This window comes from Moschus berezovskii, chromosome 3, assembly GCF_049115385.1.
Source record: "Moschus berezovskii isolate FMDL1 chromosome 3, NW_MosBer_1.0, whole genome shotgun sequence".
Lineage (NCBI taxonomy): Eukaryota > Metazoa > Chordata > Mammalia > Artiodactyla > Moschidae > Moschus > Moschus berezovskii.
In genome coordinates this window covers 16,608,584-16,752,762 of record NC_142462.1, presented here as the reverse complement: position 1 = coordinate 16,752,762, position 144,179 = coordinate 16,608,584, and the positions used below count along the sequence as shown (strand labels likewise).

At 39.4% G+C, this 144,179-nt stretch overlaps 1 protein-coding gene and 1 long non-coding RNA gene across 2 annotated transcripts; one reads left to right on the top strand and one right to left on the bottom strand.

The window, feature by feature from the left end:
- Nucleotides 1-88,143: 88,143 nt before the first annotated feature.
- On the top strand, nucleotides 88,144-130,551 carry CALCR (calcitonin receptor). The gene is made up of 11 exons (XM_055420435.2): nucleotides 88,144-88,256; nucleotides 89,300-89,410; nucleotides 93,939-94,051; nucleotides 96,270-96,361; nucleotides 104,649-104,775; nucleotides 117,040-117,193; nucleotides 119,122-119,182; nucleotides 119,262-119,328; nucleotides 121,944-122,159; nucleotides 123,266-123,307; nucleotides 129,342-130,551. The coding sequence occupies exons 1-11, from the start codon at nucleotides 88,226-88,228 to the stop codon at nucleotides 129,681-129,683; spliced, it is 1,356 nt and encodes a 451-aa protein (XP_055276410.2). The 5' UTR covers nucleotides 88,144-88,225; the 3' UTR covers nucleotides 129,684-130,551.
- LOC148778290 (uncharacterized) lies at nucleotides 129,514-142,503 on the bottom strand. The gene is made up of 3 exons (XR_016036646.1): nucleotides 140,406-142,503; nucleotides 139,559-139,746; nucleotides 129,514-129,648 (listed from the first exon to the last, which is right to left on the bottom strand). It is a non-coding gene; the product is annotated as an uncharacterized LOC148778290 (long non-coding RNA).
- Nucleotides 142,504-144,179: the final 1,676 nt, after the last annotated feature.

The window sequence follows — 144,179 nt, the reverse complement described above, 5'->3', positions numbered from 1 at the left end:
GTTCATCATGGAAACTGCTAGGGGGTTTCATGTTTACTTATATTAGAAAGTTAAACAAGGAGTCTTCCCTGGTTAAGGGAAGGAAGCTTTCCCCAGCGGTTAAGACTCCAGGTTCCAGTGCAGGGGCTGTGGGTTCAATTCCTGCTCAGGGAACTAAGATCCCGCATGCCTTGTGGAACAAAAAAAGCAAAACAAAACATAAACAGAAGCAATATTGTAACAAATTCAATAAAGACTTTTACAAAATGGTCCACATTAAAAAGAAAAATCAGAAAAAAAAGAAAGGTGTACAAACTTATATAAAATGTAAAGAGCATGAATCTCCTCTCTACAACTCTTGAAGGCATAGACCTAAAGTTGTAGCAGAGACTTTCTCTTTTATTGCCCTAATTCTGATTAATACAATACCTATAGCAGATTCATGCAAATACTAATAATTTCAATGTGCTTTGTTCTAAATGTTTTGTGTCTATCACCCTAGAGAACAGACTCTCTTAGCTACACCGACAAGTATCGTTTCTACACAGGAGCCACTTAATGGTGGTTGATGTTGTTTGTGCTGCCATAGTAGAGAAAGAATATAGATTCTAGACTGGGCAAAACCTGGAAACAGTTATCCCAATGTATGGAAACCAGGTCATCCATACTTTGAATTTATCATATTCTCTCCTAGCTATAACACCCTGGGTTTGAAGTAGTTTATTTCACATCTGTTTTCTTTTTTAATGTTTTTTTTAAATTGTGGTAAAAGTCACATAATATAAAGCATGCTATTTCAACCATATTTAATTGTACAATTCAGTGGCACTAAGTACATTCACATTGTGCAACTCTTGCAACCATCCATCTCCCGAATTTTTCACCTTCCTAAACTGAAACTCTATCCCCATTAAACGCTAAGTCTCCATTCCTTCTCCCCAGTCCCCCACCCACCTTCCAGGACCGCTGGCATCTACCAGTGTACTTTCTGACTATGAATTTGACTATTCTAGGTATCTCATATAAGTGGAATCAAATAGTATTTGTCTGTACCTAATGTAAATCAGGATGCATTTTTTAGGTTAACTTAATATGTACCCTATAAATATATGCATTACTGTGTATAAACTAGATAATTAATGAGAATCTATGGTATATCATGGGAAAAATAAGAAGTCACATCAGTTTATAAACCACTCCTCCTCCTCAGGTCCTAGATAGTGACTGGAGGAGGTAAGTTGCAAAGAGAATTACAATCTCAGTTTAAATGCAATAGAAAATAAGAGAAAGATAAGCAGATACAACTAATATTTCTAACATGGAAAAACTACCGGGGGAAAGGGAACCAGAATGTTAATGTTGCTTATCTCTCACTGGTGAAGTTACAGGTGGTTTATTTCTTCATTTTTATTTTCTAAATATTCTCCAACAAACATTTATTACTTTTGAAAATGGGGAAAAAATGTATATTTCAAGTTGCTGAAAAAATTCGATTTAATAAAGAAAACAAGTAGGAGAATGAAAAATATGAGAAAAATCAACATGGCACAGAAATTAAAAGCAAATAATAGACCAACAATTTTCTTTTATCTGCAAGAAAGAAGGCAACAAAGATGTGGTTACCCAAAGAGCAAATAATTTTCCTTTGGTTTGTTTTAGAGTTCCAATCCAATTAACCTTCCAGCTTCTTATTCTCTGAGCCTTTGAACCTCAGTTTTCCCTTCTGTGAAATTGCACCCATCCCTCAGTACAGAAAATTGATATGAAAGCACCTGGATTTCCATTTCTAGCAAATGAAAAATCAGTTCCAATCATTATAATAGCAGATTTTAATTAATTCATGAAATGCAATGTGGGCACTGAGCACTCATGTTGAGTGGGAAACAAAGATGAAGGGGAAAGTCTCACTTGCACCCAAGGATGTCACAACTGAGTTGGGAGGATAGAAATATACCTGAATCGTTTCCGTGTAATGTTCCTCATCGCAGAGGAACAGAGTCAATGGAGTTCAGAGGCAGATTAAGAAAAGTTTTACAGGACAGAGTATTCTAGTGTAAAGATGCAAAGAAACTCTCCGGCAAGGGGAGTAAAAATGCTGAATTCTAGAGTTGGCTGTGCCGGTAGCAGCGTGGCACAGGACAGGGTTACAAACCCTAAGTTTCGGATTCATCATTTTTCCAATTAGAAGGATTTTCCCAGATGATCTCTAAGATAACTTCTGCTTTTATAACAAACACTTATATAGTGTTTTATGTAAGAACTGACTTTCATAACTACAGATAAAAATTGTGCATGTGTGATATAGTATAAGGGTATACGGATGTTTAAACCTCATAAGCATGAGGATACAAATAGAATGATTATTGTTCCCATTTTTCAGCTGAGGATCTGAAGCACAGACAGTGAAAGTAAAGTGCCTGAATCCTAAAGTCACAAAACTGGAATTCAAATCCAGGTGGTCTTGAGGCAATGCTGTTTGAGTGAAGCCTTGGAAGATTTTTAGGGTTATTTTTTTGATTATAAAAAAGAGATGAGTTTCTTGGAAACTCACCGTGAACAAAGGCGGAGAAGTAGGGGAACAGGAGAGATTTAGGGAGGCAGCATGCAGTCCTGGAAAGGGTGACCTTTGTATCTAAATACTAGAGTTGGAATATTCATTTGTTTTGTGACAGTGATAAAATTACATAGACGCTCTAAGCTTTAGTTACCTGTAAAATAAGGATAGTAATACGTTCCCTGTAGGGTTGAAGTGAAAATCAAATAAGATAATACATGAAAAGTGCTAAACACGGTGACAGGCACACAATGGGCACCTAATACATGGGAGCTATTACTGCAAATGAATAGCCTAGTTTGGGTAAAGCATGTCAGGATAAGGTGAGAACTGGACAATAATTGGTTACCAAGGTACAACTTGGGAAGATTCTGAATGCCTGAACAAGTTTAGATTTTTTAATGGAGTCACTTAAAGTTTGCAAGGAGGGAATTTTTGTATGTTGACAGCCAATATTAAACTTGCATTTCCTGAGCATTCACTTGATGGCAGGAAGAATATGATACTGAGGAGGGTCCTGGGCTAAATAATAAAGATACATGGAAAATAACTGACATCCATTTACAAGGATACTGGTTCTGACTTCCCAGTGTATGGGATTGCTGAATTTTCAGGGTAGAAATATATTATTATATTTTAGAAGTATCAATTTCTTAAGGGCTAAAAGTATAGAAACATATTATTAAATAGAAAATACCTGAACTGCCTTTATTCATTTATCATCCAAAGTTCAATGTCCAATCTAGTGATTTCTCACTTTGAGCAAATGAATATGCGACAGAAAGAAAACATAAACTAAATAAAAAGAAAAAAGTCTGAATTCAACCTACTTGGATAGTTACAAATTAAAAGTGAATGTGGGGATTTTCCTGGTAATCCAGTGGTTAAGGCCTTGCCTTCCATTGCAGGGGATGCAGGCTTGATCCGTGGTCAGGGACCTAAGATCCAACTTGCCTCATGGGATCTTTTTTGGCCAAAAAAGCCAAAAAACATAAAACGCTGCTACCAGAAGCAACAGTGTAACAAATTCAATAAAGATTTTGAAAATGGTTCACGTTAAAAAAAGAAAGAATGACTGTGGAGTCGGTCAGTTTCACCAAAAACTAATCCATGCATTTATTGAAAATAGGTTATATACCTTACACTTTGCTAAAGGCTTCATGCGTTTATTTCAATTAATCCCTAAAGCATACTCACAGTTATGAATTTTATTATCGCCATTTATAAGTGAGAAAACTGAGATTCAGAGACAGTAATTTGCAAAAGTACACAAAGATATTAAATGACTTGAACCAGAATTGAAAAGCGAGATTTGCTGCTCTTTGATTTAGTGCAGCTGATGCCAGCACCTTCACTACCACTTTCACCCACACCGCAAGCACCGCGCCACCATTACCATTATGACGACCACAACCCCTTCCCCTGCCACTGTCACCACTATCATAACCATAACCACCACCACAAATCACCACAAAGGCCACAGCAGCACCATCACCCCTGCAGCCACCAGCACAGTCACCAGCACCGCCACCACCATTGTCACCAGCGCCACCACCACCATTGTCTTCCACCATTGTCACCAGCGCCACCACCACCATTGTCTACCACCATTGTCACCAGCGCCACCACCACCATTGTCTACCACCATTGTCACCAGTGCCACCACCATCATGAGCAAGGTCAGCATAGTTAATCGCCACCAGCACCATGACCACCACCACACCCACCACCACCATCATACCAACAATCACCACCAAATCATCACCCTTATTGCCACTATCACCAGCACAACCATCTCCACTCCCACCACCGCTGCTTCCTCAACACCATTACCCCCACAGCCACCAGCACGTCATCCCCAACACCAGCACTGACACCAAACATCTCCACCACCAACACTCCCTTCTGCCTCTAAGGGAGACCAGCTTCTTTAAAGCCAAATCTCCTCCCAAGGAAAAATGCCTGATGTCCATAATATCTCCCAAGAGTAAATTTCTTTCCCAGCTTCCTCCTACACAAGAGTCATGTCTTCATCAAAAACACCCCTCTCCCAGAACATTGTCCTCAGTACTTCTACAGATAGTTGCAAAGATATTTTTAAGATCAAGAAAACCAGAATTAGTTCTATTCTCCATGGTCATGCAGTAACGTATTTGATAGCATAAAACTATTTCTAAGTTTTGAAAGAGTAAAGTTCATAAAATGATGTGCATATTTGAAGGGAATGTTTCTAAAGCTTATTACTTAAAGGGTAATCCATAAACCAGCATGTGGGCATGGAAGCTTGCTAGAAATTCAGAATCTCAGGCCCCACCCCATGTAATAAATCAGAATCTGCATTTTAACAAGATCCCCAGGTGATCTGTGCCACCTTAAAATTTGAGAATCACTACCCTAAATCTCATAATTCTGCCACTCTGCATAAAGCAGTGGGTGACTTTTGTCCATTTTTTCAAGAGCTCAACACAGCCTCATTAGAAACATAAAAATATTTATTTTTAAATAATAATATAAAAAATAAGTAATAGTATAGAGCTGTTTTCAAGTAGCTAAGAATCTAGCTGGCTGATCACTGAGTGATGAAAATAAAAACTGGTATTCTTTCTTAGAGGAAGGCACACTTCAATACATAGGAGAAATTTTGAGTCACGGAAAAAAAGAATATCAGAAAAGGGTTAAAAAACAAAGTAAAATATGAGCAGAAAAAAACAATAACAGAGAGAGAACCCCCTTTAAATAGAACAGGAATAAAAAGGACACGGAAAAATACTGCCCCCCTTTGAAGTAGAAAAGACAAGGCCGGTAAATGGTGATGCTAAAGTGACAGAGGTTTAATGAGGTTCTGCAGATGTGATTTTCACCCCCCACCAATCTATATGTATATAGTAATCAGTTAGTACTCTGTGGTCAATTTTTACAAAAGATAGCCTCGGTGACATGGGTAGTTTAAGAATCACCCCAGAGATGAAGCACCTGATATCTCATGGTCCTTTCCCTCTGAATCCTTGCTCTTCCTCATCGTGCCTTCTCTTTATACTAAAAAACTTTCTCTTTTCATTTTCCACCTTTGAAACACGTGTGCCCCCTTGTCATCATCTTCCTCTCTGAGTAACATACTCGATTAAAAACTATTTCGGAAGTATTTATAGATGCCTACCAGGGACCCATTCTCCCATCATTTAAAATCACAGTATTGTAGGATATTGGAGAGAGACCCACCTGATGCAAAGGAGTCCTGTTTCCCTTATAAACTGTGTCCCTTAGAACTAATGCCTCTGTTCTCTGTCTCCATCTCCTCCGGCCAGCCAGGGCAGTATGCAAGTGGAGGAGCAAATTCCAAATTTTATCAAAATATTTTCATACATTTAAAGTCTCAATTTTAGCAACAGGGTCCACTATTTCTCTATTTTTGTTTTGCTTTAAGAATGTCTCTTCTCAGTGTTTTATGCTGATTCCATTTTTTTCTATCCTTTAAGTGCCCAGTCATGCAAATTATCATCAAAATAACATTTTTGCTTAAGCTACGAACTGGAAAGAATCTGTTGTAAATGTCTAAATACAATATCCAAAGAAAAGTTGTCTGGACAATATATTCTATTGTAACATGATTTATGTATGTTTACCATGTAATTTAAAATGTCACCTCTTATTTAATACTTAAAAAAAGGAAAACTCTATTTCTGGGGGCACGTATAGGCTTTGTGTTTTTAACACTTACCCACCCACATCAGAGTCTGTTAGTGCCAGAGTATTAGATTTCAAGGTGACGATAACTAGTAAAAAACAAATCTCTTCCCAGGCAGAATTAATCCCCTCTTTTCTGAGCTCCCAGGGCAGTGGAACATACTTCTGCTACAGATCTTTGAATTATTATTAATTGTTTAAATGGTCTGACCCCTCTATTAGACTATATCCTGTGCCTAGAAGGCAAAAATCTACTCTAATTCAGATGGCTAGGTGTTCAGTTTGGAGTTGGCTGAAACATTATTTTTGGAAAAAAAATTTCTGTTATTTAAAAATATGTGAATCTGTACAGAATTGCCTATTAAGATAATCTTATAAATATATAATATATATATTTAAAATATATATCTATATCTGTGCTGGACAGTTACTGAATTAAGGCCAGTCAAATGTATATTAAGACAGTCAAATGTGTATATAAGCCAGTCTAACATATTAGACTGCCTATGTTAGAATCCAGGCTCCATGGTCAAACCATTAAATATCAGTATCTGCATCTCTCTACAATGAGAATAATAATCATACCTACTTCCCAGAGTTAAAATGAGAATGCACTGAGAGCTTAGCATATAGTAGGTAGTTGGTGTTCATTAAAACAAATTCAATAAAGCTATTGATTTTTCACCAGAAAATGTAAAACCAAGAATCATAGACATTAAAGGTAAATTTTGCTTTAGTTTTGAGGGAAGCTGTATATTCTCTTGCATTTTAGCACTCTGTCAACATATCCAGAGATAATCCAAGCCAAAAGTCTAGCACCATGTTAGGGTTCTCTCCTAATTTAACTTCATATGCACCAGCCCCAAAATACCAAAAATTACTGTTCCCCGTCCCACTTAGGGCAAGTCAAATACTTCCCATTTGCCAGGTTCCTGACCACAAATTAAATACAATTAAATTACAGAGAGTCCTTTACATGTACACACACACACACACAAACACAATCACAAAAAGAACATATTCCAGATCCTAGTGTTACTTATTTTCATTTAACAAGGACTGAAGCAACACTGTATGAGGATTTTACCAGGGAGCTCAACATGGCCAGCTCCGTCTTGCTCACATCTCAGCTCAAGGTACCCCGTGCCTGCCTGTTGGTACTCTGCCTCTGATCTTCCTAGTATTGTCAGTATCTGGAATCAACAACTTATTTCTTATTTTGTTGATTATATATCTCCATCCTTCCATTAGAACATAAACATTTGAACTCAATTATTCATTATTAATCAAATGAATTAATAAATAAATGCATGCACCATTTGCCTCTGCAGTTTTCCTCCTGGATTCTGAATTTCTCTGCAGAATTCTCACTAGAAGCTAGGAAATAGCTGGATATTTCCCAGCTTTAGCAGACATGGGGCAAGAAGTTTCCACTGCCACTTAATGGTGTATGTCCCCACCATCTCCTCCTAATGGGAGCTATTCATTCATAAAGTTAACAGTTAACCCAAGTAAGGTTTGTGTAACTACAATCTGGAAAGACACTTCCTAGTTTAAGTGAAATTTGTTTTTTCTCTGCCGGGAGACTCAACTGTGTCCTCAGAGCAACACAACTGTGTTATACCCTTTGAAAGATGAAGAGGGAAGAGACACAAGTGCATTGTCTCCTATTTCCGGAAAAGACACAGAAAATCAAAGCCGGAGACTGCCCTACCCGAGAGAGAGCTTGATCTATCGGGTGGAAGTTCAAATTGTTTTAAAAAGAAAATATTTCCTTTTCATTAAGGTGAATTATTCTTCTGTCATGATGAGGTCTATAATGCTGTGAAGGGTAATTATATAAAGGATAATTACCAGCTGTTGTCTATTTAGAAGGAGACTAAAAGAGGAAGAAACAGACATCCTCAAATAGATTGTGGGTTCCTTGAGGGTAAGAGCTACATATCGTACTTTTGGGGTTCCCCCATGGGTAGATAGGCCAGCGTGTCATGACATAAGGTAATATTTTATATGCAGTGAATTGTGTGTTAAGGGAATGGGTTGTATTTCAAGGTAAGGAAAAATTTGTTGTTTGGGGTATTAAACTAGGAATTGGGTTCCTGAGAGAGGCCAGAAATCTTTTCTCTAAATTTCTTTTCAAAAGAGAATAAACTCAAATGCAGCTATCCTGCTAAGTGATTTTTCTTCCAAATATAACAAAATGCATACATTTTTATATGCCTGACTTTTCTCAGTCCCTCCAAAATGTGACCTTCCCTTACATAATCATATTTAACAAGAACAAGCTTTAGTAAAGTTAGTTTTTAATAAAAGGCTATCTTCTTTTCACTCTAAGCAATTCAAAAATTTCATGATTTTATGGAAAAGTCAGTGGAGTCTAAAACCATAAATGGCATTAAAGTGATACAGCCAGAATCCTGGTTTTGCGGAAGAGAAACCTTGTTCTGAAGACACAAGGTTGAGAGATCACTCAGCTCTATCTTTTTTTAAAAAAGAGGAAAGGGGACAGAAGGAAAGGGGCAAAGTCTCGTAAAGACAGAGAATTTAAAAGTCACAAGCAATGGGAGAAAACTTCAGAAATGTTTATCACATTTTAAGATGCTTATTTCTTGAATGCCCTTTTGATGAACTAATTTTATTTGAAGGCTTATTTGCAAATATAAGATATTCCATTTGAAGTGTGCCTTATTACAAACAATTATCTTAGGATAATATTGATTGTGAGTAAAAGAAATATACTTTACTTTGTATCTCAGTACACACATACAGACACAAGTTTCTTGCTCACACCTGTCACAGGAGATGAACTCTGTATTTTCTGTTCTACTTCATTTTTAAAATGTAGCTTGTGCCTCCTAAATTGGTTTCAGAACCCTATAATGGCCTCACGGTATTTCTAAAAACATGGCCGAGTCCCTTATCAGACCATCCCCAGGTTAACACCCACCATCCAAGGGTCTACAACACTGTATCTACTTTAGAAAATATTTTGACAGTGTTCAGACAGCAATAGAATTAAATCTCTGTAAACGCCAAGTGCTTCTAACAGGTGCAACCCCCTTTGGCGCTCAATAAATGTCTGTGTCCGACGGTCAATTTTATCCTCTTAAGAGGTCAAAGAGACTCATCTTTGATCCCACTTCTCCTGTGTCGTCTTCCTAGAAATTTACCTACAGAGAACTCTCTTATTTTCCTCCAATATTGTCTCTAATCACAATCAGCACCTGAATTCATCTGGGTCCCTTATGCTTATACCACACACAGTTGGACTTATTTTATAAAACACTCATGCCATTTTCTCCCTAATTCTTAGACTTGTTTTGTCTCTCTAAGTTACAGTTAAGGGTCTTACACACCTTTGGTAACTTTACGGAACCAAGCCCCATCCTGCTCAGAATACCAGTTGCCAATCAGTCATAACGGATGCACAAGGATAAACCTACAACAGAAGAATCTCCCTGTGCTTGCTTGATAACACTATGCTGGGGAGAATAACACCCTCCACTTAGCAAATGTTGCCATGATTTGGGCTACAACAGGGAAATGCTCAGTGCTTGACCCCCAGAAGTTGACCATAGGGGATACTCGGACAACTTTTATAATTTTCTGCTTGTTTGAACTGGCAAAGGGTAATGAATGTTATGTAAGAGACGTGTCAAAGGAGGGCATGGTCAGGTAGGTGTTGGCTGGTCAGCCCCAGATGGTTAGCAGGGGGCTACTGAACCCAGGAAAAAGTCAAAGCACAGAGGGACTATTCATATCTACATCCAGAATTCAGATTTCTTGTACAGGTCTTGTTTGTATTATTGTGTGTGTGTGTGTGTGTGTGTGTGTGTGTGTGTGTTCCTTTGCAAGATTCCTCTCCCAATGGTCCAGTTACCTTTCCTAGTCATATTTTTTACTGGTAAATACATCATTCCCACTTAGATCCCCAAAATGAAGGGACTGTGGGATAGTCCCCTGCACTGGGGTGGTGCTGTAGGGTTTGAATGAATGGTGAGTCACACACAGCCCTCTGGGTCACCAGACTGGAGGTGGCAGCGTAGGGGGGTGGGTTTTGGAGGGGAGAAGGAAAAACAAAACCCCTAATAAGGTCTCCCTTACCCCTAATAAACCCATCTGTCCCTGGACTCTCTCTTCCCCCTGAAAACCCCCAATCAAATGAATTTGGGGTGCCCGAAGTCCTCCCAGAGGATGGGAAATGGGAGTTCAAAATAGCACAGAAACACACGCACCTTTTTGCCTATAGTATAATCTCTCCGGGGAAGGGATGAGAGAACAGATGGGTGCAGGTTGCAGTCCCACTCACAGGGTACCTCTGACGTCTGAGTGCTTGGGTGCAACTCGGACTGTCCCGGAAAGTGTGCTGTGTTGCTGTCTGGCTTTCTTCCCGTCCTATTTGGTTGCTGTTGCCGTTAGTTCTTTTGCTGAGTGAGGTAATGTTGGTAACCTGGACGGTCCACGACCACCTCGAAGTCCCGGGACACGGCGGGATGTTGCTTTCTTAGCCCAAAGTCCCTTGAACAGAGTTACGAGAAGAAAAGAAAAAAAAAGTATCCACGGCTCCCTTGCTCTATCCAGCGGTGGGCAAAAGGATGTTGAGGGCTGTGCGTCCTTGGAAGCAACTTGCTCACCTCCCAGAACGCTCCCGCCAGCCGGAGTAGTGCCCTGCCTGGAATCGGGCTGTCCCAGGCTCTTCCTGGCATCAGAGGCTTTGGGGGTGGGGGGTGGGGGAGAGGCCCTCGAGACCCCGGTCTTCCTCACTTCCTCACTCCGGGTAAGCCACCGTGCCCACCAGCAGCCCCCCGTATGAAGGGCGCAGTTCCTCGAATCCAGCTTGCGCGTTCAGCTCTGCACAGCTGCCCCAGTCCGAACGCCCTGCGCGCACTTTCCGGACCCCCACGGCCTCTCTGCTTGCCCCCGCTCCTTCCCCGGCTTCCTCTCAAGACCCCAGTGCCTAACCCACCGTCTCCCCACCCACCTCCATCTCGCTTTCACCACCTCGCCCACTAGGGACCCTCTCTCCGTCGGCTCCCAGGTGGTGCTGTCCCCCGGGCAGTGGCTGAAGGAGCTGGGGTGGCACGATCTCTAGGGGTGGGTTCTTTTGGAAACTCGCCCCTGCGGAATTGGCATCCTCTGGGGGAGGGGGACAAGGCTCCCCCAAAGCTACCTCCGCCCTCCAGCCCAGACTGTCGCCCCCTCCCCAAGGTCTAACTCGGGTCCCTCTCAGGCTCCTCGTGTTTGCGCCGCCTTTCACTCCGGGGGGCTCGTGGGGTGAGCCCCCCCCGGGACTCCAGCAAGGCGGCAGCGGGGAGCCCAGCCCCACTCGCGGACAGGAGGGCGGGGGGCTGCTGCGGGGGCGCTGGAGCGCTCCTGCTCCCCCTCCCTCTCCGGGGACAGGAGCGGCTGGCGGGGGCGGGAGGGTTCGGGGACAGGGGGGCCGGCGCTCATCAATTCCGCCGCCACCTCCTCTGCTTCCCGGGGGGGTGGAGGGGGACGTGGAGGCGGGCCGGGTGGGGCGGGGGAGCGGGCAGGAGAAGACTTAAGTCGGGAGAAGTTTGCGCCCAGCTCACTGCTGGAAGGGAAGGCGCCGGGAAGGTGAGCCTCCTGGACTTTGGGGAGGTCGGAATCCAGCACGGGGATAAGGCAGTTTGCCTCTTAGCCTATAATACAAGCTGGGGTTCGGGATAAACTCTCACTTAAAGCAGAATGAAAGTGTCAGGAAATCAGGAGGGGGACGAGGCACAGAGCGCTCCGGACTAACGTAGTTTTCTCTCCGCTAGGACGGCCAGTCCCCCAGGCTCTGGGTGGGCTGCGCCACGCCGCTCTCGGACCTTCCTGGCTTGGAGAGGTGCGCGCCGGGCGCACCGCACCCAGCGGCGGCCGGCCGTCTCCTGCCCAGGAGATGCCCGCTGGAGCCTGAGCTCCTGAGCCTCTGGAGCCACCACCTGCGAACGCCCTTGGCTTCCACTCAGCCACCATGGAGAATAACTCAGAGAAAATACTCCAGGTAAGGAGGGTCTTGGAATGAGAGGGATTTATTCCAAGCTCTGGGATGTTCCGGGGTATGATGGAGACGCGCTAGGTACCTTGGGTTTTGATTGCAAAACTGCAGTTTGATTGCGATGTTTGAGGGTCTGATTAGGGTCGGCTTATTCTCAGTCGCCTCTCCTTACCCTTGGTTAAAGGAAAGCTAGTTGTCCCGGGAAGGTGCTGAAACTCAGGGTGTCATGTTGAAGAGTCCTCTGATTGTGTGTGAGTTTTACTCTGCTGTTAATATCAATTTCCCTTAAAAGTTTCATTCTTCAGCTTCCTGAGTCTGAAAAATTACCCAATGAGGGGCTGAACGCTGTGGATTTTTTCTTAGAAGTGTTTATTAACTAACAAATAGATGATACGGCGTCTGCATGATGTGTCTTGGTTGTTCTTGATATTGGTAATGAGCCCAGTGGTCAGTGGAGTTACTTGTTAAGTCATGTTTTACAGAGAATTATTTTCAACAATCATTTATGCATAGCAGCCATTCTTCACACCTATTAGGAAAAATATGTTGTGTGCATAGTTTCCAAAAGGGTACTCTTTCTTTCATGACGCTGTTTCCAAGGCCGGGTGAAAGACTTCAAGAAAAGCTCTAACATATTAGTTCTATCTTCCAGAAACATTCATTTTCCTTGCGGTCCAAGGAAATCCAGTCAAAGTCAAAAATCAACAATTCAGTTAGATTTTTAACCCATTATTCAGGCTATATTTTGCAGAACTGTCTAAAAAAGTTTCTGTCTGAAAGCTTTAACCTAATATTACATAGTACAGGCAAGACTAGAAGGCAGGGCTCCATCGCCGATCTTCAGGAGACCCTCACTGCCGTAGTTAACCTGAACCAAATCATCTATTCGAGGTTATTTGTTGCATTATTGGGTGATGGAAAGTGAAATGTTCGAAATAAACCAAAGTGTGGCCACATAGTTTCTGAAACTAATCTTTAGAAAGCAGAGTGTCCAAGTTTGAGTGTATCTTAAATGGTAATAGGAAAACAAATAGTCCATATATTTGGGCAACCTTCACTTACCATTAGAGACAATGGTAGCAATGGCTTTAGTGTTGTGGGATTTATAAAGTATCATTTGTATTAGCATGTTGGTAGCCTAGTCTGTGTCCAGTTGGAACCCAGCTTTAAAAGGTCAAAATTGCTGGTTTTCTACACTGGCATTATGAGAGGGTCTAAGGTGATTAGCTTTACAAAACAGCTTCGCAGTTGAAGTCAGTATTCTCAGTGGGCACTCATTTCTACTCAGTATTTTAACATAGGTCAAAACATCCATTGATCAGGATTTGCTTTGGTTCCATGCCTCTAATCTACAGTTAATTTCAGAAACTATAGCCACAAGAATAATAGTCAATCCTTGTAAAGTACTCTAAGGTTATTTATTGACCATACCGACATACCCAATATGGTACACATGAAATCCTTATTATAACTTATTCATAAGAACACATAAATAATCTTAGAGTTGTTTTGTCTCATGATGCTCGGAGTCAAAGAAAACTCTATTCTTAGTGAACTTCTCAGATTGTTTCAATGTTGACATGAATGAAAATATTATCTACCGCTGGTTTTTATTAGAGTAAAAATGAAATAGAAATAAGAGACTGGTGATGTTTCAATGATAACCTAAACCAGTGTTCTCAACTCAGGCTGCAAATTAGAATCAATGCGAGAGCTTTCAAAACAAAGGATGCCCAGACCCTACCTCAAACCAATTAAATCAGATTATCTGATGAGGGGGGTTACATTGTGATGGCTTCTTTAATGTGATTGTAATCTGCAGCCATGGTTGGGAACCACTGACTGAGGCGGTTCCCGTCGGGTTTGGTAGAGTCGGGTGATGTCGGAGAGTCTTGGAACATAAATGCCATATGTTCAATTGTGGGTCTAATTTTATTTTTAATATTTATAACCTGATATCCCAAATAGAAGAAATATATATTTTTCCCCCCGTTGATCATAGATGCTTAAACCATAATGGTTTCTGGTAAAAAAAAATTTTTTTTTTTCCTAGAAAACAAGCTATTGAGTCTGAAGGTTATCTGACGGTCCAGGAAATGGTTTAATAAACTAACTCTAGCTTTAAGAGCTACTGCAAACAATGTTTTACCAAATACAGAATTTGATCTCATTTTTGCTAAGATCTATATGATGTGTAATATGCAAATATGTACCCTTTTGAAGGCAGAAAAGAAGAAAATAGTACCATGTTTCTCGGCACACCAAATAGCATAACCCGGGTGCTGATTATAGTCGGCACTAATTTTCACGTAAATTATTTTCTTTAAAGCTTACAATAGCCTTGTGAGATACCAGCTTTTCTTTTGATTTTACCTGTAAGGAAATTAAGAAAATTACCAATTAGGTTAATGAATTTGTTCAAAGCCACAAACTGAGTAAATCTAATGTGTTTGAACCCTGGTCTTCGTCTAAGTTCAATGCTGTTACAAAATATATTTAATACACATATTTATATATGTACATCTATTTAATTTAAAGGCAGTATTTTTCACAAAGCAGTATTAATTAAGAACACAGATTCTGACAGGGCTCTCCTTGAGTTTCATGCCTGACTCTACCATCTTCTAGAAGAAGCTGTATGGTTTGGGGCAAATTATATAACCTTTGTGTATCTTAATTCTCTTCATGAAATCAGGTTTTTCTAATGAGAATTAAATGAATTAATGTTTGTAAATCACTTTGAGTAGGTGCCTGGTACATAGTAGGTTCTATGTAAGTGCTATATTTTTTAAATGTCATTTATTCAAAAAGTATTTGTGATTATTTATGATATGCCAAGCATTCCATTAAGCCTGAAGGTACCTAGACAAATAATGGCCTGTCCTCAAGGTCAATAGAGAATGACCAATACATAAGTAAAATTCCACTCAGGTATGAGATTTTATTCAACTTTAATTATAATTAAAAGCATTATTTTACATGACCACTCTGCTTTTCAATATTGATATGATCTTATAGGAGTCTATATAATGAGTATTACAAAGCACATTACAAATGAGTACTACAAACCAAGTGATAATATTTTGTGCCGTCACCATGGTATTAACTTGTTTACAATTCTATAAAAACACAGAAAATAATATTAATTTATGCTTTTGGCTTTATGAGTGTAGAAAACTAGTAATATGGAAAGGTGTTAAGTTTTTATAATTTTATTTTAGAAATGAAGAATTGAGAGGGGGAGAATTGATAGAAAATGTCATCCGAATCTATTTCTCAATATTTGCAAGTGCAGTTTTCTTGAATTGTTTTTCCAAAAAGGGTATTGTCTGTTTGGAATGTAGTTTAGTGCTTTTTTTTTTTTTTTAAGAAAAAAAATTTTATGGTCAGAAGAGTGGATCAAGGAGTGCAGTTAAAGGTGTCTAATACTCAGCCAGCCACCCGGCTCTGCAACACCATTTCTCATGGAAGCTGACTGTGCTTCTCCCACTGTGCCTTCGGCTCCATGCCCTTGACCCGCACTGCAGGATACCCCAGGGTTTCTCTGGGTACCTGAAGTATAAGATTATGTCTTTGTTCAAATGAAAAACCTCTCTTTATTAAAAGTAGCATATGAATTGGTATTCTCTGTAGAGGAATAATACAAATACTCTAAACCCAAGGAGCTGTTTCTCAAAGAATAAAGTATCTGGCTCCATGAAATATTTTCTGCTTTTGTAATCGGTATTTAACCATTCTGTTTCATTAAAATTTCTGTTTGCAAATGTGTATCTTGCTTCTGTCTTATCGAGTCTCAAGGCTACTCCAGGTTTTTCTCATGGAGGTTGCATTTTTCTTCTGCGTAGTTTCACTGCCATCCCTTTCATTTAAGCTTTGATTACCTTTAACAAAATACTTACGTGTTCCCTTAATATTCAGCCACGTTTGGTCTCTCTGTAAGGCATTCAGTGTTACACGCACTGTCAGACTTATTTTCTAAGCTCCCATTTTGTCACCCTGTATTCGTAATTATTCAGGGATTGCCCTGGGAGTCTAAGACTTAGAACCACTCTTCAGCCTAGCATGGAAGAGCTTTCATGATGTGATCTCATTTTATCTTTCCTTTCTAAGCCAAGTAGAAAACCTCAACAGCTTCCTAATTCCACTTCCAAAGCCATAGTGATGTCACAAAAATTGAATCCAGTCTCTTCTTCATTTTCGGCCCTTATGAAAATGAGCCCTTATGAAAATTTTCAGCGGGCAATTTGAATTGATATTTTATTGCCTCAGAATTGGGGTATGGGTGGGAGGGGGCCCCTTTACATTAATGGTTTAGTTGCAGAGCTGCTTTACTCTGGTTTTAGTTTTTTCCTGCAGCCCCATCCCCAATTCTTGCCTTTTATTTGTCTGGTAGTTCAGAATTTGGCGTTTCAAGTATCACCTTCCCCTGTCCTTCAAAACATATTCAACATTTCCCAGTAACACGTCTAACAAATTACCATCCTCATAGTTTTGTTCATATTTAAAAACTCAATAAATGTTTACTAAATGCCCATTGCCGTCCTAGTCCGGGCATATTGTGACAAATTACAGTTCCTGGCTTCACGGGGGACTGGAAGAATCAGACAACCCAACAGACAATCACGGACCCGTGGGGTAAGTATTCCAAGCGAGAAACGCCAGTGAGCACTGCCCAGGGAGGAACAACACCGAGCTGGACACCGTGGAAGCGTCCCGAGGGAGGTGACCCTGAATGGGGACATGATTCAGCATTTAAATGACAAAACAATGAGCTAGATAAGCAGGGGAAGAGATGAGCTGTGTTACAGGCAGGACACCAGACGGTAAAAAGCCCTGGAGGCTTGAACCAACATGGTGATCTGCGAGAAGCCACAGGTATCCAGAGGCACCCAGGAGGTATCCTGAGATGCAGGACAGGAGTCGAAGGCCCGGGGGGGGCGGGGGGAGCGGGGGGCGGCGAGAAGCACCTACAGCTCCGACGAGATCTAGTCTTGCCGAGCCAACCCGGTATTAGAGCAGTACGGAATCCGCCTTCCTTTAATTTGTATCCATCCGCCTTCCATTCTAACACTCTTCCTATCTTTCAGCCAGACTGATGTGCCAAAATGGCAGATCTGATTATTTAAATGTCCTCTTTTAGCTCTTTCAAGGATCCCCATTGTCCTCATGACGAAATGCAATGCACACTTTTTAGCACAGAGGCATGGAAGCCTCTTGTGACCCTGCCGACCTTGCCAGGACTAATCAAAATACCTCCTGCAGTAAAAGAGAGGAGAAACAATTAGAGTCACCTTGGTGGAGATAGAAAAGAAAAAGGAAAACAAAACAAAAACAGGAGCTTACAGGGGTCTGCAAGGGGAGTTGATGAATGATAGAAATGTGAACTAGGAACGATTGCGTGATCAATTCCAAATTTCTTTCACAGATTATAGGAGAGATGGATGTCCTTCACATAGGACAAGTGATATTTTGGGAAAGGCAGATAAAGAATTTAATTAGAAATGTGATGCATTTGGCTTATCCAAGTGGCAATGTCCAATAGAAGTAGATACAGAAATGTGTTTCAAGAGAAAATTCTGTACTAAAGGTACAGATTTGGGAGACAATCATATATCTAGTTCAGCTGATGGTGTAGGAATGGAGGATATAACCTATAGAGAAGTAAAAAAAAAGAAAAAAAAGTCAAAAATGAAGGGACAAAAGCAAGCAGAAAAATAAGAACATCTATTCGAGAAAGCCAATTTTTTAAGGGTCAGTGGAAAATGAGCCTGCAATAAAGATCAAGATGAAAGGTTAGATGAAAGGAAGAAACACAAGAAAATGTATTAGGGAAGCCAGAGAGGACAAAGCGGGCAGGCACCTAGGCTCAATGTTGCGAGTAGGTCAAATGGGATAGGGATTGAGAGATTGCAACTGGATTTAACTAAGAACGAGAAGTGAGGAAATGCAAGCATTGAGTGTACACAACAATTTAAATCAGTTTGATACACACACCCACTTGTGTGTGGGTGCCTCTGAGTGTATATTCTTCCCTTTTGTCATTCATTCATTGAAATAAACTCTTAATCTCTTTGATATAACAGTGTATTGGGGGAAAATACGAGTTTTATAACTCCCCTCCCTGCAAAGATTGCAATCTAGAAATACCCGCTTTCGGCACCCAGATGTCTCCCAGAATATTTGTGTACTTAGAAGCTGCACAGGTGAATTATACAAGTGGAAGATGCCAATTCTGGATCACAAAGTATACCATTTTATATTTGTTTAACAGCATTTTATTCTCCATTTTCTGTTGTGGATATCTGGGTTTTTTTTCCTTATTTCCCTACTATATTAAAAAGGACAGTCACATATTTATCCCATATCCAGCACACACAAGAGACCATCTCTTCTCTTCGTGAAATGGGTTAAATTTACCCAAACATGGCCATGCTTTTTTTTCCCCTGTAATTATTTTTGTTACATTGAGGCTTAAATTTTTCCTCTTTTATGGTATCAGCTCAATATTGCTACAGACTTTAGCCCCTTCTCTCTCAAATCAATAATCCATTCACATCTCAAAGCTTCTTATACCCACACTCTTATTTCCGGATTGAGTCAGTGTTGATTGGAAGAGCCAACTCTGTTTTCTTCATTGAGCATTTAAAACAGAACTTACCTATTCAGAGCATAGCATTTTGTTTAGGCATGCAGAAGCATTTCCCACCGGCCTCTTTACACTTTCTTAATCACAAAATAGATTCTTCTGCTTCTCCCATGCTTCTTGTACTAGGCGGAAGCTACTTAAGTAGTATTTATTTTCTGTAGAAAAGGAAAAAAATAGAACTGACCTCTCTCATGTTACCAATATGGACTGGCATCCTGGGAGCAATTAATTCACAACTGTTTGAATAACTTATCAGCAAGTTAATACCTTTAACACGTTCAGTTCAGTTCAGTTCAGTCGCTCAGTCGTGTCCGACTCTTTGCGACCCCATGAATCACAGCATGCCAGGCCTCCCTGTCCATCACAACTCCCGGAGTTCACTCAGGAATATAAATAAATAATTTTGAAGCAGCTGTAATTCATTGAAGTCCTACTGTGCTGGAGAGAGTGATGCGCCATCACTTCTCATGACAGTCCTATGGAAGATTATCGACCCCACTCCATAGGTGAGGAAGCAGAGACACAGTGAGCCAGTGAGGCTCACCCAGCTTCTCGGAAGCGGGAGAGCTGGAACTCAAACCTGCTTGCCTAATGCCAAGAGACTGGTTTACTCCACAACTGCAGTCAAATGAAATTGTGATGACAACTTAGACATCTTTTATTAGAATTGTATATATGAATTGTCTTCAATAATCAGAGCCTTTAATAACCAATGGAATGGGGAGCGCCTCTCCGTGGACATTTAAGTCAGTCTCTCTGGAGGTGTCAAGCTCAGTTTTCGCACCCAGTAGGGTTTCAGGAGTTAAGCCTCTCTCAATAACCAACGCCCAGGAATTTGGACGCATTCGCCTGCATTCCTGAGCCTCCCCTGGTTCACGCCATATGCCAAGTGGGCATTCTAGGTAGCTATGTACATATGTAGGAATTTCCTGCACAGCAGTGAAAACGTGAAATGCGACATTAGTTCTTCTAGGACTTCAGGCTTTTATGTGTGACCCAGCCTATTTCTATGAACTAACCAAATCAATTTGTTGTAAACAAATATGAATTTGGCATCAGCTGATTATGAAAACTATATTTATCCCTTTCTGGAGCCCAAAATAGTAGCACTTACCCCAGGACTAGACTAGGAAAAAATTATCACTTTGATGATAATAATTTTTAAAGGAAAGTTTTACCATTTTTTTAGAAATTTCCTCTCTGGTGGGGTTTTCATAAAGTCAACTCGGGCAACAGGGAAAAAAGGACAGGTGAAGTGCACTGCTGCCAAATTTAAATTTCAAATGGACTCAGCTCATACATTAATTAACCCAAACTTCAGCATAATTATTTGTTGCTAACCTTAAGTCTGACAGACAGAATTCTTACAAGCAGAAGAGTGTAGAAAATGTCAGTGTTTATGGACATTGAGGTGGGATCTCCTTTAGCCCAAGATTCAGAGATGTTCAGGGCACAGAGAGCACAATAATGCAAATTGCTTTAACACCTCATTCCCTGGACCCACCACAGGGCTAAAAGGTCAGGACAATATTAGAACACTTTTTCATCCCTAACATCATATAGACTGCAAAGATGGCATTAAGGCAAAGGAAAAAAATCCCAGCAAAGTGGTGAGTGATCACTGTTGCTCGAGGGCCAATTCAGGAACAATGAGACTTTACAGGCTTGCTTCTTTTCCCCATTCAAAACAAGAATGATTTTATTGCCTCCAATGAGGAAAACGTATATTCTTGCAAATTAGATATATCATTTTAGTGAATAGAAGGTCAATGAGAAACTTGGCCTTTCTTCTTAGCTACTGAAGTGTTATAATTGGGGCAGATTTGAGTAGTGGCAGCTTGGAGTCAGCATATATCAACTCTGGAAGTTGTCTCTCTGAGCTGCGTTTTAATTTGTGAAAAGGCACTCCTAGCATTTGAGGTGATGCCATGCGTTTTCTCGGTAGCTAATATTTCACCCATATTTTTGATGTGGAGTCGGACGCTTTTACTAAAGAACAGACTGAGGCAGAGGTGACGGAGTTCCCCACCAGAAGATGACAATGCCGCCCTGTAAACTGCAGCCTTCTGACTCCAAGGCCAGTGCTCTCCCTGAAGAGTCTGCAAAGGGGCAGGGAGTCATGAACATTTGCAGGCAAAGATTTGCATGAATGTACTTAGAGATGACCACATAGAGAGTTCAACACATGAATAAGAATGGCCCTGGGCTACATTCCATAAGAGGCCCAGCCTTCTCTGGAACTCCCTCCCTTCCCTCAGTTTCCCAAAGCCCTAGCTCTCACGGTGTTCCCCTTTATTCCAGAAACCTGTTCTCCTAAGAAAAAGCCCCACTGCTTGTCTTTCCACAGTCTCCCCATCAAGTTGCTTTTGCCCCCACCCCCAAATCAATTGCTTTTCTTTTACCCTATTCCTACAAACCCTGCCATCTGCAGATGATCTAGTAGTGGCATAAATAAACCCTTACTGTCTTCAAGAAAAAACAATTGCATTATCAATGATTCAGGAGGTAATTCTTGAACCTGGCATTCACTGACATGTGTTATTTGACCAAATCAGTTTGGATCTTTAGTATCATATTTGAAGCGTGATGCTACCCTTTAGCATGTTAAGAGCTTCAAAGTCCTATTTGCCCTGTATCCTCCACGGACAGTGTAACCAACCAGGGTCATCCCTTGCAGGGACAGCTCCCCTGGCTCCTGGCTGGCCTGGTTACTAGGCACCCCTCCCCTACAGAGTCTCTGCTCAGCACCTGAAGTAAACTCCTAGCATGTAAATCTAGCAGGTTTCCCCCTGGGCGTCATCATTGAGGGCTTCCCAGCACACCCGTGCCCTTGCTGCCCCACTCTTTGCCATGGCCTCCAGGGCTCTGCGGCCTGGCTGTCTCAGCCTCATTGCTCCCATCTCATTTACCTGGACCTCTCAGTCCACCACACTCAGCGCGATCCATTCACCAGAGCACAACACGTCTTTTTCCTCCTCACACCCTCCACAGGAGCTCTTCCCTCCGTCCGGGATGCTCTTTCACTTATTCTCACATGTCTAGCTGCTTCCCTTACTTCAGGCCTTAGCTTAAATGTCACTCCCTCAAAGAGGTCCACCACAGTCAATCACGCTTTCTAAAGTATGTGTTGCCCTGTTCATCTCTCTCTCTCAGCTCCGTGATTATTTCCTAATAGTTAGAACAGTTCATAATCATTTTATTTTCCGTTCCTGCCTCTTTTCTATCACCTTCATTAGAATATAAAGCCCATCGGGTCTGTCCTGTTGATTCTTTTTATTTCCAGCACTCAATTAATATCTATTTGACAAATGAAGGTATATATTCATTTAATCTTATCCTCACAGCATTTCTCAATTTACACAGTCACAAGACCATTTTGTGATACACCAGTTCTTAATACCCTGCTGAAAATCTTTGGGAAATCTGCCTTTTCAGAAAGTTAAGATCATAACAGGAACTTTAAGTACTGGTGCAAGGGTGGCTTGGGGCAGGTGGGCCTTTTTGATCATTTTAAAATTTCCTCTTAGATGCAGCTGTTCACAGTGGGATTGGCCGTATGATGTCATATTCATGAGTCTAAATGGGTCTGGTACCTGCTGAGACAGAACCATATCCAGGCTTGTAAGAGCTAATTTTAGTCTGTATTGCTTTGGAGGATATGTATTTTCTTTAAAAAAATCTAATCATTTTTATAAATATTCATAATTATATCTTCTGTTCACAGCCTTGGTTGAATCTGTAATTTTCACCAACCAAGATCATCACCTACCTGCTTTGCTGCCTATATATAAAGACAGGCATTTCTAAGTAAAATGCTGAAGAACTTTCCATGAATTCTTTGGTTCAAATAGGATTTTTCACTAAGTATTTCAAGTTGCAATATGTAAAACTAGCTGAAAAAAAAAGGCATTCTGTCACTATAATCAACTTGGACATGGTAGGTTCTTAGGAATCAAGCTTTGGTGTTGTGACTGACAGGAACAAAGTCAAATGTGAAACTTTGACCAATATCTGATTCACAACAAAGTGTATAATTTTTCATTTTCAGGGAAAGTATGTATTAAAATTTTTCAAGGAAGCTTGGTTATAAAATAGATTTATTGAAATATTTCAATAATGATAATAACATCTAATAATTGCATAGCACTTACTATGAGCCAGTACTGTTCTAAGCCTTTTATAGATATTAATATATTTAATCTTCACAGCAACACTCTCAGGTAGGTACAATTATTATCCCCTTTGCACAATAAGGAAACAGAAGCACAGAGAGGTAAGTTACTTATGGAAGAACACATAGCCAACGCAGGACAGAATTGGAAAATGAAGGAGGTCTGGCTTCAGAGAGTAAGTAAATCCTAAAAGAAAAATGTGTTTATTGTACATTTATGTTAAAAGCTTAACAGTCAAAGTGTTGTTATCATGATGTAAAATGTCAACACAACATTATAAACAACTATACTTCAATAAAATAAATTTAATACATAAATAATGTAAACTGTCTTTCCCTTTTAAATTTTTTTCAACAGTGGATCCATGGATTTCTCTCCTTTTAGAAAATTAAAGAAATTGAAGTGGTTTTCCTTATTTGTTCTAAATCTTAATCTCTCCAGCTATCATAGGATACACCCGAGATGATAGTATTCCACTGTGGTTTATAAGAAGGGGAAATTATGCTTTGCCAAGTTGACTTCTCATTCATAAAAAGCAGAGTCAAATGCAAAAACTTTGTTCTATTATTGTAAAGGTGCAATTTCTACTTAAAAACAAAAGCAAAATTTTGTCTTAGCAAAACATAGTTTTCAACAGAATTTCAAAACTATATCTTGATTACTTACATGAAAATTAGTCAGAAACCCATGATATATAGGGTTTTAATGATGTGGAGGGAAAAAAATTGCTCTAAAAATGGCAAGTACAAATACATTGAATTTTAATCAGTCTAAAAATGGTCAAGTTTCCTATTCACTCACTTGAAGATGATAAACTTTCCAAGATCTATTTTGGAGTATGGCAGCACTTTTCCACGTGCTGTGAATGGTCTTATTTCCCTGTGAGATGACCACTTCGGCACTCTGTATGCTTGTGTAGGGGGTGGGGGTGGGGGTGGGGAATCTGTTCAGACAGTCAAAGGAAAATCTGTGTGTATTTCCATGTTCAAGTTGCTCAGCCTTTTGCAAGTGATTTTTATTTACCATCTCTGATATGTTTTTAATTTACCATATCTGCAGTTATTTTCCTTTCTAATATCAATTTTTTAGCTCTTTTGTTTACTTTTTTAAAATTTTTCACATATTCTATTATATGATATGTTTCAGTCTAAACCTTTTTTTCCCCTCCACTGTTATGGCTCATTTTAAGAATAATGAAAGAAAGAATGGAAAACATGTGTTTCTGGGGTATTTCACAGAATATTGATCTAGAACCTAACTGCTTCACATTAGCCCATCCAATTTCACTGTGAATCAGGTCATTTTTCCAGCAATCAGTTATCATTTTAGAGGCAAGGGAAATGAATGTCCTATAAAGGAAGAAGGTTTAATCCTCCCAAGTTGTGTGAAGTGTAATCACATTCATGGAGGGGGGGGAAATGTATATACAGCTCAAGGAGAAGCAGTTTTTTTTTATTTTATTTCAATCTAGTTGGAAAAGAAAATATACTCTTAATATTTATTGTGTCAATTTGATATGATACTACATTCTAAGTACTCAAGAAAAATAAAAGGGCTCAGGACCATCTTTGCCCTTTATCAATCTCAAAATATTGCAGAGAAATATTTATATTACCCTCAGTTAACACAAACTATCCTCTGAGGACAGAAAAAAAAAAATCACTTGTTCTTTAACTCAGAAACTTGTCTTGAATGCTTTTGAAGATTGATCAGTGTCTGTAGCAGAACAGAGCACATATCATCCTATTCTGTTTAGGGAACCTTCAGATAGGTAAATTAGCCTAATCAATTTAGCAGAAGGCCAAAGTTTCATTGACATTGCCTTGTAGAATTTATTTAATCCCAGTCTAAGTTCTCCTCTGCCAGAAAGCCAAAGAACAGTCTGGCTTACAGACTGAAGAAGAGCAGACTGACTCTGATGATAACAGATTGGAGCTGGAAAGGTGACATGTAACTTTTCTTTGTTGATTTAATGATTTTTTTCCCAGCCCCCTTCCACTCTGTACCACCTCTTAGCACAAGGACAATACTTTTAAGTCCTTCTTCATATTTATTTAAATGCCCAGATAAAGGATTCAGAATAAAACCCAAAGTTTTAGTAACACCAGGTTTTAACAATAAAAGTTGTCTCTCACCATCCATTTGTCATGTGTGCCCATTCCCAAATTTCATTCAGATCCTTAACACCTAGTTATGTTCCTTCAAGTTAGTCCATGATCTGCTGTGTGTTTGATGAATTTGCAAAAGAACGTAACACCTTTCTCTCACGCTCCCTCTTCTCAGTCACTTATCGATCTTCTAAAACCACTTTTCCCCACTCCTTAGTATGCATTTTCTTACAGATAATTAGAGAAGACCTTAGTGGTCCTAATCCAACCCCTACATCATACAGATGAAGAAATAAAAGGAAATATGACACCTCCGGTATCACATAGATATTTTCCTTTATCCCCTTAGTCAGATGTTTTGGGGGAACAGGAAAATATAGATGTTCTAGTTCCATGTCATGGTGCATTGAACAATTTTTAGATTTGGAGGTATGTATTAGAAAGAAAATAGGACATTCTCTATCAAGGAGAATTCTCCATCAGATCATAGAATTACGGGCTGAATTTATCCTTCCTTTTGATCTCATCAATGTCCAGAATCTACAACTGCCAGATGCCACCCAACAATAAAGAAAAGAAAGGGTCGAGATCCAGACATAACCCCCGTAATTACTAGCAGGTAGAAATGTGGGGAGCTAGATGGCACCTTGGGGGACCCCCTGAGTTGTCCAGGCTGATGGACATGAAAATAGACTTAGGCAGAAGAGAAAACAATCTTATCTGGTCTTACCATTATTCATTGTTTCCAACCTAGAAAAAAAATTTTTTTAAGTCTCTTGTCTTTTGTTCTTTCCTCTTCACAATACTTTTAAGCTGAGCTCCGAAATAGGTATTGCTGAGTTTTTAAGTGATAATCACGAATGTGTTTTGCTTTTAGGATTTTTCAGTGTGCTTGTTTAAATAACATTCAAAACTTTCCCAAGGCAATTTGCTGATGGAATTGCTTTCAGGTGCATTCAGGACCTTAAGGGACAAATAGATGGGACAGGTGAGTTTTTAGGCAGATGATGGAGGGATTGGCTGGGACAGAGTTTCAAGTACAACACCAAAGAGGGGCTTGGAGATGTCAAGGCCCATCTGCCAACTGTGCATGCACTAGGGGAATATGGAAGGGAAATGCCACAAAAAAATAGTAAGGACTACCATGTATTGGGCCTTTGATAAATGGCATTCTATGCACCTACATGTATTGTCTCATTTAGGCTCCACAACAATCCTGCAAGCTAGCTATGTTTATTTCCTTTTTATAGATAGGTAAACTGAACATCAAAGAAGCTAAATAAATGAATAATAATAAAAGAAATGAGGATAATTATAATTATTAATAATATGTTAATAATAGATTAAAAACTAACATTTTGGAGGGCTTACTATGTTGGTTCCTAAGTGAATTATCCCATTTAATACTCATAATAATCAAGACGTTATTATTATACTCCTTTTACTTCCCGGGAATAATGAGCCTTAGAGACATAAGGAAAGATGATGTAACTGGAAGCAGAGGCAAGATTCAAATGCAGAGAGCCAAACTACAGAGCCCATGGCAGAGCAGCACACCACCCTGTGCCATGAAAAGCAGAACATACTTTCTCACCCAGGTCTGTCTGCTGCTCGGTCACGATTTTTTCACGGTCCCACATGGTCTTTAAAATAGTAGTCCTCAAATTTCATCTGATGACCCATGTGGATCCAAGATGAGGTTTCACTGTCTGGCAGCAAAATTAAAATGCTCAAAAAGCATGTCAAGAGTTTGTCCTACCACTCAGTGTGTTCAATTTAAAAGATTGTGCTTTGTTCTGAGATATATTCATCCCTTTCCAGAGAAAAAAATAAAAAGAATAAAAATCCATTCTTTTTAATCTAATGATGATAACAGTTGATGACAGGTTTTTAAAAAGACTCTTTATTTAAAAAGTATGAACTCATCAACCCTATGTCCCCTACCTCACATTGGAGACAATGGGAGAGGAATTGTACTTACTAATAAATTTTGAAATCAAGGCTCTTCTGAAAAAGAATACTGCTAGGGATGAATAGTGGTACAGAAAACAAACTCTGTAAAATTTCCCAAGATTAACCCTTATGCTAGTAAGTACTACTTTATAGTTTTTAAAACATTTTCAAGGAAACAGGTTATACTTGAAAGAAAATGGTATCAGTGAATACACATATTTTTACAGTATAGCCCTCTTCATATACAAAACACCTAAGCCTTGGTTGAGTCGAGCACACAGCATCCAGGAAGTACATTCACATTCAGATTTTCATTTGATCCCCACTCAGCACTCTATGTTGTAGTACATGCTTTAAAGGATACAGCAGAATGTGCTGCTTATTCACATTTTTTGGCCTCACTTAGCTAACTCCGCTTCCTTTGAAGAAGGAATTATTTCTATCTTAAAGAATTATTTACAGATTTACTATAAAATAGGAAAAGTGTCAAGAATGACACAAGATAAATAGCAGTCAGTAACTGCTATCTATTTTATAATTATTTTGATCCTCATTTTATAGAAAAGAAAACTTTAACTCAGGTTAAAATGTGTGCTAAAAGAGTCCATTTAGATTTAGTAACAAAGTTGGGGCTTGAGCCTAGTTTTGTTCACAGCCCAAAGCTTCTCTTGGTTACCCCTCACCCATAATTTTATGTGAACCCCAAACCTTCTTTCTGCTATCCCACACCACAATTCCACTAATGGCAAAACCCTGAGAAATCCCATTGATTTAAATGTGCCTCCATTATTCTGTAGATGTATGTTTAGACTATGGTGTCCATATGGGCACAGTTCATAAGCTTATCAGTAGGAAAATCAGATGAAATGAAAATGATTGATTGCATATATCCATCCAGTAAAAACATTAAAACAAAGACAAGTGGGAATGGAAACTGTAAAGATCACCAGATGATAATAAAAAGTAAGATCTTGCAGGACATACAGGAGGGAGTCACTGAAGATCATCAGTTTCATGGGAAGATAAAATTTGAAAGTGGATCCATGACTTTTATGTCTGTAAAAAAAAGACCTCATTGTGTGACTAGTCCAGAACTAGCAGATCCGATTTTCTAAATTACAAACACTGATTATTAGTATGTTGTTTGTTTCTATTTAAATTACCTGAAGAGCAACTTCATCTCCCTAGAAGACAGCGTGGCTTTGATTGCCAATGGAAGATTAGAAAAAGTAGGCATTTCAATGATTCCTCGCAAAGAAGCTTTGTTTCCATCATAATGGTAAAGAATAAGAAGTTTCTGTCTTTTTAAGAAAAAGGAGAAGTATGACATGTTTCAGTTCTCAGAGCACGTGAATGAGGAAGGAAAACCAATTCCTTTTCTTTCAGAGGGGTTTTCTCTTAATATAGCAGGCTCTAATTTAGAGTTCCATCTCTTGTTTTGAGCTCATTAGTGATCTGGACCTTAAATAGCTGCTTCTAATACATTCAGGGACAACTGTATAGGAATACACAATGTGTTGTGAGAATAAATATCTTGAACTTAAAAGAATTTTAACAAATATTGTTTCATATCTTCCTGTGATGTGGGGTATAGTTGTACAACAGAGAGCTTGTCACATGGTCTGTCAGCCACCAGACAGGGAAGATAACAAGGCTGGACCTCCAAAGGACAGTTGCTCAAGAGACAGGGACACCAGTGAGAGAATGAGAGAGAGAAAGATAACATTTGGGAACCTCCATTATCAAATGCACTGATTATGAAAATGGCTTGAAAATATTTGTATTCAAAGGCCAACATATTTTTTAAAGATTAACTTTGCTCCATGAAAAGTAAAGAGTACAAATATTCAAAATGTTTTTTTTCAAGTACCAGGTCTTTTGCCAGAAACTCTTCACTGCACCTAAAGGTGGGGGGGTGGTCACAGCATTTAGTTTTGGGCCTTGCGGATATATTTCAGGTAATAAAAATACTTTAGATGAAATAATCTAGCTGAACACTAAAGGTGAAAGTCCCAAGAAGTAGCTATTTTTCTTCCTGAAACAAATGGCAGAATAATGTCCTTTTAAGTAGTACAAATAATTAAACAGTTGTCAAACCTTGGTATACAAAGAAATAAACATCCTACCAATATGACAGTTTTGAAAACTATGACTGCTGTCATGATAATTATATGAAAGACAGAAATTGCTTTATTTCTTTCTAAAAATTGGATACAGAGCAGTAGTTATAAGGGTGTTTTTATTTTTGTCTTATGGTTTCTATATTTGTTTTAACAATAAAAAGTTTTAAGAAAAAGAAAAAATATGGATGTAAAAGACACTTAGATTTTGTTTATTCAAACCACATGTATTAAGTACTCACTCTGGACTAAGCATTGTTTTTGACAATTGAAATACAGTAGTAAAAGAGACAGGATCATGCTTCCCAGGATGTATTCTAATGCAGAGGATGGGTGGCAAACAAGTGACTATAACCAAAAGATTAAAAGGAGTCAGGATCTTGCCTTATCAAAGGTCAAAACATGTCATGAAATGGAAATAGCTAATATACCACGATATAATATACACAGAAAAGCATAAACAGATGAATGGAACTAGATAAAGAGGCCAGAAACACCTTGAAATTTAACATATGATAACGTTGGCATTTCAAATCAGTGGTGAAATGATGAGAAATTCAAAATGCCTGTCTGCGTTGTACCATACTCATAAATGCTGATATATTGCAGGTCTAAGTGTAAAAATTAAAACTGTAAATGTACTAGAAGGAATAAAATGTATTTGTTACTACTTAGGTGTTATAATTCTGAGCTTAATACAAAACACCCAAAAGGTTAGGAAATAAAAAGTCCAATTAAAAAAAAATAAGATTATAAATTGTGGAAAATAAACCACATGGCCAAAGTTATTATAATAAGGCATTTAGTCACACTAACAATCAAGGAAAAACAGGTGATTTTAGTATTACTTGTCAAAATTACAAATGCTTACCTGCTGTGGCCTAGCATTTCTGTTTATCATCTACCCTAGAGAAGTGAGGGTCTTTCTGTATACATCCTTCAATACCTCTGTAATATTCCTTGCAGTATTGTTTGTAATTCTTCAAAGATGGATACTCCCTAAAATACCAATCAATAGGGGAATTGTTAAATGTATATGGAATATCTGTATTATGCAATACAATACAGTCATTTGAAAAGAATGAAGTAGATCTATATGTGCCTGCATGCGTGCTAAGTTGCTTCAGTCGTGTCTGACTCTTTGTGACCCCATGGACTGTAGCCGCCCAGGTTTGTCTGTCCCTGGGATTCTCAGGCAAGAATACTGGAGTGGCTGCCACAGCCTCCTCCAGGAAAGTGAAAGTTAAAGAGTCATTCAGTTGTGTCCAACTCTTTGCAACCCCATGGACTATACAGTACACGGAATTCTCTAGGCCAGAATGCTGGAGTGGGGAGCCTTTCCTTCTCCAGGGGCGCTTCCCAACCCAGTGATCAAACCTGCATCTCTTTGTCTCCTGCATTGGTAGTCGGATTCTTTACCACTAGCACCACCTGGAAAGCCCCAGATCTATATGTACTGCCATGGGAAAATGTTCGCATACTAAGATAAGGAAGTTTCAGGGGAATATATTTTGACATATTTTCTTGTAGAATTGTGTGTTCTACACATATCTACATGCACATACAAATATCTAGAATGGTAAACCTCAAATCATTCATGGTTTCCACTTCTGAACAGTTATATTGGAGAAGTGGGATGAGTATGAAGGATAACTTTAACTTATGTAATATAAAATAAAGTAGAAAAATGTTTCCTTCAATTTAGACTTAGTGATTAAAAATGTATATTATGTTAAAGGCAATAAGAAAAAAAGCAGTGGAAAATTTTTAAAACAAATTTTAATTAAAAATTAGAGAACATATTGAAGATGTCCCATGTCAAACAGCATATACCATATTCTTCTTGAATACGATCTCTGAAGGAAAATGCCCATGTTCATTTTTGAACTGTTTGCAGGATGTAGTACTTAAGTTAAGCCATGCATGGTGAAATATCTGTTCCAAGTGCTTGACCATCCAATTCAGTATTACAGATTAATTTTATTTTTTTTATATTGGAAAATATTTATTTTTAATTGAACAAAGCTGAGCACATTTTCTTTTCCTGAGGATTGCTTTGTCCTCTAATGTTGAGTGCCTCCACACAAAAGTTTAAGTTCAGCATGAACTCCCCCCCACCTTTTGCTTTGGTTGGTTTAGATTCTCTTATATACTTACTAAATGTTAACAAAATCTGTATTAGTACCAGCTGCAGCTGTAGTGGTATATTTACCCTGAAGTTTTATTACAAGCAAATATATATTTTATCAGAATCTTGACTTTATTATGTGTCATCTTCATATAGTTCTGAAAAACTACATGCTCATTATTCAAGTTTTTAATAATCTGTGCCTTTTCTCCATTGAGATTCCAATGAGTCCATATATAATGATAGAACTAGAGAACAATCATAAAATATCTTGGTATAGTTATTGAAGAAATTATATTTTAAAAATGACAGTAACTAAACTCTTATCGGCAACAATTGATTTTCTCTCAGTGTATTTTGTAATTATGAAAGTCCAAATGCTCTTCCATATAAACAGAGAAGATAAATTAGCAAGCACCTCAATCAAACATCGATTTATAGAATATCCAATGATCAGTTTTAATTAGTTTCACTTAGAGTCTTGTTGTAGTTCAGTTATAAACGTTCTTGTTTTTCTGTCAGTAAAGGGAATTTGCTAGTTCTCTTGAGGAAAGACTGTTTTACTCAATATTTTCCTATGCTTAAAAAAAATTAATTTATTTATTTTAATTGGAGGCTAATTGCTGTACAATATTGTAGTGGTTTTGCCATACATTCATATGAATCAGCCATGGGTGTACATGTGTTCCCCATCCTGAACCTCCTTCCCACCTCCCTCCCCATCCCATTCCTCAGGGTCATCCCAGTGCACTAGCCCTGAGGACCCTGTCTCATGCATTGAACCTGGACTGGCGATCTATTTCACATATGATAGTATACATATTTCAATGCTATTCTCTCAAATCATCCCACCGTCTCCTTCTCCCACAGAATCCAAAAGTCTGTTCTTTACATCTGTGTCTCTTTTACTATCTCACATATGGGGTCATCATTACCATCTTCCTAAATTCCTTATATATATGTTAATATACTGTATTGGTGTTTTTCTTTCTGACTTACTTCACTGTGTATAATAGGCTCCAGTTTCAGCCATCTCATTAGAACTGAGTCAAATGCATTCTTTTTAATAGCCAAGTAATATTCCATTGTGTATAAATACCACAGCTTTCTTATCCATTCATCTGCTGATGGACATCTTCGTTGCTTCCATGTCCTGGCTATTCTTTTCACAGTTGGTGAGAAGGACCTCAATGGATAGGGGATATTTTAATTAGATTTTAAATTAAGCAGAAATATTTTTTCATAAATGTGATGAATCTTCTCTGTCCACCAATCAAAAGATATGATTTCAGATTAGATTTCTCTTGATGTTTCTTTTTTAATAAGACTACAGTTAGCTCAGTACTGTGCCTGACCTCTCCCACTTTGATTTAGTCATTAACCTGCATCAAGAAGCTGTTTAGCAAGTTTTGAATTCAGTGTCTCCCCTTTGATAAATCTCTATCCCTTCAAAACAGCTTGAAAGGAGACTTTCTAAATGCTTGCATTCAATCTGCTCTATAAGTGACTTTTTTGCTGTTGAAACCACTATCAGATTTATTTGGGGCTACCAGCCCAAGTCCCATCCCAGCTGCAGACCTGTCATTTCTTCCTCACAACCAGTTTGAGACTAATGAGTAAGCCTTCCTCCGGCGCAGTCACAGTCCCCAAGGGCCCTGAGTTAACACTGCTTTGGAGTACGGAGGGCAATGAGGCATTGCTGGAGCCCGATCACAACAGAATTCCCCCTGACTATCAAGTTCCTGACCATCTATTCATCTAGAAGCTTCTCCAGCCCCATGCAGAGTACTGACATCTACTACTGAAACCTACCTAGTAGTCTGTTTGACATTCTCCGTCATCTGGCTGCGACCTGCCTGCCTAGAACTTCCCAATGGCCCTGGGACCGTAGGGAGATGGGATCCGGCAGTTCTGAGAGAGCCACAAGGACCCTCAGTGCAGTAGTTGAGTTCAGAGACTCTGGAGTAAGAGATTCCGAGATCACACCCCAGCCTGGCTGGTTACTGGCACCGTGGCTTGGGGCAAACATTTTAGCCTTCCATTGCCTCAGTTTTCTCATCAATTCAAAAGGGATATTAGTCCCTAAAGGTCCCATCAAAGTGATTGTGTTAATAAAGATTGAATGAGTAAGGCTCTTGGCACAGGGCCTAGTAGAGAATAAGTGCTCAAATATTATTGATATTATATACTTTATAAAATGATACATCCTTATAATATGTATAACCTGGCAGTTGGACTCTTCATTGTCTCTGCCTTCACAATTCTGCATTTGTCTTACTTCTGCAGCTGAGACTTCCCTTTGAAACATAGTGTTTGAGAAACAGACTAGAAATACCCTGATGCTTCTTCCTTGTAAATTTTCTGCCCTTGCCGACAGACTATTGCTGGACTTTGTATCCTTATATTAATAGTTTTCCTGTGTCCTTCATTTTACCTAAGGGTTAGCTTTCTTGTTACAAGGAAAGGCTAATAATGAATATCAATCCCTTTTCAGAAACAAATGATGATAGGGTCATCTTTAATAATTTAGGCCACTTGTGCTGTCTAACTTCCATCTCCTTTAATCTCTCTGCATGTAAATTTCCTTTCTTTGAGGAAGTCTTGCATTTCTAGAATGGTTCTTAATCTATAAGGAATAGAAACAGATATCTTCTAGCAAGTGTTGAAAACCTTTCTTGGCAATCTCTAAAAAATGAAATAGCGTGAAAAATAAGTACATATACTGTCAAACAGATGACTTCTAATAGACATAATACCGCTAATGAAGCACACCTCTAAGAAGCACATTTTTATACACCAATTTTCATGATGGCTTATTAAAAATATACATCTCTTCATAGGAAAAAATAAACAGATAAAACCAAAATCTTGTGGCAATTTTCAAAGGCCACAATGAAAACATCACACTGAAGCAAAAAGTGGGGTGGAAGTGTCAGTCTGAGGTCTATCTCTTGATCCTGACAGGTTTCACAGTTAACATTTAAAGTTAAATGTCTTGAACAAATTAACGAAAGCAGAAATGACAGCAAGTTTCTTCTCGCTTATCTACTCTAGAATCTTGTGTTGAGAAGGATGCTGAGGTCACATCCAGGCAAAGTGGTATTGGCATTGAGTGCCATGCTAGAAGATTAATATCTGCACTGGTTACAGCAGTGGGAAGTGATGGAATTGGTAGCACATAGTCACCACCCCTGCTTGCTGGGGATTACACATACATTCCCTTCATGTAGTCAAAGTCGGGTGTGCATCTGATAGAAAAGAAGAGTGCATGGACTCTTAGGGAGGGAGTGTGCAAGGAGTATTTTGAACGCATTTTCAAAGAACGTGTACTCACTCACTGAATCACTGTAATACCACCACAAAGTACATACTACTATTAACCACATTTTACAAATGGGGAGTTGGAGGCACCGAAAAACATCATTAAATGCCCAAGGTGATACAGCTAACAATGAGCAAAGCCCATTGGCAGAGCTGTCAGGAAGTCTGATTCCACACTCCTGTGTTCTTACCACTGTACTAATATGCCTTCAAGGTCTTTTTGTGCAAAAAAAAAAAGAGAGAGAGAGAGAGTAAATCTTTTTACAGTATGAATTTTGTAAACCTAGAATTATAGAATCCTAGTGTGGGAAGGGATCTTGCTGGTTATCTGGACCAAACTTCCACCTGTAAAATGATCGAGTCCCTAGTACACGGTCCCATCTCTGTATCTCCAGGTTCTCACCTGATTAAACAGCTACCCAAACTCTTTGATATATTGAGCCAAAATGTACTTCTCTATGTGTGTGTGTTAGTCACTCAGGCACGTCCAGTTCTTTGTGACCCCACGGACTATAGCCTGCCAGGCTCCTCTGTCCATCAAATTCTCTAGGGAAGAATACTACAGTGGGTTGCCATTTCCTCCTCCAGGGGATCTTCCCAACCCAGGGATCGAACGCAGGTCTTCTGCATTGCTGGCAGATTCTTTACCAGCTGAGCCACCAGGGAAGTACTTCTCTGTGAGTTACATCATTGATCCTATTTGCATCCTTCATGGAGCTAACAAACCAGTCTATACCCTCTACCACAAGATGGCAGCCAGCATTTTGTCAGTGAAGTCTCTCCACCATGGCTGAAATCTGATATGCAAGGAGGCAGCAGATTTTAAAAATAAACCATAGTTGAGTGAAAGAACACTTTATTTTAAAACTGTCTCCCTCTAAATCAACACTATACATTTGAAAGAAGGTGGTCAAGGGTTCATATTTCCATTTGTTATAAAAAAGATGTATACCTTTGCCATTATCTAGAAAGATTCTCTGTTTATCCCACTCAATGAAGAAGAAATTCTTTTTTTCCAAGGGTTGTCAGACATATTCTACAGAAGATGGTTTGCCCTTTGCAACTGGGCAAAAGTAATCCCTTCTTTATGGGGCAAGTCTACTAAGAGAAGAGAGAAGCTCTACATGAGCATTTCCTCTTATGATGTCCCTCAATTGCTTTTTACTTAAGATTCATAAATTCTCTTTGATTCAATAATCTATTAATGGGTTGTACTTCATATACAAAGATAGTGCTAATTATCAAAGATCAACTTTGAAATTAGTCTAGTTATGTCCTCCAGAGAGGATGGAAATAGGCCAAAGAGAGAGAATTACAGAGATGTGGTTTCATGTAAAGGTTTAATATCAAGCCTAATTCACCCCTACTTCAGGCCATGGAAGTGACTTTCTAAAGATGGGGCTGAATCAAATGTAGACAATCAGTTGATTCACAAAGGTCAAACTTTGACCTTGGCTTAGTTAAACTCATGTGCATATGTACATCAATATGCATACCAATGGAACTGAATCTTAGTTTTTAAATTACTTAAATGTAAGTAGATGGTAAAGAATCTGCCTGCAATGCGAGAGACCCAGGTTTTGGAGGATCATATTCATTGAGTACTTATTAGACTTTGAGAAATTGAGCTGGGTATTTTATTTTAATATTTCTTTAATCTTCATAGCCACTTTTTAAGTTAGAGCATACATTTACCTTGTACAGATGAGGAACTGAAAACTCTGAGAGGCTAATTAACAATGGCTAAGATCTCTCAGCTGGTAAATTACAAAACTATGTTTTGATACAGCCTTTTTTCTGCATTAAATTCTTCCCATCACTTAACCTCCTGAATCTGTTTACTTCTTTGTAGAAGTAGGGGTCTACACTCTCTCTATATATTTTGAATCTTGACATTCTTTGACTCTAGCATAATATTTAAATGTAATGTCCAGTTCTATTATTATTATTCATTTCACTGCTGGCCAGCTTTTTATGTTTTGGCCACACCATGCGGCATGCAGGGTCCTGGTTCCCCGACCAAGGATTGAACCTGTGCCTCGCACAATGGAAGTAAGGAGTCTTAACAACTGGACCACCAGGAAAGTCCTTTTCCTTAATTTCAATTATTTTATGGAACATTTATTTCAGCTGGATTTAGCAAATTATAGAATTTCTAATTGGGTTGGCTTAACATATCATCCTGATTTAATCTTATATTTGTTCTATCTGTAAAGTTAAATATTATAGGATTTAACCCCTGCAGCTCTAAGGTACAGGCTCCCTTTGTTGACAGCAGAGGTCCTGGCATGCTCTGTCCCCTCTATCCAGGAGATGTACCTCTGCAAGGGTGGGCCTCATATTTACTTTCTCAAAGGGTGGGGAGATAAAAGGACCTACGACCTTTTCCATACTCATCTTCGTTTTTGTTGTCACTGGCCTGGTGCCTGAAAGTAGCATTGTTATTGTCTGTGTGGGAATGGACCAGAACGTAACTGGCATGAAAAAACCCTATTGAAGGAAGTCGTTGTGTTGTTATTCCTGGAATTAAGGGATTGATTCTGAGCATATGGATCATGTTAGCAAAAAGCCTTCCATAATAAGTGAGGAAACAGCTTATTGACAAACATGGTGGAAAGGTTTGCCTCTGTACATCCCAGAGCTTTGGGCTTCCCAGATGGCTCAGTAGTAAAGAATCCGCCTGCCAATGCAGGAGACACAGGTTCGATCCCAGGGTCAGGAAGACCCCTGGGAGAAGGAAATGGTAACCCTCTCCAGTATTCTTGCCTGGGAAATCCCATGAACAAAGGAGTCTGGTGGGCTCTTCTGGGGTAGCAAAGTGTCAGATACAACTGAGTACGCACACAAGCACATTCCAGAGCTTCCTTTCTACCAAAGGATGTTAGAAGCCTTGCAGTTGAAATAACTCGTTTCAGGTTCCTGAGTGCATTTCTTGGAAGCTAACAAGTTGTCCAGCAGGTGGCAGAGTGTTAACGCTCTGTTAATGGCTTTGCATGTTAGGAACTTTCTTAAATTCGGTTGAAAAACAATTTCAGGAAGGACTTGCCTTATATGCATAGTGTTGGAGTATATTTACTTCACGTCAAGCATATTTCAAACATATTTATTTCATTTTTGGAAATAATTTCAAAATTAAATAGTTTTTGAGCTTATATCTTGTTTGGAGTTCTTTCATTAACTTTATACTCAGTCATGCCTCCATCCTCCAGATATTTATCTTATACGCTTCCAATTGTTTTTTCCCAGAAATAGGTAGAAGATACAGATTGCAAGTGGATTTTTAATATTTCAAGCAGTTATTTTGCCACCTTTAATCCACTCGTTTACTGTGTTTGCCTAATACTCTTCTAACTGCCCCAGTCTATGCATCTCATTTTCTTGTGTGTATGTGTGTGTTAGCGCAAATGAAAATTCTTGGTTACAATAAATGTAAATTCTAAAGATATACTTAAAACCTGCCAAGCTTAATCAAATTGACAAATTGCTCCACTAACTTGTCTTTAAAGGGAAATGAAAAGATACACTATGTACAGTGTGTAGTATATGCTGTTTATTCAAGTCATTATTTTGAGAAACAAAGCTGATCAAGTGTTCTTACTGGGAAAAATAATAAAGATTCCACGTTACATTTTGACAAATTGCTGTATTTAGCTAACGTGCAACAAATGATGAACTCCATCATTGTGTTCTGAAGCAAACTGCCGCGTTTAATTATGTTGCCATTCTGATCCCTCCAGAAGATAAGATTTTTAGTGATTAAAACTGAATTGCCTATTTGCACTGTTTAAAGCACTGCTCCTTCAGCAGCATATGGTTGTTTGGGATGGATTAGTTCATGGATAGCCCTTCTTAAATGTACTTGTCGTTGTAATAATATTTAAACACTGCTCATGGTCTTTACATCTCAGTTACAAATGTTACAGAACAGTATTAGCTTTGCATTTCCCATTAACTCTACTTAATAAGGTCTTTGGCAAGCTTTCAATCTGCAGAGGGTTTATCTAGTTAGATGATCTGAATATATTCTAAGATCACCCTTTTAATTTTTTTACATCAATCTTCTCATCCCAAACCACAGATCTTAACATTTCATAAACTTCCACAGCCAAGTTTCTCAGTCTCCAGAGTAATTGTCTTCATGTTATCAAATATCAGCTTCCAAAGTTAGGTATTTTAAATGGCCCACAAGTTGAGAATGCTCAAGAAGCAAACTAGAAAATCTCACAGCTGAGATCTCATTCTTTTTTTTATACCAGATTTCCCCTTTTTTCTCTTCACCTTCCCTGGCTGAAAGGGGTATCAAATTGAGAATTACGAGAATCACCTGAAAAATGTTAGTGCTCTTAAATATAAAATACAAGAGGTCTAAGAGGACTTAATCATCACTTAGTGCCTAACACTGATGTAAATCTCCAGGCAAATCATAATACTCATGTGCAGTGTAGTCTTGCCTCATTGTTCACTGGAGACACACAGAGCAGAGATCAGTTTAAGGACGGAACATTAAGAGTAACTTTTTGGCTGGACCATATTATTTTAACTGTTTTAGACAAATTAAATTGGTCACAGCTAATTGCATATTTCTCATAATGAATCACTGACAAATCCAATAATGCTAACCAGAAGCAAGACATGTGTTCCCTGGACGTAAGCAGAAGACTCCGAAGTGGTCAACATTTAGAACATCTGCCATTACCTAAAGCAAACTTCCTACCTCAGACTCTACTAAATCTACTGCTTCTTGTTATTACACATATCAAGCAAAAGGGCTGATCACAATGTAAATTAATATATAAACAAGTTCTTGATTTAAGGTTGCACCATCACATGAGGTTGAAATCTAGACATATTTTTTTTCTTTTTAGTTACAGTTTTTTGAGTCAGAAAGGTCTTGCTGAACCCCTGACCTCCAAGTGGAGTTATTTTTCATATGAATTCTTCTTGCTGCTCTTCTGAGGTTGCCATGGCAATGAAGGAGAGGCCCTGGCCATGGCCACAGCCAACTTCTACCAGAGCCACTCCGCTCTCTCTTCGCCACCTAAGATTGCTCTGAATAAAGAGTTCAGCAGCTAAAACACTAAATGGATTTCATCCAACTCCTTCATTGTAAACATGATAAAACAGGCACAAAAAGGCTAAATGGCCAGCCAGACATCTTTCCTTGAATAACCACTAGAAATTTAACAATTGGAAATTCTACATCATTTATTTTATTGTCATATGCTTTTAATTCATATTTCCATTCAACTTCCTGAAAATAAGGAACTAATTTACATTCAATGTAACACCCTTTTTACTTGAAAATAATTTTTACTTGAAAATTTTTATAATCATGCCGTTACAATTCTCTGAAGAAAAAAAAAATTACAAATGTAAATCTTAGTAAAAATCCCAGGGGATAATAATTTAAAGACACACAAAAATAATTTCTTCTAAACTGAATTAGTATTACAGTAGCGTCAATCAACAATTTCACAATACAACATATCATGAATTTTAAAAATTACTAAATACCTAAAGTAAAGTTTTATTGAAAATGCTTCCCTTAATGAGATATGAAATGTTTTGTTTGTGGGGTTTTATTTTTCTATTTTCCTGTTCTCATTCGTTTATAATATCCATAGGCAAAGATTATATACTGATAGAAGTATACAGAGTTCAGCATCCAATTCTATTCCTATTTTTGGTCTTTTTGATCTAAGTGCTGAGAAAAATTTTTAACATTAAAAAGAAGATGAAATAGAAGGAGTTTTATTATAATCCTGTACTTCATCCCTAGTTAGAGGTCAAAATCACATGATGATGGACCATGAAATTAAGAATTGAGTCTAATCACTTTCCATCTTAACAACTTATTGAGATCCTCCTGCAGTTTTATGGAAAGAAAAGAATTGAACTCCACCTGACTTGCAAAAAGATTCGTTAGTCACTCATCACAGTCACTGAGTTTACTTAGTACTCTCCACTGATTTCTTCTCACACCTAAAATGTCTCCATTGAGGAATTAGAGATCACACTTCAGTGCTTATCTGTCACACTATGTAGAACTATGTACACTATGTAGGAAATTGTGCTCTACACATGAACACATGATATCCTCATGTCACACTAACTGGGAGTTCTAGCCACCAACTAGAATCTGAGAACTCTAACTTTTAACCCAAGCCCACCTGCTAACGCCTGAAGGGCAGGGTTCCCACAGGCCTCATGTGCAACCTTGAGATCAGGGGGCTCTTCCTGGCTTCCAGGAAGTTGCTAGGGTCAGTGGGAGAATTCCCATTTCTGGGAATGTTCTGCCCTTTCTTCTTGCTCTTTCTGAGAGGATGTCCTCCTGTTCAATTGTTAACACTCCGTGAGAGAAGAGAGATGAGCATGAAGGCACAGAAAGCAGCTTATCCCAATGAAGAAAACTTGAGTCTAAATCTAGTCTCTGCTCTGTTCTAGCAATGCCCTGCAAGTTAGAAGCCACTTAGCCATAGGACACACCTTGTGGACCCCCCATGGCAAGCTCTGGAGCCACACTGCCTGAGTTTGGCTTCCAGATTCTGCCATTTACAAACTGGCTGGTTTCAGATAAATTACTGTACCTTTCTGTAAATTCATCTGCAAAATGGGACTCGTAATAATAGTATCTTTCTCATAGTTCTTACTAAGATAAAAGATAATAGGTCACATAAGTAATAGGACTTATTATTCAAGTACACTTTTGTGAGTGAACAGAGAGGTTGTTAATAATTACATCAGGACCACAGCAATAAGCCAGGACTTTCTTTGGAAATCCAGAATTATGGAGTTGCTTTGTCTTAAAACACCTAGCATGATGCCTGGGACCTTGTCAGAGTGAGCTATTAATATCCAATTATATTGTCTGAGGGATTATGGTGAAAATCTTTCTGAGGGTATGGTATTCCACATCAGTATATTCAGAGTTTGTTAATTTGTAGCAGTTTTTGTTTTTTTTTAAAGAAAAGTGTACTCAAATGTATATGTTTAAGAGGATCCTTTACCACTGTTTTGGAGCTTTCCATGTGAAGCTAGTGGTAAAGAATCCACCAGCCAGTGCAAGAAACATGAGTTTGATTCCTGAGCTGGAAAGATCCCCTGGAGAAGGAAATGACTACCCACTCCAGCATTCTTGCCTGGGAAATCCCATGGACAGAGGAACCTTAGGGGCTATAGTCAGGGGGTCACAAAGAGTCAGACATGACTGAGCATCTGAGCATACTACATGTTGCTGATGTTTCACTCATTTAGCCCCTACCCACACTTTGTGCAAGGGAAAAGCAAACCTGGAGGGTAGCAAGGAGGCTCTTTGTGTTCTTTCCAATCCCCTCACTTGTCTGATGATGAAAGGGGTGATATGAGGTCAGTCTCACAGTAGTGGCAGGACTCAAGTTTAACTTCAGGAAGTTGATAGTTACTTTTGTTTAGATTTTTAAAAAAAATTTAAAAGGCTGTGTCAAAAATCCAGCAAAAATAATTGGTAATAGAAGCAAAGACATTCCAGACTCAGAAGTCCCATGAAGTCATCTCTATACCTCTTGCCAGCATAGGGTCTTTTTAAAACATGTTCTCAGGGTCCTGGCCAGCCTAGCATCAGCTGCCCCAAAGATGGAGCTTCCATCATTTCTTTGGCAAAACATCATTGAAGTGCAGAAGACAAGGTCTTCTGACCTGGATTTCTCGGTTTAATATAATCCCAATCCTAAGAGATACCACATTTCTGTTAAACTCACCTTTTAACCAAAATCTGCTTTGTTTGCGTCTGTGTGCCTGGAAGCAGAATTGACACAGCATAGTTCAAATTCTTTTAATATTTACCAGCAAAAACTCCTGCTCTTAGAGGTTTAACTTTAACCAAACTAGCACTCTACACTTAGCAAAAGGACAGGATTTTTAATCTATATGATGTGAAAAACAACAGCATATGAGAAAGTCATATTTTATCGAACAGTCTAATAGGTTCCTTTCTTCCTAATAACATCAACAGGAATAGCATTTGTATAGGGCCTCCCAGTTCACAAAGTAAGCCAAGATACATTACCTCATGGGTATTTTATTCTTTCATTTCCACCAATTTAACGTGCGTCAGGTCCAACCTCTTGCACGACGCAGCCTAAGGAGAAAGCCCAGGCGGTAGACCATGCAGTGTGTTTTCGGCCCCGCTGTGGCAGTCAGGGAAAAGCAGGGCCAGCTCACAGCTCGCGAAAAGATGAGTTCATGTCCAGCCTGGGAAAGCGGCACGGCGGCCTTTCCTGCTGTTCGGCATGAAATGAACCATGAGCAGCGTGAAATCTCTGACCACAGGTGTAGAGATCTGCAGTGACATAAATATCTTTGCTGTTTAGCAGTTGGAGGAAGGTTGTGGGAAGACTTGCCACAAGCTCCTCCCGGCCAAGTCTGCCTTTATAAAGAAATGGTCATTTCAGCTGCATTGTTGCCAGGGCACTTCATGAGTCTCATCCCAACTTCCAGTTAAAAGACTCATGAAGAATAATTAGAGAGAGATGTAGATCACTACTTCTTTCTGGTCATTCTAAAGAAAAAAGCAAAAGCAAAAAAAAAAATCCATTAAGTACAAAACTGGTGTGTTTGACCACAAACACTTAAACTTTTCTGTGTGTTAAAAATAAAATCTCAATAAACAAGATTTACAAAGACAAAAAAAGAAAAAGGCAAAATTGTAAGCTCTATGACAGGGAGATTATTAACAATACAACTATATAAAGTGTTTTAAAATTATGAATTAAACTTATGAAAATATGCAAAGAAAATAGCAACTCATCAAAAGGATGAAGGGAAGTCTCAACAAAATATATGCAGATGTTCAAATTCACTAATAATATGTGAATTAATGTAATAAATATACTGTATTTGCCTGTAAAGCTGGAAGGCTTTTATTAAAACTATAAAATCCAGCCTTATTTAGGATTTTAAAAAGGGAGACTAAACCATCTGATTTCAATTTTAATGCTTCTCCCATTTTATTTGATATCAAACCAGAATTTATTTGTCTGTTTTATTTACTCATATCCGCATTATTGTGTTTGGTTCTTATCAATGTAAGCAGATTACAGTTGGATTTTTTAACTGAAGTAAGAAATATTGTCTTTTAATGGGAAAATATATTCCAACTATGTTTATTGTCACAAATGCTTTGTGACAGACTATAGGGATTTATTTAGAATTTAAAAGATCCCATTTATGGTGGATGGGCACAGAGCAAGCCCTTTCAGAAGAGCAGCTAGTTCCAGTCACACAGTAAGCTCCGTGTTTGGAGACCGAGGAACTGAAAGAAATGGAGCTTGACTTGCACTTTGCCAGACTGCTTTCATATGTTAGCATACACGTCACAAGCTCGAGATGCCCTCCAGCCCAGATTATCTGACACATACTAAAAGAATGTAAAACAAAACACGCCAGCAGCTGATTTCTTAATTACAAAAGTATTTGATGTATTGTTCTGAAGTCAATATTTAATGCAAATGCAGCAGTGAATGTATCTTCCCCCAGTTCCTATCAGTTAATTTAAATTCTGTTGCTTTTTTGTCTTAAAAAGAACTCAGTGCTCAGTTTCATGTTTCATTTACAAAGCAATAATTTGATTTTGCTAGTTGGGAGTTTATAATCCAATTTGTATCTATTGTTCAGCCCAGTGGAGTGAATTTGCATGGCTATCACAGCTTACAAATTATAAAGGCAAAACACATTTGAAGTTTTGCAGTCTTTATAAGACTACAGTGAGTTTTAATGCCAATCACTTGTCATTTTTCTTAATGAAATTGACTTTTTACTACTGATATTGAACTAATTTTCTATTTAATCCTTCTTGATTGATTATAAATGGGGAAAGAGAGAGGTTGAATTAAGTTGTAGCCCAGTGGAGTGAATTTGCATGGCAATCACAGGTTACAAATTATAAACTCAACACACATCTGAAGTTTTGCAATCTTTACAAGGCTATAGTGAGCTTTAATGCCAAGTTGCTTGTCACTTTTCTTAATGAAATTGAATTTCTTGCTACTGATATTGAATTGTTTTCTACTAAATCCTTCCTGATTGATGATAAATGAGGAAAAGAGAAGTTGAATTAAGTTGACTGACACAGAAATGCTAATGTTTATATATTCCCATTCTGTGTTACGCCACTTAAAATATAAAGAAGACATATATCTTTTCTTTAGAGTTGTCTCAAAGTTTGAGCATATGTTGTTTTAAAAAAATGGACTAGTGGGGATTAAACAGAATACAAATCACTTTGAAGGAACAAGAGAAAGTAGACTGTACTAGGCTTTTAAAATACATTGGTTGTCACTGGACACCGAATTCACCTCCAGTTTTCATGTTAATGAATGAATTGGGTTAAAGATCAAAATAGAAAATATATCAGCAAAGATAAACTTTTTACTGGATCTCATTTCAAACAAAATTTTATCTCACAGTTCCATTTATGAAAAATGTTGCACGTCAGCATGAAATACTTTCAACCACATTTTACCAGAGACAGAATAACCATATTTAAGTGCATGGTGTATTTTCCTGCCCGCCGTGCAAGAGGATCCTATCCTAACTGATGACTCCTGTCTTCTTACTTAATGTACTCGTGGGACTGTTTCACAGGTACGCCAAACTCACCAAGTCCAAAACTGAACTGCCAGCCCCTCAAATCCTGCTAAATTAATCAGTATTTTTGATTGTACACAACAGAAACTAATTTGCAGTCTTCTTAGCAACTAGTATTTTGTTGGGAGGCTCCTTCAGTTCAGTTCAGTTCAGTCACTCAATCGTGTCCGACTCTTAGCGACCCCATGAACCACAGCACGCCAGGTCTCCCTGTCAATCACCAACTCCCGGAGTTCACTCAAACTCATGTCTATCGAGTCGGTGATGCCATCCAGCCACCTCATTCTCTGTCATCCCCGTCTCCTCCTACCCCCAATCGCTCCCAGCATCAGAGTCTTTTCCAGTGAGTCAACTCGTCGCATGAGGTGACCAAAGTATTGGAGTTTCAGCTTTAGCATAAGTCCTTCCAATGAACACCCAGGATTGATCTCCTCTAGAATGGACTGGTTGGATCTCCTTGCAATCCAAGGGACTCTCAAGAGTCTTCTCCAGCACCACAGTTCAAAAGCATCAATTCTTCGGCGATCAGCTTTCTTCACAGTCCAACTCTCACATCCATACATGACCACGGGAAAAACCATAGCCTTGACTAGACGGACCTTGGTTGGCAAAGTAATGTCTTTACTCTTTAATATGCTATCTAGGGTGGTCATAACTTTCCTTCTAAGGAGCAAGCGTCTTTTAATTTCATGGCTGCAATCAGCATCCGCAGTGATTTTGGAGCCCAAAAAAATAAAGTCTGACACGGTTTCCACTGTTTCCCCATCTATTTCCCATGAAGTGATGGGACCAGATGCCATGATCTTCATTTTCTGAATGTTGACCTTCAAGCCAACCTTTTCACTCTCCTCTTTCACTTTCATCAAGAGGCCTTTGAGTTCCTCTTCACTTTCTGCCATAAGGGTGGTGTCATCTGCATATCTGAGGTTATTAATATTTCTCCCAGCAATCTTGATTCCAGCTTGTGCTTCTTCCAGCCCAGCGTTCCTCATGATGTACTCTGCATATAAGTTAAAGAAGCAGGGTGACAATATACAACCTTGACGTACTCCTTTTCCTATTTGGAACCAGTCTGTTGTTCCATGGCCAGTTCTAACTGTTGCTTCCTGGCTTGCATACAGGTTTCTCAAGAGGCAGGTCAGGTGATCTGGTATTCCCATCTCTTTCAGAATTTTCCCCAGTTTCTTGTGATCCACAGTCAAAGGCCTTGGCTCTCTAGGGCAGCTTATAGAAATTGAAAGCGGCTGCCCTCTACCCTCTCCCACCCCGCCCTCTGGGGACTGGAACTAGACATTGAAAACCTGCAAGAAGCCTGGCAGTCCTTACCAAGTCTCAACTCTATAGCTGTCTGCTTGTTCGCTTTCTTCTGATGCAGATCCATGATGTCCATGGCGGGGAACAACTGCCCCAGAAAACTTTTGATGTGGGTCCTCCAGTTCAGGCCATACGAAGACATGGACTTCCCCTTTCTTCTTACTCTCTAGACGCTTGTCATAGGAAAGTTTCTTCCAGTTCCCTGAGCAAACCATGCTCTTCCCCGTTACCATCACGACTATTGCCAAGGAATGCTTGCCACCCAGCATGCCTTTGCCTAACTAACTTAGAGATCTTTGGGCTTTCAAGTTAAAAGTCATTTCCTCCAGGAGCTGCTGCTGCTGAGTCACTTCAGTCGTGTCCGACTCTGTGTGACCCCACAGATGGAAGCCCACCAGGCTCCCCTTTCCCTGGCATTCTCCAGGCAAGAACACTGGAGTGGGTTGCCATTTCCTTCTCCAATGTGTGATAGTGAAGTCTCTCAGTCGTGTCCGACCCTTAGCGACCCCACGGACTGCAGCCCACCAGGCTCCTCCGCCCATGGGATTTTCCAGGCAAGAGCACTGGAGTGGCTTGCCATTGCCTTCCCTTAATTCTTAGCGCCTCCATTCATTTGCACAACAAAAATTTACTGAGCAGCTACTCTCGGTCACAAAGTGCTGGGACTGGAGGAACGCTGGTCTGCGTCTTCAAGGAGCTTATGGTCTGTGCGCGCGCGTACTCAGTCACTCAGGTGAGTCCAACTCTTCTAACCCCATGGACCGTAGCCCACCAGGCTCCTCCATCCATGGGATTTCCCTGGCAAGAATACTGGAGTGGGTAGCCATTCCCTTTCCCAGGGGATCTTCCCAAGCCACAGACTGAGCTGGGGTCTCCTTCATTGCGATTCTTTACCACTGAGCTACTGGGCAAGGAATATTTAAACAAATAATAAATTCAGTAGAGGAGAGCAATAGAATAAAGAATAATAGGGTAGTCAGAGAAGGCCTTCCTGCAGAGGTAATATTTCAGCTGAGACCTCTGAAAGACAGATGAATCAGGGTTCTGATCCAAAGAAAGGAATCAGAATATGCACCAGCTCTATGGTGTGTTTGAAGAATTGAAGGCGGCCAGTGTCCCTCAAGACACTGAGGAAATGAACTAGAGAGTGGCCATGACAGAGAATGAGGTCACCCCCAAAAAGGCGGTGGAGCAGAGGTGAACCGTAAGTGATGTGTCCACAAGATTTGCATACAGATACGTTGTGCTTGATTGGTAGATATTTGCTTGATAATATTTTAATTATCTTTTTTTAAAAAAAAGTTAGTACATTAGGCAGGACAGTACTTCACACTCCACAGTTAGGTCAGATTCAGACATTTATGCTTCTTGCCAGTCCCCAGAATTCCATTTGAAAGGCACAAGAAACAAATTGGACTGACTGTTGGCCATTCTATGGATCTGTGCAAACACACAATGCCATATTTTAAGTCTTTGAGGTTGCTAATATAGTGGTAAGAGTGGAATCCTGGAGCCACAGTGGAACCTAGCTCAAGATGGACATGAGAACTGAACTCATCTTCTCAGCCTTGTTGTAGGCTGGCCTTCCTATTTCTCTGGATAGTCAATGCTCTGAAATTATTCATATAAGATTATATAACTTATAAGAAATGCTCTTAAAAGTTTTACATCTTTCAGTCTTATACAGATACTCTCAGAATTGGTTATTTTTTTCTTCTTTTTATGCAAGGTTTCCATATCAGTATAACTTGCTTCATTTGCTGCTTACACTGCTTACAGTAAAATTCTAACTCAGTATGTTAGCCCCTGCATCTGATCTAGACCAAATAATATATTTTAAAACTATCTAGACCAATGTCCCTCAAATTTTTAAACTTAAATCTAACACATCTCAGATAAGTGATTATCTTCTTATAAAACACTTAAATACAAACAACAGTATTGCTTTAGGGGTTGTAGCTAATTATGTTTTTGTTTTCTTTTCAGATATTTTATTCATAGTTCGTGTGTGTGTGTGTGTGTGTGTGTACATGCACACTTAGTAGCATGTTTCTTTATTAAAGGAATTCCCATAATTTTAGCTTTAACTGTTCCTCCATGAGACGAGTGATACTTGGAATTGTTTATGACCAGTTTCTATCAATTATCAATCACACTTTTGGGGAAAAAATGCTTGATGACTAAAAAATCCTGCATTACTTTGATATATCTAATAATTAAATCCTAGGGGAAAATATTTGAAAAATAACTTGAGGTGACAATTGTCAGTTGCAAAAAGAAAACATTAAGAAAAAAAATACACCCACTCAGACACTTATAACTGTCAAAATAAAAGCTGAGCTAAATTGGAAGCACAAATATAGTTGTACAAAACAAATTCTAGCTTAATAGTCTATATAAAAGGCATAAATACCCTCTTTGGGGATGTTTTTCTTGAGCAGTTTGGACTAAAAGAGGTAATGAAATTCACTAGGTCTTCCATAGTTTTTCCTTAATGTTATTTTTTACATTCTCATTTGTTTTCATATATATTCAATATCTGACAAGGCAGGAGAAAATAAAATAAGGAACCAATTTTGCACCTACATTATAGCTTAAATATACATTAGGTTCCCTGGGGAGGTACTCCACAATAGACTCTGATGTACTTTAGTAAAGTCAAACACATTAAATGCTTTTCTTTATCAAATTGCTGAACTGAAAGGAAAAAATACAAGAAAATTAAGAAATCACTAAGCATATAATCCATATAAACATATAATCTAAATCAGGAAAGGAGTACGTCACCCTGCTTATTTAACTTATAGGCAGAGTACATCATGTGAAATGCTGGGCTGGATGAAGCACAAGCTGGAATTAAGATTGCTGGGAGAAATATCAATAACCTCAGATATGCAGATGACACCACCCTTATGGCAGAAAGTGAAGAAGATAAAGAGCCTCTTGATGAAAGTGAAAGAGGAGAGTGAAAAAGTTGGCTTAGAACTCAACATTCAGAAAACTAAGATCATGGCATCTGGTCCCATTACTTCATGGCAAATAGATGGGGAAACCATGGAAACAGTGAGAGACTTTATTTTGGGGGGCTCCAAAATCACTATGGATGGTGATTGCAGCCATGAAATTAAAAGATGCTTGCTCCTTGGAAGAAAAGCTATGACCAACCTAAACAGCATATTTAAAAGTAGAGGCATTACTTTGCCAACAAAGGTTTGTCTAGTCAAAGCTATGGTTTTTCCAGTGGTCATGTGTGGATGTGAGAGTTGGACTATAAAGAAAGCTGAGCATCAAAGAATTGATGCTTTTGAACTGTGGTGTTGGAGAAGACTCTTGAGAGTCCCTTGGACTGCAAGGAGATCCAGCCAGTCAATCATAAAGGAAATCAGTCCTGAATATTCATTGGAAGGACTGATGCTGAAGCTGAAACTCCAATACTTTGGCCACCTGATGTGAAGAACTGACTCATTTGAAAAGACCCTGATGCTGGGAAAAATTGAAGGCAGGAGGAGAAGGGGACAACAGAGGATGAGATGGTTGGGTGGCATCACCGACTCAATGGACATGAGTTTGAATAAACTCTGGGAGTTGGTGATGGACAGGGAGGCCTGGCGTGCTGCAGTCCATGGGGTCACAAAGAGTTGGACACGACAGAGCGACTGAACTGAATTGAACTAAATTGAAACATATGTGCCAGAAACAAAAAACTTTCCTCTTGGGGAGAAAAATAAAATATGGTGTTCTCTACTATTCTATATAATTTTGAGAGATTGAATTTTTTCCATATGTAGTCAGAGGAGTTCAGAGTTTTCTCGGGGTCTCCAGGTTTTCTTTCCAAAATCAGTTCACAGGAAACATTAACATTTTTAAATAGAAGTGCATTTCACAGTAAGAAAAGAATTATCCCCTTAAGCTGATCAGTAGAGCAGGAAAAATATTAATGCCCAGGACTGGTGACAAAGTGTGCCACTCGCTTCCATGAAATAGCATGTGACTGTCTGAGGGCAAAAAGCATTTAGCATAGAAAACAGCTCGCAGGATTTATTTTGCACTTTTAACATGCTCTTATACTTCTTCCACACACTTGAAGCTTCAAATCAATGACAGCTAGCGAGAAAGAACTTCTGGACAGCCTCACCAATTAACTTACTTCTCCTCAGAATAGCAAAACACTACCCTGGGTGCATTTTCTATCTTGGTAGATGCATACAAACACATGTGATATTAAATAAAGAGGTAAAAGTATTTAATACAATAAAGTTTAAGAAGACACCTTGAGAGATTTGAGAGGATGCAAATAACTATTCCAAAGGTAAAAAAAAAAAAAACAAAGTTGAAAAGTCTGTGCCTAATCAAGAACTTTTAATATCATGGCATTAACAGACCTCTGTATGGTTTAGTAGTTCAAAAGTCCCACACTGGCTCAGCTTATGCCTAACTTCATAAGTCAGAGAAATAATCAAACTGCCCCTTAGGCCAAGGGCAAGTGCTTAAAGATCATATTCATCCCTGAGTAGATAAACCAGGTTTATTTACTTCTGGTTTTCAATATGAGATTCTTTCCATTTTGAAATTCTTTGTTAATTTTCTGTATGCCACAAGTGAAAACTACTAAGCCAAGGAAAAATACATTTTAATCACAGTGAGAACATTAGTTCACTTATTCAGTCATTCAAAAACTGTGAACTTGAGTTTATATTAAATAAGACAGGCCTCTGCACTTAGGAAATTAAGCTTCCAAGCTGAAGTATGCAGCTAGGTGGAATTATTTTTTTTAATGTGAAGAATAAAATTCGCATTTCAGGCTGTTTGGTATAAATTATCCAATGGATTTCAGTTATGTAATTACCAGGATTTAATATAAGCTATTGCACTCATCTCACACGCTAGTAAAGTAATGCTCAAAATTCTCCAAACCAGACTTCAGCAATACGTGAATCGTGAACTTTCAGATGTTCAAGTTGGTTTTAGAAAAGGCAGAGGAACCAGAGATCAAATAGCCAACATCCACTGGATCATCAAAAAGCAAGAGAGTTCCAGAAAAACATCTATTTCTGCTTTATTGATTATGCCAAAGCCTTTGACTGTGTGGATCACAATAAACTGCAAAATTCTGAAAGAGATGGGAATACCAGACCACCTTGACCTGCCTCTTGAGAAATCTGTGTGAAGGTCAGGAAGCAACAGTTAGAACCGGACGTGGAACAACAGACTGGTTCCAAATAGGAAAAGGAGTACGTCAAGGCTGTATATTGTCACCCTGCTTATTTAACTTATATGAAGTGTACATCATGAGAAATGCTGGGCTGGAAGAAGCACAAGCTGGAATCAAGATTGCCTGGAGAAATATCAATAACCTCAGATATTGACACCACCCTTATGGCAGAAAGAGAAGAGGAACTAAAGAGCCTCTTGATGAAAGTGAAAGAGGAGAGTGAACAGATGTATAGAACAGTCTTTTGGGCTCTGTGGGAGAGGGCAAGGGTGGGATGATTTGGGAGAATGGCATTGAAACAAGTATATTATCACATGTGAAATGAAAAAAAAGGCCATTATGTATTATCTTCGGTTTATAATATTTTAATATACAAAAAGTGTTGTCATACTATCACTACACTTAAAATTCTGAGTCTGCTGCATTTTACTATAAAATTCTCAAAACATATTTGCGGAACTGGCTCAAGCATGGTAGCTACAATCTGTAGTCTCCCAACTTGCAGTTTATGTCACTGTGATGTAAAATTTGCTTGGTTTATTATTTTCATCATAAGTAATAAATTTAAGGTTATGCTAATAATTTAAAAAATAAAAAGCTCAACATTCAGAAAACTAAGATCATGGCATCTGGTCCCATCATTTCATGGCAAATAGATGGGGAAACAGTGGTTGACTTTATTTTTTTGGGCTCCAAAATCACTGCAGATGGTGATTGCAGCCATGAAATTAAAAGACACTTACTCCTTGGAAGGAAAGTTATGACCAACCTAGACAGCATATTAAAAAGCAGAGACATTACTTTGCCAACAAAGGTCCATCTAGTCAAGGCTATGGTTTTTCCAGTAGTCGTGTATGGATGTGAGAGTTGGACTATAAAGAAAGCTGAGCGCCAAAGAATTGATGCTTTTGAACTGTGATATTGGAGAAGACTCTTGAGAGTTCCTTGGACAGGAAGGAGATCCAACCAGTCCATCCTAAAGGAGATCAGTCCTGGGTGTTCATTGGAGGGACTGATGTTGAAGCTGAAACTCCAATACTTTGGCCACCTGACGCGAAGAGCTGACTCATTGGAAAAGACCCTGATGCTGGGAAAGATTGAGGGCAGGAGGAGAAGGGGACGATAGAGGATGAGATGGTTGGATGGCATCCCCGACTCAACGGACATGAGTTTGGTTTACTCCAGGTGTTGGTGATGGACAGGGAGGCCTGGCAAGCTGTGGTTCATGGGGTTGCATAGAGTTGGACAATACTGAGCAACTAAACTGAACTGAACTGAATCAAATATAAGCTATGTCTTAGAAGACATGCTGATTACACTTGGAGAAATAGAGCATAAGCATAGAATTAAAAATCATAGGTCAGCAAGATTCAACGACAGTGAAACTTACACTTATTTTTCTGTGTATTCACATGAGAAGTTATGGGGAAACTGCTGTGAATAGGCATAAACTAAATCTGTAAATAATTTGAGAGGCAACAAAGTTTGCCGTTAGAGAGATTGGCATCACGCCTTTATCACCAATTTAATGATATTAGTAAGATTCCCTGAATCACTTTTCTCATGTATAAGATGAAGGAAGTAGTCAGTCTCTCTTGTTGGTTTTTATGTAGATTGGGACACTGTTTCAAATAACCATTTCCTTCTGCAGTGTATCTTCCCAACCCAGGGGTTGAATCGGAGTCTCCTGCATTGGCAGGCAGGTTCTTTATCACTAGTACCAGCTTGGGAAGCCCATATCAACTGCTATTAAATAGACATTAGGAAGGTAAAAGCAAACTGCCATCAAATGTGTGAGCAATGACCCTCAGATTTATTTCCCAAAAAATAACATTTGTGACCGAAAAAAGTTGAATACTTTCAGAATTTACTGGGCAAGCAGGGAGAAAGACTCTAAAATGGTGGCGTATCTCTGTAAATTTTAGATCTACTTAGCTATTAAACCTCATGAGCTGCTGCTGCTGCTGCTGCTAAGTCACTTCAGTCGTGTCCGACTCTGTGTGACCCCACAGATGGAAGCCCACCAGGCTCCCCCGTCCCTGGGATTCTCCAGACAAGAACACTGGAGTGGGTTGCCATTTCCTTCTCCAATGCATGAGCAAAGGCCCCTAATTCCTGCTCTTCTTCATTCAGAGTGAACCCACAGTAAAATGATGAACACCCTTTTATATAAGTGTATTTCCCCACCCTAACTTTCCAGTTTGTGTCTAAGCATCCAACAATACCAAGTCTTTTTGATCTTTCTTCAATACTGTCCCCCATTGAAACCTCATCTTTGACGTTTTATTAACACAAAATATAAAAACCAATAGCAACTTAATGTTTGATTCCTCCCATTGGTCTTGGCGTTTCAACAGCAGTCAAAGGCCAATATTTCAGTTGAAAATTTGAAGCATCTCTTATAAAACATGTCAGGTTTCTGAAGGAAAGGATGCCAGATTACAAAGGTGGTTACCACTTCCTGCCAAAATAAAGTCATCCTGGATAATTACTGCTGAGCCATCTCTTGGGGCAGTTTAGTTAATACAGGAGAAATGAGTGTCCATCCAACATGCTTTTTAACTTGTTCAAATGAAAATCGTGTATTGATTTTCTTCTATTTAGAATCCCTAAATGTTATTAGATAAAACAAGAATAAAAATGAAAAAATTGGCACCCCTTTTATGCTCAAAAATGTCAGCCCCCGGGTGACTTTTTAGAGAAATACCATCTTTAATCCCTGAGACTTCACAAGATGTGTTTCTAGAATGTCAAGACCTAAGAGGTAAGCACCATTATCATACTTGGTTTGTGAAAGCTCAAGAAAGACAAGTAGTCACGGCTGAATAGGTTTAGGAGTAATTTATCAATTCAGTTACTGAGTGACTGTTATGAGCTAGGTCTCCAACCACCCAGCACTGCTGGCCATTCCTCTATTATTACAGGATTTCCTGTCTGCTTGTCCTTGGTTTGGCAGAGCAACGCAACCCTTCATTACTCTAATGCCGAGAGTTGACCAGGGAGAAAGAGGACTTTGGCTCCTCCAGCTTGCTTTACACCTCAAAGCCCAGAAGCCCTGGCCTATACTGGGTGATCCCCCTGGCTATGTTCTCTGGGTTAGATGGCATGTGCCTAAAAGAAAGGGAAAAAAAAAAAATCAAAGCTCTTCTCTTTGATCCTAGAACTGTAAATCCCCTGAAGGCTTTTATTTGACCATCATTCTTTGAGCAGAAAGGCAGTATTTGAAATTGGTTAAACTAACTAAGGGAGTTTGGAGTCAACCAACTGGAACATATGATCACTTTCTTCCTAAATTTAAGTCCTGCCCTAATTTTAACCATGATCCAAAGAAGCCTTGGTTCTCTGACTCCTATGTATACAAAGGTCATATGAAGGGAAGCCAGAGCACCATTTTCCCTACTGGTTTGGCAGTAAATTGATCTTTTATAAAGAATATCAGCCAAATGAGTTGATCCTACATGTAGTTTGCGAAGCATTTCTGCATTGACCAGGAAATGGGAAATTATCTTTCACACCAATGACATTGAATACTCACATCTTCCCTGAGACTTTTCTGCTTCGTGATGTGAACAGTCACGACTCTGTGATACAGATGTGCACTGGATTCCTGAAGAGTCCTCTGGGTTTTTGGCAAAGGAGCGCCCCATCCATTTTTATTCTAAAGAATTGCTTCTATAGGCCACAAACTGTCCACCAGTCCGAAACCTAGCCAGACGGACTGTTAGTGGGTCTGTTCTAATTTGGGAACCATTCCAGTTCTGAAACAGTGCCTTAGTAATTCTGTTCTGTGTGTATCAGCCATTAACTGAGGCTTGGCCCCACCACGATGAGCAATTATGCCGCTTTCTCATTACTGCTGTTATCCATCTGTAAAGCATCCTGTCAATAAGCTATATTCTCTGCTCTTGGGGTCTTTTTAAACCTAACCTCCTGAATATCTGCCTAAGGTAAAAGGAGATGCAGTAAACATTGGCACATACAACAGAAGCACTTACAAAGATACAGTAGTGACTAGTGGGTAGTGAAGGAGACTGGAAAGGGTTTGCTTTCTGTCCTCAGCTCTGTCCCACCTTTGGAGCTAAACTTTTCCAACCCTGAATATCATGTCTTTGGGGCTTGTGGGTGTAACTATTCGTTATAGAGCCTGCAGTTGTTTTAGAGAGACTTACTCACGCAGTATCCTTCCCAAAAGTGACAAGGAGGGAAATAGTGAGAACTTTGTTTAGTTTTCCACTGCTTTTATTCATATCACACAGTTATGGGAATGATTTCTGCATGACTACCTGTAGATAGTATTTGAGCATATGCAATAGGGTTCATAAAACAAAATTCTTATTCTTTATACAGTTTGTATAAATTGTTTTTCTAAATCCTCAGAAGGATATTTTTAAGTCAATGAGAATGTTAACCACCCTGTTGGCTTTGCTGGTTTATTTATTCAGTATGTGAAATATTCTTCAGCTGTAATTTAAAAACAACTTTTTTGATAATTCGTTGATGGTCATTTCATCATATTAAAAATTCAGCTAAATTGAATTTGTATTGAAGTATAGTTGATGTACAATACTGTGTAAGTTACAGGTATACAATATAGTGATTCACATTTTTAAAGGTTATACTCTATTTATAATTGTTATGAAATATTGGCTATGTTCCCTGCATTGCACAATGTATCTGTGTAGCTTATTTTACACATAACAGTTTGTACCTCTTAATCCCCTACCTCTATATTGCCCCATCCCCCTCCCATCTCCCCACTGGGGAAGGAATTTTGATTAAGACTTTGGCCACCAAATCTTTGGGTTGTTTCAATTAATCTAAAGCTAGAGAGTTCCTTTTGTTGGTTTGCTTTTCAGCTTCCATTAGCAGTGGCTTTTACAATTGGCACTGTTGACATGGAAACCAGTATAAAAGAATAAAAGAAGTAGGATTAAAAGAATGCAAATATAATCAAATGATCACATAATTCACATTTCCATGAAATTCTGGAATTACCTTGAAGAATACATAAAAATGAATTCAAGTAAAAGAACTATTTTTCCTGTTGACTCCCTGGATTGGCAATTTGCTGATTTCTGCGTCTTCCAAGATGGTTTGTAATTTTCAGCTCTTTTTTGATGTGTAAAGGAAATATATGATTCAGGGAAATATTCCTGAAGTCATAGAGCATGCAAGATGGACATATGGAACACCAACAGCTATAATTTAGCATCTCAGGTCCCTGCCAGTATTCAAAGACTTTTGCACCAACTCAGCCTAGGTTAGCACATTCAACAAGTCCCATCCCACCATTGCCTAAAGCAAGTTCTTGACAGATCCAGGTCATAGTTAGCGTCCATACAGTGCTAGCTGATGAATTTTTAATTTAAATACATTTTAATACATTCAAAATGAAGAAATGCCCTGTCTATAACCAAACTATGTTTTAAATTATAAGTGTAATTTAAATTATAACATTTTAATTATTATACTCCACTGTGTTCTCTCTGGAGAGCCTTTTTTCCAGGCACCTCCATTCAGCTTACATCAGAGGTTATCAAAATTTAGGTTGCATGGGAATCGTCTGGAAGGTTTGTAGAAACACCGATTGCTTGGCCTGACCACCAGTTTTTGGCTCAGTAGGTCTGGGGTGGAGCCAAAGAATTTGCATATCTAACAAGCTCCCAAGCAATGGGTTTGCTGCTGGTCCAGCGACTACACTTGAAGGACCACTGGCTTCAAGGGTCATCCACCCTGCTAGGCTTAGATTTCCCATCACTCACCCATTTGAAAAACTCTAAAATAAGCGAAAAATAATAATATTTTTTCTCAGCTTTATTGAGATATATTGACATGTAATATTGTATAAGATTAAGATGTACAATATGTTAATTAATGAGCAAAGAATTTACGTAAGGATCCAAGATGGTTAGATTATTGATAGGAGGTACTTTGAATAGCATCTAATATCACTTTTTCCTTCTGGAAATTCAGAAGTTATTTTCCTAGACAATGCTGGTGTCCTCAGTCACCAACATCTGTTTGATGGCACCTGTGCCATCTGTGCTCCCTGGAGCCTTGCTAATAAGAACATGTCAAGGATCTTTTGGAGAAGGAAATGGCACCCCACTCCAGTACTCTTGCCTGGAAAATCCCAGGGACGGAGGAGCCTGGTGGGCTGCAGTCCATGGGGTCGCTACAAGTCGGACATGACTGAATGACTTCGCTTTCACTTTTCACTTTGCTGCATTGGAGAAGGCAATGGCAACCCACTCCAGTGTTCTTGCCTGGAGAATCCCAGGAATGGCGGAGCCTGGTGGGCTGCTGTCTGTGGGGTCGCACAGAGTTGGATACGACTGAAGCAACTTAGCAGCAGCAGCAGCAGCAAAGATCTTTTTTTTTTTTTTAGCAGCAAGGATCTTTAATGAATTTTAAGGTGCACCACTTATGGATAATCTTAAGTACTTTTTACATAAAGGAAATTATGGACCTCCTGTCTAATATATTACATTAATCCAAATAAATGAAATAGAACCAACCCTTTTGTGGGATGTGGCTTTAAAGTTCAATTAAAAGGTGAGGATAAAGTCTATAGTTACATGGTCTATATAGCTTCTAGAATGTAAAAACTGGTCCACCTGCTGAGTCCCCAAGTAGGGGAAGGAGTCAAGAAGGAGTAAGGGAGTATTCTCCACTGTCAGGAGACCACAAATGTAATGTTCCCATAAAATTAGCAGAGCAGAAGCAAAAACCTGAATGGTTTGATTTATAAATTTACCACCTGCGTCTGCCGCTGACTTCCTAGGAGGACCGTTTGACGTCTCAAACATTGTATTTGTTCAGTTCCATCACAAGGGACAATTATATTGACCTGCCACGTGATTATGTGAGAAGACCGTTAATGGAAAAGAGCTCTTTTCAAACCTAACTTTCTAGACTATAAATAATGGTCAGAGTACTTCTTGGCCTACCTTTGCTCAATTTGGTTAACCAGTTTGCCTGGGAGTTCATGCTGTAAAAGATGAACACTGATAGAGAGCAGTGGAAAAAAAAAAAAAAAAGAACTCTATTTTACATGTAAAAATGTAGAAATAGTGATGTTTGGAGGCTTTTTTTATTATAAGGGGAGTATAATTGAACGGTTGATCTAGACTCCAAGGAGCATTTTACCTTCACATATGTTAGCATTAGTTTCATCGCACTATCTCTCCAGTGACTGTTTTAGACTGGTGATCACTGGCTTTGCCCAGACCTTAGTCATCTCTCCGTTCAGCGATTCATTCCCTCGTTGAACAAGTACTGACACCTAGTGTTCTGTCTGAACTACGGTGGAACTGTCCCTTGGCCTTACATTCTATCAGTCATGTAAGCCCAAGATACAAGATGTTCAAATATGAAATTAAAAGAAATAAAGAAGATACATGAAAAGATAGCCAGCATATATGGGGTGATTTAAAAATAAATGAAAAATCATATTGCCAAATACGCAGTTTGGTGGCTCTTCAGATTGTTGCTTTACTTTGAAACTAAATACATACTTACATCTTTTGCTGTATGTCCACTTATCAAATTTAATTCATTAATCTATTTATCCATGTATGCAACAGGCATTAGAATAAGCTAATCTTTCCATAATCATATTACAGGCCAGTGCATATACTGTTATAAAACCCAGCATTTCTCCAGGAGGTGTTGGAGACCAAGGTTTCCTACAGAATTAAAGCCAAGCATTCCTCTTCCACAAAATCTCCAATTAAGTTGGATAAATACTATATACCAATTTCAGCCTAAGTTAGCAACTTGAGTGAGGGTGAATACTTCTTCAGGCCAAGTATTTGGGGGTAAAACAGAACATTAGTGTTAATGAACTCTGATCTTAGGAAATTTCAGTGTAATTTTTTCTTTGCGCTTCATTTGTTCCTTAAAAGCTAAATTTGAGTAAGATATATTTCTAGTTCTTTCCCATTAAAGTCTTTTGAAATTATATTACATTTTCAAATAAAGTAAACAATTTTGATAAATTTAAATGGAGAATAATGTTTTAGAGCTTATGTAATTCTCCAGGCAATAATAGTAGAGTGGGTAGCTATTTCCTTCTCTCAAGGGTCTTCCTAACCCAGAGACTGAACTTAGGTCTCCCACATTGCAGGGAGATTCTTTACCATCTGAGCCACCAGTCACCCATTTTTTAATATTATATTATAAATTTTAAAAATTCACAGCAGTTTCCCAAACATTATTGAAAGTGTACTTTGGACCAAACTCCATGCAAGGCTCTGGTTCTGCAGAAATGAGTAGGAAATGGATGTAGATCTGAAATTGATCAGACGAGTGTTAGCCTTTGTTGATAGTGTACAGAATTTATATAAATATAGACTTAATTTTGGACTATTCAGAGGTGTCAGAGCATTTATTGATTGGTTTTAGACTCTGAGAAACAAAAAAGGCTAGTATTTCAGAGCAGTAGACAATGTCATTTTAAACTCTGGAACCTAAAATAAGCCATTAGATTACTTCGGTGCTTTAATAAGCTTACTAAATTAAATTTTAATGGTTCACACAATGAATAACGAAAACTTCATCTCTGTAATTAAAACTGAGCAGGTCTGTTTTCTCCAAAGATGCCTCAGCTTTAATCACTTTAACCCTGAAGATAAAATTTTCTCTCCTGCTACAGCTAACCCACATGAAATAGCACAGAATTCTGCCCTCATGTAAAGAGCTTTGATTTAGTGAAGTGCTTCTGTTGTTTATGCTTATTTTTTATAAGAGCTGTGGGTCATTATTGTTTTGTCCCAGAAGCTTACATATAGACACTGTTTAGCTAACCCTAGCCAATAGTTTGAAGTGGCCAAAGATTGTTTTTGATACTTTCCCTTCAGAACCATTCAGTCATTTTCTGAAGATGTCTACTATCAGTTGCTTGTCATCTTTAATCAGATGACAATTTTTTTAATTTTTTAAATAAAAAATGTTGTTACTCAAAAATCACAAAATTAAATAAATATAAAATAATTAAATTTTCAAATGACATTTTTATAAGTTCATAGCATATGTACTTTGGAAATCATTTAAAGTTTAAAACCATTCAAAACTTTAAAATAACATGTAATGGAGAAAGAAATGATATTTAAATGTAAATGTATACCTTTTAATAAACATATTAACTTATAAAACATACATCATACATATAAATTTGTGTAAATGTGTACTTATGTTTATATTTGTATATATAAATATGACAAATATTATGTATATACGCATATATGTTGTTGTTGTTTAGTCACTAAGTTGTGTTAAATCGTTTATGATCTCATGGACTGTAGACCACCAGGCTCCTCTGTCCATGGAGTTTTCCAGGCAAGAATACTGGAATGGGCTGCCATTTCCTTCTCCAGGGAATAGTCCCAACCCAGGAACTAATCTCCTTCACCAATAGGCAGATTCTTTACCACTGAAACACCTGGGAAGCCCATATATATATATATATATCCCTCTATAATTCATTCATATGCAAACCACCTATTTGACAGAAAGAAGATATTTTAACAAGTGAATTTGAAGTTCTGTTAATTCTTAGAGGTTTTGTATACAATTCTTGCAAAGAAAAATACATTTCATAATATAAATCCAAATATGAAGAAAGAGAGCAATCATAAAGAAAAACTAGATTTTTCTAAAAACTATTTTATTCTTTTTTATTCTTAGTCATAGTTTTATGCTCTTTGGAGCAATTTCGTTCATCTTGTATCAAGGAATAGCTAACCTAAGCAGAGGTACTCTAGGAATGGAGTGATTCAAAGCTGGAATTTTAGTATTTTACACTTGTTCACAATCTTAAACACAGTCACTTCACTATGTAAATGAAGTTGACAACTATTTTCGTTTCGAACTATTGGAGAGAAATTTTAAATCAGTTCTTCTAGGTTTTTTTAAGAAGGGAAATATCTTCAGTTCAGTACACTTGCTCACTCGTGTCTGACTCTTTATGACCCTATGACCCACAGCACACCAGGCCTCCCTGTCCGTCACCAACTCCCGGAGTCCACCCAAACCCATGTTCATTGAGTCGGTGATGCCATCCAACCATCTCATCCTCTGTCGTCCCCTTCTCCTCCTGCCCTCAATCTTTCCCAGCATCAGGGTCTTTTCAAATGAGTCAGCTCTCTGCATCAGTTGGCCAAAGTATTGGAGTTTCAGCTTCAACATCAGTCCTTCAAATGAACACCCAGGACTAATCTCCTTTAGGATGGACTGGTTGGATCTCCTTCCTGTCCAAAGGACTCCCAAGAGTCTTCTCCAACCCCACAGTTCAAAAGCATCAATTCTTTGGGGTTCAGCTTTCTTTATAGTCCAACTCTCACATCCATACACGACTACTGGAAAAACCATAGCCTTGACTAGATGGACTTTTGTTGGCAAAGTAATGTCTCTGCTTTATAATATGCTGTCTGGTTGGTCATAACTTTCCTTCCAAGGAGCAAGTGTCTTTTAATTTCATGGCTGCAATCACCATCTGCAGTGATTTTGGAGCCCAGAAAAATAAAGTCTGACACTGTTTCCACTGTTTCCCCATCTATTTGCCATGAAGTGATGGGACCAGATGCCATGATCTCAGTTTCCTGCATGTTGAGCTTTAAGCCAACCTTTTCACTCTCCTCTTTCACTTTCATCAAGAGGCTTTTGAGTTCCTCTTCACTTTCTGCCATAAGGGTAGTGTCATCAGCATATCTGAGGTTATTGATATTTCTCCCAGCAATCTTGATTCCAGCTTGGGCTTCTTCCAACCCAGCGTTCCTCATGATGTACTCTGCATATAAGTTAAATAAGCAAGGTGACAATATACAGCCTTGATGTCCTCCTTTTCCTATTTGGAACCAGTCTGTGGTTCCATGTCCAGTTCTAACTGTTGCTTCCTGACCTGCATACAGGTTTCTCAAGAGGAAGGTCAGGTGGTCTGGTATTCCTATCTCTTTCCAGTTTATTGTGTTCCACACAGTCAAAGGCTTTGGCCTAGTCAATAAAGCAGAAATAGATGTTTTTCTGGAACTCTCTTGCTTTTTTGATGATCCAGTGGATATTGGCAATTTGATCTCTGGTTCCTCTGCCTTTTCTAAATGTCTTCAGTTCAGTTCAGTCGCTCAGTCGTGTCCGACTCTTTGCGACCCCATGAATCACAGCACGCCAGGCCTCCCTGTCCATCACCAACTCCCGGAGTTCACTCAGACTCACGTCCATCGAGTCGGTGATGCCATCCAGCCATCTCATTCTCTGTCGTCCCCTTCTCCTCCTGCCCCCAATCTCTCCCAGCATCAGAGTCTTTTCCAGTGAGTCAACTCATCGCATGAGGTGGCCAAAGTATTGGAGTGTCAACTTTAGCATCAGTCCTTCCAATGAACACCCAGGACTGATCTCCTCTAGAATGGACTGGTTGGATCTCCTTGCAGTCCAAGGGACTCTCAAGAGTCTTCTCCAGCACCACAGTTCAAAAGCATCAATTCTTCGGCGATCAGCTTCCTTCACAGTCCAACTCTCACAGCCATACATGACCACGGGAAAAGCTATAGCCTTGACTAGACGCACCTCTGTTGGCAAAGTAATGTCTCTGCTTTTTAATATGCTATCTAAGTTGGTTATTAATTTCCTTCCAAGGAGTAAGCGTCTTTTAATTTCATGAGTGCAATCAGCATCCGCAGTGATTTTGTCTTAGAATCTGATTAATCCAGAGACTCACTCATGGATGAAGTGTTCTCGAACATTTATTTAACAAATAACTTTCAAATTACTATATTCTATTACATTTCAAGGAGTTGAGTGTTGTGAAGCAATATTTTTGATAATTTCTAATTGAAAATATTAACATTAATGACCCATCTGAAAGTTATTGACATATTGGGAAGGAAGAAGAAACCAAAATTTCTCCCAAATGGCTTTGCAATTGTTACCCACCATTTATTAAGTAATCCCTCTTTTCCTTACAAAGATAATATGCCACTTTTACCCTATAATAAACTCTCACAAGGAATTAGATTTATTTATGGACTTTCCATATAGATATATTAAAACGAATCCCTTTTACACTTCTCCTTTGGTCAATGTTTTGCTCAACAAGATTTCTTTATCTTGGATAGAAAATATATCCTCATTAAAGCTATAAGATAGAAAATGTGGGGTCAGTGAGTCAGGCTACCTTCATAGACACAAGGAAGTCCAATGTGTGTGTCTGTTTAATACTGTGAATTATTACAATGTTATATTTAAAAGGCCTCTTTCAAAAATAGAAATAGTAATCATTTATGGGTACTTATCATTCAGGGTTTATAATAATAATTTTTTAATCTTCCCGACTATGTGAAGAGGTATTATAATTATCAATACCATCTAAATTTTTTAGGATGAGTATTTTTCTCAGAGATGCAGGTCATTAGCTCAAGGCTAAATGGCTAACAACAAAAAGAGATCTCAAATCTAACACAGATCTTGTGACAGTAATTCAAAGCTCTTTCTAATACTTCAAATTTCCTAGAGTTGGAAGCATTTTCAAAGTTTTGGCTTTGTGCCTAGCACTACAATAAATGTTGTGTGGTAGGAAAAAAAACCTTCAGTTCTGACTCCCTAGGTTAACAGTGGAATCACCTCTAAAGTTCCTAATAGACTGAGCAGAGGCAAAACTGTGAAGTAGTGGCTTATCTTGACACTCGCTTGGCACCTTTACATTGATAGTATTCTCGCTTCAAACACCAGCCATTTCATGCTCTCGTGGTTCTAATGAGCAAACAACACATCAGCATCCCATTCAAGTCTGTCTTCCTTGGGTTTAGACTCATGCTATGAACCACAGTTCTTTTCGCTTTCAGGGCTGTGAATTTACAGCTCTGTATCCTCATGGAGTCTCTAGTTGCATAATAATTGAAGAGTGATATAACTAAATCCTTTCTTCTTGGCCGTTTTTACTTTATGAAGGACTTCTAGTAACTATTACTTTTTTATGATTAAAGAAATATATCATTATGGGAAACTTCACCTGTTATCCTAAAACTTATGATAATCTTAATCTTTGCTTAGATAAATATAAATAGATATAGATATACACACTATAGGGAGAAATAAAACGGTGGAAAGGTGTGAGCTCTAATCCTTTCCTTAGCATTTATAACTTGGGTAATAATGGCAAATTTCTTTGGCTGCTAGTTCTATATCTACCCTGTATACATATGGTAAAACATGGTCAAGTTCCACTTATCTAAGCCTCATTTCTTTATCTATAAAATGGATATATTTACATTTGCTGTACTCACTAAGGCTTGTGAGGTACAATTGAGATCGTGTGTATAGAAATCAGTTGCAAAGAAACAGCGTAGCATAGGATTGAAAGATTTTGAACAGTGCACTCTTAAGGATGCTAATCTTTGTAGAAATTCTGCTTCTACTTTTCTAGTCTCTACTGAAAAGAGGGATCTACTCTTGGCATGTAAGGAAATTGAGACTGACACAAACATATTTGCTAATTATTCTGCAGAAGCATTGGGACTTTAAAGAGAAAAATTCCATTATTGAAACACAGAATAACAAATAAGCTTTCCATCTCTTCCCTTGCACTATGAGTTATCCAACAGTTTATTCTCATTATGTAAAAGGTGGGCAAAAGGCCCCCAAAACAGAAGTTCTTTGTCTTGGCCACGACTGAAACTATTTTTTTTTTAAATTAGGCCAGCATCACAGGAGAAACAAATAAACCAGTCAGCAAACAGAGCAGAGAAGATTAAATCTATAGGATGTCAGTATCATTTTCTCTGTTTTCAAGGCAAATGAAATCTCTCATGCCTTCATTTCAGTGACTAAGACAAGAAGCTGGCCTTCTGGGTAGAGGTCAAGTGCAGTTCGATAAGGACCTTGATCTCAAAATATATTAAAAATCAGAACATCTTATAAAAAAATTAGGGTGAAGTTTTCTGAGCTGTTGTAAGAACCAGAAATGTCAAGTTCCAAGAGACCTTAGATCTTATCTGCTAACAAAGCTGTTTCATTTTACAGATGGGAAACTAGAGCTGAGTTGATTAGCCTAAGATGATATGGGTATGGTGAGTGGTAAAATTAGGACAAAAGAATGGATCAGTACTATCACTTGAACATTAATATTTGTAACTTCAGTAATTGTTTACACTCTTTTAAGTTTCCTTCCAACTGTAGTTATAAATACTGCTTCACAAATGCTTAGGGCACTCCCTGAAATGCTTTCTCCATCTGCCTCACACACAGAATGGTTCAGCATATAGATTACATACTCAGAGAAAGTTTTCCATGGAGAAGAAAGAGACAGAGATGGGAATGCTGTGATTCTACTGTTTTCATTATCACTCTCTCCTTCATCTTTTTCTTTAGTTTGAAAGATATTTGCTCAGTTGCATCCAGTATGACTAAGGCAACACGCCTTAATATTGATGTTCTTGGGACATGCCATGTCTTTTACTCTTTCTTGTCTTCTTAATCTCTCTATGCCTCATTTTTTTCATCTGCAAAACGAGGGTGACAATCGTACCTACCCTATCTGTGAGACAACATATATAAAGCAATTTGAACATTGCTAACACATAGTAAATGCTAATAATATTTACTATTAATATGACCACCGTTATTATGTTATTTGCGCAATCTTTTCTTCAGACAGTGTCAGTGAAATGCCACTTTTTAAAGTAATAAGGCTATTCACGTAGTACCTGGAAAAATCTGGCCAGATAGCCCCAATATATTACTTGAGATTGTTTTTAAAAGCCAGTTAAAGTGCAGAATAATTTTCAGATCCCGTTGAAGATTGTTCCTTATAATGACAGATGAAGTTTTTTTAATGTGTAAAATTTTACATTAGGTTATTAAAGGAAAAAGTTTACCAGCAATGTGCAAAAACAATCCCATAAATTGTGACTCTCTCCTGATAATCTTATTTCACACAGAGTTAAAAGTTATACCTTAATTCTATAAGCTTTCTAAGGACTTTACACTTCTCTGACTGTATCTGGGCCCTATCCCTGACTTTTTGGACTTTCTAGAGGCTTTACTCGGAGAAGGCAATGGCAAACCACTCCAGTACTATTGCCTGGAAAATCCCATGGATGGAGGAGCCTGGTAGGCTGCCATCCGTGGGGTCGCTAAGGGTCAGACACGACTGAGCGACTTCACTTTCACTTTTCACTTTCACACATTGGAGAAGGAAATGGCAACCCACTCCAGTGTTGTTGCCTGGAGAATCCCAGGGATGGGGGAGCCTGGTGGGCTTCCGTCTATGGGGTCACACAGAGTCGGACACGACTGAAGTGACTTAGCAGCAGCAGCAGTAGCAGAGGCTTTACTATCAAATTACAGTTTATTCTCAAAGAGAAATGGAACTTGTCCAGGCTACAATAAAAATAAGTGTCTATATAATAAATACTTAAAATGTTTTATAGACCCAACTTCCTTGAAGTTTATTTTGATACTGCAAGACAGGCATTATCATCCTTGTTTTTCAAATGAGAAAATGGAGCCTCAGAAAGACTGACCGACTTTCCCAAGGTCACACAACTCATAAATGCTATAACAGAATTTCAAACCTAGCTTGGTCATTTGCCACGTAGAAATATTAAGCAGCTTTACTGAAAAAACAGCATTCTAGAAATGATTACCTTTTAAAACATATATAGAAATATTACAAGTAAAATTTAAGAGAAAAATCAAATGATTATATATGAAGAAATATGAAAAAGAAGAAATATCTTTTAAACCAGATATTCTATAAGAAACCAGTGAATCTATATTGCAGTATTTTATAGAGTGATCTAGCAAATAAAAACACATGTATGTACTTTTACTCTGAGCAACAGATGTTGTTAGATTTTTTTTAACATTTATTAACATGAATGATTAGCCTGATCTTTGAAAATAAATTTTTTAAATATTTTTTTGCAGAGCATTTGAGACTTTTAATTGTCCTACATTGGCAGGCAAGGATTCTTTACCACTAGCACCACCTGGAAAGCCCAGTGAGAGTCAGGATTCATGTGCAGGTAGAAACTACATCTCTGGACTTTCCAGGGAACATGGAAAAACAGTAGCTCTCTGTATCCGGATTTGAGAATGGACATGTATCAATATTGGGAGAGTGTTAATGGTCCCTCTTGGCCTTCATGGGGCTTTTGGTTTGCCTTAAATGTTTCGTTTTTTCTCATAGCAGTCTCTGCTGCCTTCTAATAATTAGGTGCCACTCCCTGTGTACAGTAATCATACAATGGAAGGAAAGTGATTATCATAAATGATGTCACTGTTGTCTTGTATTGAGGGAAAACAATGATGCAAGTGCTATTCAGAACCAGAAGTGTTCTGTGGAGTCATATTGTCCTCTTGTGTATGTACAGAACTGACGTCGTCAAACTGCGTGGAGCTCTTCAAGGCCTCCTGAAGAGCCTCATCCACTTTTGAACAAGAGTTGCCTTTTAATTAGACTGCTCAGATCATCTATATAAGTCATAGTAATTCACACTATCAAAAATGTAATTACCATAAATATTTTAGGGTCTCCAGCTGGATTTAATTAAGCAAGAGCGTCCCCCCACGTTTATACTCACCAAATGGTTGTCAGTTCCATGTAAATTTTATGAAGGTCCTATGTGTGTTTTTAAGATTCTGAATTAATTTAATTACCAATTATGGTACCATCAAACAGAAGACATGCTTTTCTAAAGTGAAGAAGTCATCATGAATATGGGGAAAATGAAAACATAGACCATAGATAGATTCAGAAAAACTTAGGTTTGAATTTGGACTCCACCTCGTACTCAGTGGAAGACTTTAAGTAAGTCTCTTAATCTCTCTGGGTGCAGTTTCTGCCTCAATAAAATGAAGATGCCACGTACCGCATAGGGTTCCTGTGAAAGTAAACCATGTGATACCTGGCCATACCACGTATCCAACAATTTTGAGTTTAAGACAGTCATTAGCAGTACCCTATGAATTCTTCCCCAATCTCATTCCATGTCCTTCCCACTGAGAGGCAAATATTATGTATTATCCTAAAATTTCTAGTTAGAATCACCATGATTTACTTAATTACATGTTTCATGTCCCTGAGCAATATATATTTTTTCACCTTGTGTATTTTCACACTTATCTTTCTGTTCTCAGCTTAAGGTCATCTTCAGGAAATCTTCCCCTGTTCCCCAGATCCAGCTCCCTGATTGTCCCTGCCTCTAGGACTGCTCTTTACCAACCCATTCTCCAAACAAAATCCTGTCATTCTCCCAGTCAACACTCTAGAGGCTACGCTGTTCTCCTGGTCTGGGCTTAGAGATAAAGGAGTGGATGCAACACATGCAAACCACAGTGTTATTCCTAGGTTTTCTTAAAAGACTTGACAAAAGGCTCCTGATGGATGCCTGTCTGGTCTGCCAGGAGAGGTGGAGTCTTCATAGAGCTGTCTCAGAGAGACCTGGAAGATTTCTGACAGCGAAACATGAACCCCCTTAATATTTACTGGGCCCTCCCTCCACCCATGGCTATTGTACAGATCTTTAGCTCTTCATGTTCCTCTGAACCGAGAAAACATGGAGCTGAGAAATGCTGACCTACTGTGACTTCAAAATATAGTTTTAGGGGGTGATACATTTTTATGTCATCAATGTAAATAATTATAGAGTACTCACTACTCTGAGTTCCACTTGACAATATGATTTCCACAGTGAAATAATATAAATGAATGCCTTTGCTCATGACAGGGAAATTAATTAATAGGGAGGAAAAAAGTCTCAAAAGCCTTTAGAAAAAAGTATTTTAAAGACATAGGTCATTTCAAATCATCTCTGAAAATCCCTTCTATAGATTAGTAAAAGTAAAAGATTAGTAAAAGTATATAAAAATAATGCCTAACTAACGAAGGAAATGGCAACCCACTCCAGTGTTCTTGCCTGGAGAATCCCAGGGACAGGGGAGCCGGGTGGGCTTCCATCTAAGGGGTCACACAGAGTCGGACACGACTGAAGTGACTTAGCAGCAGCAGCAGCAACATGATTAGAGGGAAGCTTTAAGTCAAACTTACCATGTAGGGAAATTATTTTTTTGTATACAGCCTATAAATATCCACAGTTTGGAATTAGGATTACTAATTAAATTATTACTAATTTTACCAGAGATATTTTTCAAATCTGTGTTTATCCTTTTGTGATATATTGATGTCATATAGATATAATTTACTTGATGCTGAGTCCTTAATCAGGACACAGTCTATAAATGCAACATTGTCCCCAGAATAAATAAGACTGATTTCCATTGAGGAAATAAACTGGAGATTTCTGTATTTGCCAGAAAGTTAATCTCCAAATGTAAGTATTCCAAATGTTGCTTTGGACAAAGTCTTTAGAAAGAAAACTAGTTTCTGCTTTGAAAGCAGTTGACCTCAAAAGTTTTAGACTGATTCTAAATTGGAATTTTTTGCTGAGTTATCTTGAAAGTTTTTTCACTTTGTTTTGCTTTTGTCAGATGTACTAAAAGGCCCAAAAACACCTAGGGAGTCTGTTTATTTATATTGTATAAGGTTAGGAAGGCTGTTAGTTCTTAAACACCCTGGTAGGGTCTTCTCCTTCCTGGATAACAATATCATATTTCACATAACTTGAGTCTAAGAGTTGCCAGCAACTCTTGACAGAATGACTCCCCAAATTACCTTTTCAGTGATGTGCAAGATAAGACTTCATCATTTCCTGTCTAAAAACCAATATTGTTGGAAACAATTTAAGGTATTTGGGGTAAATACATCACTTCATCCCATTCACGCTGTTAGAACTCAAGCTCCCAAAATATTTAGTAAATGGTCATTATTTTATTTTATTTTTTTAATTTTTGTTCATTCATTTAACAGCTATCTATTGAATATACCTTATGATATACTCCTATGTAGAATGGTCCATCAGAGATTAATGCATCCTAGGGCTGGAAGGGACCTAGTCCAATTTTGCCAACTAGAGATGAAAAATCTGATACCTGGAGGGTTGCATCTTTTACTTATGATTAGTTACATTAGATTAACACATCTACTAAGTGGTAGAACTGAAACTTGGCCCAAATACTCTTCCTTAATCTTTTCCTGAGCCCTTAAGCTATGTTTTATTACAGTTACCTGTTGTTGCATAAATGGCAACCCACTCCAGTCTTCTTGCCTCTAGAATCCCATGGATGGAGGAGCTTGGTAGGCTACAGTCCATGGGGTCGCTAAGAGTCGGACACGACTGAGCGACTTCACTTCACTTTCACTTTCAATATTCAATAACTTAAAACAATAATCAGCATTTATTATCTCTGGCTGTTTATAAGTCAGAAATTTAGACAGGACACAGGGGAAACAATTTGATTTTGTACCTTGATGTCTGGGGCTTCAGCCTGAAGTCTTATAGGTGAGGTACTAGAATCGTCTAAAGGCTCTATCACCACGTGCATAGCAGTTGATGCTCGGGCTGTCAGTCAGAACACACAAACTTGGCCCTTCTACATGTTATATAACCTGAGCTTCTTTACAACATTGTGGCTGGGTTCCAAGGGCAAGCGTCTCAATAAAAAGAGAGACCCAAAGAGAAACCAATAAATAGGCTTTTATAGCTGAGCCTATGAAGTCATGAAGAGTCACTTTTGCCACACTCTGTAAGTCAAGTCAATTACTAAAGTATCCCCAAATTGAAGAGGCATGAATATAGACACCACCTCTTGAAGGAGGATCCACACCACATCATAAGATGACGTGAGATGAGATTTATATTGAAGCTGCCATATTTGGGAGACTACCATCTGTAACAAGTCAAAGATTATTTATGGGAGCCTGGTACAATTTGAAAACAATGTCCATCACTTTTTCATGTAAAGGAGAAAGACAACACAACTCCATCAAGAATACATCCCTGAAAAACCTAAAGCCAATGTTGCTTTATCAGCATAGCTCAAACATACACACACACACACATGCACTATATATATATATATCCCTTCCACGTTTAATATTGAGCTTATACCATATCTTCATGCTTATTAATGCTACATGAATGATAGTAGTAAGACCCCTGAAAAAATGAACAATAACTTATTTTCCACACTGGAGAGTGGAATAAATTTTAGTCTCCTCATATGGATCCTCAAGAAATCAGAAAAAAAAATTACAATATATATGGAGATTTACTATATAAAGTCATATTAGAAAACCTCTCATTATTTTAGAATATTAAGGAATATTTATCTGACTGTTAAGAGACAGGAATCACTGACAAAGTTTAAACCTAATAGGATATTATTTTCTGTTGTGATTAACACAAAATAACCAGAGTGATTAAGACATTTTAAATCATTCAACTAATTTAATTTCATGATGGAAAATCTTAGTTTTACTTTTTATTTTTAAGACTTATTACACTGGCATGTTGTTTGGGAAAATATTTTTTGTCACCTTTTCTGTTGCTGATATAATTGAGCACATATCAACATAATTTAGTAAATTTAAACTGCTTTGACTTGCAATTACCAATTTAGCGACTGACGCAGGGGCCCACTGTTATTATCATATTTAGGAGCCATCTATCAAACTGCATGTAATAACTTAAATGAATGCATAAAGATAGCACTAAAAGGTAAGATGAAAAACTCTCTTTAAGCCTCTCAATTTAATGGCAAAGCTAATTTGCTGCATAGGTCCCAAAGGAAGGCCATCCTTATTAATTCATCCTTTCTAACCACTAAACATGTAGATGGTCTAAGTCCTTATTCTAATTTTCAGAGCTCTATCAATTTACTTGGGAATTATTTTCTAAATATTTTTAGAATTTTAAATATAGTCATTGAATTAAAGATGTAGCAGGAACAGAGTCCTTGATTCAAGTATTATTAATTGAATAACCTTAAGTCAAACCCCAACTGAAGAGTCCTTTAAAACTGACTTGAATTCTAACTTGAATTTCGTTCCTAAAGAAATAAGTGCATGTATAAAATTTTTCTTGATATTATAACACTACAAAGGCAATGTTAAAAGATTTATATGTTTCCCGATTATGGCAATTATATGTTATATCCTATAAAAAATGAAATTATTTCAATGATTCTGTTGATTAAATAAATTCCTCTGGGTATATACCAAATGGCAATAGAAGTTTTCATTGTACTTAATATCTATGCTTCCATAAGGTTCTTCAGGGGTGTCCAATGACATATTATAGATTTGATCCTTAAGTTAATCAGAGAGTCAAGGTTTTGTGAAATTTGGACCATTGATTCTTACAGATAAAAATGGAGACGTAGCCATCTTCATCTTGTCCATGTGGACAATTGCCCAAGGGAATGCAAATTTTATCAGCCTAATTCCAGTCCTGGAAGGAGTGATGCTAAAGCTGAAACTGCAATACTTTGGCCACCTCATGCGACGAGTTGACTCACTGGAAAAGCCTCTGATGCTGGGAAGGATTGGGGGTGCGGGAGGAGAAGGGGATGACAGAGAATGAGATGGCTGGATGGCATCACCAACTTGATGGACATGAGTCTCAGTGAACTCCAGGAGTTGGTGATGGACAGGGAGGCCTGGCGTGCTGTGATTCATGGGGTCGCAAAGAGTCGGACACGACTGAGCAACTGAACTGAACTGAATTCCAGTCCTGAACGCACAGTGATATGGGTGTGGTTTCTTCTGCTTTCTTTCTCAGTAATTCTGTTTCTCCCTGGGGCCTGATTTAACTTACAGAACCCCAACATTAAGAGCCCAATTGGCCTGCCTTACCTGACCATTCCCTCTGCCTCTTTTCAATCTGGGCTCACTACTTTCCCAGCTTTTCCTTACCCTCCCAGCTGGTCGCCCTTTTGAAAGGCTGCTGTTACACTAAGGTTTTCTTAGTCAGGTGTTAATTGACATAACAGCTTAATGGGTCCCCCTTTTACCACCTCTTCACCTCACTGGAGAGTGCCTGTTCAACAGGGAGTGTTCTGCTGCCTTATAATTACATTAAGGCTGCTCACACTTCATTTTCACTAAACTAACCCTAATTTGACTCATTCAGACTTTATTCCTTTCGATTATTAGTCACTTTCAGGAGGAGAAGTTCTTGCTTAGAAAAGTAAGCTAGAAAGCAGAGACCCTCCAGACCTTTCACAGTCCTAAGTGATCAAACAAATATTTAATATAGAAATCTTTAGTTGGGACCAAAATCTACGGTCTGCCCCATAATGGTATATATTTCATCATTGTTTGGTTCCCATCCAGGTAACACATCTGTAATAACTATTAGCAGTTCATTCGTGACCTCTGGCCATTTAACTTATTTCCATTTAAAATTTTACTGTCTGCGCTGTCTTTAGTTGTTGAGTTGCTAAGTCATGTCCAACTCTTTGCAACCCCATGGACTATAACCTGCCAGGCTCCTCTGTCCATAGAATTTTCCAGGCAAGAATATTGGGGTGTGTTGCCATTTCCTTCTCCAAGGGATCTTCCCAACCCAGGGGTCTCCTTTTAGGTGGGCAGATTCTTACCATCGAGCCACCAGGGAAGCCCTTGTTTTGTCTTAGTTTATGATTCAATTCTGTTTTATGCTTTTTCTTTTTCTGTTTTTATGATCAGTTCAGTACTCACCGTGGATATACTTATTATCGGGGCAAAATCACCCTAGTGAAGCATTTTAATGATACAACACTCTATTTTTTATCGTAGCTCAAGGCAGCTTGTTCTCAGTGCTCTTTCACAAGAAATAGTGCAGACAATGTCCACGAGGAAATGAGAAGATCTATTAAAATACCTAATATCCCTTGATGTAATGTCTATTTCTTTGGAAACACACTGGAGATATCCAGGAATGGATGTCCTCAATGATTTCTTTCCAAGAAATTCTCCAAAGAAAGTATCTTCCCCTCTTTAAACAGTATTATTAAACAGAATATTTGTTGTTTGGCACTGGGAGCTCAGACAGTAAAGAATCTGCCTACAGTGCAGGAGACCTGTGTTCAATCCCTGGTTTGGGAAGATTCCCCTGGAGAAGAGAATGGCAACCCACTCCAGAATTCTTGCCTGGAGAATCCCGTGAACAGAGGAGTCTGATGGGCTACAGTCCATGGGGTCGCAAGAGTCGGACATGACTGAGTGACTAGCGTGCACACACACACCCCCGCCTTCTATTCAGAGGTTACAATGATAGTGTATACTAGGAATTGCAATGCTGAAATTGTAAGAATTTGTTGTGTTCTTCCCCTGCTAGTGGGAATTTCCAAAAAAAGCAAAATGGTGATAAGCAAAATGGAAACTTTGGGCCATTTTCTGTAATGTCTCTGAACATGTTCTGCCTTTGTTTGTGTTTTGTCAGTTGTTTTTATCAGTTTATTATGACTGGTGTTTTCATCTGCCATTGAGATTCATTTCCCTTTATAGTTTGGTAATTACATTTGTGAAATATATTTTTAATACCTAATCACCATCAGGGCACTCTTAAGGGATGTAGTTAGAAAGATCATCAGACATTATGTCTTAAATGTATTGCTAATTTAGTACCAACTCTTTTTTTTAATTGTAACTTGCTATTGTGTCATGAACAGAGCTTTAATTATACAGAATGGTCCTTGCTGAAACGGCTCTCTCTTTGGTCTAAGTGCCTTCTTTCAATTATGGAGTATTCCTTTGGGGAATTATTGTGAAACAGTTTTAAAATTATACTTCCAGTTACTGGAAGGCAGATTGAAAGCAGAAGCAAACAGTTAAGGTGAGAAACATTTTTAAAATTATACTTCCAGTTACTGAAGACAGATTGAAAGCAGAACCAAACAGTTAAGGTGAGAAACATTTTTAAAATTATACTTCCAGTTACTGAAGACAGATTGAAAGCAGAAGCAAACAGTCAAGGTGAGATGAGTATAACTTTTCCTTTTCCCCCTTTCAGCTTTCTTCTGTGCTCCAAAGCTACACCGCAGGGAACATTCATAATAGCAAGACTGAATCAAGCCCAGAACCTGCATCCCCAACCAAATAACATTCGTTCAGATTTCTTCCTTGGTGTTCTCAATTAAATTCATTAAATGATTGGAGAAGTCTTATTTATGTACCAGAACTTCTTTATATACTGAATTTTTTTTAAAGCGAACTGGCAAAGTGAGTCATGAGCAAGTTCTTCACAAATACCAAGCTTTCTGTAATAAAGCAGGTGGCAAAATGTTCTCTTCACCTGAAATATTAGGTTGCCACACTGAAACTGACTTGGACTAAACTAAATGTCCTTTCGATCATATTAGGGTCATGGTGGGAAACAACTGCTATGATGGCAACTATTTACATCATCATGGCTTACATTTAGCCATCCAACTAGGCTGACCATCCCTGATATCATTAATCCTGCTTCATCTCTCTATTTCCCCACACCTCACCCCGGGAGTCAAGTTAACTTTATAGAACCTTTTAAACTGCTCACACAGCCATGAAAATAGGATCATTTCCAAGGTGCTCAAATTTCAGGGAAATGGCTCCTTAAATAATTTAATAAGAAAGGGAAGCTTTGTAATGATTAAATTACATTTGATGGCACTTTTCAGTATTAGTCAATATATGCTACTGGAATTGGAAATACAGTGGCAAACTTGTCCCTTGTAAGGTTAAATGTCTTTATGTGGAATCTCAGAATTGTGGGTGCATAAGGGTAGGTCCCACTCGGACATTCTCTGTAGTGTGTAACGGCTCATAAGAGCAAGAAATGCATCTGACTCAGTGATATTTAATGAGTGAATTTATAAATACAAGAAGTACTTTCTTGTATCATACAACATGAAGAATATAGCCAATATTTTGTAATAACTGTAAGTGGAAAGTAACCTTTAAAATTGTATAATTTTTTTAAAAATATAAATTTATTTATTTTAATTGTGAGATGGCTGGATGGCATCACCAACTCTGTGGACATGAGTTTGAGTGAACTCCGGAAGTTGGTGATGGACAGGGAGGCCTGGCATGCTGTGATTCATGGGGTCGCGGAGAGTCGGACACGACTGAGCGACTGAACTGAACTGAACTGAATTACTTTACAATATTGTATTGGTTTTGCCATACATTGACATGAATCCACCACGGGTGTACACGTGTTCCCCATCCTGAACCCCCTCCCACCTCCCTCCCCATCCCATCCCTCTGGGTCATCCCAGTGCACCAGCCCCGAGCATCCTCTCTCATGCATTGAACCTGGACTGGCAATTCATTTCACATATGATAATATACATGTTTCAATGCCATTCTCCCAAACCATCCCACCCTCGCCCTCTCCCACAGAGTCCCAAAGACTGTTTTATACACCTGTGTCTCTTTTGCTGTCTCGCATACAGGGTTATCATTACCATCTTTCTAAATTCCATATATATGCATTATTATACTGTATTGGTGATTTTCTTTCTGGCTTACTTCACTCTGTGTAATAGGCTCCAGTTTCATCCACCTGATTAGAACAGATTCAAATGTATTCTTTTTAATGGCTGAGTAATACTCCATTGTGTATATGTACCACAACTTTCTTATCCATTGGTCTGCAGATGGACATCTAGGTTGCTTCCATGTCCTGGTTATTATAAACCATGCTGTGATTAATTTTTTTTAATTAAAAATAAAAGAAAATATTCTTAATCACTAGAGTCAGAGAAATTAAAATTTTTAAATTCTTTTATTTTAAAAAATGTAGTGCTTTCTGCCTTTTCCCACCCCAACTCCTTTTCTGCCACCACAAATGTGGAGGTACATACACAATGAATAGCAGAGTTATGGAAGAAAGGAAAGTAGAGAAGCCTGAGCTGGTGAGCATTAGTGTAACAGAGCCTGTGGTTAACAGCCAGCAATTGTTCTGATTGATGGATGTTTAAGTAACAACAATTGTTAAATATTTTGAATAAAACCACAGGTCACTTCTTTATTCAACCCATTTGTTCTGGGGCTAAGCACCTTCTACCTTAAGATATCCTTAAGATCAGAGCCAAACAATTCCTAAAGGTAATTAAGAGAAATTGAACTGAGCAAGAGAATGAACTATGGGCGTGGGTTAAATCTATTCCAACTAGACCCAGCCTTAGAGGTTTCACTGGCACAAGATTGAACCCAACTAGGGAAAATTTTGATGTGGGACAAGAGAGTAAGTTAGAGTGTATACTAGTTTGGGGGCCCATGATTTAGGCTCACCAGAGCTCTTTCACTAACTTTCTAATCCATTTAAGGGAAATCATTTCAATAGGTTTTCAGTTAAAAATTCAGAAAACTTGAATTCTGGAATCCCTTCCAGTTCCATCATCCAATAAAATCAGGCATATTTTTTTTCTGAAAGAGGATTTTTTCAATAGTGTGTAAAAGGACACAGTAATATGTATAGGAAGACTAAACTCATAGACCTACAGTTTAAAATTCCTGTGGGTATTTATAGATTGTTTCAATGCTTGTATGCCATTGAATCCTACCGAAATATTTTAAAGTTTAACTTAAATACATAGATCCTGCTTCAGTGTATGACACTTGAAAATTACAGTTTACATCCTGAGTTTTATGGCATACTAATATGTAAATTGAATATATTTTACTTTGGGGCGGGACAAGTATATGGAGCATTGTATGGTCAGGCTACTCAGGATGGTTATTTTCTTGCTTTCTGTACATCCCTTGCTTGACCAGAGCCTGCTTCTCTCACATGAATGTCCAATCCCCTTGATGATAGGACCTAATTAGTCACTGTCCACGTGATTGCCCTCTGCCCAGCTGCTAGTTTCCCTGGTAACCAAACCAACATGGTAACCGAAACCACATGCCGTCAGTTCCCCTTTAGATGGTAGCCTCATTCCCCGCCCCACTGCCCCACCTAGTAATGAGGTTGCTGCCCCATCCTGCCTGGGGCAGGATGGCAGGAGCTATCACTCCAGAGCCCACATCCAGTAAACTCCTGAGTCTCTGTTGCCGTCTCCTGTGGCTCATGGGTCCCAAGGCTAGGCAACTACAAAGCTTGCAGACCTACAAAGTGCAGCCCTCTGTCAATCCTAAAGAAAATCAACCCCGAATATTCAATGGAAGGACTGATGCTGAAGCTCCAATACTTTGGCCACCTGATGTGAACAGCCGGCTCATTTGAAAAGGTCCTGATGCTGGGAAAGGTTGAAGGCAGGAGGAGAAGGGGACGACAGGGGATGAGATGGTCAGATGGCATCATCAGATCGATAGACATGAGTGTGAGCAAACTCTGGGAAATACTGAGGCTCAGGGAAGCCTGGCGTGCTACAGTCCAGTCCATGGAGTCACAAAGAGTCAGGCACGACTGAGTGACTCAACGAATGACAGCAGTCACTGGTGAGGTAGCCAAGAGGCCTAAAAAACTCCCGTGAGCCCCAAGATATCATAAAATAAGGATGGCGTGTGAAAAGTTGAGGAAGTGATCTGAGGAGGCGGTCCCCCAGCATGTATGGCCCTGCGGAGCTGACCACCATGAGAGATGTCTTTCTTTTCCATTAAGCTGATGATCTGCTAATCTCAGAACTTCTTACAAGTTTAAAGGTAGCTGTCCCATGCTCCTGGCCCTTCTGACTGTGTGGGGATGGCTAAAGAATACAGACAAAGTGTAAGGACATGGATTATCTATCAAATACTTGGATGTTAGCTGGTCAGGTAAGACAAGTGTACCCCCAACCACCAGCCCTAAACAGTCAAAGACACAGGCTTTTAACTCAGGGGCAAGCTCACGAGTTGGAGGTGGCCGGTTAACCAGAAGGGTTTGGGGCCCATGGCAACTGCACAATACCCTTGGGCTTCTGGTCCCCGCTATGCAGAGGGCAGAGCAACGGTACTGCATAGTGGGACAATAGCTGTTTGTAGTCTACAATGCGTTACAACAGCTGCCACCCCAGGGACTCTACAGTCCATGGAATTCTCCAGGCCAGAATACTGGAGTGGGGAACCTTTCACTTCTCCAGGATCTTCCCAACCCAGGGATTGAACCCAGGCCTCCCACATTGCAGGCGGATTCCTTACCAGCTGAGCCACCAGGGAAGCCCAAGAATACTGGAGTGGGTAGCCTATCCCTTCTCCAGCGGATCTTCCCCACCCAGGAATCAAACTGGGGTCTCCTGCATTGCAGCCAGATTTTTTACCAACTGAACTTTGAGGGAAGCCCCACAACAGGTGCAAGGTGTTACAAAGGCCTACTGGAACTGTAGAGCCATTCAAAATGGCCACCAAGTTTAAGAAGGGGCCAATACAGATGCTTCACACTAGCATTTCCACCTGCCCGACAGGCTCATTGAAAGGATGAAGGGACTATGTAATGACAGCTGAGATGGGAAAACTCTCTCTGCATGTGAACATGTCCCAGGAGCAACCACTCCAGTGTTTACACCATGTTAACCCAGAGGCAACTGGTCAACACCATCCAAGTTCAACTGTTGACCACCTGAGGACTGCTGCCAGTGGTCGGTCAGGACAATAGCTTGCTTTTGCTCTTGCCATGGGATCTGCCCCCAGAAGAACACATTATAAATAACCCTGGGGCTGGCAGGTACGGCCCCGGGGGTTTGAGTTTGCTTCCTCCTGGGGACTAATAGTAGAAAGGGATTTAAAGGCTTCACCTGTCTTCTACTCAGCCCCACCTGAAACTACTAAAGGAATTAATTAGGGCACCATCATATTAACCCTTGGTCCATTATACTGTCTCTCCAGTATTCGGCACCAGCTCTGGGAACTAGGGCTGGACAGGTGGGATCATCCTACAGACCGAGACGAAAACCACAGCAGGGCGGTATTATCTCACAATGCTCTTACTGCTTGTATTTTGCTTAATGGTCATATCTCCCCTGTATTGGGCCTGCTGAACATCTTACATCCTCTCCTTAGTCTAAGTGGAGGGAGTCTGTTCATGGACTGGGCAACAGTAGTGACCTCACTGTGAAGTGAGTTTGATTACTGGGTCCCTCTGGTGGGCTATAGTCCATGGGTTGCAAAGAGTCAGACATGACTGAGCGACTGAGCACGCATTGTTGTAGTGAGATGACACTGTTATCCTCAGCTGGACTTCCAGATGAAAGTTGACCTGAAAAGCCCCTGGCTCCAAAGTTTGCCCGCCTCTTGGCTGCTGTTACCTGTATTGCATGCATGGTGTTTGGTTGCAGCATGCCTCTCTATGCCTGACCCCAGCGATGCCACAGAAAAGGAGTAGGCCAAGATTGTAAGGACCCTGCAGGGTATGTAGGGATGGAGCATACGGCCAGGCCACTCAAGATGGCTGCTCTCTTGCTCTCTGGACCAGGCTTTGTTTCTTTCAAGTGACTATCCAGTCCTCTTAATTGTAGGCCTAATTAGTAACTGCCCACGTGCTTGCTCCCTGCCCCAGCTGCTGGTTTCCCTGGCAACTGAGCCAACCTGATGTAAATTCCCCCCGTAAGTGGTAGCCACCTTCTCCCCTGAGTAGCAAAGATTGCTGCCATGTCCTGCCTGCCGTTTGCTGACAATGTTGGGATTTGTGCCAGGACCTTTGGCTTAAGGTCCCCTCTCCAATGAACACTTGATGTTTCCACCGTCGTCTCCAGGCCCTTTCTTCAGTCTGAAGTCTTACAGGCCTACAGGGTACAGCCCAACAGGCACACAGTGTGGATACTAAGTCAAACCAGAATATGTAAAATCTCAGAGTGGTGCAGTCAATACAGCATTAGATGCAATTATAACCACTCACCCCTATTTGAAACCGTTTTCACACAAATCCCACTGAAGAAAGGAAATGTTTGTATTTAAAATTTTTTTCACCCCTTTATTTTTTCATGTATAAAATTATCTGCAGGGAAATGAAAAACTGTTTATTTGTGACAAAGCAGCCTATTTCTGACTATTGTGCTTTTGAGTAGGACTGGCGAGCTGTTAGGTGACAAACACAAGTCTTACTGTGGAAGAAATTTATTCTTAATAGCAACTTGAAACTTGAGGAATTTGTAGGAAAGAGAAATAATCAAGGCTCTAAATAAACTATTTAAATAAAAGTTGGCTTTTGATTACCCAGAAGGCATGGCTATTAGTCCTTTACAAAGCACAAATTTTATTTATTCATGCCCAGGGAAGTGACTTTTTTGCGGATGTTTTCAGTGAAATTTTCAGCAGTTATTTTGATGCTATGTGTTAATCAAAGTCCACGTTGATTGCTCTTGATTTCTCAGAATCCTTTATTGTGGTCCTGACATGTAAAGGGGGCTCAAGAATTTCTTAATGGGAGAACTTTAGACAACAACCAGACAACAGTCTCTCCAGGTTGAGAGGAGTGGCAGTGAAACATGTAGTTGCATTTGCCTCATAAAAATACTGTCCTCTTTTTTTGTACCTTTTCTTATTGGAGAATAATTGCTTTACAATGTTGTGGTGGTCCCTGCCTTACATCAGTGTGAATCAGTCATAATCATAATTATATACATATATATACATACATCCCCTCCCCCTTGAGCCCCCTGCCCATTCTACCCCTCTAGGTCATCACAGTGTAACAGGCTGGGCTACCTGTGTTATACAGCAGCTTCCTGCTAGTTATTTCTTTTACACATTATAGTCTGTGTGTATATATATATGTCAAGCATACTGTTCTTACTTTACATGGAATTTATTTAGGGTGTCTTGGGACATTGATCTTCAAGTCAGATCAACAGGGGAGAAAAAGGCCACAGGCAATACTAGAGCTACATTAATTTAAATGTCTTTGTTACTTTTGTATTTTTTAGGTCTTAAAAGACCGTTTTCAAAGGCCCAAGATGAAGTTCACACTCACACGCTGGTGCTTGACCCTCTTCATCTTCCTGAATGTAAGTGAAGCAGAGTTATTTTAAGCTATGTTAATCAAGAATGCTGAAACAGTAAGGTTGAGTATAATTGAGCAAGGGTAGACATTGTTCTCCAGAAGACAAACTATAATTTTCTTTAATATTTTGTTAACAAATCTCCTCTTTACATTATTCAAGGAAAACTATAACTAACATTCCATGCCTGTCAATTTAATTTTAAGGGGATTTACATTTTACAATGTTGCACATCAAAGTTTATGGGAATAATTAATTGCTAATGTCCTTCCTTCTGTACCTGTCTGAATGAGGAGAGTTTATTTTATTATGTAAGACAGCCGTGTTATTTTAATCTTCAGATAAAGTACAATATAATTTGCTAAAAGTAATCCAGTACTTGGAAATGCATGTATCTTCATGCCATTGGAAATAAATTTTAAACAAGAATATTGTAGAAACTATTGGAATATTTTCTTTTGTCTGTAAATGTCTAAGCCTTGTGTCATATTCTATAGATGCAGAGAGATTGGTATATTTTATTCATATTGATATTGTTATTCATATCTTAAATGAAATCCTATGTGATCAACTATATGTGAATATTCCTGAATTTTGCTTCACAAATCATATAACTAGACATTGATAGAAGAAATGATAAAATAACTAAGATAATAAGATAGTTTGAATATTATCCAATCATCTCTTTTTTAGGAAAGACTAAACAAAGTCTTTTAACAAAGACTACAAAACTCATGGTGTGGTTTTTTTTTTTAAAAAAAGCTCACCTTTTAAAAACTCTTACCTAGTACATTTTAAAATTCAAAGTTTGAAAGAATTTCATACATTTGCATGAGCATGACAGGTGCCTTGTGGTTTGTAGGCATCTTTTTACTAGCAAGCATGATTGCACAGGACACTTAAATGGCTTTATGAGATCTTCACTGTGACAAACAAATTTTGCTTCTGTTTGGATTATATATTTCATCTGGAGGATTTGTCCATAAAATTTTTGATATATCAGTTTTCTTCTAAAACACTCATTATGTTCCACATTAATATTCTTCAGAGAAAAGGAAAATTTTTCATGACATTAATTACTCTAAAATGTCACTTCTTAGATACAGTATTATGAAAAACCACTACCAATATATTTACTGAATTCTACCAACCTGATTTCCAAATGGCCTTTAAAAATTGTCAGTTTGGGTCACCACATTCCCTTAGCCTCATCTACGTTTCCCAAAAGCACTCGCTTTCTCTTCTTGTGCAGTAACACAAGAGGCTTAGAACAGTGCTTGGCACATAGTGCTCCAAAGACGCTGGATGATGACAGCGATCACAGCAACGAGGAAGACGCGGAGAAAGCAGGCTCTTCTGAGAAGCATTCGTTGCTGTTGTTCACTTAACTGTGTTCCCCTATTTGCATTGAATTTATGACACCATGGACTGTAAGCCACTAGGCTCCTCTGTCCATGGGATTCTCCAGGCAAGAATACTGGAGTGGGTTGCCATTTCCTGCTCCAGGGGATCTTCCTGACTCAGGGATCCAACCCAGGTCTCTTAGTCTCCTGCATTGGCAGGTGGGTTCTTTACTAGCGCCCCCTGGGAAGCCCCTTATGATATATACAGGAGTTTTATATAATGCTTAGGTAGAAAGTACACAGTCAGGCGTCTGACCCCATCTGGAACCCGCAGAGCTAACACTTGACAGACCTCCATTTTATCCTTTGAAAAGTATAGGTAACTGAAAACTACACACCATCCTAACACAGACATTATCATTATTAAGAACAGCGACATGGAAAGTTGGTCATATCGACTTGTGAATTCTGGATGCATATTCCCATTAGAACAGGTGTGTCTGTGACAGTCTGTGGAAACGTCCTTCAAGCCAGTAGCATGGATCCCCACAGTCAGTAGTTTGGAACCATTTCTAAAGTTCGACACAGAACTGCTCTCTTCTTGTTCTCTCTGTTCTTCTGGAAACCACCTGTAACACGCAAGGAAGCTGATTGTCTTACATCAAAGCAGGAATTGCTTAAACACACAGCCATTCAAATCAGATCGCTTTACTTCTAGACCCCAGGACTAGTGTGGATGGAACCTTCTAGAATGTAAGCTCCACGAGGGCAGGGACCTTGCCGGTTTTGTTCTCACTGCTGACTCTTCAGAACCTGGGACAGTGCCTGGCACTGGCCCTCAAAGTGAAAGAACAGTGGCGCGTCCTCTGCCGACTACAGCGGTCAGTGGCAGCTTGGTGGTCGTATGTGTGGCGCCATCTACTGGAACCTGTAGGAGTGACATCACATATACGGCGATTAAACTGCTGCATAGGACAACAATTAAGAGGTGTTTTTTTGTTTGATTTTGGAAGCATCATGCAAGATGACTTGAATGCAAAACTTCGAATTTCAGTCTTTATTAAGAAAAACAACATGTCCCTCATGTCTCATTTCTATCTTCATGTGAGCATAAAATTATATATTTACATTCCACGAATATATAGAATAAGCATAGCACATATGATAAGTGGAATATTGTTTTCACACCACTTTGGTGGTTTAATCACTACTGTTTATATTTTCCCTCTTTACTGCTGAAAATTGTACCACCTCACTAACAATTTTTAATCTCTGAAATCATCAGCAAACAGTTTAATATGTTCAATGAACCTGATGAAATGTATATGTTATTTTTCAGCAGTAGTAATTCCATGATTAGAATTACATAGATGTAATGGTTATATATGTATATATGTCATGTATACATATATAACAGATGCCTCAACTTGTATGTTATTTTCAGAAGAAAAATCACTGAAACATTCAGCTACCACTGGAAAAACTGCATTGTCAGTGCTCAAACATGAACCAGACCAGGAGCGGACTCAGATTCTTATGGCCCCTCTGAGGACAGAAGTTCTAATTGCTCATTCCCTCAGTGTTGAAACAATCTCCGTTGAACCATGTTACAGGAAGTTCACTGGAGTTTTGTTTCAACATTGGAGGAATGATAAAATGCTACTGTCGTCTACATGAACTACAGCTACTTTTTCAGACGGTCATGTTGCCATGATTACTGTGTTTAAGACTGCATTAAACCAAATAATGTCGTCATTGAAAATACAGGTATAGGGTTTCCGCTTGCTATTCTTGTACACACTGCCTCCCCATGGCCTCCATGAATATCCAGCTAACACAGGAGCATCTAATGGGTTGTTCAGTCTGTTTAAAAATAGAATTCAGAATGTTACTTTGGTCAAGCTTAAGCAAAATAGTTCCTAGTGTCTAGCATATCTAATATAAGTGACAGAAAAAAATTATATATGACATCATATTCTATCACAACATAATGGTTTTCAGCCATCTTGATAAAGGACGTGTACACCTTTAATCATCATTGTCGGTTTGTTCATTTCCTATCATGAATTCTAGAGGCATTAAAATTAGAAATAATCCTAATACTTAAGAGTGGTGTCAACTATATTTGCAATAAGTATTCACATAGAGTTGTAACCATAATGTTACAACAAAAATAAATATTCATCCTCTTCTGTTTGAAAGTGATTTCTACTCAGATGACTTGCTGATACTTCCACATCCAGTCCAAAAGAGAACTTATCTTCTCCCCAAAGAAAGGTTTTCCTTTCTTAATGTCTTCTCTTTCTCTTTCTCAAGACACTACATTTTTTTTTTTCCTAGCTGTATTGGCTAAAATATCTGGGCCATATGACTCTTACTGTCCTCCAATCCTTACCATCAGGTATACTTCAGTGCTCTTATTATTTGAAAAAGTGCTGAGGTGCCATTTCTTGTTCCATCTTAAGGTGATATAGTTCATGCCTTGAGCTGCCTGACTGACTGGCCTTTCCTGCTCTAATCGGATGCCTAACTCTCCTTTCGCAACCTTCACTGGTCAAAAAACTGCAAGACATCTTTACTTTATCATGCTTTTAAAATATTGGCTAAAATATCTTGAGCCTTTCATGTCCCAAAAGTTTTGTGTTTGTTTTCATAGGGCTCTGTATTATCTGATTTTCCTTGATTTCATTTCTTACCCTCAAACATGCTCCCCTCCAGTTTGGTTTCTGTACAATTTCACACATGCCCTTTCCTTCCTCTGGGCTTACCTGTGTGCCTTACCTTCCATCCAGAAAGCCTTCCCTCTCTTCTCTGCCTATGCAGACAGTACATATATCAAAGTCCAATTCTACCTTGGATCTGCAGTCATTCCCATCTTTTCTTGCTCCCTGCTCCTCTCTCTCTCTCCACTATGAATTTTTATTGTTTAACCTTAAACTACCTCATGGGACAGGATGCACTGTCTATATAGTGAGATATGCTAGAAAACAGTGAGGCTCTACCATGAATATCCTGGGGTATATGGGTCAGCTTAATAAGGATATTTATTTTAGCAACTGTGGAGAATAGAGAAAGGTATATAATGCTATCTCTGCCATCAGTATAATGGGGAAACTTCCATCTTAGAATAATTTAAACAGAATAAGGCCAATTTCAGCAGGTGTGATAGAAAGTCAGGAGTATTTCTAACTTCAGAAAAACATAAGTCAATGCAGGTTGACGCTTGCAAGTCTTCTCCAAAAAAACTCTCTATGCAGAACATGGATATAAAAAAATTCCAATTCAAGCACAATCAAAAACATCAGAGCCACAAAAGTAATTGAAATCTATCTAAACACAGCTTAAGACAATTTGTCAGACATCCATCTTTTCAGATACACAGACACACAAGTTTGATTAATAGGACCTATGATGGTAATGAAAACTAACAGACTGACAAAATAATGTCAGCCTGCACTGAAAATTCAGAAGCACTAGGAGAAATATTTAAGATTTACATTAATTTTCAGCAGTGAAAATGAATTACCTTGTATAGGTCATCTGCTGATGAAACCAGTTTAAAGAGATGGGGTCGCGGAGAGTCGGACACGACTGAGTGACTGAACTGAACTGAACTGAGGCAATTATCCAAAGCAGAATATGTCAAAAGTATATATTTTGTTTGTTCTGTGGAATAAATGGGGTAAATTTTTTGGCAGTGTGTGCAATCTAAGTACAAAAAAAGCAGTTGAAAGAATCCAATTAAAACTTATTTATTGCACTAATATATCTACTTTGAATAACATGATTCATGATTCTTAGGAGCTCCAAAGAAAGCAAAGTTGATTTAATATTCATATTTTTTGGAAATCAGGTTATTTATTTCTAAACTTTACATTCATAATAAAATTTTAAAAATCTTGTAAAGAGGTGCATGGGTCTGTGTGGGTGCTATACATTTTCAGTGTGGATGGAATGAATGCAAATATGAAAATTTTAGGTAGAATTTATAGATGAAATATAAATACACTTAAATTATAAATAAAAAATAAGCCACATAGAGACCGTGCATAATTGTTGCTTATAGAAGGAAAATAAATGTTTTTATACTTTTTGATTGTTTCATTATGTATTCCCCTATCTCTACTGTCCATAAGTAACTCCATTTCCTGTCTAATACAGCGTCCACTTCCGGTTCTTCCTGCCAGTTCAGATTCCACCTACTCTCCAACACTGGAGCCGGAGCCATTTCTGTTCCTTTTAGGAAAACAGAGACTGTTGCAGGCACAGCACAAATGCTTTGACCGAATGCAGAAGTTACCCCCCTACGAAGGAGAAGGTAAAAAGAAGGCTGTATGTGAATGTGTGTTTCAAACAGTAGTAAAGGCTTATTTTCTTCTGTGGGTAAATATGTGTTAACTCAATTAATTTAATATGCCAGTGTTTTTAACAGTGGCTTTCATACTGTGGTATGTTTGTGTATTTTATGCCACAGACATGCCTAGTTTCTTTGCTCAGGTTCATCTGACTGCTTTTGGTTAACATCTGCCCTTAAGACAAAATTAAGTAGAGTAGCCCAGTAGGGGCTCAGCAGTGAAGAATCTGCCTGCCAATGCAGGAGACCCAGGTTCGATCCCTGGGTCGGGAAGATCCCCTGGAGTAGGGCATGGCAACCCACTCCAGTATTCTTGCCTGGAGACTCCCATGGACAGAGGAGCCTGGAGGGCCACAGTCCATGGGGTCATAAAGAGTTGGACATGACTTAGCAGCTGAGCACTGCACCCATGATAGAGCATATACTTTTACAAAGTCTCTTTCATAACATTTCTGATGATATCATAAAGGAGAAATTTTGGAGGAAAAATTCAACACAGATGACAAGTAAGCCTTTTGAGGAATAAATGGAGAATATCCTACCCCCCAAAATGGAAATTCCCTTAGTAATTAGAAAAGTTAGTACCCTTATTTTGTTGCTGCTACTGCTGCATACCCGAGTGGAGAGCCCCTGAGGAATCGTCTGCTGCTGCTGCAGTCACTTCAGTCGTGTCCGACTCTGTGTGACCCCATAGACGGCAGCCCACCAGGCTCCCCCGTCCCTGGGATTCTCCAGGCAAGAACACTGGAGTGGGTTGCCATTTCCTTCTCCAATGTGTGAAAGTGGAAAGTGAAAAGTGAAAGTGAAGTCGCTCAGTCGTGTCCGACCCTTAGCGACCCCATGGACTGCAGCCTACCAGGCTCCTCCATCCATGGGATTTTCTAGGCAAGAGTACTGGAGTGGCTTGCCACTGCCTTCTCCGGAGTAACCGTCTATGCCCTGTTAAATCTCGCTGAGGACTCTATGGTTTTTGATAACTGCAGTGTAATTTCTTTCTAAATGGCCAGGTCTGTACTGCAACCGCACCTGGGATGGCTGGGCCTGCTGGGACGATACGCCCGCTGGAACGCTCGCTGAACAGCACTGCCCAGATTATTTTCCGGACTTTGATGTGGAAGGTAGAATATTTCTTTTTTTTTAAGTTTATATCTTGCTATGACTCTTTTAGTGTTTTTCTAGTTCCAAAAAGAAAATCAGATGCAAAATATACTACCAAACCATAGTCTCTGCAGTTTAGCACGTTCTGAAACGTTTCCACAAATGAAATATGCAGTTGTACAAAGATTGTGAGCTGCCCTTATTTTTTAAGCCAATGACCAGTTGTGCGTGTGCATGTTGGTCATAAATTCTATTAAATATTAGATTAAAATGAAACATTTATATATTTTAAATATGTCATATTGAATTTTAATAAACATTGCAATCACTTTTTCTAAAACTGAACAGTTTTTATTTACAGCTGAAGTTTTTGTAAAATTTTCAGTTGTCTCCCATTTGATGACTTATGCAAATCCTTGGTCTAGAGTTTGTGAGTACTGGGCTGGTGGAACAAGCATAATGGGAAGTTGATTGTAATGTTGAAAATGATATGAAACTATCATGTATAGGGAAGAGAAATCAGAAGGTGGTAACTCCAAACATTTACTAGATTTCTGTTCCAACAGCAGATGATTGAAATATGCTCAGTAAAGAAGGCTGGTACTGTTAACATGGATCATACTAACCCAGCTCTACGCCCTGCCCCACATGAACAGCCAACAAATGTGTTAAGTTAATTAATAACATCAAAGTCACTGTAATTATGAAAGTAACATAGGAGTGTTTTCATTGAATATTCTTTTTTTACTTTCCAAAACAGTTTCATATATATTATCTTCTTTTATACTCACACAATATTTTATATAAAACCACAACTGAACCCAAGTCTTCTGAACTCCTACCTAACCCTTTTCTAAGTAAATGAAAAAAGCATTTGAGAAACAATATTTCTAAATCATTGTACAAACTTATGTAGGTTGAAGTGGTTTTCAAAACTTTCAAGGGAGCACATGGTTTTCCTTCAGGCTTCAGTCTAGCCACACTGGTGGGGGACTTGCTTTCATGCTTCCTCTGAGAATGAGCTATAAAGTTTGACCCCCGTGAGAGAAGATAATGGAAGTGGAATTACAGTGGGGCACTTTTAAAACCAGTTCAGGCCAGCCACTTCTAGGAATTCTCATTTTAAGAGTTGGAATGTGAAGAGAGAAAGAACATATCATTTTTCCCTGCTCATCACTACCTTCCTGTAAACCCTAACTCTGTGCTATTTGATGGTGGTCCCCAGGTTTACTAACTTGTCCCAATAAATGATGCGTCATCAATCTTGATCTGATGACTGCCTTAGAGGAACCTGATTAGCACAAAGGGTTGTTCTGTAATTGAGGCTGCAAGGCCAGTTCCAAAGCAGCAATGGGCTGTTGCTAAAGTGGCTACAATTATTAACTAAAAGGCAACTTTGGGGTTAGCCAAACAGTGATTTCCAGGCATAGATCCATCTCTTCAGCCTGATTTTTAGATAGAACCCTCTCAGCTGGGGAACAGATCTACTTCAAAAGAAAGGCAATTCTTAAATATATCTGTATTCAGCAAACTTAAATTCTTTGGTACTTTACCACTGACCCAAAGCTGTATCTCCATGATCCACACAACAGTTTAATGAAATGACAGAGATTTCCTTTTAAACAAGTGCTTGGCAAAAAGATAGGTAGATAATGAGAGAGTGAATAACAGCGTTAAGATTCCAATGAGGCTGATAGAAAGAAAAGAAAGTGAAGCCACTCAGTCGTGTTCAACTCTTTGCGACCCCATGGATTGTAGCCTACCAGGGGTCACACAGAGTCGGACACGAATGAAGTGACGCAGCAGCAGCAGCAGCAGCAGCAGCAGGCTTCTCTGTCCATGGGATTTTCAAGGCAAGAGTACCAGAGTGGGTTGCACTTCCTTCTCCAGAAAGAGGCTTGAAAGGCTGAAGGAAAATGCTGGAGTATAAAAAGCAAATCCCTGTTAGGAGGGATGTAAGGGCAGGAGTCAAACACTCAGTCAACAGGAGTGGGACAGAGCCAAGGTGGCCAACATATGGTTGAGGACAATGATTCTCAACCCCAAGATCCTTGGGAATCGGTGAGCTTTATAAAAGGGCAGGTGCCTGGCATCTCTTGAGACTAATGGCATACGAATCTCTGAGGACTGGGTCTGAGAATCAGGAGAAAGTTCCCCAGCATGAAGGAAGGAAGCATGCTCCCCTCTTCATGGAACAGTCCAGACTTGGACTATTTCAGAGGAAATGACAACCTTCGAGCATGTGCAGAGGGGCCCCAGGCTTGAGGGGACAGCAGGTGTGGTATGAATGGGGGTGTTTGGTTTAGAAAGGGAAGACAGAGGAGATGTAGCCTTCTGTCAAATATTGAAAGATTGGCCAGGTAGAAGAGGACAATTTCTTTTTTTTTTTTAATAATTATTTATTTTTGATTGATTGATGATTGTTTTGCCATATTGGTTTCATTTCTGTTGTACATCAACATGAATTAGCCATAATATACATATGTCCCTTCCCTCTTGAACTCCTTCCACCTCCCACCATTCCCACCCATCTAGGTGATTACAGAGTCCCACTGTGAGTTCCTGGAGTCGTACAGCAAATTCCCATTGGCTGTCTATTTACATATGTTAGTGTATATACCGGAGAAGGCAATGGCAAGCCACTCCAGTACTCTTGCCTAGAAAATCCCATGGATGGAGGAGCCTGGTAGGCTGTAGTCCGTGGGGTCACTAGGGGTCGGACATATACATCCTTGCTGCTCTCTCCATTTATCTCACCCACTCCCAGAAGAGGACAAACTCTTAATAGCTGCAACAGTTAGAATTAGGAAATGCTAGATCCATGTATCACAGTAGTAAAGAATCTGCCTGCCAATGCAGGAGACATGAAAGACATGGGTTCCATCCCTGGGTCAGGAAGATCCCCTGGAGGAGGAAATGGCAACCCACTCCAGTATTCTTGCCTGCTAAATCCCATGGACAGAGGAGTTGGGCAGATTATAGTCCAAGGGGTCACAAAAGAGTTGGACATGACTGAACCGTGCACGCACACAGACTTGAGTTAAATCCAAATAAAACATATTTACTTCAGTGCTGCCTATGATTGGAAGGTTCTCAGGAGGCTCATCCTCCTCCATAGAACACATTGCCCTATGTAGCTGTGTAACTTTGTAAAAACTAAATTATATTCATTCAAGAAAACAAAACTACTTCCTAACAAGATGTTAAAGATAAAATGCTGCATTACCAACCCCTTTTTAAAAATTGCAAATCATAAACTAAATCATTGACCAGTTTTCAACATCAATTTTTCCCTGCTGATTAGTGCTGACCCTTTTGGAAACTGTTGGTTTCCAGTGGTGGTCCTTTAAATAATTTTTGTCCAATAGCAGTCACAGCAGATTCACAAGGTGGGATGATTGGGGAGAATGGCATTGTAGCATGTATATTATCATAAGTGACCAGTCCAGGTTCGACGCATGATACAGGATGCTTGGGGCTGGTGCACAGGGATGACATGGAGGGAGGATATGGGGAGGAGGGAGGTGGGAGGGGGGTTCGGGAGGGAGAGCACATGTACACCCGGGGCGGATTCATGTCAATGTATGGCAAAACCAACCAATATATTAATGTAAGGTAATTTGCCTCCAATAAAATAAATTTTAAAAAAATAAATAAAATGTTTCTTAATATTGAAACAGATGGTTCTAATAGGTGCTTTAAAACTCCTTTGTTGGGGAAAAAAATGCAGGTTTTGGTCCATTTTAAATAATTGTGGGAGTAGACATACAAACAAGTTTACAGTTTTCAGTTTAAATCTTGTGCTGAATTTGGTAGTATGTGTTTCAGTCATACAATGAAAAATTGTGGATTTTACCTGAAAAACTGCCAAAGATAAAATGATTTTCATACTAGCTCATAGCATGTTGATTTGACTAACCAAAATTTCTAATAGAAAATCATTTTAAATGTTATCAGATCTCAGTAATAATTCACCAAATACATTTTTTACCATGAATTGTTTCCTTAACCTTTAAAACAGTAACAAATATTAGTATATGATTCTGATTTTCATATTCTTATACATATGAGAAGTCATATGTAAAATGGTTTTCCATAAGCTTTACACCTTTAGAATGAAGAACAATGCTACAAAAATATTACTGCTATGAAATTATCAAAAATCAAAATTATGTAAGGGTTTCAAACACTGATAAAATCTCCTTTCATATTTTACCAGTTTACCATTCGGGGTTGCTCTATGATCTCTAAGGCAATAAACACATTGCAGAGGCACTTTGGAGAGCTAGAAAAAGGTGAATAACTCAGAATAAGTTTGGCAATGTAAAATGGAGATAGCAACGCTTCACCTGGCTTTGCTGAAGCTAAATTTAAGCAATGCATATTAAAGCATCTTGTGTGACGCATGGTTCCTGGTTGTCTCTATTGACCTCTACTCACGTTCAGGTTCTATAAAGTGATTAACCCTTTGCAATGGCTCTTAAGCTTTAATTTATTGTTTTCCGTCTTGCGATTTTGAGATAGTAATAAGTTCTGTTTCACTAACAGAAAAAGTTACAAAGTATTGTGAGGAAGATGGGGTTTGGTACATGCATCCTGAGAGTAATATTTCCTGGTCCAACTATACCATGTGCAACGCTTTCACCCCTGAGAAAATGCAGGTAGGTTCTATTGCACATTTCAGTGTTGAAGGAGAATGCCATTATCTGTACACGGAAATGCATGCCTAATGGTAAAACACCTGCTACCAAGAAGCCAACCTATTTTGTAGAAGGAAATCAGATAATGACCTGTCAACTTGGGGAGTTTAGGGAGTGGCGCTGGAGACGACGAAGCATTACTTCTTGGTTGGCACTCGGTGAGTGACGGTTCCCTGAACATGAGGAGTAGGCCATTCATGGCAAGGGGAGTGTGTCCATGGAGCAAATGATGGGGTTCCCTACAACACCAGACGTTAGGCAGCATTTTCAGGAACTCCCTCAGCAGTTCTCTTTGAGAAGGGTTCCAGAACTACAGATTTCTCCGCAAGTCACCAGCTAACAATTGACCACTCTCTGTCCTGAGAGGTCCATGACAGTTTGCTATCAAGCCTTGAACAAACTCTTAAGGATGGAGCTTCTCATCAGCCCACTGATGTGAGTGCAGCTGTTTATTTTTGTGGAAACCCATTCTAATTTGTTACTTCTTGTGTCTTACTGTTAAATAGCTTTATTATCTCTGCTTAGAAACATTGAAGCCAATAGGGAGGGTGGCGGGAAGTGGCGAGCAGGTAACTACCCCCTTCTTCAGGTTCTTCAGAAATCTGAAAAGATCACCAAATCTGCCACCAGCCTCCTGTCCCCACGGGCTGGGAGACACCATGGGTCAGCATTGAGTCACACAGGGCTTCTCTGGGCAGCCCTGGTGGCTGCAAAGGACACTTATTGTTTCCTTCAAGGATAGGCCTGTATGCTAAATAATTACTAAGTCGGAAGCTACAGACACATCAGTGCTTTTGTTTTCTATAAAGCTTTCAAGTATAGAAAACGTTCCTGTCATTAAAACACAATAAAAAACAATTAAACAAGATAAATAGATAGCTTAGAGACCAGATGACTAGAGGGACTTCTCCGCACAGGCCGAGGGCACCAAAGCCAGTTATAGCATCTTGTGTACAAGTTTTTCATCTCTCTTGGGTCTTTTTTTTCCCCTTGATCAGTCTTGCTAAGAGGTATTGAAATTATTTTTAAGAACTAGGTTTTGTCTTTGAGCCACTCAGTATATATTCAAGTTCTCTTTATCATTTAAGTTTAATTTTCTCTAGATAGAGATTTAGGTCATTGACTTTCGATCTTCTCATATATGCATTTTAGTCTTTAAACTTCCCTCTGTGTACAACTTCATCTGTATCCAGAAAGTTTTGGTATGTCATTGTGAGTTCTTCTTTGATCCAATGGTCATTTAGAAATACATTTTTACTTTTTAACAATATGAGGGTATCTTTAAGTTATCTTTTTATTAATGATTTCTAGAGTATGGTGGTCAGTGAATATCCAACTTAAGATTTGAATTGAAATGTATTCATTTGCTTTACTGACTAGTACATGTCAATTTGGATATCCTTTGTGCTTTTGAAAAGAATGGGTATTCTGTAGATGTTGTGTGCAATGTTTATTGCATGTGAATTAGTAAAATCTGTTGATCGTGTTGTTCAAATCTATAGATTGATTTTGCTTCCCTGTGTTCATTCTATTGATGACTAGGAGTTGTCAGTTTTTGCTTTTATGCTCTCTGTGGCTTGAGTCTATATTATTAGGTGCACAGAAATTTAGTATTGCTGGGTCATCCTGACTTAACATCTAGAGTTTTATAATTTCACACTGGTTTTCTTGTGGTTAGTGTTTACCTGGCTCATCTTTTCACAACCTTTCAGATCCAATATTTCTGTATGCCTGTGCTAAATGATGTTCCTTACAGCAGCGTATAATTGCTTTAAAAATCATCTAGTCCAGCCACATTATTTTAAAGATGAGGACTACTGCAGTCTGGGAAAGTAAAGTGACTGGACCTATGAGAGCCACACAAACACTTAATGACAATACTCTGAGTAAAGAACACTCTGATGAACCCAATCTTGTATTCTTCCCACCATGTCATGCATATTCTGGTTTAACTGATATTCTTATGATATCAGTTATGATAGTTAATCTACTGATCCAATTTATAATTCAATATAATTTAATTCTCTGAAATATTTATAATTATAGTAGTTTTTTTTAAAGGAGAAAAACAGTTGTCAATTTACATTACTTAAAAATAGGAACTATTTTCCCTCTTCTATAATAATTTATTCATGTATTTGTCTTTGTAACTGCTTTGCTTTTCTTCCTGCGGTTCCAGAGCGCATACATTCTGTACTACCTGGCTATTGTGGGTCATTCGATGTCGATGGTCACCTTGGTGATTTCCCTGGCGATTTTCATGTTTGTTAGGTACGTACACTTATAGCATCTGCCTTGTATTTTCTCTTAGGTGCTAAAATAAGTGGTATACTCTGCAAGAGTGTTGGGCACGAGAAAGTCTGCAGATTATATGACATGTGACACTGGGAGTCTTGGAGTAGCAAGAAAAATGAAATCAATTAAAAATATGCTTTTAAACCCTATCTTTGAGGAAAAATAGGATGGATTCATATAATTTTCAAAGGCAATATACCTCCTTCCCAAAATGAAATAATCCTGTGAGCCTGCAGATACACTACATTAACATGGTCAAGTTCCACTTACCAGCTAAGCTGCCATGAAGCACTGAGGAAAGAATCTTCCTCCTTTTTTTTTTTTCACCCCCACTCTGAAATATGGAGGCCATGGCCACAAGTTCAAACACTCCCTGCTTAACTGGAATTGTATTGCAAGTGGGTTGGGCCAGAAGAGAAGTGGGGCTGGGAAGGCTCCAATCATGTGCATCCATGAAAGGAAGTCTCTTTTGGCCTTGACTCACTCAGCCAGTGGAGAAGGAAATGGCAACCCACTCCGGTATTCTTGCCTGGAGAGTTCCATGGACAGAGGAACCCCGTGGGCTACCGTCCGTGGCATCGCAAAGAGTCAGAGACAACTGAGCAACTGACACACACACACCCTCAGCCAGAGTCAAGGACAATTTCTTGAAGAGGATGGCCTGTTGTCAAGTGTCCATGTTTTGCCCCTGCACCCCTACCATTGTTAACTGAAATTCTCTTCTAAGAACTGTAAGAAACAAAATTCCAATGAGGGTTTCTGTTCGGAGGTTGTGTCCAATCGAATGACTGCATTACCTATTGCAAAATTATTAAGTTGATTTAGACACTGATTTTACACTAAATAGAGAATTTGAAACACTGCTTCTGTATTTTTAGAAATTACCACAATGTATCTGAGATAGTAACATATGTTAAATTTGGTCCTAAAAACATCCTAAATTTAGTGTCATTTCTATAGGTCAAAGTCGGGAGGCACTGTAGTACTCTTTCATGAGAATCCTGACTTCTACACTACCATGGTATTTCCTTCCACTAACACTTTCTTAGTGATGTAATACAAATGAGTAAGAAAACCTCATAGACACAGACTACAAATAATTCTCCACACTTAAAAGATGTGAGCTATAATTAAATGTATAGTGATTTGTATACAGAATAACAAAATCTTAAATTGACTTTTGTTCACATATTGCCATAATAATGCTAGACAAAATTAAACCAAGGAATCACTTGTAAACACACCCTTAACGTAAGTATTATTTTTTTTTGATCCTGTTTTTAATCTTTGTCTATAACTTACATCATAATCACATATACATCTATATCTTATATCATCAAAATTGATGTTGACTAAGCAATATAACTGAATAGCAACTTTTTGTTAACTAAATAGCAAATAATAGTATAAATAAGCAGAAAATGAGTTTCTTCCACATATGGTTGAACAGGAGGAAGACTGATAAAGTAACAAGATATGAGGGATTAATTATTAGAATAATTTTTTCAATTATAATGATTTAGGATACAGCAGAGTAAACACATAGCATGATTAATCTTTGAATGTCTGTTCATTTTTCAACTACGCTTGACCATATTGCAAAAAGTTATCACCATGGCTCTCATATAACGTTGATTTAAAAGTCTATCACTAAAAGTCTATTCTTTAATTTTTTTAATATAACCATAATAAAATTCAAAGAAAAGGCCCAAATTTGCAACTGTGCAACTAAATGTATGCAGGACTTTAAAGATGAAAAAAAATGTCAAAGGAACATTTTTCTCCTGTCACTTAAATGAGTGATGAGTTATGAGAACCAAATCAGCAAAGAAACTAAGGTTGTTCTTTCAATAATTATTTCTCTATTAAACCACTAAAGATGGGTGTTTAGAAGTGCAGCACATAAGCAAAGTGAAATATTTCTCAATTCCAGTTAGTCCCAAAGCAAAATTAATCTGGTAAAAGTCTTTGAGAGAATATGAGGGCAGACTGTCTAGGAAGCACCAATTTTTGCCCTTACCATCTCTTCTTTCAAGAACCTACCAAAGAGCAACTTAAGTCTTGGGAGGAAAAATACATCTTATTGAGGTTAGAATCCGGATACAATGATGGGAAGACAAACTGAAATACCTGGTTCTCCAGGGTACACACAGTAAGAGGTGACTAGGGTATGAAGAACACCATGCTCAGATCCAAAAGTAGTCATGTCTGATTTTCATACCTCTTCTTAATCTTACCTTAAATTTCCCCAAACTAAAAATATCAAGGCTATCTGTTTTTCTTAAAGTACATTTCTGGGAATTCCCTGGTGGTTAGAACTCCACGCTTCCACTGCCGGGGGCGTGGGTTTGATCCCTGGTTTGGGAACTAGGATCCCACAAGTCATGCAGCATGGCTAAAAATAAGTAAACAAAGTACATTTCTGATTCGTCACATTTTTTCTTACACTTGGATTTCAGAAATTCAAAATGATTGTGAAAATAAAAGGTAAACTGATCAATGACAACATTTTTCTCTTTTAGAAATATTTTTCTAGATTCTTTTTCAAACACTCAACATCACCCTTGTGATATTAACTGGATATTATAACAGGAAGCTTTACAATTTATGTACTTAAATGGCATCATCAGTATGAAACTTGAGCAAGATCTAATCATCACTCCCTTGCTTAATTCTGCATGCCCAGGGTTGAGTTATTTAGCAAAATCCAAATAATCCATTTCATAAAACTTTCATGAAACAAAAATGAGAAGTTACACCCAGCTCAACTTCTGAGACCTAATGCCCTATTCACAATCATCCCATTGAAATCTCACTCTAATTTTGCAAAATGTTCTTTCTAGGGTCTATAACAAGGAATAACTCTGCAGGTGTCCTACTCAAACCAGCAGGCCAGGAAGCCCTGCAGAAGAATTTAAACTTCTGAGTATATGGGAGCCTGTAGAACAGCCAATACTTGGTGAAAAATCCTGAGACATTACTCAGAATTAGATCATTAAGGCATGCCACTAATCTTAATGTGATTTTATTCTGAGCATGCAGGAGAAGATAAAAGGCAGGACTATGTCACTCTGAGACAAAGAAGAATTATGTTCCCTGTGCTGTTGGGAATGACTGTATAAATGTATATAAAGTCTTGTTATTTTAAAAGAACAAAATTGAACTTCTATGCCCTCTTCAATATAAAGGAAAATTTTATCAGTGATTTAAATCATAGAAAAGGCAACACTGGAGATCTTAACTGAATAAAAATGGCAGAGTTAAAAAAAGAATGTTCAGGATGATATGCTGGTTACCTCTAATCCACCAGTTTAAGGATGAAGATAGTCCCGTTAGTATGACATTTGTTTTAGGACATTCACTGGGAAAAATAGGAGCAATACCAGGGAGAGAAATTAAATAGAAACATCAAATTAGTTAATCAAGACTCCTTACTACTAGATGCCAAGAGTAAATGTCTGTAAGAGTTAAAGTAAAAATATCCTTAGAGAAGACTGGCTTATGAAAGTCATGCAAGTGGACATTTGTGTTTGTTTTCTGATTATTTTAAGCAAGCTTGCAATAAGTTCACTTATCTCTTTAGTACCATTTATAATTTATCAACTTACATTTCTGCAGAACCAATCTAAACACTGAAGCATCTCACTGATTTCTCTCAAGGAAGGTCCAATAATAGAACATTGGTTAACCTCCATTTTGACTGCCTAGTATCCATGCATTGCTGATTGTAAATATTGTGAATATCAGTTACTCTTGTCTGAAAGTATATGTTGGTATACAGAGGTACATGTTGAAAGAGGAGTGTCTTCGTTGCATTCCATTCTCTATATTACATTGGCTGTGTTGGCAAAACAAAAAAGGGTTTCCACTGGGACCTCCAAAAGGAATATGGATTCCTCTATTACTCAGTATTCCCTGTTATTTCACATCTTTATAGCGAATGGACAGATAACTCTTGTCTTGTATAATATCTTGTTATACATCTCTGGCTATTCCTCCAGAGAAACATTAAATCGATGGCTGCAAAAATAGTGTCCTTTCTCCCACCCCACCCCAAAGATAACTGTTGGTCATGTTCACTCATAGACCAGTAGTAATAAGGAAAAGAAGCAGGAATCACAATTGAAAGGGAGTTCCTTAAGGGTAAAGATTTTGTGCTAAATTCAAAGATACAAAATCCCTTGTCAGGTAGGAAAGATGTATAATGCTTTGAATTTTTCTAAGAGTTTTAACATTCTACTTCAGTCTGTTTCCCATTCCCTTCTCCCCTCATTCCTCTTGTTCATCATTAACAAGGTATGATACCTCAGTAAATGAAAACTTTAAAAATTGACCCTTGTTCCTGTGATATTAAACTGATTTATACAATTTGTAAGACTCAAGGCAAATATTAAATACCTTCTCATACAACTTCAAGATTCCCCAAGCACACATATACATACATAGGATACCAGTAACTTGGAACAGTTTTTAATGTGAAAGATTTATACCAGGTAAATTAAAATTATGAAAGTGACATTTGGCTTCGGCTTTAAAGTTTGACATCTTGAGAAATTCATACGAGAGTAAATCATTATCTCATCATCATATGTGAATGATACCTTGACTGGGCCAAGACAGGAGTAGACGATGTTGTCTTATCCTCCCACTCTTGGAGAATTTATAGTACTTATGGCTCCCTATCACTCAGAGTAAGCAATGTCCTTTCCATCTAAATACTTATTTTTTTTATAAAGAGGAATAAAATATAGCTAACATCTGGTTCATGCTATTTCCACTAAAGACATTACAGATCTGACAGGAAAATGACCACTTCTCTCATGTTCATTCAAGCAACAGGATATTTGTATTGAGAACAATTAAACACATCATTTCTTAAGTTCAAGTAATCCTCTTGAATATCCTATACCTCTCTTTCAGAAAATTTATTATAATAGTAAATAATTATATAATATATATGGTCCCTGAAGGCAGCAGCTGTTTTGTTCACCCATATATCCCAGGCATCTTCAAGAAGGTTTGAATCAGAGTGGATACATAGTAATACATGTTAGATTATTAAAAGAATTTTAATAAATTTAAAGTACCTTCAACTCACTTCAGAAAGCAGATTGTAAATGTCAAGAAAGTGTAATAAAATTTTTAAAACTCAATGAGCAGAAATTATATTGAAATCTTCAAGAAACAGAGACTTGTTTCTTGAAGAACTTGTTTCAAAGTAAGTCATATTCTTTCTCTGGAACTTAACAGTTTATCCAGCTTTAAGCTATCATTTTCTCATTGTGTGCCTAGTGTAAATAATACATTTACCTAATGTGAACAACAGGATAATGTCTAATATTAGTCAATTTAAGAATCTGGCAAATGTTCAATATGATACAAAGTGTGAAATACGGGATCATCTAACATTTGATATTAATTCTCTGAAGTGCTGGAAAACTGTTCAGTGGTCACGGCTCACAAGAGAAAAGTGCTATTTTGTAAAGATTTTCAGTGCAAAAAAAGAGTATTAAGCCCTAACACATGCCAGACCCTCTCCTCTTAGGTATACAAAACAAATACCTTTATCAGGAGGTCCCCTGGAGAAGGGATAGGCTACCCCTCCAGTATTCTTGGGCTTCCCTGGTGGCTCAGTTGGTAAAGAATCTACCTGCAATGAGGGAGACCTGGGTTCAATCCCTGGGTTAGGAAGATCCCTGGAGAAGAGAAAGGCTACCCACTCCAGCATTCTGGCCTGGAGAAGTCCATGGACTGTATAGTCCATGGGGTCACAAAGAGTCAGACACGACTGAGCAACTTTCACTTAAGCAAATACATGGCAGAGGGTAGTGTTAAGAAGAAAAATAAAACGGGGACACAGGTGGCCCCATAAGCTGGAAGTAAAAGAAGCATATTTTGTTCAGGGAAGTTCTAGTTTACACAGGAGACTGAACATTAAGCAGTTCTGTAAACTAATGTCCATCGACAGATTATTGAACTCTGCTCAGTCCAAAGAAAATTAGGCATGAGACTAACAACGCTGATGGATTCATTCATCCATACTCCTTAGTTCTGTATAATGTCAACTGTTGTTGGTTTAAGCCAGACTGAATCCAATAATAAGACCACAGATATTTGCCTCCCAGGGAGAAGAATTATAAAGCGCTATTATGACTACATGAAAAATGGCAGGTCACAGATTTAACAGTTGCTTTATGGAAGAGCTTATGCAGTATAAATGGGCATGATAAATTTCTATTTATTTTTTTTTTTAATTTTAATTTTTTTTATTTTTTCAAAAACAATTTTAGGAATCTTTACTTAAAAACAACCTTATCTTAAAATGGAGTAACTTTGGTTTTACGAGCAGCAAGCAAAGTACAGAAGCAAAAATGCATTACAGGATCATTAAGTTCTACATTAGGTCACAGCGTCTAATCTAAAATCACACCCATAATATCATTTTTCAGGATATCTGGGAAATAGTTATTTCCCAGGATGTCTGAACCATAGCTACTCTATTTTGACTTTTAGTTGTAAAAAAAAAAAAAAATTTTTTTAATAGCCATAGCAGATTTCACCATTAATGACGTCAGTGTTTTTCTAGGTATGAGAAGATGTAGTCTTAAATTTGCATCCTACTTTTAAAGTACTATTATAAAACCAATTAGGTTCAGTTTATTTAACAAAATTTTCTGCTGGTACATAAAATAGCACATGGTAGTGTGTGTGTGTGAGAGAGAGAGAAAGTTCTTCTCTAAACCCCATCCTTACCATTGGCAACCTCCTGCATTTTACCCCTGCTCAACAAGTTGAGAATTTAAGAATATTCTGTATTAACTGTTTACTAATGCCTGTACTTCCTATAGAGTTGAAAAGTGTAGCCACAATAATCAAAATATGCTCTTCTCACAGATCCCTCATGGCTTAAACTTACTTTTCATTACAGGTAATTGACAACTCATTTTTCTTTGATTTGAGAATATAGGAAAGCATTTCCATTGTCATTTTCCCCCAGAATTTTCTTGTCAAAATGCCTGGAATTCTAGCTTTATTCCGTGAAGATTTTTTAGGAGTAGTTACTATGATCAATCATTGGCATCATTAACCAAACATTAATGTTACAGTCCTCACATTATGTTAAATGTTCTTTGACTGGCTCAAATATGGTAAACACGAGATTTTAATTCATCTAGGATAATCACTCCAATTTTGTACAGCCCTCCTGCAGGCTCTCTCCATTTGCATCAAAAAGTGAAATAGAATATTTAAACTAATGTTCCTTTATGTGAACATTCACACAAATACATATGTACAAATTTAGAAAGTGGAAGAGAGGAGAATGGAAAATCCAGCAAATGTTTAGTACCCCAGCAGTGGGGCAGAACCGTGCCAATGAGCAGAGCAGTTGGAGCAATCCCAGGTCCAAACCACACTGTGCCCCAGCACATTTGAGCCTGGTTAGAATTCTCTGTCTGTGTCTGAGCTCCACCATCAGGAGGATGTGGGAAAGAGGAGCCATAGAGCTGATTCCAGTTGGAATACGAGAAATTAGAAGAAGGTGTCAAAAGAAATGGTGAGGGGAATTCCCTGGAAATCCAGGGGTTTGGACTTCACTTTCCAACGCAGGGAGTGCAGGTTCGATCCCTGGACAAGGAACTAAGATTCTGCTTGTCTCACTACCAAGACACCAGAACATAAACAGAAGCCACGTTGTAACAAACTCAGTAAAGATTTTTAAAATGGCCCACATCCAGAAGAGAAAAAAAGCAATGATGAAAGAGAGGGATGACAGGAGCCTTAAGGAAATCAGCCCATGTGAGGGGCCAAGGACATGGGTGCAGTCAGGCTGTCAGGCAGACTCGGTGCTGACTTTAAGCTATTCTTTCCCATTTGCCACTCAACTTCTGGCAGATTACATCAGTAGACAGTTGGTTTTTCCTCTGAAGCACCACTCTAAACCCTAATAGTTTCTCTTAGAAAAGTTCTTCTCAATTAATTTTATGACATTTTTTACAATTAAAACTGATTTTTATCCCTCAGTCTTTTATTTATTGTAGGAAGTCACCCTGAGAACTGAAAACCGTGAATTACCATGACTGGGAAACTGTCTAAAAATCAGGCAGAAAGGTACTAATGAACCTTAAAAGATGGGACCAGCCTCATTTATATGTTCTCTCATCTATTGCTAAAGAGATTTAAAATATTACTGTATAAGGTTTCTTTTCCAGCAGCATCAATATTTGGGCACTGGTTAATGCTTTCTCTCCCTTCTTCCTTCCAGGAGCCTTAGCTGCCAGCGGGTGACTCTGCATAAGAACATGTTTCTGACCTACGTTCTGAACTCTATCATCATTATCATCCACCTGGTTGAAGTCGTGCCCAATGGAGAGCTTGTGAAAAGGGATCCGGTAGGCACTGCATGATTTGTTTTTAATTTTATTTTTAAAGATACAGTATCTGTAACTGGGCTTCCCAGGTGGTTCAGTGGTAAAGAATCCATCTGCCAGTGCAGGAGACGCAGGTTCAATCCCTGGGTTGGGAAGATCTCCTGGAAAAGGAAATGGCAACTCATTCCAGTATTCTTGCCTGGAGAATTCCATGAACAGAGGAACCTGGTGGGCTACAGGCCATGGGGTCGCTTGAGTCGGATATGACTTGGCACCTAAGCAACAGCCTCTGTAATCAGTGAACATGGTGTCATTGTCTTACGTAAGCAGCTATTTACATCTATAATAATATTTACTTTTACAGTTGAGTTGTGCATTAAGGCATATCATCCCTGTGTAACTTTTGGAGGTATTGGTTATATGCTGTAGTAAAGGGCTGGGAATAATTAAGTTATAGCCAAATAAGATGTACACCATCAATCATGAGTTGTCATGACTAATCAGTAACTTACTAGCATCTCAGGGAAGCTCACTGAGCACACACTAGGTGTTATAAAGCAGGCTTTGTGGCAGCCCCAGTGTGTCACTCATGGGTTACAGGTGTGTGTAGGTATTAATTGCTCATCATTCTGGGGCCTGAATGGTCTTGGGCCAGTCACTTCAGCTGTAATACATTTACTCTAGTGGTTCTTAGAAATTTTATCATGGCTTATGTCTGCATGACTTTAAAAAAGGTTTGCATGTCCCTAGTTCACACGCTCTCACCTCCCAGTCTCTGCTGGTGGCCTCCATAAACTGAGCCTAGCCAGAAACCAGAGGATGAGGAAGCCCCGAAGGACATGCCCAGAGCGGCCTCTCTGGGTCCTGGAGCAGAGTAGAGAGTGCATCTGAAAGCACAAACAGAAGTTATCCAGCACACAATGAGTGGCCATGGGATATTTTCTTTCTTTGTTTGTTTTTCTTTTTGTTTCTCTGCTTAACTGTGTTATGCAAGCATCTGTAGATAGCCTCATCTTTCAGAACTGGCACTTGATGGCTTTGCCAACCCAATGACAAAAATGCGTGAAATCTGCCCAGAGCGTGCATCCTGTGTGACAGTGGCATGGCATGGGAAAGCAGCTTAATCTGGCTTCTAATGGGTCCACAGTGTTAATAACCTTTGCAATGTGAATACATCCAGGAAGGCATTATGATCTATCTTTTCAAACCATGGCATCTGTGATTGGGACAGAGTCCTGTCTTAGGTGCAGGATGGGTTTTATCTTAGTGAGTTTCCTTTTTTTCGTGTCAATTGATTTTAATAAAAGTAATCTCATGTCACTTAATCCTCACAAAACCCCGGTGAAGAGTGGATAGTATCCCCATTATTAACTAAGTAAATGGAGGTTCAGTGAAAGCACATGTCCTCCACACTATGGATCACTAGAGGTGAGGTTTGAACCCAGACCTGTCTCACGCTGAAGCCCAGCCTGTGTCCTCTGTGCCACATGGACCTCTTGTTTATTTTGATTTCTTTCCTTAGGAAGATTGTACTTAAAGATACAGACTCAGCCATTTCAAAGTGATGGCTGTCCGTAATTAAAGATGCACACTGTATTTCATTAAGGAAGCTCACCCCCACTAAGATTAAAACAGGTGTAGAGGGAATTCCCTATTGCCTTCTAATGTAGGTGATGCAGGTTCGATCCCTGGTCAGAGAACTAAGATCCCACATGCCACAGGGCAGCTAAGCAAGCCCACAACTAGAGAGCCTACATGCTGTAATGAAAGATCCCACATGCTGCAACTAAGATCTGATGCAACTAATAAACAAATAATAAATAAATGTTTGCAAAACAGAAAAATAGGTGTAGAAGCCATTAACGAAGACTATCTCAGTGAAGAAGACTCAAATTTGGAATTCCCTATGAATTATGACGGAGAAGTTAATGGCAACCCACTCCAGTACTCTTGCCTGGAAAATCCCATGGGTGGAGGAGCCTGGTAGGCTGCAATCAATGGGGTCACTAAGAGTTGGACACTAATGAGCGACTTTACTTTCACTTTTCACTTTCATGCATTGGAGAAGGAAATGGCAACCCACTCCAGTGTTCTTGCCTGGAGAATCCCAGGGACGAGGGAGCCTGGTGGGCTGCCGTCTATGGGGTCGCACAAAGTCGGACATGACTGAAGCGACTTAGCACCAGCTGCAGCATGAAGTATGAAAACCCTATTAATTGGCAATACCCCAATGCAAAGTAAAATGTTTAAAATTTGGGGGAAAACAAAAACCTGAGAAAGTTACCATCTGTTCAGAGTAGGCCAGGGAATGGCACTTTGGTTATTGAATAATCAGTGCATCAACCTGGGAGCAGCGCATGATGAAATATCGCCAATTCTTAAGTAGACCTCTCCTGTGGGGGTCTCATACCCATTTGTCACGCCTCCAGCCCACTCTCTGGAGGTTAGAATAAACGGGGCCTCTCATCCATGATGAGATGATACTTAACATGTTATCTTCCTGAAATGGCATAAATTCGGGACTTTTCTGAGTTCACTAATAAATTGCAGAAGCCATTTCACCTTACCCATCAAATGAGAGTAATAAAAACTGTCCCGTTTACTTCTAAGGGGTTGTTCCAGAATCCCAAAGACACATAAGGCTTTTAAAAATTCCCCAGGGTGTGCTATTGTGAGCAATTGCTCTTAAAGTAACTGCTAACCCCGTCCCTGTGGCTAGCTCCTTAAGTCTCTGCACATGGCTTTCTCAACCAATCTGTTACTCCATTCATTGTCTTAGTGTCATAAGTTATTGGTGGATGTTTTCACTTTCATAGTATACTTTAGGGACAGACAAGCCTAGGTACTCTGCCAGTCGACACACACAGCTGCCTCCTAACCACCACCAAGCCAGCTCAGCCCTGCCTTGCATCGCCACTATTGCCTAGAAACATTTAATAATGCCTGGAAGCAGGTACCTAGGGACCTGGCTTAGCCACAACACAGCTGATTCCCTGGGAGAGGGTGAATGTGAGCATAGAGGAGTGGAGAAATTAATGGAAAGCCTCTTCTGCATGTGGAGGCGTGAGGGGTGGCTCTTTCACACACATTAGGCGTTCTCAAAGTGATGTGAGTTTGAAAAACAGGAAAGAAGTTCATCTTTATACCATGACCTAGTTCTTCTAATCAATATAATTTTAACCTAATAGACTTGGTTTTTGTTGTCTTTTGTAGCTATGCAAGAGAAAACTTCCTAGGAAAAAGCTGTAAAACTCTTGAAAGGTAGAATTTCATCCAATCAGTCAAATATTGATTGAGTGCCCCAAACTCAAAAATTTTAGTCTTCAGGCTGAACTAAATTCATATCATTTGGGGGAAATACCTATTTATGACATTCTCTTCACAATCCCTGGAAATACACCCAGCCTTGCATGGAAACAGCGTTCCGTGTCTTGCAGCTGTACACGTGAGGCTCCACCATTTATTTACCTGTTTCAGTGTGTGTGGGCCTGTGTGTCTTTTTTTTGGTAGAAAACAAAGGAACAAAACATCTGCATATTTTACTTGGTATGCCTGAATGAGAATTCTCCTTTCCTCTGAGGTTCAAATGAGAAAAATGAAAGCATTAGTTGCTCAGTCATGTCCAACTCTGTGACCCCACGGGCTGTAGCCTACCAGGCTCCTCTGTCCATGGAATTCTTCAGGCAAAAATGCTGGAGTGGATAGCCCTTCCCTTCTCCAGGGGATCTTCCCAACCCAGGGATCAAATCCAGGTCTCCTGCGTTGCTGGCTGATTCTTTACAGTCTGAGCCACCAGGAAAGCAAAGTCACCAACCACAGCCCACTTACAGTGGTAGATGGGGCATATTATCATGTGTGAGCACACACTGCCCTCTTTCACGTGTCCAAATGTCTGGTTCTTCCAAGGGACAAACTCTGAAAGCATGTGTCTTTCACCAAATAAACAGCATAGGCTAAAAATAAATGCCCACAATGACAAAAGTCAGCCTATGTTTGTAAATTGTGAAGCATACACTTGGCCCAAAGCGGGGAAAGAAAACAAGGACATTTGCTTTCAGTACTTTCTCTATTTGAACACAGCTTTTGTTTTCCAGTGAGATTTTGATCCATCTCTTATCTAACCTTCCACATACAAACAACACAGGACTGCTCTCTCAGGCAGGTATAATTAGTTCAAGAAAGGGCAGGAAAGAACTCTCCAGCAGATAGAGCTTGTATGTTATTCATCCTTGAAACTGCTTATTTACTAGTTCCAATAGAGACACAGGTCTGAAACTTTGTATTGAATCTCACCTTGAAAATGCATATTCTGTCATAAATGCTATCACAGAAGTTCAATTTCTTGGAGATCTTTCCTATCCTAAAGACTATTAAAGTAAATTGCAGTTAAAACTGCGCATGCAGGCATTAGGAATAAAGGAGATTTTGCTGTTGTAACATATTTGAACATACAGGTCATAAACAAGAATATTTAATTTGATTTAATTAGAAAATCCCCATCTTTCCCAGCAGTAAATCCCCCACCTCTTAAAAGAGAATAATATCCAAACACTGAGCTTCGTATTGTCAGCATATTATTAAGTTATGTGTAATTTTAAATTACTCTAAATTATGTGAAATATTGCGTTTTTCTTGAAAAACTGACATTCCAGAAAACATTAGACTAAGGTCTTCCCTAGCTGAGAAAAGTGGAGATAGTAAAGAAAAACCCAAGAAAGGAGAGACAAACAAAGAAACTAACAGAAGAAACTTTTGAAAAAGAGAAGTTATTCGATATTGTCCATCTACAAATATTTATTAAAAATTAAAATTAACATGAAAAACACAACCAAAGTCATAAACTAGAGAAAAGCACATCCATTAGACTTCATCTGTCTGTGATTCAAACATATGTCTCTTTCCTATAAAAAATATATAATTGTTTATAAACAAAAGAATTTATACATTTAAAGACTTTCTTTTTTAAGCAAACTAAAGGCAGAATTGTGGGTTTTTTTTTTTTTTCCTTAATTTTGACCCAATTCTCAGGTCACTGAATCAGCAGTTAAGAGGCAAAAATATTTTCCTTCCCAGTGCCCATGGGGATATATTAAAAAGAAAGTTATTTCTTGTGAAAGGAGGCTGCATCATCCCAAATGCTTTTATACTACTTCTGTGAGGGTGTATTTAGTTGGGGGCAAAAGAAAACCGTGTTCTCAGTCCTCAGCAGGGAATCCCAATGGGCTTCTGGCCCCTTTCCCATCAAAGTAGTCAGTCTATTCCTGTGGAACTTCTTTGGTTGGGCAAATTCTCTCCAGTAAAACCAAAAGTGAGAATCTTCTTCCTTCACACAACTTTTTTTTTTTTTTTAAGTTAAACTCAAAATAACTCATGGAATAAATAAGGGCTGAATAGATCCTCAGTTTATTGAGTGATATGAAAATTGCCCATTGTCACTTGTGTCATTTGAACATTTCATTTCCATAATATCTAAAATTTCATTTTCTTGTTCTATCTGCTTTTTCAATGATCTCCATGTAGGGAGTCAGAAGGCAGAATTAAAAGCATTGTTCTTGCTGCATCTAAAGGAAGCTGGCAGCACCCTCATCATTTTCTAGAAAGAAATGTCTCTCTGAACTTTTTGTCTGAGTCCGAAAAAGGACAATACAACAAGATTAGTTTTTGCTAGGAACCTGAGCATTTTGTACCTCAAACGCCTAAACAATTGGGTCACATTTTCTATACCCTCTTATAAAAGCAAAGTCAAATGAGCCCCAAGTTCTGAAAAACAAAGTGGATTTCTTCTAAGTCTCACTTGTTCAGGACAGTTGGGACAATGGACTAGGTCAGAACTTCATCCTAGTCACAGGAAGCTCAACTTGGAATGGATGCTCAGAAGTGAAACCAAGGGTGCAGACTGAGTCCTCCTGCCCAACCTAGAGGAGCCTGGTGGGAGTGACAGCAAAGCTTGGGGGATGAGAAATCAATGGCCAATAAAACTGTATTGGAATTATCCATTTTGGTGCCTATGAAAGATATTTGATTGAGAAAGAACAAGTATTATGGATTTGAGGAACAGTACAGAGAGAATAATGCCAAGACGTGGTGATAAAGTGAGGTATCTTACCCTGGTTACTTATGCAGTTTCACTTGACTTACATAAAAAAACCAACAAATGGTCTTTTAACCAAGACCATATGGTACAGAAAAGTATAGAGGATATATTTATTCCTTTTAAAATGTATTAATTATAATCAACCACATTCCCATATGGCTGTAAAGAATTTATTCTTAAAATGGCTATAAATCTCAACCCAGTTTCTCTCATCTGACCCATCTGGGCAATACCTCTGCACCAGAAATTAGTGACCTACAAATGGTATCTTGCAGAATGGTTCTGGTAGTGAGTCTTCATCTCAATGTTTGCCCTAGATTTGTTTTCATTCTCAAAAAGAAACTTTCAGCTGAGATACTAGAAGTTTTCTTTCCCCTTTTGATTTATTTTTTTAAACTTTTAATTTTGTATTGGAGTAATCCAGAATCACTGCAGATGCTGATTGCAGCCATGAAATTAAAAGACGCTTACTCCTTGGAAGTTATGACCAACCTAGACAGTATATTAAAAAGCAGAGACATTACTTTGCCAACCAAGGTCCATCTAGTCAAGGCTATGGGTTTTCCAGTGGTCATGTATGGAGGTGAGAGAAGGACTGTGAAGAAAGCTGATCGCTGAAGAATTGATGCTTTTGAACTGTGGTGCTGGAGAAGACTCTTGAGAGTCCCTTGGACTTCAAGGAGATCCAACCAGTCCATTCTAGAGGAGATCAATCCTGGGTCTTCATTGGAAGGACTGATGCTAAAGCTGAAACTCCAATACTTTGGCCACCTCATGCGACGCATTGACTCACTGGAAAAGACTCTGATGCTGGGAGGGATTGGGGGCAGGAGGAGACGGGGACGACAGAGAATGAGATGGCTGGATGGCATCACCGACTCGATGGACGTGAGTTTGAGTGAACTCCGGGGGTTGGTGATGGACAGGGAGGACTGACGTGCTGTGGTTCACGGGGTTGCAAAAAGTCGGACACAGCTGAGCGACTGAACTGAACTGAACTGATAGCTGATTAACAGTGTTATGATAGTTTCAGTGAAGGGACTCACCCACATGTATACATGTATCCATTCTCCCCCAAACTCCACTCCCATCCAGGCTGCCACATGACATTGAGCAGAGTTCCCTGTGCTATACATTAGGACCTTGTTGGTTATCCATTTTAAACACAGCACTTTTTACACGTCCATCCCAAACTCCCTAACTATCCCTTCCTCCCATCCTTCCTTCTCCCCACATCTGCAACCGTAAGTTAGCTCTCTAAGTCTGTGAGTCTGTCTCTGCTTTGCAAATACGTTCTTTTGCAAATATTTCTTTTTAGATCCTGCATATCAGGGATGTCATATATTTGTCTTCCCTGTCTGACTTACTTCACTCAGCATGACAGCCTCTAGGTCCATCCATGCTGCTGCAAATAGCATTATTGCCTTCTTTTTAATGGCTCAGTAATATTTCATTATATGTACCACATGTAAATACTAGAAGTTTTGTACACTCCCTTGGGATATGTTGGTTAACTGTCAGAAAGCTATGGAGCAATAGTCAATTTTATATTTGCTGTGTTTAGGTGGCTCGCTTCAAATACCATAGCATTGTCCTTGCTAAAGCCCAGGATCTCAAATCCCAACTCTTCTCCTTACAGATTAATCTTGAGCCAGTTACTTAATCTCACTGTGCTTCACCTTCCTGATAATGATAACAGTCGTGCCTTTCTCAAAGAGTTGCTTGTGAGGATGAAATGAACCAATACATCTAAAATCCATAAAATTGGAGACGCCCGGCTCCGGCGGCGCAGACGCGGGAGACGCCCGGCTCCGGCGGCGCAGACGCGGGAGACGCCCGGCTCCGGCGGCGCAGGCGCGGGAGACGCCCGGCTCCAGCGCAACCGACCACGTGCAGAATCGTGGCTGAGATGAGCTACCCTGTGCCCAGGGTTAGGGCGGTGGCCGAGAGGAGCTGTACCACGTTCAGGAGGCGGTGGCTGCTTGGGCACCAGAGGGCCGAGAGGAGCTGATCTACATTCAAAGCAGGAGGCGCGGCCTTGAGGAGATACCCCTCGTCCAAGGTAAGGTACAGCGGCTACACCTTGCTGGAGCAGCTGGGAAGAGATACTCCACGACCAAGTGGAATATAAGAATCCAGTGTTCTGGGGAGGAAGGAACAAGATGGCGGAGGGATAAGATGGCAAGACCACTTTCTCCCCCACAAATTCATCAAAAGAACATTTGAACGTGGAGTAAAGTCCACAAAACAACTTCTGAATACTGGCAGAGGACATCAGGCTCCCAGAAAAGCAGCCCATTGTCTTCTAAAGGAGAGAGAAGAAATCCAGCTCCACCCACCAGAACACCGACACATGCTTCCCTAACCAGGGAACCCGGACAAGTCACCCGTCCAACCCCACACACAGCGAAGAAACTACGTAATAAAGAGAACTCCACAAACTGCAAGAAGAGGGAAAGGCCACCCCAAGCAAAGCAATATAAGCAAGATGAAGAGGCAGAGAAATACCCAGCAAGTAAAGGAACAAGATAATTGCCCACCAACACAAACAAAAGAAGACGATATAGGGAATTTACCTGATAAAGAATTTCAAATTTTGATGGTGAAAATGATTCAAAATCTTGAAAGCAAAATGGAGTTACAGATAAATAACCTGGAGAAAAGGATTGAGAAGATGGAAGAAAGATTTAATAAGGACTTAGAAGAAATAAAAAAGAGTCAATATACAATGAATAATGCAATAGATGAGATCAGAAACACTCTGGAGGGAACAAACAGTAGAATAACAGAGGCAGAAGACAGGATAAGCGAACTAGAAGATAGAATTGTAGAAATAAATGAAACAGAGAGGAAAAAAGAAAAACGAATTAAAAGAAATGAGGACAATATTAGAGACCTCTGGGACAATGTTAAACACTCCAACATTCGAATCATAGGAGTCCCAGAAGAAGAAGACAAAAAGAAAGACCATGAGAGAATACTTGAGGAGATAATAGTTGAAAACTTCCCTAAAATGGGGAAAGAAATAATCACCCAAGTCCAAGAAACCCAGAGAGTCCCCAACAGGATAAACCCAAGGCGAAATACTCCAAGACACATATTAATCAAATTAACAAAGATCAAACACAAAGAACAAATATTAAAAGCAGCAAGGGAAAAGCAGCAAATAACACACAAGGGGATTCCCATAAGGATAACAGCTGATCTTTCAACAGAAACTCTTCAGGCCAGAAGGGAGTGGCAAGACATACTTAAAGTGATGAAAGAAAATACCCTACAGCCCAGATTACTATACCCAGCAAGGATCTCATTCAAATATGAAGGAGAAATCAAAAGCTTTACAGACAAGCAAAAGCTGAGGGAATTCAGCATCACCAAACCAGCTCTCCAACAAATGCTAAAGGATCTTCTATAGACAGGATACACAGAAAGCGTGTATAAACTTGAACCCAAAGCAATAAAGAAAATGGCTACGGGATCATACTTATCAATAATTACCTTAAACGTAAATGGGTTGAAATTTTCAAAAAGGCTAGGAAACAATTCTCATAGCCATCAATAGTTCAGTGTTGAGTTCATGAATAGTTTTTAAAGTTTGGGACAAACTGTAGTATTTGCTATTTGAAGTACTATTTGTAATTGGCATATTACGATGTAACATTGGTCTTCATTTCCATCTTAAAACGCCTAAAAATGCCTAACAGGTTTTTAGATTTGTGAATTTTAGTTGAAATGTATTTTACAATGTTACTAAACCTGCAGAAATATTGAAATATTTCAGAGAACTTATTCACTGTACATTTAATTTATTTTATTTATAAAAGTTATGAACTGTAGAAAGTTTTACTTGTTGGGTCAAATGCTTGTTGCTTCAAATGCTTGTTGCATTTGAAGTGCTAGTTACAAGAAAATCAAATACCTTCAATGTATAAATGCTATTAAGTTTTTAAAGGACTCTGGAGTATAAGTAAGTTTGTTTAAAGAAATTTAGTCTGTTCAACTTGAAAAAAATAAATAAAATTGAAAAAAAATAAAATAAAATCCATAAAATTGAGTCTGCCATGCAAGAACTCTCAAATGTTAGCTATTATTATTTATATTATAGTTGTTACCATTGTCATGGCCTTATGCACGCATCATTTTCTAACCGTGGTACCAAGCTTCCTTTCTGTGTTACACAGCATGGGAGATATGGAAACTCAGAGCATGTGTGAAATACTGCTCAAATCTTAAACGACTAAGTGTGAAAGCAGAATGCACATACTCAGAGGTTTTTAAATCTCAGATAACCAAAAGGGCTGTGACATGAGCATATAAAACTCATTCAGTCGTGGCTTTGAAAATCCCCAGTGAAAAGTGATAATACCCTCATACACTGCATAGAGAAAAAACCCTTGAGTGTAGCAAGCTGTTAATTTTTATTCCCCTGCCACATTCCTAACAGGCGCCCCCCTTCAAATCATGTTTCTGTTTTCTCTGGCTTTGTTTCCCATTCACTTCCAGAGCGTTGCCTTTGCCAATTCCTGGATCATTTTCCAACGTATTTATCTCACATGGGACTTTTTCTCCAGTGTCTTTGTTTTGTTTTGTTTTTTCTTTTTGCTAAACACACCCAGTTGTGACTACAGTCACACAGAGTCAAGCTCATTTTCTCTGAGGTGTTATCAAAAATCAGTCCAAGGTTGCATGACAGATTCACATTTAATTGAAAACACTGTATCTTTTACATTTCTCTAGAGAGAAAGGCTGCAGTGGTTTCCTTCAAAGTTAATGCTGACTTCCTGACTGGGGGTCTGCCTCCTTCATTCAGCTAGCACTAAGTACTGGACCCACTGACAGTTTTCAAGATGACAGGAGAACGTTTTTCCTTTCAGTTCCTCGACTGTTCTGGCATCTTGACAAAAAGTTCTCCAACAAACCTCACGTGGTTTGAGTACGCATGTGAATCAAGGCAGGGCGTTTCCCTGTTGCATTGTGAGTCCACTGGAAGAACAGGCTGTGCTCTTCAACAGTTCGGGTTATTACTACTGCAAGGCTAGCAAGTAACCGAAACAGGAGTCAGGTACCGAGGAAACTCCTTATATACCCCAAATCTATTCAAGTGTGGCCCTTAGACCAACAGCTCAAGCGTCACTTGGATACTTACATCACTTGGATACTTGGAGAAATGAGAATCTCATGGCCCACCCTAGATCTTCTGAATCAGAATCTCTACTATGGGGGCCCCAAAAGTCTGTGTTTTAACAAGCTCTCCCAGTGATTCTGATGCATGCTAACATTTGAAAAGCACCACTTTGAACTCTTTTATTATTTATATTTGAATTGGATATTTTTTGAAGGATTATTCAGTACCAAGTGAGGATGCCATCCTTATCTCTGTGTCCCAAACATTTGGACCCCAGTGTGGAAACCAAGGCTCCCTTATAAAAACAAAATCCCTCAGGTTAGATGGGCTCAACATAGCTCCTGGCTCATGTATGAGAAACGGATCATCCAGTTCTCTCCTTTTTTTTTTTTTTTTTTTTAATGTTAAGTAGCTATCACTAACAGATCAGTAAACTTCAGGAGAGCATTAACAATTTCTGTGTTATTCTCCTTGTTGACCATAGAAAAGGGGCCATAAAAGTCATGTGATGAATCCTTGGATGCTGTCAGAAATTATGGTTCTCAGACACATTATAGGAAAATAAACTTGTCTAGTCTATAAGTCCCTGGTGGCTCAGTGGTAAAGAACCCGCCTGCCAATGCAGGAGACGTGAGTTTCATCCCTGGGTCGGGCAGATCCCCTGGAGAAGGAAATGCAACTCACTCCAGTATTCTTGCCTGGAGAATTCCATAAACAGAGGAGCCTGGAAGGCTACAGTGCATGGAGTCACAAAGAGTCAAACACAACTTATCGCCGACTAAACAACAACTCTATATAACTCAACCCACCAGAAAGTAATAAGAAAAGAACATTTGGGGCACTGGAATTCCATTGCCCTAGTTGGCTATTTACATGTGATACTAATCACCTATGAGCTAGCACACTGATCTCTGCATCCAGTGGGTGACACGTGTTGAGAGATGCTCAGGGTAACTGTCTCTCTGGCTGAATGCAGATCCTTTGGCTCATTCTCGCGCTCATCCTCTGTTCATGGTCACATCGTCGCAGATGTCTTCCTCTGAGTATCTTCATTTCTTTCCAACAGCCGATGTGCAAGATTCTGCACTTTTTCCACCAGTACATGATGTCGTGCAACTATTTCTGGATGCTCTGCGAAGGCCTCTACCTGCACACTCTCATTGTGGTGTCTGTGTTTGCTGAGGGACAGCGCATGTGGTGGTACTACCTCCTGGGCTGGGGTAGGTGTTTTCTGCTGCTGAGTTTTGATCCACTGTTACCTCTGTCTGATTGTTTGCAGTCTTCTGCTAGTCTTGATCAGAAGATAGTCAAGGGCTCAGGTTCCATGAGGAGAGATGGGACACAGATCCTGGCCACAGTTCAGTCTCCAAGAGAATTTGGTAGAAACTCTTAACAAGTTCAGACAGACTGTGATAGGCATGGGTGTGAGTGCCTCAGAAGCGGGCTGTGATTATGAGAATGTCTTCAGGAAACAAACCCAGCTGACAAGTGGGCAGAAAGCATGCTCTGATGGAGAGAAAATCCGATTCTCCCCAAGAGAAAATCAAAGAGTGCTTCTTTCAGTAGTTACTTCCTTGTAAGTCTGCATGGGACCACTTACTGGTCATTTTCTCCCAAATCGAAGCAACTTCAAATGCTGAAGTTTAGTTCTCAGAAAAATCATTTATTTGACAACCCTCTTCAGATTGATTCTTTGCCTTGCTGGCCCTCCCCTTGTTGTAAACCAAAGAATGAAATTCCCTACCCTCCATGAACTTTTATAGTGAACAAATAAAACATATCTAGTGCTCCAGGAGAAGAATCCTAGGGAGAGAAGGATCATTCTTTCTCTCACCATCTTTAGTGGAAGGGAAAGGTTGTTATGGCTCTGGAAGCCTGGAAGGAGAAGAGGAAAAGGAAAGAAAAACTAAACTGCGTAAAAAGTGACATCATGATTAGGGAAAGTGAAGAGCCCTAGGAATTAGCAGATACAGAGTCTACACTCTTCTCTAAAGTATGAAACACATTTCCTTTCTACAAAATGACAAGGTAGAAGTGAAATCTCCATGTTGCCTCTCTTTCTAATTCAAAAATGTGCATTTCAAAATCAATCCAGAGGATGAATTTCTGATTCTAAACCTGAGTGGGGTGTTAGAACTGCTGTAAATAAAACACAGTTATGTTTTGTGTAAATTGTCAACTCAGAATTCTTTCAAGTCAAACATTTAATCAATGGTCCCATTTTGAATTATATGCTTCATGGGTTAAGAAGCTGAGGTGGTTCTTAGATGAAAACTCAATATTCTGAATCTCCTTTTGTACATAATTCACAGAAAATAAAAGTGTGGCAGTCTAATTCACCTGAGACACATTTCTTAATCTGAGGATAGTTTTTAAAACTGTCTACAAGTCTCAACCACATGAAACAATATTTTATTGGGCATGGGTACATCTGAGAAAAAGAGAATGTTTTTGTTTTTGTTTTTTGTTTACAAAAATTACTTTACTCTAGATTACTTTTATAGAATGAAGGTTAATTTGTAAAAGATGCAGACATGGTGCACTGCCATCAGCTACATCCTTCATTCCATTTGTAAATTCAAAGTTGTTTTTGACAAATACTTCAAGGTTTACTCAGGGAAGTAGATTCTGAGCTACTTTAATGAAGCTCCTGCAGCCAGAACTTACAGAGGGTAGCTACTCTGAAGTGTTCTTATTGAACGAAAATAGGATCAGCACACATGTTGTAAACATAAGAGCAAAAAGGCTAGAAGAAATACTGAGAGCATCTTGGGAGCAGTCAGACTTGGCTTTCATCCACTGTCTCAGGTATGACCTGAAGGTCATGTCCCTTCAGGACAACCCTGCTCCCCTCTGTAAGAGAGCCCAGTTCACACACAACGAGACCAGTAACTGGTCTCAGTTGCTGGTCATCATCATGTACCTACCAAACGAGAATTTGTGAAAGGCTTTTAAGTAACTGGATGCTGTTAACCAAACTCTCTTACAGTTTGTGACGTTCCAAGAGCATTTTATCTGCTTTGAGCAAAGATAATTTGCACAAGAACATCAGGACGACATCTTGACAAGATGTTGTATTTGTCACTGTTCTTTCTGTCTAGCTGTAGTTACAGCTTTTGTACTTTTTCTTTTTTTTTTCCCATTTTAGGACTCCCGCTACTGCCAAGCACTGCTCATGCCATTGCTCGGGCTCTGTTATTCAACGACAAGTAAGTATTGTGGTTTTTAGTCAATTTATTTGTAAATAAAATGTGATCATATTGATGTATTTCCCCCTCTTTTGTTCAGCTGCTGGCTGAGTGTGGACACCAACCTGCTTTACATCATCCACGGTCCAGTCATGGGGGCACTGGTGGTGAGAATTGCTTTTTAAATCCATTATTAACAGTGTTATCTCTGTGGGGTGTTCTGTCAAGATGGTTTTATGTAGTATGTGTATTACAGCTCCAAAATAAAGTTAATTCAATGATAATCTATAATAATAATTTGATCCAAGAATCTTTTTTTAAAAAAATGATTTTTATTTAATACAATTGAGTGGAGGGGCATAAGCTCATTTCTATACAAGCCACAGCAACAATATAGTGGGGTTTTTTTTTTTAGACAATTCGATAAATTCTCCTAATTAGAGATAAAGACCAAAGGTGAAGATGTTGCTGATAAGAATGAGAGAGACCACAAAGTCCACTTGCATCATTTTCTGCTGGGCTCTGCCAAACTAAACCATCTTCCATTTCACCTTTGGTCCATGAGCCATCATCATGACTACCACTGAACATGCACTTAAAGTATATCAGGCACTTCACATACATTGCCATGCTATTTGCTAACAGCAGGCCTTCAAAGTGGACACATCAAGATAGTTCACTCATTAGGAAAACTAGATTCAAAGGCTCAAGTAAAGTCATTTAGAATCCCATGACAAGAAAGAAGTTGGGCAGGGAGAGAATATGATTATCTGAATCTATATCCAAGTTCTTTATTTCTACCTGTAGTTTACTATATGTTGGCCATCATCGGAGCCATCAAATTTAGTATTTAGACATTATTTCCCCCATTAATCTCAAAGACTGTTTTCTTGAGGTAAGAATTAGAAAAATAAAAACAGTCAGAGTCAGAGATCATACTCTTCTCCTGTACTGAAGAATCATCCAGTAGTAACGGATCAAACTGGGTCACACCCAGACTGTCTCCTAACTTTCCTGGCCTTTCCGATGCAGATTCAATTTCTTTTGCCATTTTTCAGAGTAGCAATGTGCTTAATAGTTCAACTGTGCTCACAAGGAGCTCCTAACGTGGGTCTTGAATATTTATCACCACTGCATAAGAATTTGATTTTTATTAAAGATCTCTTTCCTTCTTGAATTTTGGGGGTAACAACATTTATTTCTACTCCAGGTGGAAAAACCACTCTGATTATTTTTAAATAAATGATCAATTAAAATTGTAAAACAACCTTGGTTTCAAAACTAACTTTCACAGCCAAAAGTAGTTTTTTGTGATCTACAAGAATGGCAGATATTAAAGAGTGACCATACCAAGTGCTAGCAAGCATGAAGAACAACTGGAATTCTCAAATAATGCTGGAAGGAGTGTAACATGAAGCCACCGCTTTGGAAAGCAGTTTGGCAGCTTCTCATAACATTAAACATACATTCACCATATGAACAGGCCTTTCCTTCCAGTCTTAGGTAACTTTTTCAAATGAAAACATGCCCCCACAAAGACTTGTACACAAGTATTCACTGCATGCTTATTCATAACAATCAAATTTTGGAAACCACTGCAATTGCCATAAACAGGAGAATGAATAAACAAATTATGTGTGTATTATTTATATAATGCAGTACTACTCAGCAGTAAAAATAAATGAAACGCCCACATTCACAATACAAATGAATCTCACAGTACGTTAAACCAAAGTAACCAAACACAAAAGAATACACAGTATATATATACACACACTCACTCCCACTTCTGTGATGCTAGAAATCAGTGGCTACTAGAGGTGGGGGGATGGAGGTGTTGACTGTAAAGGGGCAAGAGGGGGCTTTCTGGGGTGGTGGAAGTGCTCTTTTCTTGTTTGGAGTGGTTGTTACCCTGGTACATACATTTGGCTAAACTTCCCAATTGTAAACTTTATTGAATGTACATTATGCCTCAGTGAAGTGATTTCCTTTAAAAAAGTGTTATTAGAAAACAAGAAGTAGTCTGGGTTAGCCTTCTCCACTGCATAAGCTTTACAGATAAATTTCTCAGACCCCATTTTACTTTTAGTTAACTAGTCCTAGCTAAGGGGGAAATCTTAATGAAAAGATAAGAATGTGACATCTAAAAATATCATTTATGACTTTCCTTTGGGAAAATAATAAAAACCTAAATAAAGAATAAAATATCTTCCTTAGATTTTAACCTAATATAGTTACATATTCAGGATATTATTTTCTCATTTAGAAAAAAAAAACATGTTAATTCATGCTCAAAAAGAGTATTTGGCTCCCCTGATGCTCCATGTTGTCATAACAAGGAGCTGCTGCTGCTGCTAAGTCACTTCAGTCATGTCTGACTCTGTGTGACCCCATAGATGGAAGCCCACCAGGCTCCCCCATCCCCGGGATTCTCCAGGCAAGAACACTGGAGTGGGTTGCCATTTCCTTCTCCAATGTGTGAAAGTGAAGTCGCTCAGTCGTGTCCGATCCTTAGCGACCCCACGGACTGCAGCCTACCAGGCTCCTCCATCCATGGGATTTTCTAGGCAAGAGTACTGGAGTGGCTTGCCATTGCCTTCTCCGATAACAAGGAGCAGATGGTCTCAATACTCAGGCAGTCTCTTGTGTTCCATCCAGTGTGGGTGCCAGCCCTCCACCCCACCCCACCACACACACTGGGTAGCTAGGAACTGGGCCAAGGGAGTGTCTTTCAGGGGCGTTCACCTGGAGAATTTGCTCAGAATATCGTTTATCTTTGCAGTTGAACTTCTTCTTCCTGCTGAACATCATCCGGGTGCTTGTGAAGAAAATAAAGGAATCGCAGGAGGACTCATACATGTACCTGAAGGCGGTGAGGGCCACTCTGATCCTGGTGCCCCTTCTGGGGGTCCAGTTCGTCATCCTTCCCTGGCGACCTTCCCACCCCGTGCTTGGGAAGATCTATGACTTTGTGATGCACTCTCTGATTCACTTCCAGGTGAGGGGTGATGTGCTCTCTGATTCACTTCCGGGTGAGGGGGGAACCATGGATGCAACCACTCTCTCAGCTACTTGGAGCAGGGGCCACAGTTGTCTGGGGCTCCTCTGTGATGAGAATGAGCCTTTTGAACCTGCATTACCTGGAAGGGAGGTGGCACCTCTCTGTCTTCCTCACTGCCTGCTTCCCCATGTTTTGAATCTTAAAACTGAGCAAGGAAACAGGAAATGGGAGGCCTGAACTTTGAGAATACATCTGGAAATCTCATGGACAGAGGAGCCTGGTGGGCAACCATCCATGGGGTCGCACAAGAGTCAGACTTGACTGAGTGACTAAACAACAAACAACTGAAATATTTGTCCAGAAATTGGCCCACTTGCCCAGTGCTGAGGACAGAGTTACTCCCACAGTCGTTGACCTCTCCTTCTCCTCCCCCATATCTGAGGACAACATCGGGTTTTGTTTTATTGAGGAGAGTGTTGAAGACGCATGTAATCGGTGCCAGTTGGCTTTCCAAACTGGATCATCATCAACAGTTTTGACTATTTCTGTAGACACAAGCTTGGGGACACAGGAATCTTGAGTAGTGACAGGAACTTCAGAGTAGTTACAAAATCCACGTCCTGTTTGGCAAGGTGGACTTAGCTGTGGGTACAGTCCTGCACTAGTTCACCACAAGGACACAGGTCAGAGTCAGGCCTACAGCCATGCATTGTGACATGTGTGCTTGCAAAAGTTCTCTCTACTAAACTCTACAAGATCCTCATTTTTAAGTTTTTTTGGGTACAGAAATTATTTTCATATCCCCTATAATCAGCATATTCTGCTATAAATCTCCATGTTAAGGGAAGCAATATATTAACCAGATTAATGAGAACAGTCCTTTTAGCCAAACAATAGAATCCTGATGAGAATAAGTCATTCCTGATGGAATAGTCTTGGAGCTAAGCCCTGGACATGAGTGGTAGTAACCGTTTTTCCATCGAGCTTTGACTTGCTTTTGCTGTAGTGAAATGTTCCTCTCCAGGTTGTCTATTTGTGTTGATTACCAAACAACACAATGCACACAAAAATAACTTCAGCTCCATTTTTCCTCCTCTTTTTAGGGATTCTTCGTGGCCGTCATCTACTGCTTCTGCAACCACGAGGTAAATATGCATTTCATGTAATAGTGTCACCTCTTTATATGAAGCCAGCACTTTACCATCTCCCAAGGGCCTCCATGCACTTTGCACTATCTCTCACTTCTACAGTTGACCTTACAGGGTTTCCTGACTAGCCCAATCTTATTTTTTCCTCTGGTGCAAGTTGAATCTTATCTATGTTTTTGTGTGGTACAATTGCAGATATTATCCAGACAGGTAGCTAAATTCACATTTCCTTGCATTTTACCTTAAGCTGGTTGGCACCCTGTGAAGCAACAGTGAAAGCTATTCTGGGTTCCCATAGAATCTAAGTCGCATCCCCATTCCCTTGGGAAGAACCAGCCCGTCACTAGGGCAGAGCCAGTACCTAGCCAGTCTGTCTGAGCCACTGCCTTCGTTTCCATTTGCTCGGTGCCAGTGTCACAACCCCTATTCAACTCTTGGGAAATTACCCTGGAGTTAAGGCTCAAAAGGGAGTAAGTAATTTGTTACCTGAATATTTAGATCAGGAAAACCTAGAGATCCACATGACCAGTGTTTTAAGGGGGATTTTTTTATCCAGAGTTCCCTTTCTTCCAATGATATTCTGCATGGAAGCCTAATTTGTAAAACATAAGTGGAGTTGCTTAAATTTGTACCAAAGGACTTCCAGGGCTGCAAGAACGTGATTTGAAAGCTCCCTCATTTGTCAGGTGGGAAATCGAAACACCAGAAAGATCACGTGACTTGCACAATGTCACAGTTATAGCTTATAACCAGGACTAGAACCCAGATTTCCTGATTCCTAGTTAAATGGACTAAATCTTCCACTGCACAGCATTATATATATGCCTCCTTCCTGAAGCTTCATTGGTATACTTCCTTGAGTTATACACCTCATAACTTTTAAAGTATCTGTGATCATTTTAAATCAATCTTTATTAATAATTTTATACCAAAGCATATCACATTTTGTTAAGAGATCTACATATTATTTCCAAGTTGGTAATGAGAACCATTGTCTAACCATTATCATTTGATATTTAATGGAATTTTCTAGTCTTTATTTCTTCAGTTAACATTCAATGAGCACCTATGATATTTTGCAGCTCTGCAACCTCTTGCTCATCTCCAACCCTCAAATTGCAAGATTGTTGCTCCTGTTCTCCGTTTTAATTGATAAATTTTATTCCTTCATTCATCCATCAACTCCTTCCTTAATCCAACAAAAATATACTGTACATTCATTATTGCTAGGGACTATCCTGAAAGCCTGAGATAAAAAAATGTAAAACATCTTTCTGTTAGCAATAAGTATCTCTTTAAGAATAGTAAAAACTAATAAATAAGTAGGACTTAGGTCACCCTGTCTTTATATCAATTCCTGTGAATGTATCGGAGAAGGCAATGGCAAGCCACTCCAGTACTCTCGCCTAGAAAATCACATGGATGGAGGAGCCTGGTGGGCTGCAGTCCATGGGGTCACTAAGGGTCGGACACGACTGAGCGACTTCACTTTCACTTTTCACTTTCACACATTGGAGAAGGAAATGGCAACCCACTCCAGTGTTCTTGCCTGGAGAATCCCAGGGATGGCGGAGCCTAGTCGGCTGCCATCTATGGGATCGCACAGAGTTGGACACAACTGAAGCGACTTAGCAGCAGCAGCAGTGAATGTATATCCCTGCCTTTTGAATTGGCTCAGGTGGCATACAAAATAAATATTTTCATCTAAAATAGTATCAGTATAGGGCTAATATAAAAGTCAGGTTCAGGCAGAGTGTACCTTGAAAACATGAGAGAACTGCATGCATTTATAAAAATACCTCAATATTGGTTGTGTCTTAACCATGACGCAGTCTCTGAAGTGGCGGGCATAGAAAGTGAGCCCAGAGGTGTGCCTGACAGTTTAAAGTCTCTAGTTCAAGTGTATTATCTCTGCTTTTAGAAGTAAAGAAACCATCTCCATTTTAATTAGTATCCTGTTACTAGGGGGATGTACAAATGTGACATTTCTAATAATATAGAAATCATGTACTGTGCCAAATGTAGTATCACAGTCCCATGAATTGTAGGCATCTAGGCCTCAGCTGGGCCTTCTGTGAACATATTGTCTTACAACACGGGCAGGGCATTTACTCATGCAGGAAGTGATTTCCAGCCACTTAGATAGGGTTGTGATCAGGCTTTGCCTGACTGAATGTTACATTTTAGCAGAAATCTAGGGGGCTAATACGTCAGTTCTACAATGAAGATAAAGGTTTTAATTTTTCCTTATTATCCATTTGTGATCAGTGATTCCTGCCATGGAAATAGATCAGATAGTCAGTGGAGGAAAGGATTTTTGAGAATTCCAGCACTAGGTGTCAGGAAGTGACCATGAGAGCACGCTTATGTAAAAAACATTTCCCACGACTCTTCCAAGACAGTGGACATTGACCATCCAATCATTTCAGTCAGTTACTAAGGATCTAAGGGTCCTCAAAAAGATGACTACAGCTACGTGCTTAGTTGCATCCGACTCTTTGCAACTCCATGGACTGGGGCCTGCCAAGCTCTTCTGTCCATGGGATTCTCCAGGCAAGAAGAGTACGGGAGTGGGTAGCCATTTCCTCTCCCAGATTACAACTGTCGAGATGCCCAATTTTGCCTAGCTCTGTACTCACCACTTCCCTTTCCTGTTTGTAAGGGATTCTCCTTATGTCCCTATGTGCTATTTCCAGATCAGTAATGTTATCACTTCATATGCAAAGATCAATTTTTCTATTTAAAAATTCTTTCAATAAAACTTGGTTTTAAAAAATACTGCCTTTCTAGAAAACTCAAGAAAGTCAGCTTCAGGACCCAAAGCTAAGCCATGATTTCTTTGTCCTAGACAAAAAAAGATCAGAACTCCTGAGATAAAGCTCATTTTCCATTCTACAGCACATAACTGCAAGTTCTTACAATTAACAGGAAAGCAAAGGCCAAAGACAAAAACATCCAAACAATCACGAAGATTCCAACCTGATTTTCTTTTTTACAAATATAGAAATAGAGACCTCCAAATGTTACCAACCCTACACAGTTAGTTACTAATAGAACCAGGTATAATCATTATTCCTTCAAGCCATCAGGACTCATATTTTTTACAGTTGACAATAAATAAACTGGCATAATCGGGAAAATGTGATGTGTTAATTGCTTTTATAACAAGCAATGCGTTTATATAATTCAAAACTTTGTGTATTATACTTTCCCCATGGGCAACTCCTTATATTTCTGATGCTTTTCAGAAGCAAGCAAAGTCTCCTCTGTTTTTTTCAAATAGATTCAATGCCCATATTCATGTGATCAAAGCACTGTTAGGCTCAACCTGAGGTATTGTAGGAGATAATTGCCCTTATTAAACTGAAATTATTGAAGTGTCTTTCACATGCTGCTAAGGGCCTATTCTTACATGTGTGGTTTACAAATGGAAGCAGATTGCCATCTCCACACAAAAGGATAGCTTATAATTCTGGAATACAATTACAGGAGGCAATGAACATTTCTGTCATAATTTTTAAAAATTAAAATAGACTTCAAACCCTTTGGCCTCATGCTGGGTACTTCATTAGTATGCATGGATACTCCAGTGGAGATTATTTTAAAAGGACAGATGAGGCAAAACAAAGGACTTCCTTTTTTTTCCCCTACTGGGCACTGTCTGCCTCGGACACCTTTAAATATCTGTGTTACGTTTTAGCTATAAAGACAACGTCGGTATTTAGGAGATTTTGAATCCACAGAAACTATCAGTTCCCTTTGTCTGGGGACAGTGCTTCTCTGAGCTGTATATTTCCTAATTCAACAGGGGATTTGATAGTTCCTAGATAATAAACTCGGCATTTAAGGACCTATGTTTAATAGACAGTACAGTCCAACAACTGGAAAGCAACTTCCTAGGTTCTTGAAGAGGTGCTAAAGGAAAAATGGCATGGTCACAGGTATTTAGCTGAAAGTATAACTCAGGAGGGATGTTCTTTCCCAAATGTATTCAGCTATGGTTTCATATCAGTCCTTTCTTATATAATCAATCTAGTCTCTTCAATTCTGTAACTCTCCGTACTGCATAGATTGCAAAGCAAAAGCTCACAAATTGACGGGGAAACATGGTATCTTTTTCAGGAGTGAAGTAGAAGACACAGTGGGTGATTCAAGAAGAGAGTCTGAACTATCCATTCACCAATACCTTTAGTAAATGCATTCGTATTAGAAAATACATTCCTAGGGTAATCTTCCCACCAAGAGTATTATCTTTTCTTTTCCCCAAAAGATCGAACAACACCCTTTTCCCAGCACAAATCACAATGTGAAGAAAACTTTCATTCGCATTAGCATCCAATATTTTCCAGGCTGTTGAGGACTCTCCGTGGAGACCTAGCTTAGAACATATGAGAAATAACATGAGATCAGAAACTATGTCATTAAGAGCTCTTTTTATATCCTTAGCAACACCACCCTCCAAAGATATATATCCACAAATATGACAGAAGCGTTTCCTTTAGTCTAAAGACTAAAGACCACCATCCTGCCATAATAAGGGTATAACAGTATGAATACTAGTAGCCTCCTTTTTTGGTACTATACTTACATCTTAGATGTCACTTGATTCTTACTATAACCATGTAATCCATCCGGCAGCTAGGTGAGGTAGAAAAGCTGTATTGAAGAAAGTAATCTCAGACGGGTTAACTATCCTGCCCAAGATTTCATGGCTAATGTGGGCAGAGCTGGTTTCTTGATCCAAACTTCAATGCTTTTTCATGGCATCAAATGAGACACAGTGAAATGGCCTTATCAGTGGAAAAGGCATTGAAAGGTGCTGTGATGTTACTATTACAAGTGTTTGCTTCTGGTAATTCCAAAATTAGCAACCCACTGCAGCTCCTGAGCAGTTCTCCAAATCATACACCATGGCGTGAGAGAGAATACCTAACAATAAATGTAGATGACCCAGGGGTTTATAATTCACCTCAGGGAGGAATTCAAGTTCTCTAAAACCTGTGTTTCTAAGCCTTATATCAAAACTCAGGCTTTCATATTTGCACGAAATAAAACTTCCATTTCTTCCTCAGATTCAGTCTAGACATTTTTAGCACCCTCACCTTAATACCACTGGATGTCAATAAACTAATTACAATACAGTCATGGATGGTCATTTTCTTGGCATTAGAAACTCATTCTAGAATGGATGTTGACAACCATTCAGAAAACATTTGTTGAATAACTGCTCCTTGCCAAACACCATGACATCTAGCGTTACAAAAAACGAGTAAGACATGGTTTGTTAACCACCAACCGGAGTTTTATTGGGCACACCTCATCTCAAGCCATGCTGGATAAAAGAAAATCAACCATACAAGGCCATTATCATAAAATCCAGAGCTGTGAAAGGGCTTCCAGATACTTCTTCAAGACCAATAGCGTGTAGATTTAGATAAAAGCTTCTGCTCTATCAGAAGTTGTAGCAGATAAAAAGGTTTCAAACTCTGCCTTCCTAATATGATGCACACGCCATATTGAATATGAAACCAAATCAAATTTCATTCATGGCATAAAAGCTCTAATGAAGAAACTTTTGCTCAAAAGAGCAAATAACCTTGCCAGGAGCAGCTGAGGCAGATTACTCAGTCCTCTGGTCTGCAGATTCTTCCTCCAAGATGGTATTTCATAGCCACAGCCTTTCCCACTCAGCCCTTTTAGATGAGAATCAAAATGTCAACCTCCCCAAACCTCTGATGGGGACTTCCCTAGCGGCTCAAAGGGTAAAGAATCTGCCTGCAATGCGGGGGAGACCTGGATTCCATCCCTGGGTGGGGAAGATGCCCTGGAGAAGGAAATGGCTACCCACTCCAGTATTCTTGCCTGGAGAATCCGGAGAGGAGCGTGGTGGGCTGCAGTTCGTGGGGTCACAAAGAGTTGGACACGACTGAGCAGCTAACACACACACACAGCCTCTGATGAGTGCCGAGAATTGCGCTCTGGGCATTCCCGACAGTGATACAAAAACAGAAGGTTCTCCTTCGTCTTCCAGGTGCAGGCCGCCCTGAAGCGCCAGTGGAACCAGTATCAAGCTCAGCGCTGGAGCGGCCGCCGCCGGGCCCACCGCACCGCCAACGCCGCCGCCGCCACTGCCGCCGCCGCCGCCGCCCTGGCTGAGGCTCCGCCGATCTACATCTGCCACCAGGAGCCGCAGAGCCAGCCTGCCGACAACCTGGGCGAGGAGGGTGCTGAGGTCATCCCTATGGAGGGCGGGGAGGTCATCTCCATGAAGGGTGCTGAGGTCATCGCCGTGGAGGGTGCTGCTGAGGTCATCGCCGTGGAGGGTGCTGAGGTCGTCGCTGTGGAGATCATCGAGCAAGAGTCATCCGCTTGAAATGTGACGCCCACAACAGCCTTGTGATCCCTGAGCCCTCATTTCCTGGGAGCAAGACCGACCCTGCATCTCAAGTGATCTCCATCCTCCCAGGAGCACACATCTCATTTGTGAGAAGTATCAAGTGCATTTGTCCATAGTGAATCCGAAGACAGTTTTACTTGGTACTATTGCTACCGGGAGACAGTCGAGGAATGGAGTCTCCCTCTACAACACCTGTGACTCTGCAACACCTGTGAAATCTGCAACACCTGTGAAATCTGCAACACCTGTGAACTCCTGTGAATACCATCTTTCATCCAGGACTGAGATGTACAAATGTCAGAGTAACGCAAGCGAAGTAGCCGAGTAAAACACAAATTGACCTAGTTCAGATCCAGGGTGCTCCTTGTTAATCTTGAGCCATTTCTACCTTCAAAAAATTCAAGTCACCATCAATGGTTTTCTTTTTAACTCGAAACTTTGAAATTAGGATACTTTGGTATTTGGCTATGGTTCTGATTTTTTTATTCCTTTTTTAATTTCAATCAAATCTGATGTTACTCAGATTTTTACCATCCACAGACACACACACAATGTAAACCACACAAATTACAACTTGACCTCCTCAAAACAAAGTGGCTTTCTAATGTAGAGATGACTAAGTTTGTGAGGAAAAACCTGCATTTGGCGGGAAGATCTAAGGCTTTGAATGAAAAAAAGAAAAATGTCAGTTTGCTCCAAATATTAGATGGATCTATGTGTTCATTACTTTACTAATACTGTGTGCTCAGCTTGGTCTTGGGCAGGTCCTGACTTCTGTAAGAAGGAATTGGCTTTCGTGTTGAATATGCTTTGGTTACTAACGTTTATAAATTGGGAGGTCACAAAGAATACATCACTAAATTTTTCTCAAAACTGCCAAAAAATCGAATTCCTAGTGGAAGAGAATACTCTCTCTAAAGAGAGTTTTCCACTTTCCTAAACTCCAGGATTTATAAAGCAAATCACTCGAGGTTTCTAAAGCAGATTACCTCTTGCCCTTGGGTGCTATCTAGCAGTAAAAGATAAATATGTTTAAGGCTGGTAATTAAAAGACTCCATATAACTCCATTAACTGCTTTCCACCCAGCTTCTAAGCTTAATAAGATCTTAGCCTTTTCCAGAAAGATTCAGTAGGGCTAATTAGAAATCAGTTTGTAGTTGACCTCTTGTTTGATGCTATTTAGTGAAACAGGAGGGGGAGAAAACAATTAACCACTACAAGTTTAACTGTATACCAATTCATTTAAAATAAGAGTTTCTCATTAAAATCCAATGTTATATTCCCATACCTCTCTTTACTTTCATATAACATCTTCAAAAATCCCTGAGTATGCCAGTATCATTACTGGCACCTGAGATTAATTTGTGGATTTGCAACAGTACTCAGTTACCCTTCTGTAATTTGTATTCTGAATGAAGAGATACATCAAAGCCTTCCATATTCCAAGTCTCAAGTATGTGCTCTTATGCCACTGCCTTTCAGAGATGATATAGTTTTAGAGATGATATAGTTTTGGAAAGACAAAAGAAAAATATATTCTTTCAGAGAAAATGTATTTTGGATACTAAAGTAGCTTATGTCTCCTTTACTTGAATGTAAGGGACGATTTGAAAAGAGGGTATTTTTCCAATCACAGTGTTTATGTAATAAGTGTTCCTATTTTTGTTTACAAACATGGAAAACAGTATTTCTGGCAGCTCTAGTACAAATGTGATAACATTTTGCTGAAATATTCTAAATGCTATTGTGCTAATATAGTAGTGGCTGAATAAGATCAAACAGCTTACTATAGAATTGTGCACAGTGCCAAAATGATGTGAAATGCTTCCGCTGTATCCATGTATGAATTAATAAAGAGTAATGATAAGCAAAAGTTGTATGTGTGTTTCAGTTGTGTCTGACTCTCTTTCTGACCCTATGAACTATGGCTTGCCAGGCTCCTCTGTCCATGGAATTGTATGTGTGCATATTTTCGAAAGAAATATATTCATCTTTTCATTCATTGATTTTTATCTCCTAAGCTCATTCCATATTATCAGGGATGCTAACCTCTCATCTTGCTTGTATTACAGGAGATGGCAAGATAATCCAAAAATATAAATTAGAAAACCATATGCAGAAACACCAACGTTATTGTCTTTGTTAGCGTAGCCCTCTTCAATCTTCACTTTGACTATAACCTCCAAAGCACAGTTCTCATACCCTTGTTAATGCAAAACCACCCAGGACTATCAGCATATTTTGGATAAGTTTGGGAAGCACAGCTAAGAAATCTAGGACAAGAAAGTATCACATTCTTTTATCATTGCTGTTTTGTTTTGTTTTTTTCATTATTGTGGGACCAGACTTGAACTGTCCAACATCACATCATATTGTTAGAATTGTTACAGTCATTGATTTTTAAGATAGTCTTGGAGATTAAGCCTGGATAAAAGACAACAAATTAAATATCATTAGAACACATAACAGCCACTATTAGAAAGATTTTCAGATCTGGAAAGCATGAAATGGAAAAAAATGAGGATTAAATGAGAAACATGATGAACTAATACAGGCAAACAGAAGTAATTTGTAGGTTCTTCATGCAGTGTAACAGCACCCAGAATTGCTGGCCTCTGGAGTTCTGGGGAAATTTTTCATAAGGGATACATCAGGACTACATTTTTCCCTTTGTGTTCTACTGGAGAATACAAATAAATATCATTACCCTTGTGATGTTGAAGAAAAATAATTTCCCACCATACCATAAAATCTGACTCTCCGATAGGGTAACTTGAATTCAAATGGTCAGCTGCCTGCCAGCTTTGGCCCAAAATCAACTTTTGGATGTATGTTGATATCATGGCTTCTGGAGGAAGGAAAGATGTTGGAAAGAAATGATAGAAACACTCATCACAGACCTCCAACCCTTCTCATTTTTTCCTTCCTTCATTATCATTGATTGAACAGATATTTCATACACCTTTCACCCAGCTATACAACAAATATTTGCTAATAGTAGCCACTGTGAAACGATTTCTTTGTGTCAAACCTGCCAAGTGAACGCATACCCTTAAACCATGCACATGTGTGTGCTCAGTAGTGTCTGACTCTTTGCAGCTCCATGGACTATAGCCCTCTGTCCATGGGATTCTCCAAGCAATAATACTGTAGTGGGTTGCCATTTCCTCCTTCAGGGGATCTTCCGACCCTTGCATCTCTGGGCATTGGCAGTCGGATTCTTTAGCACTGCCTGGGAAGCCCACAGCCTTAAACCTTAACCACTGATATCTTTGGGGTAGAAGGACACACACATGGGGTGGAAAACCAAAGCGATATAGGGTTGGAAGTGGTAGCTGAGTGTGACCTTTTCTCTACATTAGCCCTGAGTGGGATAGCTAAGTTATAAGAAATATTCTTAGAACAAGATCTCTTCCTAAAGGCTTCGCAAGGACTCAATTTCTTGACAATAAGGTCTAAAATAGTAGTTCTTTCATTGGCTAGGTTACAGTTCAACACCTTATCATTGTAATTAACACTTCCAGAGTCTAAGATTATTCATGAAGAGAATGGATCAGAAGACATATTTAGGAAAGCATACTTAGATAAGCTCAGAAAGAAACAATCATTTGTCATTTTCAGAGAAGAAACAAGATGACTCCCTCCTAAATTGAGCTTGCTGCTGCTGCTGCTAAGTCACTTCAGTCATGTCCGACTCTGTGCGACCCCACAGACGGAAGCCCACCAGGCTTCCCCGTCCCTGGGATTCTCCAGGCAAGAACACTGGAGTGGGTTGCCATTTCCTTCTCCAACGTGTGAAAGTGAAAAGTGAAAGTGAAGTCGCTGAGTCGTGTCCGACCCTTAGCGACCCCACGGACTACAGCCAACCAGGCTCCTCCATCCATGGGATTTTCTAGGCAATAGTACTGGAGTGGCTTAGGAAGGCTGATTTTACTGAATCAATCCATAGATAACTTGTAAGCGTGGGGAGGGAGGTTGGGGAATTAGCTGGAAACAAAAAGGATGATAATATATGCTCATGCAGACACAGGAAGGTACACACGCATAGACAGGAAGACACAGAGAAGCCACATTTGAAAATTTAAAACTAACAATATTTTTAATTTTTGTTCTTCTGGACATAAAATTAATATGTTTAAGATCTGTGAAAAGCATTGAGGGAGAGAAAATATAGCCATTGAAACCATAAACTAACTTAGGTCAGGAAAACTTCCTAATATATCTTCCTCCATTTGAATTAGCAAACACCTCTGAAAGATTTCAGAGATTTTTCTATTAATTTAAGCATTGATCAGACAGTCTCTTAGGTCACTGATCAGTGTCCAGCCTCTATTTCCAGACATCCAATGCCTTCTACCTAAGTCTCTTAGAAATCCTTCCACTGACATTCAAACTGTGTTGCTCTTTGCCAGCTAACCAGCCATCATGACCAACCACTGCATCGCCTCCAAACAAAACCTCAGAGTATCACTGGTGAAGTGCTAAGTAGATATTCAGTAAGAACCAACTGAGGGATCTTCAATAAAAAAACAGGATATCTGTTTTCATCCAATCATGCCAGACTCATTCATCAGAGCTAGCACACTGTGCCAAAACACACACCCAGCTGTGAGCCCTCGAGATCTCTGCCCAGTAAGGTAGCTGGTGAGTTCTCAGGGCAGTTAGCACTTCTCCATTGCACGCCACCTTTTAGCTTCTGTATGCTGTCATCCCAAGATGCATACTGTGAGGCTTAATGTGGAATTCAGTCACAGAGAATTTAGGAAGAACATCCATCAAATAGAGATAATCTGAGAAGGGAGAAAAGAAAACCAATCACTGAAACACTGTAGTCAATATAAAACTATGGACGTTAGCTTACCTCCCCTTTATAACAACCAAACATGTTTTTAATCCCCGTTTTAGTGATGAGAAAACTAAATAGAAGGCAAGTGGGAATAATGTGCCCACCACCATCACAAAGTAAGTGGCTGAGCTAGGGTCTGAATCAAGAGTACCCAATGCCTTCGGCAGCCCCATGTAAATGCGGTTAGGTTTTGCAAACTCACTCACAAGAGCAGGCAAGCTCCTCTCTTCCTTCCCCAACACAAAACAGGGACTGAGGAGATAAAAACTGAAAGTCCCTTTGAGACTTCCCTGGTGGTCCAGTGGTTAAGAATTTGCCTCCCAATGCAAGAGACACAGGTTCAGTCCCTGGTCAGGGAACTAAGATCCCAAATGTCACAGAGCAGCTAAGCCCATGTGCACAACTAAGACCCCAAGCAGCCATAAAGAAGTAAATAAAACATTTGAAACCTTTGAACGTTACAGCCAAGCATCACGTCTGGTGCTTCCCAAGAGAAACTGATGGGGAAACACTGCAAAGCTGTATTTATTGAAATGCAGAAACTCTTCGGATTATTTGGAGGCAAATCTCAGATTTCTATATTTATTAAACCTAAATCAATGCCTGACATTAAAAAAAAAAAAGTGCCCAATGCCTCTGCTTTTTAAATTTCCACCCTGGAAAGACTGGCACAAGCTCTTGTTTGGGACTTTGGCTTCCTACTAACAATGTTGCCACATTTTGTAGTTTTCCGTTTCCCGGTGGAGATGCAAACAAGACTGACCAGATGGGTTTAGATCCTGGCCCAGGGCACCAGGGGGGCCCCAAGGAGCATTTGTACCTGGAATAGTGGGTGCAGTGAGGCCTGGGTGAGCTGCCAAGACAGGAGGATCGACTCCAAGTTGTAGAAGCTGATTTCAAAGGGGCTCGGGAACAAGGAGGGTCAAAGGGAGCATCAGAGCCCAAGTCAAACGTGTTCAGTCCGTACTTGGTTACTGCTTCCAGCTCAAGAAAATGAGCCAGAGCTGAGGGGATTGGCCAAACAGGGATCACCTGCCTGGGAGCAGAGAAAAGAGACTTCCCACTGCAGCTTAGCATCACTAAGCTGGGGCCTAGTGAAATGGTTTGCAGGGCTGGGAGTTTGGTTCCACTTAAAGAAATAGAGGTGACACTTTCAATTAAAAAAAAATAATGTCTGAAAATCAGGGATAATTTTCTACTGCAAAATATTAACCAAAACCTGTCCTTCATGGTGGGATGTTCTCTACCCAGAGTAGGACAGCTGTTAGTTCCTACTCCCCATCCACAGCCATGGAAGCCAGTATTTTTCCCCCAAGAGGTTTGGTTGGAATCTTCAACAACTTATTCATCATAAATCTCAACAGGCTATAGCCACCATTACTCTGTTAGGGGAAAATTTCCTCTGACATGTTGCCATGTGACTTGTAAAGCCTAGTTCAGTTCAGTTCAGTTCAGTCGCTCAGACGTGTCTGACTCTTTGTGACCCTGTGAATTGCAGCACGCCAGGCCTCCCTGTCCATCACCAACTCCCGGAGTTCACTCAAACTCATGTCCATCGAGTTGGTGATGCCATCCAGCCATCTCATTCTCTGTCGTCCCCTTCTCCTCCTGCCCCCAATCCCTCCCAGCATCAGAGTCTTTTCCAATGAGTCAACTCTTTGCATGAGGTGGCCAAAGTATTGGAGTTTCAGCCTCAGCATCAGTCCTTTCAATGAACACCCAGGACTGGTCTCCTTTAGGATGGACTGGTTGGATCTCCTTGCAGTCCAAGGGACTCTCAAGAGTCTTCTCCAACACCACAGTTCAAAAGCATCAATTCTTCAGTGTTCAGCTTTCTTTATAGTCCAACTCTCACATCCACACACGACTACTAGAAAAACCATAGCTATCATTAGATGGACCTTTGTTGGCAAAGTAATGTCTCTGCTTTTTAATATGCTGTCTAGGTTGTCCAAGGAATAACTGTCTTTTAATTTCATGGCTGTAGTCACCATCTGCAGTGATTTTGGAGACCCCCAAAAATAAAGTCTGTCACTGTTTCCACTGTTTCCCCATCTATTTCCCATGAAGTGATGGGACCAGATGCCATGATCTTAGTTTCCTGAATGTTGAACTTTAAGCCAATTTTTCCACTCTCCTCTTTCACTTTCATCAAGAGGTTCGTTAGTTCCTCTTCACTTTCTGTCATAAGGGTGGTGTCATCTGCGTATCTGAGGTTATTGATATTTCTCCCAGCAATCTTGATTCCAGCTTGTGCTTCCTCCAGCCAGTGATTCTCATGATGTACTCTGCATATAAGTTAAATAAGCAGGGTGACAATATACAGCCTTGATGTACTCCTTTTCCTATTTGGAACCAGTCTGCTGTTCCATGTCCAGTTCTAACTGTTGCTTTCTGACCTGCATACAGATTTCTCAAGAGGCAGGTCAGGTGGCCTGGTATTCCCATCTCCCTCAGAATCTTCCACAGTGTATTGTGATCCACACAGTCAAAGTCTTTGACATGGTCAATAAAGCAGAAATAGATGTTTTTCTGGAACTCTCTTGCTTTTTCGATGATCCAGTGGATGTTGCCAATTTGATCTCTGGTTCCTCTGCTTTTTCTAAAACCAGCTTGAACATCTGGAAGTTCATGGTTCATGTATTGCTGAAGCCTGGCTTGGAGAATTTTGAGCATGACTTTACTAGCGTGTGAGATGAGTGCAATTGTGCGGTAGTTTGAGTATTCTTTGGCATTGCCTTTCTTTGGGATTGGGATGAAGACTGACCTTTTCCAGTCCTGTGGCCACTGCTGAGTTTTCCAAATTTGCTGGCATATTAAGTGCAGCGCTTTCACAACATTGTCTTTGAGGATTTGAAATAGCTCAACTGGAATTCCACCACCTCCACTAGCTTTGTTCATAGTGATGTTTCCTAAGGCCCACTTGACTTCACATTCCAGGATGTCTGGCTCTAGGTGAGTGATCACACCATCATGATTATCTGGGTCGTGAAGATCTTTCTTGCCCACAATAGTAGATATAATGGTCATCTGAGTTAAACTCACCCATTCCAGTCCATTTTAGTTCGCTGACTCCTAAAATGTCAACGTTCACTCTTGCCATCACCTGTTTGACCACTTCCAATTTGCCTTGATTCATGAACCTAACATTCCATGTTCTTATGCAGTACTGCTCTTTACCGCATTGGACTTTACTTCCATCACCAGTCACATCCACAATGGGGTGTTGTTTTGCTTTGGCTCCATCTCTTCATTCTTTCTGGAGTTATTTCTCCACTGATCTCCAGTATCATATTTGGCACCTACAGACCTTGGGAGTTCATCTTTCCGTGTCCTATCTTTTTGCCTTTTCATACTGTTCATGAAGGTCTCAAGGCAAGAATACTGAAGTGGGTTGCCATTTTCTTCTCCAGTGGACCACGTTTTGCCAGAACTCTCCACCATGACCTGTCATCTTGGGTGGCCCTACAGGGCATGGCTCATAGCTTCATTGAGTTAGACAAGGCTGTGGTCCATGTGATATGCAGATGACACCACCCTTATGGCCGAAAGTGAAGAGGAACTCAAAAGCCTCTTGATGAAAGTGAAAGAGGAGAGTGAAAAGGTTGGCTTGAAGCTCAACATTCAGAAAACGAAGATCATGGCATCTGGTCCCATCACTTCATGGGAAACAGATGGGGAAACAGTGGAAACCGTGTCAGACTTTATTTTTTTGGTCTCCAAAATCACTGCAGATGCTGATTGCAGCCATGAAATTAAAAGACGCTTACTCCTTGGAAGGAAAGTTATGACCAACCTAGATAGCATATTAAAAAGCAGAGACATTACTTTGCCAACAAAGGTCCATCTAGTCAAGGCAATGGTTTTTCCCGTGGTCATGTATGGATGTGAGAGTTGGACTGTGAAGAAAGCTGATTGCCGAAGAATTGATGCTTTTGAACTGTGGTGCTGGAGAAGACTCTTGAGAGTCCCTTGGACTTCAAGGAGATCCTACCAGTCCATTCTAAAGGAGATCAATGCTGGGTGTTCATTGGAAAGACCGATGCTAAAGCTGACACTCCAATACTTTGACCACCTCATGCGACGAGTTGACTCACTGGAAAAGAGTCTAATGCTAGGAGGGATTGGGGGTGGAAGGAGACGGGGACGACAGAGAATGAGATGGCTGGATGGCATCACCGACTCGATGGACATGAGTTTGAGTGAACTCCGGGATTTGGTGATGGACAGGGAGGCCTGGCATGCTGTGATTCATGGGGTCGCAAAGAGTCGGACAAGACTGAGCAACTGAACTGATGTTACTTCCATGTTGTTTGACCTGAGGCCAAACTATGGTGGAAGTAATTAAGATAATGATGACCTCCTTCAAAAGGTCCTTTGCAGGCACTTTTACAATCAGTGCCCCAACCCTGTCCCAGACCACCACCAACCTATGCCTCCACCAGAGACTCCTGGACACTCATGGGCAAGTGTGGGTCAGTCTCTTTGGGGTCACTGCTCCTTTCTCCTGGGTCCTGGTGCTCACAGATTCTGTCTGTGCCCTCCAAGAGCCTGTTTCCCAGTCCTGTGTAAGTCCTGGAAACTCTATGGTGGGGTGAATGGTGACCTCCAAGAGGGCTTGTGCCATACCAGGTCTACTGCACCCAGATCCACTTCCCCGTGGCAGTCCACTCTGGGGTAAGCTGCTCCAAAAACCTCACTTATGGACCTCCCTGGTGGCACAGTGGATAAAAATCTGCCTGCCCATACAGGGGACATAGGTTCAATCCTGGTCCAGGAAGAGTCTACATGCAACTAAGCCAATATGCCACAACTACTGAACCCACGCACGGCAACTACTGAAGCCTGAATGCCTAGAGCCTGCAGTCTGAAACAAGAGAAGCCACCACAATGAGAAGGCCACGCATTGCAACTGGAGAGAAACCCAAGCAGCAATGAAGACCCAGAACAACCAAAAATAAAATAATAAATAAAATTATTAAAAACAAGTGAAAGCATAGCAACCTTGTCTCTGCCACCACCAGGTAGGGCATCTTCAAGCAGTCACACAGTGATGAGCTTTTTGGTGAAGGTCAGACTTCAGTCATCTTTTTCTTAAGCTTCTTTAAGCAAACCAAGTTTTCTTCTCTGAGTGGGTCTCCTTTCAGCATTTCTAATTGGGTTTTGGTTGGAAGACAACAATCATCTTCCTCCTGCCATTGGTGAGGGGAGAGGGAAGTTGGGGGTCTTGAATATTTAAGATATCTATTTCCAAATAAATATTTACTTGTAAATATTTATATTATTTATTTATAAATATTCCAGATAAATATTTATCTCCAAATAAATCCTTTCTCCCAAAGCCTTTCTATCACAACCCTTTCAAACTCTCAAAGTACACGATAGAAAACTATCATGTTGAAACACAAATTTACAATCTCTTGGGCCCTCCAGTGTGAGCTAACCTCATGCTTTAGGATGTTCTGTAGGGTTATTGGACACCTATCATATTGTTGTTGGCTCAAAACAGAGATGTAAAGAGTGTCATTTTGACATTCAATTTATAATACTAAATACTAACTTATATGTACATGAATTCCACAGACTTCTTATTTGGAGGCAGGTTGGTATAAAGAAAAGAACACAGCTTTTAGTACTTGGTTCAGATTTGATCTCTGCCACTTAACTCTGTGTCACACTCCTCATCTATTAAATGTAGATTAAATGTAGATATCTACCTTCAAGGAATTTTGAGAATTAAACTAGACAACAAACAAATGTAACAACATTACTGATTCGTTGTAGGAAGTCAACAAATTCACTTCCTTAATCTCTCCCAAGTTTCTGTGAGGGGGACAATGTGACCACTTACCCCAGTGACATTAAATCAGGAACTCAATAACAGAGGCCATGCTTAAACACAGGACTTCTTACTTCAAGCATCACAGTTTTCACCACGTCAGTTTGCCTTTGCAGGAGAAAGCTGGAGATCGTGATACATACTGCAGATAAACAGCTTTCTCCAGTTGGCTATTTGTGGTCTGAAAACACCAGAGATGATGGAAGACACACGCCTAAAGCAGCTTGGCTCTTTCCTTGGTGGTTTAGATATTCATCAGGCATCCTGACTGAGCCAATTTGTGTTCAGAATTTTGATTAGTTAGCAAATTCACAATAATTTGAAAATCAGTCAAGATTCACTTAGCTCTGGGGATGACTGTTGACTGAATTTAGAGAGGATGGGACACAGCACGAAGGAGTATTTGTCAACTTCCAGACACCATCATTAAAACATATAAATTATTTTTGTTCCCAGGATGTCCAAAGTCTTCACATTTATAGGTGTCTTCATTCAATATAGTAAATAAGAAATTGGTCTCGTAGGCTAATTTATTTATACCACGCAAACATCAGTAGGTTTGCAGGTTTTAAAGAAACAGATTGGGATAATGGCAGACATTGTGTCTCTTGATTTTCCCTTTAAGAAAGAACTGGTTGCCCAGATGTGTAGTTAGCTGGCAGCTATTAACTCCAGGTCCCTCTCACCTTTGGGGCTCCTTTCAGGGTGTGTGTCCAGTCATTAAGTCATATCCGACTCTTTGTGACCCCATGGACTGTAGCCCACCAGGCTCCTCTGTCCATGAGATTTCCCAGGCAAGAATACTGGAGTGGGTTGCCATTTCCTTCTCCAGGGGATCTTCCTGACCCAGGGATTGAAACTGCATCTCCTCCATTGCAGGCGGATTCTTTACCATGAAGCCACCATGGAAGCCCCTTTTCAGGGTGGCCCCAGCCACTGATAAAGCGGTATCAAATTTCTTTACAGTGAAGTCTAGAAGCTAAAGCATGCAAAAGAAGAACCCAGAGCTCACAATCTTATAGATCTTTACCATTTTCCTAATCTTTATCATTGCCTCAACCACACTCACTTCAACAGCAATGTTAATAATTCCCTCATCTTACTATTGTTCTAAAGCATTTAACTTAGTTTTCCTTAAAACTGCCACTCTCTTTTCACACTCCTTATCTTTATGTGATACTTAGTTAAACTATGTAGTTAGAAAATAAAGAGCAATTGGTATCCAATGATTGGAAGCAAGCGTTAAGCAGGTATACTTCTCATGCTGCTGCTGCTGCTGCTAAGTCACTTCAGTCGTGTCCGACTCTGTGTGACCCCGTAGATGGCAGCCCATCAGGCTCCCACATCCCTGGGATTCTCCAGGCAAGAACACTGAAGTGGGTTGCCATTTCCTTCTCCAATGCATGAAAGTGAAAAGTGAAAGTGAAATCGCTCAGTCGTGTCCGACTCTTAGCAACCCCATGGACTGCAGCCTACCAGGCTCCTCCATCCATGGGATTTTCCAGGCAAGAGTACTGGAGTGGGGTGCCATTGCCTTCTTCGATACTTCTCATAGTCCTGCTTAAACTTTAAGGTGTTTACGAATCACCTGGGAATCATTCAAATACAAACTCCTATTTGGCAGATCTGGGGTTAAGACTAAAAATCTGCACTTCTAACAAGGTGATACCAGGAGATGCGAATGCTGTTGGTCCCTGAACACACATTTTTTAATGTTTTTTAATGTTTGTCCTAGGAATTTGTTCTGTTGTTGCTGTTGCTCTGAGTCTTCGTTGCTGTGTGCCAGTTTTCTCTAGCTGCAGTGAGCAGGGGCTATTCTTCGTTGCTGTGCACAGGCTTCTCATTTCAGCGGCATCTCTTGTTGTGGAGCACAGGCTCTAGGGTGCACAGGCTTCAGTAGTTGTGGCTCCCAGGCTCTAGAGCACAGGTTCAGTAGCTGTCACGCATGGGGCTTCGTTGCTCTACAGCGTGTGGGATCTTCCTGGACCAGGGATCGAACCCACCTCCCCTGCATTGGCAGGTGGACTCCCAACCACTGCACCACTGGGGAAGTCCTCAACCAAACCTTTTTGAGTAGCTTCCAGGCCTGAGCATCCAGCAGGCCACGGGTATCCACAGAATGCTTTATGGAGGGAAGGAAGGGCACAGCTTCATCTGGAAAATCAGCAGAGTTTCTTCGGTAACAAAAAATGAGGTTTGACTTTGGTCATGAGCTAGGCTAAATGCTTTACATACATTATTTCTTTGAATGCTCTTAAGCACGATATCAGGGAAGATATGGTTCCCATTCTATGGATCACAGAAGTAAGGCTCGGCCAGCTAACTTGCTCGATTATCACATAATCAGTGGGTGGCAAAAGACACACTGACCAGGAGAAAGCATTCTTATTTCCTGTCAAACAATTTTTAAATCAACTAAATGGAAAGAAAAGTTCTCATTTGAGATCAGCCCACCTCTCACCTTCTGTAGATCACAGTTCAAGAAATGTTCCCAAAAGCAACATGACACAAAGAGAGAACACAGGAAGGGTTCAAGTTCTAAGGCTTCTGAACAGATTCTCGGGGAGCCAACCCACGCCAGACTTCATCTACTGAGAGCAAAATTCCTATCCTTATTAATAGAAGCACTTTTCATGCTTGATATTCTGTCTTATTTATTAATTTATAATGTTTGTGGGTTTTTGAGTGCTCATAAATCGGGCAACACATTACATTAGTCCTAAAATGGATGCGATGTCAAAAACTACAGATATAAGCGAGCAACCAAACCCAAATTGAGTTGTACTGAATCCCAAATATTTACAAAGTTGCTGATAATCCACCCCTTTAAATATCTGGAAGAGATTGCCTTCTCTACTAAAAAGGACCTAAAAGGAGCATCACACTGATACTTTATCCTATTCTTTGAATAGTTGTTTTACCACCTACAAGAGAAAAAAGCAACACAATAAATAGCACCATGAACCAAGAAAACAGAACCCAGAGGTTTCTAAATTGTCCTTCCTGAACAATAGTACAACCAAAAGCAATTTTTGATTCCACAAAAATTTTCTACTTTTATAATTACTAGTTGACAGAATTTTTAAAGAAGAAATTTCACATCATAATACGCTCTCATAGAAAAACATTTTGCAGTTGGTAACTTCAGTCTGTTAAGTCAATCCTGGATGTTCATTGGAAGGACTAATGCTAAAGCTGAAACTCCAATACTTTGGCCACCTCATGTGACGAGTTGACTCACTGGAAAAGACTCTGATGCTGGGAAGGATTGGCGGCGGGAGGAGAAGGGGACGACAGAGAATGAGATGGCTGGATGGCATCACCAACTCAATGGACATGAGTTTGAATGAACTCCAGGAGTTGGTGATGGACAGGGAGGCCTGGTGTGCTGTGATTCATGGGGTCGCAAAGAGTCGGACACGACTGAGCGACTGAACTGAACTGAACTGAACTGAAGTTATTAATGGCAAAACTTTCTAAGCTTGGCAAATATTTGAGCACCTACTAGGGGGATGGTACTGCACCTCATATTGACTTCCCAAGTGGCTCAGTGATAAAGAATCTACTTGCCAAGCAGAGGATATGGGTTCAATCCCTGGGTGGGGAAGATCCCCTAGAGGAGGAAATGGCAACCCATTCCAGTCTTCTTGCCTAGGAAATCCCATGGACAGAGGAGCCTAGTGGCTCCTTACAGACCATGGGATCACAAAGGAGTCAGACATGACTTAGCAACTCAACAACAACTGCACCTCATATCTGTTAGAGAAATGGAGGGTCCTACACGCT

What these genes read in the sequence shown, in the direction of transcription:
- CALCR (XM_055420435.2), top strand. Translation starts at nt 88,226, where the DNA reads ATGCAGAAGTTACCCCCCTACGAAGGAGAAG. An exon ending in AGCTTGTGAAAAGGGATCCG is followed by an intron (nt 104,776 to 117,039) that starts GTAGGCACTGCA and finishes TCTTTCCAACAG; the next exon opens with CCGATGTGCAAGATTCTGCA. An exon ending in ACTCTCTGATTCACTTCCAG is followed by an intron (nt 122,160 to 123,265) that starts GTGAGGGGTGAT and finishes TCCTCTTTTTAG; the next exon opens with GGATTCTTCGTGGCCGTCAT.